The sequence below is a fragment of the Sylvia atricapilla genome, chromosome 3, assembly GCF_009819655.1.
Source record: "Sylvia atricapilla isolate bSylAtr1 chromosome 3, bSylAtr1.pri, whole genome shotgun sequence".
Classification (NCBI taxonomy): Eukaryota; Metazoa; Chordata; class Aves; order Passeriformes; family Sylviidae; genus Sylvia; species Sylvia atricapilla.
Window position 1 is genome coordinate 23,126,462 of NC_089142.1, and position 142,626 is coordinate 23,269,087.

Sequence of the window (142,626 nt, forward strand, 5' to 3'; positions counted from 1 at the left end):
CCCTGCACAGGACCATCCCCATGTGCCTGAGAGCATTCTCCAAATGCTTTTTGATCTCTGTCAGGCTGGTGCTGTGACCACTTCCCTGGGGAGCCTGTTCCAGTGCCCAACTGCCCTCTGGGTGAAGAACCTTTTTCTGATATCCAACCTAAACCTCCCCTGGCACAACTTCAGGCCATTCCCTCAGGTCCTGTCACTGGTCATCACAGAGGAGAGATCAGTGTCTGCTCCTCCTCTTCCCCTCACAAGAAGCTGTAACTCAGTGAGGTCTCCCCTCAGTCTCCTCCAGGCTGAACAGACCAAGTGACCTCAGCCGCTCCTCATACAGCTTCCCCTCAAGACCTTCCCCATCTTTGTTGCCCTTCTTTGGATGCTCTCAAATACTTTAACACCCTTCTCATATTGTGATCCCCAAAAGTGCACACAGGACTCAGAGGTGAGGCCACACCAGGGCAGAGTGGGACAATCACCTCCCTCAACCTGATTCCTGATAGACACCAAATACTTGAACTTTTCTTAATGCAAGGGGCTTGAAGTTGATAATTTCTTGAAATGTGTCGTTTTGCATTTCTGTCTCAAGACAGAAAGCCATTGCCAAAATCACCAACAGGCATTTCAGGCCTGGCAATTTCACCATCAGTGTCTTTGGGCATTGAGATGGTTATTTCATTAATATATCTGCATATTTTATTTTTATTTCCCCTAGTAGTTCTTTGCAGGATACAGGAAAAAACAGCCTATAGCCAAGGAGTGCGCAACCCTCTATTGTGTTACATCTACCCATTCACAAATTATAGATGAACATATATAGAATTGTGACTTTGTATGTGTGTATCTTCTGCGAAGTCACTGACTGCTTTATGTCTCAGATTATTCCTTTGGAGGTGAACAGGGACTAGTTTTGCTGATGCTGGATATATTATTTAAACTTTATTACCCTTTTTTCTTGGTGTTACAATATTAGGTGAGGACATCACCTACTCTTTGCAGGAAGAAGGAGTAGGTAGAGTGAAGATCAGTGAACTGCCTCTAGCTGTGACCTTACACCAGTGTCTCATCTGTAGGCAAAATGGCTTGAGCACTGTCTCCAGTGTTGTGAGACTGGAAACTGTGACACAATTATTGTGGGAAGCAGCAAAAGGACTAACTAACTACTGGGTTGCTCTTCTTTCTATATAGTTTATTGCTTTTTAAGCAGAGGTCTGTACTTCTCTTTGTCTTATGCAATGTGCCAGCATCAAAGCCAAACAGTCCTGCTCTGATTCAATAGCGGATAACTTTGTTTTGAAAAAAAAATCTGTTACTTCATAATATAATGTCCTTCCATCGGGAACAATACCCTGTTTAGAAGAAAAAGGTGCGAAAGTGCAGCTCCAGGGAACTGGAGCCATGAGCAATGTGCAGCAGGCTGTCCCACAGCTGTGGACACTGAGAGCCCCAGCTATCAAGGAAGAATGAGCCTGGAAGCCCTGAGAGCCACAGCTCCCAGCACTTCCCAGATCTCTGCCAAGGATCCAGGTCAGCAAGCTGTCAGGAAGCTGAGTAGGGTTCTCATTGAAACACTAGATTTTGATGAGTCAGCAAATGCTCAATTAAAAACATGTCAGAATTTTTCCAACCAGCTCTACTGACAATCTAAACAAATAAAGGGTGTGGGGAGGAAATGTTATCCTTATTTTACATCAAGGGGACTGAGGCACAGAAATATGTCAGGTCTGCAGTCCAGAGGCAAACTTAGATTTCATGTCATCTCGTGATCACGAGTCTCTTTAGTCTAAACTCAATTTGCCATTACAATAACCTTGTGAGATAAGTATTACTTTAATTTTATAAATGGGAAACGAAAATAATTTGTAGAGCAGCAGATGGGAAGCCTGTATCTTGAACCTGGTGTTCCTAAAGCTGCAGAACAGGTAGCAAGCCTACCTGTTTCCTTTGTGGACAAGGTACACAGATAAGATACAGTCAGACTTAGACAACCTTGCAACAATGGTATAAATTCCTACAGCAAAATACTCCCATGCCACGGTCTTCTTATACTGAAGCCATACTGTCTATGCAAAAATGTTGGTTTACTATGACTAAAATCCTCGTAGGTGGTTGTGGGTAGTACAGAACTAAAACTTTAGATAGAAGGAGGTAACTAATTCTTCCCTAAATATTCATATATACAGTTCAACTGGTTTTCCCAGTTCTGCTAAACACAAGCAGCTATATCTGTGTCTAGGCACATCACATTAATTCTCTTCCCAGGCCTTTCATGATCCCAGGTTTTTCAGGCTTCTCTATATAAATATTAACTCATCCTTCAGCTGGGTTTCCACTGTGGACACAGCCCTTATTTGTAGGGAAGAACTGTAGCATTACCTGGTATCAAAGTCCATTTTTATTAGTAGATTTTCATTTCAAATTTCAAAGAGCTTGTCTTTGTTGTCTTGCCCCTGCTTATTTTAAAACTTGGGGTTGAAATTTCCAAAACTGCATTCTTTTAGGGAATATAGCTATAGAGAATCTGCTATTCTGCTGTGTTGCTCATAATCCTTTTAATTTTTACTACGTTTGACCTTAGAGCAGGGATTTGTTTGATAAGGCCACGAGTAGCATTTGAGCTATGGACACAACTTCTCCTCCAGCTGTGAAAATTGGCTCAAAATTGGCAAAGCCACAAACCTCTGATAAATCTGTTTGTAACTGCATGATACAGAACCCGAGTTCACCAGCTAAAAATGCACAAATCCTGTCTCACTGAACAGGCTGTACAGATGCTGTCCTTCCTGAGAAACAGCATGCTTTGACCCCCTCAGGCCATCCAAGGACCAGATGGGGGCCACAGTACCTTATTTCTGCCATTCTCTCAGTGCTGTCCCTGCCTGCACTCAAGTGCCACAGAGGCAGAGGCCACCCAAGCTACATACAAAGGGACTGAGAGCTTGATCAAATGAAGGAGAAAAGGCCAAGCCAGAACTGCTGATCTGAGGTGAAGCTGTGGCTGAGAATTGTTGAGGAAAGACTGGACTGTGACCAAGTAGGCAGGAAGTAAAAATTAGAATTGCTCTGGCAAAGAGATTTTGACATAAAGAAGAGTGGATAACAGGATTAGGAGCTCTCAGGGGAAATTAGGAGCAAACCAGGATTCACTAGGAAAAAAAAAAAAAGATGGACATTGTGTGAGAAATGTGAATGGGATGCACAGAGTCATGGGAGTAGAATTAGCTAGGCTTGCCTGGGAAGGAGATTGGGAAAAAATATGTAGAGACAGAGCTGAGAACCAAAGGATGTATTTTGGAAGGGAGACTGAGAGTTTGATGGGTGAAGACTGGAAACAGAGGAAAGAGAAAATTCGGATGGAGATAAAAGACCATAGTGATCCAGTTTGATGCAAAAGAGCCAGTGCTCCTTAAAACTCTGTTTCCTCCACAACCTGCAGAGTCTTGAGAATCACCATATTGGTGATATCTGGTGTCAGCAGATACGTTTTAGAACCACTGGAAAAAATGTGCTTCTTCTCATTTACTAGTTTGGTTTATTAAATGATGACATATTATAGTGAGATATGTATCAGAGATTCTGCAAGTTATTTTTATGGATAAATCTTATGAGTGAACATAATACCTCACATGAAGTTTTGAGATTTATTTTTCTAAAAAGAGAACGACTTGCAAAGTGAAACTTTAAAAGTTAGCAAATGCCATGAGTAATTCTGCCTATGCTTGCAAGAGAGAAGCTTGCAACAACAGCTTTCATATGGGGCAAAACTAAGTAAAATTCAGTATAAAAACAGATTGCCTAATGGGAATGTTATGGAGATCTTTAAAAATCGTAAGTGGAATAATTTCTTTTAAAAAATAGTGGCAAGGGGGTTTCTGTGTCTTTCAATACAAGCTCGAGGATACATAAAGTGAAATTACATTGAGGCAGGTTCAAAACAAAAGGAGATTCTACTGCTTGTCACAGACTGCTGTAGGGCTAAAACCAATACAGGTAAAGGGAAAAATGGGTAGACATACATAGAATAAATCTGTTGGTGAATAACACCTGGCTCCAGACCCTGAACCACAAATGGGGGTTTGGAGAAGGCTGGGAGAGCATGGGAGAAGTTTGCCCCATCCTTACTTCATCTGTATCTGCCATTCTTACTGATCTGTAGAGGCAAAAAGGATAACCAAATCCATAAGAAGGAATCTCCTGAGAGGCAGAGAAGGACTGAAATCTGCCTCAATTAGTGTACAGCTTAACTTGGGTTTCCCTGTCACTGCAAGGGCATGATGCAGAACATTGTATAAATCACACCACAAACACAACCATTCCCACTGTCACCCAGAGAAAATCCTCAAGAACTAGCTCAGAAAACAAGCTGGCTCAATGTGATTCCTCCTTTTCTGGTGGTAAGAAACATCCCTTCTGGGCAGCAAGGAATGGAACGAGTGAAGCACAGGCATGTAAACACGTTGCTCAGGTGGATCAGTCAGATGTTGTGCAGCCTTATGTTCTGTGTGACGGCAGCCAAGGAGTCCAGTGGGGCAGAGGAACAAGGAGCTCTGCAAGGACAGAGTCAGTAATGGAGAGGAACTACTATATTTCTCACCTGAGGTTGTCAGAGAGGACTGCAGGATTCAAGGAAGCCTTCATTTCCTAGAGCAAATGCAGACAGATACAGAAGGTCATGGCCATTGTTGGAAAAAAGGCACACATCTAGAGGACCTGTAATCTAAAGAAGTCTATTTGTCTAAACTAGTTTAACTGTAATCTAGGCTAATTATTTTTTATGTTACATTAAACAATTACTACAAAAATGCATCTTCATCATGAGAGATGTTCCTTACTTTTACCCTGCAGATCACCTACCTCAGTGATGGGAGGTATGAGTTTTATACCCTCAACAAACCAAATCCATGTCTAATCCAGCCCTCTGAAGTCTGTTGGTATCTTCTCATGCCACGCTTTTAGAAGCGTGTTACCAAACTTTGAGAGAGATCTGTGGGTTGTGGGTCTCAGGTAGACACATGCTTCTGAAATAGAGAAAGAGAACTTGTAAGACCATACTTAGGCCACAACACTGTCCTATGTTTCAGCTTATCAGACCCTACACAAACATATATTGAGCCTGATAACTGTAATCAACTTTCTGCACGGACTGGTGATGGCCATGGATCCTATTATGCACTGCTTAGGTCTCCACATGACATGCACTTCATAGCAAGCCTAAGCTCCCAATCAAAGTCCATGACTCTAGGAATTCAGGTGCTTAAATCCTTATTTAGATCCATATCTTTGGCCTTTATATCCGTGTCTCATTTCTCAACATTTAACAACATAACTGACACAAATAAATCATCTTCTAGGATATTGTTGAAGATAAGACCATTTGTAAAGGTTTAAAGTTTAAAGCTCAAGGGAGATTGATTTGTTATCTGGCTTTGCTTAAGTCTATTGACAATACAGTGAGTAGGCGATGGAATTGTGAAACACGGTTTTGGGAGTAGCAGAATGGGAAATTCCCTTAATGTTCAGAGTCAGCACTTAGCAACGCAGTTTGTGGTTCCTTCTAGAGGCAATTACAGGTATTTTTCATTACCAGATTAACATCTGATATTTCTTCCAGACCTTGGTAAGCTTGGCCACTTTAAGTGTGGCAACCACCAGCAGAATAAACTAACAGTAGAATGATCAGGTTCACACCAAATAATTATGTTCACACAAAACAGACTGAGCACTTTACAAATGGATCACTAACGCTTTCCCCCTAAAATTTCAGGCTTGTTTATTCTTTTAAAGGTCAAGGTTGATTTACAGAAGAAAATAAAAACAGGTTTGCCTAACTTGGGTCATTTTTCTTCTTCCATCTGAAAGAAAAATGCCCAGGAAGCAATTTGGGTAAAGGGGATGTAATTGGGGCCTATGCTTTCATAAGCCTAGAAATGACAAATTGTAGCGAATATCAGAACATTTGTCCTATTTTGTCTTTGTTGTCTATAATGTGGAAGACCAGTATTCAAATTCCTGTGTCCCAGTTCAGAGGGATCCACAATAAAAAGCATCTATTAATCTAGAAAAGCAAGGACTTGATGGTAGCGTCCCAGATCTCATCACTCTGGTATATTTGTTTCTTGAATGGAAAAGTCTGAGTTTCATTCAGTTGCAGGCATTACAACCTCATATTACGACATCATACTGATACAATTACACTGGTAAATTAAGCTCTAAGCCCAAGTACATGGACTCTGTACTTTATATGTAACTAAAATGGTATCTATATGTTGGATAACAAATTTCACAAAGAGAGGAAATACATTAAAAGAACCTGTACAAGATATCCAGTAATGAAAAGCAGAAACAAAGTGTGTGAACATGGGCACGTGTGTGTGGTATGGGATGGTAAAAGATAAAGAATGCTGAAAAAGCATAAACTGGAAGGAAAAAGTAAAATTCAAACAGTAACAAAAAAGGAAAACATGTAATGCGAAATACAGCAAAGAAAATACAGGTAATTGTGTAATATGAGGGAAAAACATTCAAAGAAATAAAAATGAAACATTCTAAAACTGGTAAAGACATGTCTTTTTATACCTAAGACTATTGAACTGAAGGATGCCATTTACAACCCACACTAAAAACCAGCTAGCATGAGGTCAACAACAGCAAAGGACAAAGCTTGTCCCAGTTAAAACGTGGCAAATGAAACAAATCTTAGCAGAAGGTATTGCACATCCAGTTCTTTCAAAACCATGAGATCTCCACAAGCTGCAGGATATAACTTATTTTTTAAAGACAAGGAATAAATACTTTTCTACAGCCTAGAGCTTAATAAGGAATTTCTTCTAGGAAGGTTATTAGACTGTTTTCTGCAAGACCTCTTGAATTTTCTTGAGAAGCAGATGATGCCTCTGGCTTCTGCTGCCACCAGGTTACCGGGGGGCAGCGCTGGGCTCAGAGAGGAGAGGAGGAGAGGCAGGCAGCCGCCTGCTGCTGCGAGAACGCGTCCAAGCGCAAGCTGGGCACGTGAAATGCCTCCCAAACCCCGAGCATCGCTGTGCCTGGAGCTGGCAAAGGGACAGCTACATTTTTTTTAGTGCTCCACTTCGGACTCATAGGCCGAAAGAGCGGGGGTGTGGAGGGGGCGGGGGACAGCCGGGAAAAAGGAGCAAATTTTCTTCTAACCTACGCTAGGATATAATACAAACTAGGCTCATTAGTTATAAATGCCTCGTTTTGCACGGAGCCGAGCAGCCCGGCCCCCGCTGCAGCCTCTTCTGGCCGAGGAGTGATGGGGAAGGGGCCGGGATGGCCGGGGACGCGGACAGGCCCGAGGCACAGCCCGCTCGGGGGGCGATGGCGGCCCCGGCCCGGCGCCAGCCCGGCCCCTCCCGCCGCCCGGAAGCGCCGCGGGCCCGGGGCCGCCTTCCTGCGGCGCGGCTCCGCCTCCGCCGGGCAAGATGGTGGCGGCGGCGGTGCCGGAGGAGCCGTGAGCCCGTGCCCTCTCTCGCCGCTCTCCCCGTCCCTCCCGGCCGCGGTCGCCGCCGCCGCTGCGGCTTCGCGGCCGCCTGGTGGGTGTGCCCGGCGCGGCGGGCGATGCGGGCGGCGGGGCTGCGGGGCTGTGTGTGAGCGCGCCGCCCATGTGGGTGTCCCGGTGAGGCCGGGGGCAGCGGGAAGATGCTGCTGTCGCTGGTGCTGCACACCTACTCCATGCGCTACGTGCTGCCCGCCGCCGTCATGATGGGCACGGCGCCCACCTACGTGCTGGCCTGGGGCGCCTGGCGCTTGCTCTCCGCCGTGCTGCCCACCCGCTTCTACCGCGAGGTGGATGACCGGCTGTACACCATCTACCAGAGCATGGTGCTCTTCTTCTTCGAGAACTACACGGGCGTGCAGGTGAGCCGGCTGGGCCGGGCGGGGCAGGGGGGCTCCGGCGGGGGTGCCGGCTGTGGGCTCGTCCCCCCGGCCCTCTGGGGCCGCCCGCCGTGGGCCCGCGGGCAGGTGCGGCCGTGGCCTGTGCCCGGGGCCGCAGAGGATCCGCCTCGTTCCGCAGCCGCCGCTGCTCCTCTGGTGATGCTTTTCACGGAGTGTTGGTGTTGTGTTCGTTTTGCAGGTCGGGGAAACGGAAGAGATGCGACACCGGTCGTGCTCTGTCAGCACTTGAATGGCAGCCGCCTTTGCACACTTTGAACCCCTGTGGCCTGTGCTGCACATCTGTAGTATTAAATTGGCAGCAGATGAGAAAGCTGTCATCAGCTATAAATGTACATAATACACGTACAAGTTTTTAATAAATAGATTACTTAATTTCTCAGTTATTACAGATTTTCAGTTTTCGTGCACTCTGCCTCGTGTCACTCTTTGGCCCTTAAATTTTGGATCAGCTATGGATTGTGATTATTTAGGATCTCAGTTTCAGGTTAATAAGTTGGAATTAGAGGCCTCTCTTGGATGGTCACAGGGATGTTTGCATTCAGGTGATAATACGTCACAAAGTGCTCAGTGTTTGAGAGGTTATATATTTGTCTGTAATTTGGAAAGTAGGCAAGGAGGCTTTTAATTCTGCATGTAAAAAATAATAAATGACAGGTGCTTCCTGTGCTTAAACATGACCTTCAAAATTTTTTGAATATACAGAGGGCTGTTTAAAGTTAGTGTCAGCTCTAGGTGCTTGAGAGCAAAGAATACCAGTACATTGACAGATGACAGCTCATACAAATGAGGTTGTTTCAAATTTACAGTTGAGGCCTTATTCCATTTTCTAATGAAGCATTTATTTCAGAATCAGGCTGGATCTTCTCTAGTTTCCACTCTTGAGTGTATTTGTAGGCCTTGCTTTCATACTGATTCTTGGGAAACCTACAAAGCCAGCTAAAGGTACAAGAGTTGCACCGTTTGCCATCAGAGTAAATAGAATGGATACAGAACTGAAGCAAGATCTTCTTTTAGTGGTAGTTTTTGGTTCAGCTTGTAATTTTTGTTACTTTGTCTTACGTCTTATCCAAATAAGGTAACTTGTGCTGTGCTTGATATATTTAAAAAAAAAAAATAAGAAGGAGCAGTAGTTCACAGGTACTTTCAGTTTTAACTGCTTTCTGTTTTATGTGGTATCTCTAGTGCAGATACCTTGATGTGTAGTAACCCCATCTTGATCATTAATTGCTTAAAGTAGCAGCACAGAAGTTTAACTTAACCTATTCTAAGAATGAGAGCCAAAAATGAATATATAAATTGTAATGGAAAAGCTACTCAAGCTGCCTACAACTGGTGTGCAGACAGTAGCAAACACTTAGAATTTTTTAAAAGAACTTTTATCTGAAAAATGCCCGTGACATTAAAGAAAGGAAAATGCTAACCAAAAGAAACAATAAGGTACCCATCATTTGTTGACCTCTGTTTCATTGCATTGATAAACTTCATACAAACACAAAAATGGTGATGATCAGTGATAGGCCACTAACAGGAGATTGATTAGGATAATATTAAAATAGAGATGCTTTGTCACAGTAAGCAACAGATAATGATATGAAATGGTGGAAGAGGAGGCATGTGTCATAGGATTAATAAAATAGTGACTGGAAAGTAGAAAAAAGCTGAGAAAATACAAGACATGTATAGAGAGGTAAGAGGTATAACCCTTAAAATCCGTGTATCATTTAGCAGGAAGATAGTTCCCATTTGTGTAAGGGAGAGAAACAGGGTGTCCTTTTAGACCTTCTCTTGTGAATGGTGCACGTGTTTTAACTTGAAACTCACAGTGGAAAGTTAACCACGTGCCTGAGTGTATGAGATTGGGGTGGTAATGTGAGAGCTACTGTGGATGGGCTGTCTTTAGGCATGTAATTAGATGCAAAAGTGTAGCATCATTAAACTTAATTCAAATAAACTGGCAAAAATGTTAGCTTCATAAAATCAGCTGTAGGGCTCTACCAGCATTAGGTCACCATAAGAGCCATGGGAGGGGGGGACTTCTGCAGGTCTATTTCAGGTCTATTAGTTTATTCAAACGATTTTTGGGGTATTTATTTTTGTAATTGGATAAATAGGAGACAACAGCTTCATCCATCAGAATACTGGAACTTGTTTTGGCCTCACTCAGCTGTTAGGATTCTACAGATGCACAAGTGACTTTTTGTTAGTACGGTTGCTGTCTTACTGTATTTAAAATGTCTTTTATGTTATGTACTGTTTAGCATTCTTTGGTTTTACACTTAAGGTATTTGTGGCTTTTCAATACAAGAACACTCTGAACCAGTTGTGGATATCTGAGGTGTCTGATTTTAAAATAATTTGCCAAAATTCCTGGTAATGTGAGTGGATATTAATATGGTGGAGTTCGTTACTATCATAAACGTGGATCACTATCCTATTGATTCAAATACTAGTGTATTCTGATATTTGTTTTCTATTTATTTATCTCTCAATAATAGAGATAGATGTTTCTCTTTATCATTTGCTGTTAATCCATTAAGTAGCTCAAATTTGTCTCTCCCTTAATGATTGCATGCACAATTGTATTTTTCTTCTGGTTTTTTCTGTTGTTCTTGATTTGGATGTTCTTAGCCAACTCTTTGAAAACGAAAACTGTAGTTCATGCTAGGAAGACTTTTTATCATTGTAGCAAACTCTTCTGTTTTGAAATGTAACTAAGTAACCTGATCTGTGTGATAGAAAATCTTGAAATTCTAGTCTTTCCCTTTCTTTTAAGTATTTGACTTGAGAGATAAAATAATTGCAGAGCTATAATTGTTGTGAGCTCTGGATATTTTACATCCTAGAGAGTAGTTAATGAAGTAACTGTAGAAGTTTTTTACTTGGTAAGTAGAAAACTATTTACTCGTAAATACTTTCTCTGTTTAAATTTTAGGTCAGACTTGGTTTTTTTCCACTGAAATGATTTTGTTTTACAAATCCTAAGAGAACTCAAGCTCACTTGGCGTCAGTTTAGGTTTTCCAATAATATTAGAATTCATTAATGAATTGCCAAAAATAGTTCTTTTTGCTGACTGTCATGCAAGAGTTGGCAATAGAATGCTTTCTGTGCTCTCAATACTGAAGAACCAACGACAACATCCCGGTGCTGTGAGGTAAACTTGACAAAGCCAGTATGACTATGAAGTGAGATCCTATAATGCTGTGTAAATTTGTCAATGCAATTACAGTTTAGCAGGCATCCATGGACTCTATTAAGAAGCTATAAATATATGAAATTAATTAATCTGTGGCATTGTGACAGTGCTCCTCAATAATCTCTGGGATTATATACTCAGAGTAATGAAAATGTGTAGGTGTGGTATTGGACAGTGGCACAGAGAGAATGTCCCTGCTTTGGCCCTACGTTGCTTCGCACCTGTCCTGCCGTAAGTTGCAGGTGATCTACAGTACTCTTTTCTAGGAGGAAAATATACCTGGTGCTTGAACATTGTATAAAGTGAGAAGAATTCTATGTAGAATTTATTCAGAGAGCAAAGGATGTTAATTTTATCAGTGATGAGCTAAAGCAGTCTCTGGTACAGACAGGTGCAATTCATGCACTTGGGAGGACTTGCATCTGCAGGTTCTAATAGTTGGTTTGGCTCCAGGTTTCTGAATAATCAAGTAGCTTATGAACTGTGGTTGTATACTGCTTTTCTCTTTGCTATGTTAAGGAAGTCTGGTCTCTTCCATTTTGAACAGACTATAAAAAGTTGACTCTTACCACAGAATGTGAAAACCAGGACGACTGCAAATATGTGTGTGATTAGAATGGTTGAAGGGCTGAAAGGACTAGTAATTCAATATGATGAATGCTCTCATCTCTCTCTGACCCTGAGCATTTTATCCCAGTTGCTGTCAGGGTGATGAAATTAATGCCTATTGTGTTTGTGCATATGTTTCAGACCGTATGAGGACTAAATGTTCTTCAACTTTTTTGTTGTAATTGTGTTTGATCTTTTGTACTGAATGCTGGTGAAGAAATAATGAAGAAATCATCACTCAGACTGCTTCCTAAAGGATGATTTTCATCTGAAGGGTTTCGACAATTGAATGAAATCCATAATTGAATTAATGCACATGGATTTTGTTCAGTACTTGTGTCAGTTGTGTTCTCTACTCCCACTTCCTGATGAATAGATTTTTTTGGAAGAGGTGTTTTTATTGAAGACATTACAAAATTCTAGTTTTTGTTGTCTTTACAGGGCTCTGGAAAGGCTGTAAGAATCAGATAATACCTCGGAGTTGTTTAGTAGAGCTAAACAATTATTTTATAAAATACAAGAGATGTCTGTTAAACACTGCAGTGTGCTTCCTGGATTGATATTGAACCTTACTGTGTCTCAATAGGGTTGACAACTACTTAAGTTTACAGCAAACTAAAACTTTGTGGAGCAAATGTGCTGCTGAACTCTTGACAATACTTTCCAGTGGAGTAGAGCCTGGGATTTTTTTCACATCTTGGCTTTCTAGGAAATATGTGAGGAGAGCTTGGCATCTGAGTTTGGGATGGATGCTTAGTCTTGGAGCTGTTGGCCAATTTGCAGTGGAAATGAGTGTCTGTGCCCATCTCTATTCCCAGGACAGCAACCTTCCCAGACAAGATTATCTTTACTTCTTGCTTTTCCTTCTGAGGCTGTTCAGCTGTCCAACAGGTAATTCTTGAGGGCCCAAGGTAGAAGTGGGAAGGCAAGAGGCAGCACAAGTTTGACAGCCAAGTTGCAGCATAAAGGTGGTGCTTCTGGTTGCTGTTGGTGAGGTGGTTTGTCGTCTCTTAGGAACTTGGTTCTTCCCTGTCTGTACTGAGGGAGGCATCATAACCAGGCTTCATCCTGGCACGGTGAAGGTTTGGCTTCTGACTATTTCCTGTCAGTAGATGTGAGTGACAGGGTTTGGCTTCTCTTTAGATGAGGACCCATTTCCCAGGCAAATGACGTAACCAGAAAGTCCAAAGGAAACAACTTTTCACCCTTCCTCAGTTGTGTTTGGAGGGAAAGTGCTGGCAATTGCACTGTGGCATGAGCGTGGGTGTATGATGGACCTGTGCTTTCATGCACCTTGAGCTCAGGTTTCCTGAGTTCTCCTCCCTGTGTGGCAGCTCAGGAGTGGGAGGATCCTGGAATGGTGTGGGAGCTGAGTGGGAAGGTGTAGAGCTGCCATCAAGGCAAACCTCTAAGCTCAGGTTGGGGCTGAGCAGCCTCTGAGGGCTTGAGCTTTCCTCATTCATGTAGCTTGTGGCAGTAATCCCAGTTAGTACCTCCTTACGTTGCTGCTTTATGAAATAATGTTAGCTGTTGTGAGGTGTGTTGAGAGGTTAAAATAATCATAATTTAATAGAGATGGTAGAAATAATGAAGTAAAGGTCTTGGGGGAATGATAGAAATTTGGGAATGGGTGCAATGTAAAGACTGAAAAGAAACTAGGAGAAGATAGCGAAGTGTATCACGTTTGTGTGGTAAACTCTTGAAAGAAGCCCAGTGAAATTTTTCTAGTGTGATGAAATTTTTCTGGCTCTGTTAAGAGGGTTTACCCTGCTTCATTTCTTTCGAGATTTCAGTGTACAGCTGTCTCCAGGCATATTTGTCTTTTGTAGAATACAGCTATGTTCTTTGTGTTATTAGAACAGAAATTAAGTGATACCTGCTAAACCCAAGGCATGTAGCTTTCAAGTTGAGATGTATGCCTAATTTTAGACTAACGTTCAACTGTGGTATAAAGAAGCAAAATTAGATAGATTAGGTATGTTAACTTTGTGCTCTTTCTGTTTTAGATACTGCAAACCAGATATTTGCATATATCTTAATTTTTATTCTGTGCCTTTGACTGTAGATGTGAAGGTGAAAGTGATGTCCTTCAGGACTCCTGTTCAACAGTGTACCATCTAGAGTTCCAGTCTACTGTGGATCTGGCTTTGGGATCTGGAAAGAATTTAATATGGAAGGGTTCTGCATTCAGATCCTGATCATCCTCCACTTACTGCCAGATGTATGAAAAATAAAATAAATAAATAAAAACTGAGGTCTTGTTAGCAATTTTAGAAATCAAGTATCTTGATATCTTGACTGCTGTTTGGTTTCATAAATTAACAGGTTTGTGTGGAGATTTGCCTAGCATATGTTTTCTAAATGGCAAGTCACAGCTGAATCTGAATTTTGTATCAGCCTTATCTGTCACAGTCTGCAATTTAAAAAACTTGTGTTTGCATTTTTAAGTTAGCTGCATGTACTTATGAAGTATGTGTCAGGTAGGAAAAGCTAAGGAGTCAAAGGGCAAGTTTGAATGCTCTTACAAATTCCAATTCCAAATAATTGACCAGTAAGTTTTGCAATCTCATGGTTTGCTTTTAAAAATTTCCATTTAAATATACTTTATTTTCATATCTTAAGATTTTTGGTATATGGATTTTTCAATACAATGTCCTGACTTAGCTTAATTTGTTACATTTGAAAATAAAAGTTGTATTTATCACTTTTATTTTTTAACTTGCATGAGTTTTATACCCTTTACTGGTTTTGTGTTTTGCTGTGTTGTGGTAGGTGCTGGGCCATGGAGTTTTACAGTGCTCTTCCATGCCCTTTTCTTCTTGGTTACATAATATGTTCAGATACTTTACATAAGGATGATTGTTAATTTAGAAGTTTTTTTTCTCCTGGTACTCTATCATCAGACACTGTTCTTGCTAAGAGAAGATTCTGTTCGTAGTTAAACACATTTGAGTGCAGTTATTTCAAACTTTTTGCCTTAGGCTTGCAGGCAGGGTATCCTTTCTTTTCTCAGTTTTAGTTGTGTTAGATAAAGTAGGCTCAGATGTCAAGGATTTTGACATTACAATTATGAAGAAGGGTATCTTCTCAGGGGAAAAATACTCTTTAATCTATCTTCTGTCAGTTTGAATTTATCCTATGAAAGGATTTGGTATAAAAAGCCAGGGAAATTATTTTCTTTTGTTCATTTCATTTTTGTCACATACTACTCGTCATCTTCTCTGTTACAACTAGATCCTCTGTGGGAGTAGGAGATAGCATTTATGCTAGTTTGATTTTTTTAAATGTAAGGTAAACTACACATGATTTGGTCAAATTTGTATTTTACCTCATTACTAGATATAAAAAAAAATTAGTTTGGATTGCCTTGAACTGTATTGTGATGGTTGAAATAATTTTACCTGGCAAATTTATGGATTGACCCTAAGACTTATTGTGTTACATTTCTTAAGGCTATTTGGGAATCTGAGGGCATGCATGTTTCCTTTTAAGTAAGCAAACATAGTGCACAGTTCCAAGCAAGCTGCAGGTGAACTGGCTCATGCTCATGCTGTGGTGATGAGCAGATGAGAGTGATTTTAATGTGGCGATTTTTGAGGTTGGTCAGTTTACCGTGTTCAATTCTGGAGCCAGAATTGTTGCAGATACCTCCCTAAATATTCTTATGCTCACTAAATATTCTTTGCCTCACTGTGAAAATGCAGAGTGCTTAAAGTCCAGATACTTACTGATGATGTGTGGAGAAGTTTTCAAAAATCCTATTCTACAATCAGAAGCAGAGACTAGAGATGTTTCATAATTATCCTCATTCATGTCGACCCACTGATAGCTTCACAGCCGCTTTCAGTCTGTATTTGATACAAACACTTGTAACAATATTACCAATAAAGATACAAACAACTCCTCTCTGGAGTCCAAGGCATTTAAAAGCAAAGTTCCTCTTACAAAGCATTCTGACTGGAGGAAACACTGCAAACTGCCACAAGCTTTCCTGCTCATGTGTGGTGGGCAAAGGGAATTTCCAGAGTGAGCTTAAATGAACATTACATATTTTCCACTACAGAAGGGAATAAAGTAAACAATGGCTACATTCAGTATGGGTTGCTTTTGCCCTTCTTTTAAGGAAATTACGAAAATGCACACAAAGATGTCTCCAGAGATGCAAAAGGCTTATCAAAAGCAAGTAATTTTGAGAAAGACCTGTAAATTATTTGGGCCCTGAAAATTGGATTTTTTTCAGACTTTAGGAATCAGAATCTTAAAATCATGATAAATCTTGGGAGGTTTTTTTGTTATCAAGACTGAAGCATTTAAGATATACAGATGCCTTTTTTAAATTTTGTTAAGGATTCATAAGAGCTCAGGAGTGCAAGGGACAATTATCTTTAATTCAGCTCAGAAACAGTGAAGCCTTTACAGTCATCACCAGAACAAAATTACTTATATACATGTATCTAGTACATGGAATGAAGTATAACCACTCATAAAAATTTGTCAATTTAGACTATAAGGCTAAAAGCTAGTATGAAAGTAAGAATGTACAGGTTTCAAACTTAACATCTGATGGTTATGATTTAGTCCTACTTAATTTAAATAGATTGTCACTATAGTTTTCTTACACAAAAGAAAAAGTGTATTTTCTAAAGTTCTGTGCTCTGGTTGAATCAAGTAAAATATATACTTAAAAAATTAAGTTGTATTACGTATAGGAATCTTTTAAATATACTCCAGAGCTTAATCTCTTAGCAATTTTTTTTTTTTTCCCCACTGGACCCCACTAAAATACATAACTGCAGAATGTTTGAATGAACTCTTTTTCAATATAATGGATTGCTTTGTATGGTTTTTTGTATGGCTTTGTATGGGATTTTATGGTTTGCTGCTGAGCTTGCTAGAGCTATCTGAGCAGCAGACTTCAGACTTGAGCAATTCTGTGTTGCACAGATTGTCCCTAAAGAGGTTATGACATACAGCAATAGTATGATTGTTACCTTAAAGCTGTGTGTCCTAAAGGTATTTTTAGAAAATTTCTAAACCTTTTTTTCAGATTTAGAGAAAATGCAACTAATAACATCGAAGTCCTTCCTCTGTCCTATTCATATTCCTTCTACTGTAGGCAAGTGAAACCTGAATCTGTTAAATGTGGAAAAAAGTGCTTTTTTGTCTTCTGTGAAGAAAAAAAAATAAACATTTAAAATTCTTGTAGTAAGACATCTGAAAAACTGAGAAATCTATCAGCCCCAAGTACAGATTCCCTGTCTGTATCCTGTCTTGGACCTGCTTCTAGTCAAACAAAGTAAATAGATTCTATGGTTTGAGGTGCTTTGGAAGCTCAAAGGACTTGTGACATGAGGCAGGTTTTTAGTCTTTGAGAATTGAAAGCACTTCGCTGAAGATGCCTGCCGAGGTCAGTTTGCCCAGAGTACATGTTGACTTCAGAAGCTGCTACATGGTAGTTGTTGCAGTGGTTTGTTTCACTAGAAAATTTCACTTTCACTGGAAAATTGTATCCAGAGTTTGTAACAAGCAGATGAGAAATACATCCTAGGATACTGTTTATTTTTGTAGATGTGTTGTAGCAGTGCCCAGCCCACAGAGATGCTCTTGTCCCAAACAGCACACAGTCCCAATTATTGATTGTGAAGAAATAGTGGAGAGAGGTGCATTTTGTGAGGGTAGTACAGCTGAGTAGGAAATCTGTGTTGTCCTTTTTAAGTGTTGATGTCTTGACTGTTCTCCAGAAGAGGGAAGGAATGTTCTCCCCATGTTATCCTGCTTTTAACCCTCTTTCCAGTTGCTATTGCCTGTACTTGAAGCTGATGTTTTTCCTGAACATAATCCTCTGCTTTCACAAAGTACTCCAATGAGCATAAGTTTTGTTGAAGTAACAGCAAAAATGTGAATGTCATTCTTCAGTTCACACCTAGTTTCTTTGAACAGAGAAGACAAGAGGGTTAAGAAGTCTGAGGAACCAAGACTGAGTGTGGTGGTAGACTGATAGACATCAGATGAGATGGCCCAAGTTTTTACTAGCAATAACCATTTGCGTTGCTGTAATAGTGCTGAAGCAGAAGTCACACTATCAGATCTGCTTGCAGATCAGCTTCTAACTGCTCCCATTATCAGCCACATCCGATTACAACATTAAAGTAATCTCTTTGCTAGGAGTTTGATGTGATCACCAGTTGACCTGCAAGCAGATCTGACAATATGATTAATTTTTCCTACAGTTATTTTTGCCATGGCAGTGTTTACTGAACTGATATTGCTAGAACATGATTAAATGTTCTGTTTCATTTTCTTTGATATGTAAAGATTTTATAAGCAAGAAATAAAATTCTTAACTCTAATTTAGGAGTGTCTGCCTTGTTTCAGTGAAAACCTATGCAAATTATGGGTTATTTGGGTGTGGCTGCCATGCAGGACTGTTCCACATTGCTACATGATCTACCACATTAGCACAGCCGTAGCTGAATATGTTGCACTGGAAAAAGCAGTCTGGTAGGGAAGCTGAAACTGGTGTCACCAGATCACCCGGGAGCTCCCATTTGCATGCCTAGATCAGCCCGTCATTGAATTAGTACATTCTCCCAGCAGAACTACTTTTGACTTCTTGCTAATTCATCAAAGCTTCTCCCAGACAGGACACTCTGAGGTGTGTCTTGTGGCTGCTGAGCCTGTGAACAGTTTGGTGTATGGCATCCATGGAAGCTGGGTACCAACCTCCACACAGAAGAGATCTAATAGCATCCAGTTCCTTTATTTAAGACCTCACTACACTGAGTTTGACAGTGCTGCTATATAAACAGATGTGGAAAGTCCACATTACCACTAACTGTATTACCCATTACTGTGAACTGGGCTGTAAAGCAACCAAAACATGGCTAAAAGCACACTTACAGTGTTGTGTACACAAGTAATGTTTGCAGTGTTAGGCTGTAAATCTGCATTTTAAATATTTTCCGCAAATCTCTGCTTACTTTGGCTTGCTGTGTTGCTCTTCCTTTAACTTGTTTTCTTTGCTTGACTTACTCGTGCCTTTTTTTTTTAAATAGCAGATTCTATTCTAAATGAACATGTTCCTCACTGGCTTCATTGTGGCTGACAAGGCACTTACCAGTTCATTAAACTGATAAATTGGTAGAATATATGTATACTGTAGTGTCTAGAGAGCCATACATGAAATACATGAAACACTATGCTGAAATTCAAACTGCCTCCAAAGCATGTCCTGCATGTCCTGTGTTGCTTCCCCAGCACTGGCTGCAGAGGGCAAGACCACCCCTGCCTATGCTCTGCATACACTTCGAGCAGCTCTGCTCCCCTGAGGAGAGCTGGGAGTCTTTAAGCCACTCTGATGTCTCAGGTTACTTCCAAAGGGGTTTGGAATACAGTGGGCGCTGTGGAACCTTGTTTATGCACTGCTCTCGCTGGTGAGTCACTCCAGTGCCGCCTTAGAGCGCATTGCTAGAAGCACCAAGCTCATGGGTTTGATCCCCATATGGGCATTCACTTAAGAGGTGGACTTGAGTCCCTTCTAACTCAGAATATCCTGTGTTTCTGTAATTCACTGTGGCCCCCAAACGTCTTCTGCACCAGCAAAATGAGGAGTCAGAGGCTGCACAGCCTCTGCAGCAAAGGAATTCTGTGAAGTTAGCTAAGAAAAACAGCAAGGAGCCAGAGGTTTTCTGGAAGCCATGAAGAAGAGTACTGTATTATTTCTTTCTGGAGCTATAATATATGGTAGGTACTCTGGTTTACCTAAACACATCAGATGTAAACACATCAGATGTTTTACCTAAACACATCAGGTCAGAAATTGTGAGTCTTGTCCTTAGCAGACTCTTCTCCTGCTTATCCACAAGCAGGTTAATTCTTCAGACACCATCTCAAAGGGTAAAGGACATTTCTGCAGATTTCAAAGCTCTTAACTGTTAGCCTTTCGTTGTGTATGATGAATACTTTCAGAAGCCCAAAAAAGCAAAAATGCTTTGGTCTCAGAAGGAGAGCTGTGTGGGTGCCACAGAGTAGGTGTCTGCTGGCGCTTCAGGCTGGAAGTTGCTATTCTTAGCTACTTATAGTAACAGTTTAAAGTTTGTAGCTCAGTTCTTTAACTGAGGGTGTCGATAAGGTAAATAGCTGTTTGCTGGCCTTTGATGAACTGTATAAGCCTATCTCGAGATCAGTGAAATAGGCAGTGCTGAAGTGGATGATGGTGCAGATAAAGCTCATGCATCCTCTTAGGCTGAGCCATCTGAGCAAACAAAATAGAGCTTTCAGATTTTCTTGTTCTTACCTTTGCTTTGAAATAAAACAACCAAGTTTTGTGTGTTCAGTGAGAACTAATATAAATAAGATTTTTTTTTTTCTTTTTTAGTTCTGTACAACAGTTTGGCTGTGTGTTTTACCCTGAGTAAAAGATTTTGGTCTATTACATATAAACACATCTAACCCTTAGGGTAAGCCATGATGTTGTGCATAGAAGTTGTTTACAGGAATAGTGAGTGGGTGTTCCTCCGGGGTTGAAAACTGAACTAGATCCAATCTTACTGAAATAAAAAATTACACAGATTAACTGTTACATTTGGCAGACAACAACATACGTTTTTATGGCAATGATCCTTTATATTTGTCTTTACCCATGCAATAGTCCAAAGCGAGTGCTTTAAATTGTGGGTCTGACTGCACTGAAATTTTGACTTGGTACATTAAAGTGAAAATATTTACAAGCTGAAGTTATAAATTGTGTATTTCAAACCATGTTTCTTGTGTGGGGCAGCTCTTGGGGTCAAGGGCAGGTTTTGTTTTCCTCTTGTTCTTATTTTTTTTCTACATTTTAGAAAAGCTCAAATAATTTTTAGAACCTTCTGGTTTAATGATTTGTTGTGTTGGGCCTTCTCTCTTACTCTAAAGTTCTCTTTGCCAGAAACTGCATAGTGGAGTCTTAACTTGAAATTAAAAAAAACAGTATTTATGGACGTTGTGGGTAACAGTGCTGGGAAAGTGTACACTTGTAAAATTAAGTTTTAACTCTGTAAGTGAGAGTAGGAGGATTTATTTCAGAGGAATTTGTGCAAATTGTGTCAAACCTTAGACTGCTACCTTGCTCTAAACTGTGTGTGGTTGTAAATTTTGGTACCTCAATGAGAAGACTACTCCTATAGCAGAATCTTGTTCAAATTTCTCATATATTGTTCAGAATATACTTGTCAACTGACTTGTTACAAATATTGTTCAGTTAGAATTTATTCTGTATGCCTTTTCTTTTTTGGTTTTGGAAAAAAATAACTCGATTTATTATTAATCCTCTTTTACTGTATGCGGAATGATCTCTTGTTCACATACTGACTGAGTATCTTGGTTTGCCAATATCTGGTTTTGGCCTTGAAATCAAAGCTTGATCAACAGTGTGGTTGTATTTTCAAAGAAGAAACAGCACGAGAAACATACAGTGTTTTTATGGAGGTTTTGTTCTGAGTTAACAATATGAGGCATTAGCCATCCACTATCTCAGGTTACCTGAGAGATGGGCAGTTTCCAGAGACGCTGGTAGTGACCTTCTATAAGGATCAATATGATACTTGGCATAGTAAATTATACCAATTAAGATATGAATGTTAATTCTTCCTGATGAAATTCCAGTGTTGCCCAGACTAGGGAAGTGATGGTAATAAGTGGTGGTAATAAGCAAACCTTCCATATAGCACTTTGCTTTTTTGGTAAATGGAATAATTTCAAAGTAGTGTGTATGTCTGATACAGCCATCTTCTAGAAACAAGGAGTATGTCCATTAGCAGAACAATGGTGAAAGCCTACCTAGAATGTACTGGTTAGAAAAACTAGGCTTTATTAAGTAATGAAAATGTTTATTAAAGGTAATTGAACATCTGCACTGGTTCTTTGGCTCAAAATTAAAATTATTTCATTTCTTATTTTATATTTGAAAATATTTGAATGAATCCATTTTAAAAAGGTGGCCAAGATTCTAGCATCAGCATATTGTAGTCATGCTCTCAGAAGGTTATTTCACTGGTAGACCAGTACTTTCAAGGGTGAGAAACTACAAGGTTAAAGTGTGTCTTTATTGTAACAGAAAAAAAAATAATTCAAACCTGCTGTTTGGAAGCCACAAGCTAATTTAAATGCACCCCTTCACCTCTTGCTTTCTTTGTTCACTCTTGATGGTTAAAATCATGACAAATGGTTGAGATTTTGTTCTTGATCTAATCCAGGAATATTTACCATTTTAGATTGAATGATAGCAAGTGTTCTGGCTAAAACATGTCTTATTCATTAGATGTATAAATTAAATGTTGATTTTGTACTTTAACTCCAATTATATTAATGTAGGGAGCTTGTGGCTGAAGGTCACCTTCCATGGATCCAGTTCCAGGACTATGGCACAAGAACAGAATAAGTTTCCTAAGCCCTCATTAATGAACATTTACAGCTTTGTTGATAAGTCAGTTGTCTGTGTGGTGGGTACTGATGTAGTGATAGGGTGTTTGTCTGTTAATGATATTAACTTGCTGACAGTTTTCCTGTTAAAAAGCCAATTACTGCATTGGATCATCACTGCCTAATGCTATGAAAATAAATTATAAAGTAATACTGCATATTTTTAAATTTTTTTTAGGTAATTATCTACGGAGATTTGCCAAAAAATAAAGAAAATGTAATATATTTATCAAATCATCAATGTACAGGTTTGTAATTTTTTTTTTTTTTGCCTCTCTTAAAACTTTTATAGATTTAAAAAATCTTCTTGTGTGTTTATTGTGTCTCTTTCCAGGCTTGCCCTAACAAGCAAGAACTTCTAGTTCAAAACCCTCTAATGACATTTATTCATACAACATGTACATTTTGTTTCATCAGTGGCAATTAAGAGGTAATTTAACTGATTACTTTGGGCTTTTGTCGTTGCAGTTGATTGGATTATCGCAGACATGCTGGCAATCAGGCAGAATGCGCTGGGGCACGTCCGGTATGTCTTGAAGGATGGCTTAAAATGGCTTCCACTGTATGGGTGGTACTTTTCACAGGTGAGCCACTTCACTCTTTCCTTGCTGTTCATGAGTCAAATATGTAAGATGTACTTTCCCCCTGTTTTCCATGCATGCTGTGAAGGTGTTGTTCTGAGCTGGCATTGAATTATTTGAACATGAAAGCAACTGGTTTCACTTAGTGTAGTTAGATGTGTATCTTAGTTGAGAGACAGTTACTAAAGATTCCGTTTACTTTTCTGAATTAATACTTATATGGATAGAATTGAAACTGTAGAGTCTATTAAGAGTATTTCAGAATATTCTAAAACTTTGTTCTTTTTACAATCCAAAACTCCAGTTTGTAGTCATGCTCTCAGAACATTAGCAGAAGGTGTAAACAGACTTGTTTTGCTGTGTTATCATGCTACAAATTTGGAGTAAATTGGCATTACTGTTTGATGTACTTCTTTGTTTTTCAGTTGTTTTGGTTTTAGTACAATATAAAAGAGAAAAATTGGATCTTAGTATAGCATGGAGGAAAGGCAGATCCCGCCTCCATGGAAATGTTTATGGTTATTTTGGACTTCAATTAAGCAAAAACCTGAGTCTAACCGTACTCCCACCTTTTTCTTTCTCCTCTTTCTGCATAATATTCCTTTTGTTCATTCTAGTCTGAGAGCTCAACCTGATGTGACTCAAATTTATACAGTTACTGAGAAACAGTGGGCCATGCTCACTGAACAGCCAATATACTGAGTGGATATGATCTTCAGTCTAAAATGGTGGAGAGCAGTGTAGATGGCTTACTTCCCTAAAATCCTCTGTGAATTTGTCATGTCTGTTCTTTGCTTTTTCTGAAAGCAGAACTATTTCTATGTGAAACAAAATAGAATGTAGAGATGGATGGTTTTGGAAGTACTGGCCGTTTGCTAGGTGAGCAGAAAAGGCTTCATTGTACTTATCTCTGGGTTTAAATGAGTGCTTAGTTATTAGAATAGACATGGATAGGGTTTTGGGTAGTGGTTCCAAAGTGCTTATTCAGTAAGACTTCTCTCCTTCTTCTGTGTTTGACCTTAATGTGTTCTCTGAATATTAATCCCACACACACACTTAGGAAAATACTTCTAATAGAATTAGACAGTTTGATTGAATTTACTGTCAGCCCTGTCCAAGAGGGCAAGAATATGGAGAACATTGAGAGAAATATTATGCTGGGTATAACTGGAACTATATAAAAATTGTAACAGAGTATATGAAGAGTAGGCAACTACAGATGTATGTCCAAATAGGAGGATTTACTCTTTCCCTCATCTTTGTAGCACATGCAATGCCTTCAGCTTGATGGTTGAAAATCTTTGTTGTCTTCTGGATGAGTACCTTAGTGAGTAGGCCATAGATCTAGGCTGGAGCCTGGGTGGTTGCCATCAATTCTGCTAAAATTAGTATGTTTAGGGAAGTATATGCTGCAGAGAAAATGAGAAAAGTATTTCACAATTTCTTTTATTGTCTGCTGTCCAGTCCCCTAAATAACTACAAACTGTCAGATGCTGTCTATGGGTATGCATTAGGAGAAAATGGAGTTCTCAGTTGTCTAATGCTTGTCCTTAATGCTTCTCTACATTTTTTGTCCACCAAAGTGACTGATCTCCTGCACAGAAACATTTTGCTCTTTGTCCTTGCCTTTAGTCATTACAATGGTGGTGATTTAGGTCTGCTTTAATTAAAATACAAACAGGATATATATTCCACCCACTTAAATGTCCAGAAATCATTTTTTTTGAGATTTTGGAAAATTACTTTTGCTATGTGGAATATCCGGTGCTCAGCTTCCTGAGCAGTATATTGACTGTTAAAAGGAGGTTCCTGTGGAAATTAATCTGAATGTCACCTGCATTTTTAATCAAAACATGTATATATTAAATAAAATCTATTCAGCTTTGGATTCCTCAAAAAATAAAGCTTCTGTAAGATTTAGTGGATGATGATTATATATATCTATATATATGTATTTAAATCAGTGACACAATTGACAGGTAGCGGTGATACATATACGCTTAAATGACTGAGACGGGATGCAGAAGGCCTGCAGTGCAAGCTAATAGGTATTTTTATTGTTTTTATCACACCAAACAGTGCAAAAACATAAAACACTTCCTGCCCTTCCTGTTGATGTTCTGTCAGTGATGTCACTTACACTCCACTAAAAGTTTCCAGAGCCACATAGTTACGCCATGCTTACGGAATTCATATTCCCTTCCTCAGGTAAACATCCTGTTTGGAAATAAACGTGGTCTGGATGTCCAGGAGAGCAAAATTCAGGCACAAAGGAAGTATATTTGTAAACACAATCCATTGTTGACTAGGAGAGGGTCTTTTAAAGTGCTGTGGAAAAATATTATAACCTCAAAAACAGTACTTCCAGAAATCTGTTTTGAAGAGCGTTCATATATTTGATCTCTTACTGAAAAGGAAATGCAATACAAATTGGGGAATTTGAGCTATATACAATCACATAACTAGCATTCTTCTTTGAGGCAGCTATCTAATAGCAAGGAAAGAAAATAAGCACTTAAATTAACCTATTATGTTCCAAGTCTGATTTATTAGGTAGAACTGATTTCTTTTCATAAAACTGTCTTTATTATTTTTGGGTGTATCTGATTTTTTTTTTTTTTTGCCCCTATCATTTGCTACCAATTCATCTCATCATTCCTATTCACTTATACCATCCAATTCGTTCCTGTTTATCTTATACCCCTGATGTGGCTGGGATGTAATTTTGAAAAATGTTTTTGATACCCCACAGTTTGCTTAACTTTTTAACATAGGAAGTATGTATTTATCTTTTTTGTTATCCAGCATCAGCTTGTGCACTCTTTTGGCTGTTTCTGAGTTTTAGCCACATACCCTGCCTCTCTTTAGCTTTGTACCCCCAAGCCACAGGGACCTGCCATAGTGGTGGAGTTGGGGTGAATGTGGCAAATGCTGATCTTGTGATACTTTGTCTGTTCTTATGTTACATGACTCTGTGATCATTTGCTTGAGAAGTGCAAATCTATTTCTGAGCATTAAAATGTCTGACATGTGACACCAGATCTATCTTTGGTGTCATGGTGTGTGTACCAAACAGTCCAATAGTAACTTCATTTGTCCAAGCTAGCAAATCAAACAAGGAGAAGTTGGTTCAGTATTTTTCCAGTTTACTGCAGCTGATTAACAATTTGATGATAATTCCAGGTTTCTCTCATTTATCAAATCTTCACCTGGCTGAGCTCACAGAGAATGATGACTTACCCATTAAATGGAAGTCTTATATAGTAGATGAATTTTTTCTCATATCGAACTGAGTTTGCCCTTCCTGGAAGAGCTGGTTGTGTTGAGTGTCAGAATATCACTGTACTTAAGTCTGCTTAAGACTTCTGTTTCCCTTTAATAGTGCCAGATCTTGAAAAGGTCTTACATGTGGAGTGTGGAGATAACATGAGGCTTTCTGTTTACTACACAGCTGAAGAAACTTTTTTCTGTTAGTGCTGCTTTCTGTCTGGAACTGTTAAACTGCTTGTGGGATGGTCCCAACACCGTACCACAGCCAAGCTCAGTGAGCTGGGGAATTCTGTTCATGGTTTTGGTCCCCTGCCAGTCACAGCAGCAGAACTGAGTGTTGGTGGTGGCTACTTCACCTTGGGAGGGAACCACAGATAATAAAGTTAAGACAGAATATTTAGTATGCAGTTAATGCATCATTGGCTTGCTGTTCTCTTTCACTGCAGCTTTTGAAGAACAACTCAAAAGTCACATCAAACACCACTAGCTAAGCAGCCATCTCTCCACACCATGAAAATAAAAGGCTGAAAGCACTTAGCATGACCACCTCTTCTACCCATCTCCTCCTAACCCCTCAAATTTTTCCTATCCATGCCATGGACACAGTTCTGCACACAGCCACCACCCCTGTTTCTACAATGTACTGTATCTTTCTATGAGATCAGGTATTTGAATGAGGCTCAGCTCATAGTAGTTTCACTCTTACTGTCACCTCTCTGTTTAGAGCATGTAAAACCGTAAATGGACAGAAGTTGTCTGATAAATCCTAGCACCAGTTGTCACGGTGAACAGAAAAGACTATTACCAAGTTATGGAGTCAGTTAGAAAATCCATGAAAACCTGAAATTCTGTTATTTGGAAGGTGATTTTTTCCAGACTTCATTGTATCAATAGTTCATAGTTGGTGCATGTTTGTTTACATTCTCTTTCTCTGAGATAAAACGAGATGGTGGAAGAGGGAAATGGTAGGGCAAATTTCTCTTTGTGTGTACTTTTACTGAAGTTTTGTGATAAATTCTGTCAACAAGTTATAAAATTAATCTCTTCCAGGACATTGTTTAACTTTTAATAATAATTTTCAGTAAAAATACTTCTACAAAATTCTTTGCCTTGTGAAGATTTTGGTTTACTTATTCCATTATTATCTTGGTATATAACTTCTTCATTAGAAGTTTGGTTCTCTAGTGAAGTGCAGTAGGGTTTCAAGACCTACACTAGTTACTTTTGTGCTGTTCATAAATTTTGTATGCAGAAGTATGATACTTGCATTCCCAGTGTTTGCATTAGTTACTACTTGAGAGCGGGCACATAGAATTGAAAGCATTGACCTGTAAGTACTTGTATGTGAATAACTTCAGTTCTGTGATTTTCCCTTGATACATAAAGGAAGCTGCATGTCAGCGTTGTCGGGAATAAATACCCTGAGGTCACTTCTAATGCCATCGTCTAATTAATTATTTAACACTTTTAAACAATACACTTCAAGTGTCTTATGCATTGGAGGGTTTTTACATCTGATTTTTATTTAAAGAGATTTTGTGAACTAAAGTATATGCAAATGTAAAATTAGTTTCACATGTTTTTGTGATAGGAGGAAATGTCTTGTAGGCAATTTGCTGCATGAGTCATAAAGGTGACTTGTCATTGTCTCTTGTTTGTTCTTCTATCAGCTATTCTACATTAAACTACTTAAATATTTAATGCTTTCCCCTTTTTTTTTTTTCTCTCTGATAGCATGGAGGAGTCTATGTAAAAAGAAGTGCCAAATTCAATGAGAAAGAAATGAGAGAGAAGTTCCGGGCCCAGATGAAAGCTGAGACTCCAGTAAGCTTATACCTTCCTTCTCATTTCTTTGACTTTTTTAATGGCAAAGGCTTGTTGGAGAAAAGAGCCATGCCCGATATCCACAAACTACTAAGATGGTAATCATGGATTTGTTTTCTTTCTGTGTTTTTACAGTTACTTTCTGTGATTACAGTGATACCTCTAATTAAACTGAGGAAAATTTGACTGGTTCTTTATGATTGACAGGAACTTTGTGATTCTCTCTGTAGAGGGCAAGGGGGATCCAGACATAGAACATGAACTATAGTACCTTCCTTGGGAGACCACTATTTCAAAAGAGAAATCCTCTGTTTCAAAAGGCAACATTTTGACTACTGTGTGCTTATCAGAGATGGATATGCTTGACTTCTAAAAGTCAAGAACCTTTCCTACCAAATGTTAATTAGTCATCACAATGATCAATCATTTTTAATGGCAGTGACATCTTAGAACTGAATAACTTTGTCTGCTGTGCTTGGAGGAGGAAAAAAAAAACCCAAAACAAACTCTTGATAATTTTCTATTTGAAGAACGACTGTTACTGCCAAGTGACTTTTCTCATGACTCCCTGTATGGCTTGTGGCTCAGTGGTTAGAATCACTGTGCTCTGCTTCCATTACTTGTGCATTATATTTTTTTCTTCCTTTTTGGCCAAGCTAAAAACAAAACAAAACAAAAAAACAAACAAACAAAAAAAAAAACCACAACTAAGCAAGCCCTGATATAGAACAGTTAAACTTAATTTTATTTGAAATTGTGTTATTAGGACTTTGATTCCCTGTATTGTCAAAACTTTTATAAACTGAGACTTGGGTAAAAAGAGTTCATGGGTTGTTTTGACATTTATAATTGTATTTTCTTTTCTTATTTGGAGATAGTGAGTTTTGACCTTATGCTTACTGAGAGGCTTAAATCAGTAAAGTGTCCCTCTTTGGAGAAGGTGGTTATGTTCAGTGGTGGCAAACTGCACCCCCATTTCCAGGGAGGGTCCTGGGATGTAAAGAGGTTGTGTTGCCTCATTATTTCTCATATGTCAGTGGTAAAGATTCTAATTGCTGTAAAACTTGTAATAGGATAAGCAAAGGCTGCTTGCAGGATGTGTGAAACATACTTGTAGTCATCCCCCTAAGCAATTCTTCCCCCTGAAGAGTGCTTGTTAAAGTCATTTTAGTTAGTCTGGATGAAATAAGCCAACAAGGTGTTTTCTTGCATAGGCCCATGGATTTCTTGCTAGCTAAAGAGACAGGTTCTGCTTGAGTGTGGCTTTCTGGCTTCCCTCTGCACCCCTTGAAAAGCAGAGGTTTGTTGTTATTACAAGGCTTTCATTGTGAGAAGAGTCTTAATTTGACATCTGTGTTAAATTAATCTCCTTTATAAAAATATGTATTTTTTTCTTTTAATACAATCATGGGAAGAAAGATGTGCTTAGAAACTCATCTGATTATGTCCTTGGAAACCTGCAAATGGTGTTCAGCCTTGCTGCAGTGTGTCATTTTAGCACAGGAATCTGAGGAGAGATTTAAACATAAAGCTATTCTTTAAGGATACAACTAATGTGGGTTCTGCTTTCCATATGGTTAATAAGTGAAATAAATTCAGAAGTCTTTCTTTGTGGAATCATCTTTCTTCTCCCTCCTGAGCTGTGTGTAGATTTAAAGTTTCTACCTAACCTATCAAAGCTAATGCCTAATAAATATGGGACCACTTGGGTACACTTGTTCTTTGCTGTAGCTTAGCTCTGCGGCAGTTTGGTGGTGTTGGAAATGAGCACAGAACCTGAACATGCATACCAGGCAGTTGCTGCCATTTGCCTCATATTATCAGGTGTTGCAGTATAAAAGAGAAATAAGTGTAACTGCTGCAGAAATAAATTGTTTAAAATCTCTCAGTCAAACCATATAGTGAGTGACACTTAAATGTACAAAACCAAAGTCATCAATAGCCTATTTACTGAGGCAAATGTTTGCATCTGCAGGGATAAAAGACACAGACCATTGAGTTGTCATTTGAGGGATGACTAAACTTCTTATAGCCCACTTTATCTGAGAATTTAAATGCAGATACTATTAAATGGCCTTTAAACTACAGTTACTACTGTGAGAAGAACATGATAACCTGTGTCCTTATAGCATTATTCATGCAGTTCTGCAATTTAGCATGACATTTACAAGCAACCATATTGCTTTTAAAATGAGGACATTTTGATCAAGTATGCCCTGAACTCATCAGCTTCATGCAAAAATAACTAATCTATGACAGTGGAATTTTCATGCACTGTATGCTACAGCTCAGGATGGACTTCCCTCAATTTAGTGTGCAGCTGGTGTAGCTTAGTCATTCTGTGTGTACGTGGTAGAGTTCTTTCTTTAATGTAGTTCAGGAGATGAGCTGGCCTTTCAGCTACTCAGGAAAGATTTATGTACCAATAAAGAGCAATCTGTGTTAAGGGTCATGTTGTTATTTACAGTTTCTCTCCACATACAATTTAAACAAAAGAATCCAGATGATTAATGTTCAGTCTGTCTGGAGCCATCCCTTTTCCCATTTAGAAATTGAAGATGTGTAGGAATAGAACCAATCTTCTGTTCTCCTTAGCATAGCAGGCTCTTTACGGCTTCACTGTGGATTTTTTTTTTTTTTTTTTTTTTTTCCTAAATTATGACAAGTAAATTGGAGTTAAAACTGACAGGCAAAGTAAGACTGCCTCTTTGCCTCTTACATGCATGGTATAACTTGATTAGTGCTCTGGTATGTCTCCTTTTGTGTAGGCAACAGTGGAGTCTGCATGATTCTCCTTGCTCACCTTGTCTTATGACTTCCACTCAGCTGTCTGCCATAAACAGCCCCTTTTCCTGCCCTCAGGTCTGCAGCTGGTCCCTGCTTGTTCCCAGATGGAGCACAGCACTGTCAGACAAGCACAAAACTGAGCAGACTGAAACACTGTTGCACCTGTGTTTTCTTAGTGGGGATCTTGAACTAATATATTTTCTTACTTTTTTCTAGAAGTCACTTTGTTTTTCAAACTCTCATTGAATTATACACTTAAATGGTGCACTGTTGGGACTTTTGTTGATAGAATTCACTCAAGATGATGTGATTTGGTTTGAAATTCCATAAAATTTGACTGATTGCTAACAAATTGCAATCTTATGTGTTGTTGTGAGAGCAGAAACTGCCACAGTGTTTAAAGAACACTTGTGTGTTAATGTTGTTTTAATGTAAACCATAGATGAATGTAAGCCAAATGAATGGGTATTCAGCTGTTACTTGATATGCTTAATCTACTTGATTAATAAAGAAAGTTAACTCTTCTGAACAGCCAACTATTCAATTTGATAACTGAAAATGTCACTTCTATTTTTTTGTCATGCATCAAGAGCAGAAAATCTGCATTCTGCGATGTGGGATTTAACCCTGTACAGCAAATATTTAGCTGATTACTACGTGTTTTTGGTTTGTTATTCACATGACAATGATTTATTCTATGACTGAATGAAGAAATGCCAATCAAACAATAAAAACATAGAGGGTACAGGTACATTAATACAACTGCTATGAGGTTTAATGTAATAATTTTGTGATACAGTTACTAATTTGCAAATCCCTGACAACTGCAAATCACAGATGTCCTTGCCGGCCGTTCCCTCATCACCTTTTTTATTTTGTTCCAATTATACTGGATAGGCTTTCTCATACCATATCCTTTTCAGTTATTGATCTGAGTGGTAATGTTTCTCATCCAGTTCACTAGAAGCATACTTTCTATGGCAGTGGTATAAATGGATGCAGATATTAATCTGTCTAGCTGTCAGGATACAATAGTAATAATAATAATTTGAAAATTAGGCAAGTGCTTTGTGTAAGACAATTTTGAATTTCGTAAATTAAAATATTTGTTTTCCCTTCATCACATAAGAAGAGCACAAGTAAGTGCAAGATACCTTTATTCAGTAGTTTTCACTTCTTGATGCCCTGTTTTTCTACAGAGTAGCATCTACTCACTCCAGGGTGTTCTCCAAAGCCCTTGGCCACCTTTTCTTGCTATATGTTTATGATTGTTCTGTATTCCAGGGACTCGTATGTCACTTTGCTGCTCCCCTGGTCCACCCATACCAGCTCAATTTGTGGCATTCTGATCTATCTCAGGGATTTTCTCAGCTGCTCTGTCCCCTCTCTGGAAGCATGGCCTCTCATTAGTGCCATTGCTGTTTATTTTTGCCTGTGAAACTTTGACAGTCCTGGGAAAATGAAGCATTGCTCTTTGGGAGAATGCCATTACCATCTTCCATTCATTTCATTTGTGGGTCGTGTGCACTGACATTGCACTAGGGACTCTTTGGGCAGCCCGATTGGCAAAATGTGAAAGATTTGCATCTTTTTTGATTTTCTGGCTCCAACAAGAATCAGTAGAGTTCTACTAAATTAATCCTGATCCACTCCTTGAAGCTTCAAATTGATGAGAGATACCAAGTTTATCGACACCCACCCATTCCACAGAAGGAATGAAAGTAGCACAAACCTGAGCATAGGCACCTATTGCTTTGGTTAAAACCAGTGTCTCAATGAATCAGGGACTGTGGTAATCCAAAACTTTCTCTGTCATTTTGAACATGAGCACTGTAATTTGGAGCAATAAAGTGTGTAACTTTTATGTAGCTAATTGCCCTAATGGAAAAATCTGTATTAAAAATGGCCTAAACTGCAGCTAGTGTTTCTAGGCAATTAAAATGTTTCTACAAGTGCTTATTCCAAGTTCAGGGAAGCTTGTTTAGTTATTAAAGTCTTAGAGATTTGTAGTTCTTACAGTCTTTGGAAATAGTGCTTAAGGATTTAACTTCTGCTGCTCGTGGTGGGAGAAAAGCCAGTCATACAGGTGCTGGTCAGCCAGTCATACAGGCTGAACTGTACTGGCAGGATATCTTTGTGTTGTGCAGGACTGTATGTGAGTATAAGTGGATCATCTATTTACATTCATGAATTCTACTGTTAAAACAGTCCTAATGAGCTATATATAGCAGGTTATTACCTGCTATTTATATTCTGAATATAAAGCAAAGGCCACTTCTCTGTCTTATGCTTTCAGCTCAGCGATATTCAGATTCTGGTCAACAAACCTGTTTGGCTGCTTGCATTTTAGAGGTTTATTACAATAAATAAAATATAGTTTCAGTCCTTGGTTTGTATTACACACATAGGACTGGAGTAAGTAGATACTGTTCCCTGTTGTGTAATCAGCATTTGGGAGTGATTATTTGCTTCGAAAACCAGTAATAACATTGTCTGCTTTTAAGTGCTGAGCTATGTACCCAGGATGGTGTTCCTATCCTGTGTGCTTCACTTCCTTTGCTCTATGGCCTGTTGCACTCACTGTATTACCCTTTAGAGCTGAGCAGTGCAGTCTTTAATGGGAGTGGAGGGGTGGAACTGGAGCACCTCATCTTGAAGTGCCATTTTAAGCATCCAAATTACAAGATTTGAACATAAGCACATTTATGAAAAGAAAAAAAATTGCATCTGGATTTGAATATTATATCCTTTCCAGCTACCTTGGAAAAGCTTTACTTGGTCACTTAGATATCTCAACATTCTGCTTCATAGATGAAATGTATAGATGACTGGGGGAGTTGTGGACTACATCTGGGTCTAAGGATTCCTCTACTTGTCCCTGTATTTATGCTACTGTTATATATGAAAAAGTAAGCACCTTTACTCTTAAACTCATTTTCTTTTGTTCCCTCACCACCAAATCTGCATGCATCTTGGATATCTGTTGGTCCTTGAACATTCTTGGCCTTCACCTGCCTCTGCAGTCTGCCAGTTTCCCCCAAACATACTGTGACCAATACAGTCTTTCCCCTAGCTCTCTTTACTCTACTGACACTGGGTTTGCTATTTTTAATATTTATTTTCTTTTTTATTTTCCTTGTCAGGTTCTAGGCTATGTACTCAGTTCTCCTTTTTCTTGATCTCCAGCTGGCTTCTCTGGTTGGCACATTTCCTAGATTTCTTTCCACCTCTGCATTTTAGTTCATCTTTCAACCGTCCTCACTGTGGAGTGATTCTGGAAAGGTCATTTGCTGGGGCCTGTCTTTTGGCATTCAGCCCTTTCTGTAGCTGTTCTGCAATCATAGAGTGCAAATACCAGCACACTCTGATGTTTTGTGGACCAGAAGCAAAAGTTGCATTTCCGTATGTCATTTTTTGAGTTCTAATTAAACTTTGCATCTTTATGTGATATGCACTCCCAATTATCAAATCTCTATCTAATCACTGATAATATTCCTTGGACTGTTTTGTAAATCCATTATCTTGTTTTCTTTCAAATGTTTTTTGAGACTGCTTTCTGTAAAGTAAATAAATTAAGTATTTACAGTAGGCATTTTACTATAAATGTGTCATGTTCAACTCCATAGCAGTTATAATTTGTGGCCATAATTGCTTCTGCAGATAAGCCTCCAATATGAAATTTTCACTGTTTAAGTGATGTTCTGTAGCTTTGATCAGCTTTGTTTGCAGGAGATCATGCAAGACACACCCACACACAAAAAACCTGAAACCCCTCTGTTCTATTTCAAAAGAAAATGGAAAATTGTCAAATTTGACTGTTTCTATTTGGGTAACAATTTTACTGTCAGATATGCAGATACTTAGACAACCTTTACCTGTGCAGTGATTTGACAACCCACAGATAGTTTGATGATGAACAGGCAAGCAAATGAATTTACTTCAGAAATCTAGCCTTGCAGACACGCATGCTTAAAGGAATGTGACTTTAAAGTTCAAATTACGCTAAACTATCAGTTTGAATTCCTAATATATTTAATATCCAATTCAGTGAGAGACATAAAGGCATATAAGATTTTATCATCATTTCAATTAATAGTATTTTTAATAATGAATGAATTACTGTATATTTCAGTATAAGAAAAGACTAGAGGCAAGATCACTATTTCAAAAAATTGGTCACTTTGTGATGTATTTGTCTGTCTTTTCAAAATCTTTTAAAACTGACACTCTTGTTGATATCAGCTGCTCCTGACATGCTGACTTTTGTTGACACATGCTATCTCCCTTCCTAAATCTCATGGAGTATTTTCTATGGTGTATTTTCAAAGGAAATTATTTTGAGCTTCAAGCAGTAAGTTTCTTAGAGCTAAGAAATTTTGGCTCAAGTATTCTGATTTTCTTTTGATTTTTATAGTAGTCAATGGTGTGATATAAATACAATATGGGCCTATCCAGTGTTGATAATTTCTGTAAAAGCAGTCAGTTTACATTCATTATAAGAATTTGTCTGTTTTGTTTCTTTTTTAATTCCACAGATGTATTTAGTGATTTTTCCAGAGGGGACTCGTTACAATCCAGAAATACCCAAAGTCATTGCGGACAGTCAATCATTTGCTGAAAAGGAAGGTAGGCAAAAGAGATTCTTAAAGAATTCTTTTGTTATGGTGCTAACATATATTACATAAAACTGTTACATAATATGAAGATCATCTCACCTTAACTGGACTTTTAAACCTGCATGATTCGTACTTAAAGGCTTAGAATAGTATAAACTACTGTTTCTCTTACAGAGTAAGATTATAGTAGTTCATATAAAGAGATTTCATGCATTCCACAATGTACAATAGTAAAAGGACTCCAGAAGGCTCGCTGTAGTTTCTGCCTGTAGCTGTGTATTACTTATTTTCTTGCTTCTTAAAGTTGTGAGAATTGCCTACACTGAATCAGGGCACCAGTCCATCTGAGTTGATATTGGAGCTCCAATTACAGTTGTTAGTCAATATAAAGAGTGTTTTGCATAGAGCTTGTTGTGCCTTAAAGTCTTCCATCATTTCACTTTTAATTAGTGTTAGTACTCCTGTGGCATTTCAGTTTTGTTCCTCTCTCACCTTCCAGTCTCACTGTTCCTTGGTTGACCTTCATTCTGGAGTTGCTTTGATTGTTGACACTGTGGGATTGTTTCTCTAACCACAGATGCAATTACTTCATCTTTGGAAAGGCCTGCAAAAAATCCAAGAGTCCCAAGATTTTTTGTATTTTCTCACATCATATGCACGTAAACTTTTAAATCCAACAGTTCAGTGAACATGTTTCCTGATTTTGTTTTTTCCTGTTGACCAAAAGTGAAATAATTCACTCTAAACCTAAACAAAGAATAACAAGTAGGTCTGGTAAACCCATCTCTGTGACACACTGAAATGAATTCACAAGTCTGTGGAGCAGTCTGTTGATATAATCAAGGTATTAAGTATTGTTAACTCTTGTCCAAAAGGATATATGCTTTTCTTCTCCTTGGGAAGAATGGAATTTTTTTGCGTGTATGAGCAAGAGAGCTGAAGTCATAATGTTCACCACTTCAGTTTCCTGTCGGAAATGAAAGTCAAATGTTTCATTTAGGTTGGTGGTTCTTTGAGAGTTCAGAGGGAGGGGGTTGTTTAATTTAAGGATTTTTTTTCCTCACCTTCTTTTTCAGGGAAAAGGCTCTCATTGTTTTACTATTATTTTATTTGACCTTTTAATTATATCTTCGCAGTCTGTAAAACAGTAAAACACTGCTTTTGTGCTTTCAGAGCACCTGTTCTGAAACTGGTTCTCTCTCCAGTACGACTCTGTTTTTATTTTGCAATTATTACTTCTTTTAAAAACTCTCATGACAAATGACAAATAATTATAAAACAAGAAGCACCTCCTGTTGTTGGCCTCTTCCCCATTTTTTGTGTGGGGCAAATGGGAAGCAGTCTGTGCTCCCCTGGGGTTCTGTTCCCCTGCATGTCCACACAGAAACAGATACTCATGGGAACTGAAGTATCGCTCATGCAAGTGTGTTGAGAAGCAGGGGCCGACACTGAGAGCAGAAGCAGACTGTTCTGAAGGCTGAACCTCGAGCACGTACCAGTCTGGGAGCTCTGGGGTTGGGGAGCTCCACATGGCTGCTGGCAGGATGTGATTACAGCTCCCCAGGGTCCCACCCTGCTGCTGTGCAGTGCTGCTGGCCCTAGCTTGTGGCTTGCCCTCAGCAAGCCCCGTGTCCCCGTGGTGCCGGCTGGGTGCTGGGGCTGCAGCGTGGGAGACACGGCCGTGGGCAGCCTGAGCCATGTGTAGATTTCTTATCATTTTGTAGTAGTCAGTCATAGAATCATAGAATATGTTGTGTTGGAACAGAGCCATCAGGATCATTGGGTCTGAATCGTGGCCCTGTGCAGGATACCCCAAACACCACAAATTTCTTTGGTTGGCTTGATAGAATATGAATTTTATCAAAATGTTAACAAATGGCATTTTAAGAATTTGAAAATAAATAAAAATAATCCAAAGCCCTCTTACTCCTAATATTAATAACTCTAAAAAGCCAAAGTTGAAGGGATGAGAAACTTCCTAAATTTAACTTGGCTTGTTTTTGCTGAATGAAGACATAACAATCTTCTGTGGTGAAAGGAGTTTTTGGAATTTGGTATTAATGTTTGATTTCTAACAAAGGTCATTTCATCAAGCAAACATTTAAGGTATGCATTTATTATCTTTTTTGGTTTTATTCAGAAAAGTTGCTAATGTAGGTATTTTTTAATGCTGAATTTATCTTGACAAATATGCTTTCTGCTACGATGTTTGTGTATGCAGGATATGCTTATCTCAAAATTGTTTTACAGGTCGTGTAAAAAATGGTGTTTCAATGGAGCTAATTGAAAATGTTTCCCGCCTAGATCTTGGCTTCAGTTTTCGATTGTATTCTAAAGCAATTCAAAGTATTCAATATCCATAGAAGTAATTTTGAATTGTCTCTAAAGAAAATAGCTTTTGCTGGTATTTAGTCTACATTTTCATGAAAACAGGCTTGGTCTAACAGTGCTCAGTGAGATGTGGACAAAGAATATAGTTTTGAAAAAGAGTGGGTTATGGACCTTGAGTAGCATTTGAGACCAATCGTTAGAATGAAGTAGGTGTTATTAAAAGTTATCCTTAGGAAATTTAGTTAGGAAAACAAAAAGCTATGCTGTATTTCTATAAATACCCATGATGGAAGAAAATGTACCAATGTGTGGTGTCCCCCATGTCTTGCTGTGAGCAGGTCATACTCCTGATGAGATTAGTTGCATTTCCTGTATGCTTTAGTTCATGGTAACAGAAAAACACTTTTTACTAGTGCATGCAGCTGAGTCCTGTTTCTGTAAGTTGGTGGAATACTAGCCTACAAATGGATGAGCTCTCCCACCATTTGTTATTTTTTAAGTCTAGCTATGGACTCTGGTGTCAATATGTAAAGCTTTGAATCACTGGAGGCATTCCAGAAAGCTGGTGGGAACTCAAGAGCTGGGTGAGTACTTGGGGCACTGCAGAGCTTTCTGTCTAATATCTTCACACACATTCACATGAAAAAGGAAAGATCTAATTGATCTTGAAATCAATTAATTTCACCCTGGTATCAGTTTTTGTGTACTTGAAAGTTGAGTTTCAAGTATACGGTTTCATGGGGAGGGGAGAGAGGTGTGGAGACCTCAAACTAATTCTGACATCTGCTTTCAGTGAGCAATTAACTTTTGTTGATGAAATGTGGTAATGCCAATGTAATACACATAGAGTATTCTTAAATTAGAGCTGAGATTTTTTACTGTTTTCTTTTAAAATGTGATGTGTACACATCAGGAGTAGAAATACAACTAACAAAGTCCATCTCGGAAAATGTGGATGTCCTGCCTGTACTGAGCAGCTCTTTGAGGTTTTGGCCTGAATGAAGGGAAGAGGATGGCAGTCTTCTACCCAGAGTTGTACTTAGCTGCTCTTATATGTTACTTTGCCCTGATGAAGTTAGATAAATTACATTTTGCTTAGTGTCTTCTTGTTATTTTGTGTTTAGATGAAAAATTCAGTTCTATAGATGTTAATGATTTGGATCTTTGTACTTACCAAGGTAATTGTTTTATTTCATTTGGTTTTCTTGAAGTAATTCTTCTGAAGTAATTCTGTTTCTTCTGAAGTAATTCTGCGTCTTACAGTAATGTAGTAAATGGATGATATTTGAAGTATCATTGTTCATCATATTTCTTCAGATTTTCTTTTTTTTTAATATCTATCATTCAAAAGTTAGAAGAGCAAAGCTATGGCTTTTTAAGGTAGAACATTATAATATTAGTAGTATCTAGTTCATTTTCTTTGGCATTTAAAATAAAACCTCATGACCTTAAATACTTTGACAGAGGGTCCTAACTGTATTGCACAACATTAAAACCAGTTTAAGCACAGTGTGTTTTGTGAATTGGATGCAGGCAGCTTGCCAAGGTAACTATACTGTAACTACTTGGATTTAAATTCTGTTATGTTGATTTTAGCAAAGATTATAAGTAATTGCAAGAATATGTGGTAATGTTTTTATAAAACAGATTCTTTAAAGGGATGTGCTGAACTAGTGTTGCTGCATGTTTATCATGAGCTGTAGTGTTTCTGATAATGGATTATGGACTTTATTGATTTAGATACATACTTACATTGTACTTAACCCTTAAGAGTTCACTGACAGCATGTGAAATAGGAGTGGCTTATTCTACCTTTGCACTTTACAGATTGTCACTGACCATTGTCATCACCAGAACTGGCCATGGATAAAAAAAATCAGCAGTTTATAGTCACAGATACATAACTTAATAATTTCTTTAGATGATTCTATTTTCCCTTTTTCTTCCTCACAGTAATAGTTTGATGAAGGGGAAGATGAGTTGGTCAGGAAAGGAATGACAGTGTTTTTAGAATATGTTGGGGAATTTGGCTCAGCAAGAGTTGTGTTGAGTGTCATGTCCACACTAATATCATTGCTGACACAGCACAAGAATATTCAGTGCTTCATTTACAGAGTAAACATTTTGAAACATAACATAATTAGCTGTTTGATGTAACAGTTCACAAGCTAAGAAAACACTACCACTATGTTATGCTTCAAAATATTTACATGATCCATATAACATTTTGCATGGACAGTTATCACTATTGCCGGTAAGGCATGGAACAATTGCTTCAGAAGGAGTGCTGATAAACAGCCTTTTATTTTTGCATTCAGACAGAAAGATTCTTAGCAAATACTAAGAAATCAAGATAATGATTTATATTGAAATTTTCAACTCTTAAGAATGTTAGAGTGTTGTAGAAACTAGAAATATCTTACAGTGTTTACTAGATATTTTCATAATTTTAGATCAAAGTATGTTTTACCCAGCAAGGGAGTTCAGTACAAAATCAAGACATAACGTATAATCTTTTGAATTGATTTTACAAGCAGAAAGGTATCAAAAGCAATACCACAATACTTTGGTTTAAACTTCCTGTTCACGCACCAGGAACCAGTGGATTCGCCACTGCATGAATTCACCAATGGATGGTTCTTTAAAAATGGATTGAAGAGTAAGCCAATGAAAAGTAGGCCAGAAATGAAAAACCACAATTTTATCTGATACTTCTTTGTGAGAAAGATGCACAAAGAAAAATAGTGAAAAATTTTACATAGTATGCTTCTTTTTTTTCTAGAAGCCCTTTCAAGTAAATGTGGAAGAGCTGTTTTCAGGTCAAGAAAAGGTTTTGGGCTTATTTGTTTGCTTATTTTAAGTTTGAAAGGCCTTGTATATTAAAATTCTGGAAAGTGAACCAGGTTTATACTTCTGAGCCCAGCGTGTTTTTATGTTCTTAAGTATGGTCTAAGTGGAAGTGGTCAGCTGAACTAAACATGGATATGAAATACTGTTGTTAAGACATGCGGAGTGATGTCAAACCTGATGTTGTCTCCATGACATACCAATCTCTGTGGCTTTGCCTGGAAAAGTTAAAGACAAAAGTTGATTTCTGTCAGTCACTGTGAGTTTGTCAGTAGCCAAGTCAATTGTAACAGGTTGTTTGCAGGGAAGCACAGAAGATTTCCTCCTTGGTTTTGCTTCTTAGTGCCATATTTTCCCCCTTTGCTGCTAAGTTTCCTGCTGGGATAGTGAGTAGGTTAGGATTCAGTATGCTCATTAAATTGGTTTGTCTTTGGGAAGTAAAATGCTGGATGAGCTTTAGTTGAGCTTAAAATTCTCTGTGATTATCTGTCAAATCTGTTTCTGAAACAGAATTTCAGAAGGTGATGCTATGTGTCTTTATTATTTCTCAGATAATTTGTTCTTTTTTTTAACCTCAGTTGGACACACATAAACAGTGAAAGAAGTACTGTTTCATCACTCATGAGCCCTGTTAAAACCATCACTGCTTCCAGTGAGGAGTTGTAAAAAAGGCCCTCTTACTGAGCAGTCTTCCTCTTAATGTCCTTTAGGATTTCTATTTCATCCTCTACATCTGTTCAGTAGAGCATAAGCAGTGAATACACATGCACACTCTCTCAACTGAGAATTGAGATTGAAAATAAACGTCTTGTGATTTTGAAGGGGCATGCTGACATTCCTTGGCGTGATGTTCCTTTTGTGAATGTAGTCCAGTCTACTTTCAAACGCTGTAATTATTTTTGATTTTTTTCCCCTCTAGGACTTGCTATATTAAAGCATGTGCTGACTCCACGGGTGAAGGCAACTCATGTAGCCATTGACACGATGAAAAACTATCTGGATGCAGTGTACGATGTGACTGTGGCTTATGAAGGTACTGTGGACCACAAAGGGCAAAGAAAACTGGCACCATCTATGACAGGTGAGTTGGGGCCTGTGAGATATTCTGTAGCCATATGCTTGTTCATACATAGAACCAGCTTAGGGTGCTTTGAAATGCTCTGACAATAATCTCCACAGCACTTCAGCCATCCTACGGCCCCCTGGTAGGTCATTGTTCTAGTCACTGGGCTTTACAGGAGTTACCTGTGACACTCCTGCCCTCTGCTTCCCTATTCCAATTCTAAATACAAGTGCTCTTTGCAGTTAAAGGGAACTTGGAGCCATAGGCAGCAGATTCCATTTACCTTCACGTTTCTTCTAGCACTGGGATTTGGCATCATCTTAAATTCTCTCTTTCTTCCTCTGCTGTGCTACATATGTGTACATGTACACATGTACATCTAATTGCTGAAGTGCACATATTTTAAAGGGAAAATGCATAGCAGTAGTATTTTACTAACAATTTTTCAAATTGCTGTACACAGCTAGTTATTTTACAAACACTTAACAGCATTTTCTGCAAGTGGGCCTCACTTGCTTTAGTATTTTAAAGCACCTATAGGACCTTAAGAAAATCACATAGATTGGTTTTACATTCCTTGAGTAATCTAACCAGAAAACATGTTCTGGAGTTTCTGCTGGGGAAAACTCATGGACAGAGAGCTTTGTATTTGCTGTTTATTATGCTTGGTGGTGGACTGATAATTTATCCTTAAGTAAATAATTTGCCTGCACTGTTACTGGAGTGTCAGATATTATCTTTCTTTCCATGTGTAGTTGATGTGTTACTCACCTGTATCTGTGCCTGTCTACTGCTGGTTGGCTCAAAGTGACACTTTTGAGTCTTTTGCACTACTAATACCGAGTGGGAAAAAACAGCTACAGTAGTTCACAGAGCTCTCCAAGTTTTGGGTAAGGGATCAGTGTCGACTGAGGGACCTGCGGGGAATTTATCTAACTCTCTGCTCCTCAGCTCACCCAGTGTCACTGGAACTTGTTCCTTCAGATGCTAAAAATAATTTATAGTGTAGCTGTTTCCATGTCACTTCATTAGCAGGTGTAACTCCTTGAGTCACATGCACTGCTTCCCAGGTGCTAGTTGATTAGAAGTTCTGCAATTATCTATTTTTACATTTTCACCCTGTTAAAAATTCTTTTGGATAGGTGAGAAACAAAACTGTCAACACTGTATATAGTAACTCAACACTTGTATTGTACTGTAAACATCTTAGGATGGTTTTATTTTGTTCCTAATGGGCTTTTTTAATGTCAAAAGTTCTTTTTTAAATTTAAAGTTGGTTTTTTTTAAATGCCATCTGACCTTTTTACAGTACCTTTGGAGACTGAGCAGCCTCCTTCTTGTCCCATCACCCAACCCTTTCTAAGAACCCCTTCAAAACAAATAGGATTGTTTCTCCTTCCCTGCAGCATATCTTGTTTCATTACTTAATTACTAGGCAGTTTTAGCCATTCTCATGCTTAACTTCTCACTGCCTAATGGTTAATTAAACTATTAAAATGTCATTACTTAATGATCAGATGGCAAATGCTCAAATTCCTTACAAGACCTCTTCACCTATTGAACCTTCTGGTTTGCATGAAGCATGATATAATTATGGAAGGGCAACCAACAAGCTGAATTTTCCTGTTGGCTGTTTTTCGTGTTGGTGTCAACAGGAATCAGATCCTTTAGGGTGGCCACTCCACATCCACATCCATGCTCCACATGGAGCCTTTTGGAGCCTCCATGGCAGCAGTCCAGGTGTATCTTTCAGCCAGGCTTACTGTTAGTGCTGGGGTAATTACTGGCTTAGCCTTGGGGTAAAAATAAGGCAGTAATCCAGAATGAAGTGCAGCCAACCAGCTGTTCCCCCTTACAGAGCAGATAAATGATACATCCATGATGGATCAACATCGCATCCCATGCTATTGTGGCAGTCACATGTATTCCATAGAATATAAATTATGTAGATTAAGAACACTTTCTGAATTACAGTGTGGAACATAGTTGTCATTCTTTAAGGCTCTCCAGACACAAAGTGACAGACAAACAATTTCTGTTCTAAGAGATCAAGATAATTTCCCCATTTGTTTTGCAGAAGTCTAGCAACTGATCTGTCAGGAATATAACAAGACTTGAATAAGGCGTACTTAGGCATTTGAAATTTTTTAGCATTATTTCTCTTTCACAGTGCTAGAGTGAGTTATGCACACATGAAAGGACATCTTATTTCATATGAACATTTCATATTTGTGTCAGTGCTGGTTGAGAATTTTGTTTTCCATTCTCATCAGAATAAAATGGCAGTGCAATCCTGGTAATTTTTAAAAGATAAAGTTGACGTGTCTTTTTCAATCTAGCAACACTGACTGAAATTTATTGCATGAAAAACAAACTTCTGATAAACACTTTACTTGAGGACTTTATTTCCCATACTGTGGGAAACATTTCCCATGTGAATGAAATGTGAATTCCACACAGATACAGGGTTTCTTGAAATGCATTTTGCTTTAAGTTCTATAAATCTCAGTTCCTCAGAAGAGCCTGTGCCATTTCAGGAAAAACCCATACTTACCTGGGACATCATCAGCTCTTGGCTATTGTCTTCAGTAGTAAACAAAGAGGGTTAAAAAGAACATTCTAGTGACTGGGAGGAGTACTAGCACACTTTGTCTGAGAAACTGTGTTAGCAAAATGTGAATGGGAAAAAAAATCTGAAGAAAAAGTGAGTTGCTTTTTTAATTTTGTAGTATGCAACTTTTAGTCTAAATAGTCTTTCCTAGCAAATTCAATTTTTGATTTTTTTTTTTTTAAGTCCAGCAGTCTTAAATATACTGTTGACTTGCTCAATAGTATTAAAACACAGCATAGTATACTAGCAGCTGGAAAATAGACAATTCACCATAAGAACAGTCAATGCCAGACATACCTGATATAACATGGTGCCATTTTAGAGCTGGCAAATTATTGTGGCATATACTTTCGAATGCACTAAGTTTTTGTCATTACTTATGCATGTTAATATTTTTTTGGCACTTTTCAGTGGCAAGGTTTTTTAGAAGACATCAGATTTGATTAGTCTTCGACAGTGACTAAGATTAGGTTTACATAGGGATGTTGCGTTCTGCTGTTGCATCACATCCAGGTATAACCAGTGGATGGAATTTTTTTCCTACCATTTATTCATTTCCTTTTTTACAAGTTTGGATCTTGGTACGTTTCCAGTGGAAATTTATCTTCCACATGGCAGCCTTTCTAAAGAATAGCAATTTCCCACAGGTTTCTCCCCTCCCTCTACTCCTGAAGATGGCTTGTCCAGATCATTAATGACAGAACATTGTGGTCCTGCTTGGGAAGAACCACGCTGATAGGCAGTATATATTTGTCATGAGAATAACATGCAAATAATCATATGGGCACTGCGGCACAGCTGAAGGACATCTCAGGTACTGAAGTCTGGAAGAACTATTTAGAAGGGAAGAGGAGAAGAAACTTGAGCTGAATTTGTTGATACTGTTTAATTACACTGTCATCCAGTGAAAAGCAGAAATAAGTTTGTGAAGAAAGGATGAGACCATAGTTTTTCCCCTTCTGAATAAATGTGCTAAGCGTTCACATCCAGCTTTGTCTGGTGTTAAGGGGCAGGTCTCATGGGACGTGGGAACTGTTATCATTCTTGCACCTGAAAGAGCATTATGTACACATCTACATCTTTATTATTCTGCCTGAAGGCTTTAGCATAACCAGATGGTATTTATCTGGCCATTGTAGATGAAAGAGTGTGTGAAATAGCAGCATGTGACAATGATAAACACTGAATAAAAATAGCAAGTACATATAGATTGTCTTAAAGAAGTCAGAGGAATTCTTGAGAGTATTGACTCTGCTGTACATCAGTTCCAGAACAAACACTTTGAAAGCCTGTGTATGTGTGCATTTCTGAAAATCTGTACATCACTTTGATCAGTATAATTTGAGGAGTTCATACTGGCCTAACTTCCCTCAGGGAAAATACACTTTTCAAAAAGCTTGCACTTTTGTTAGGGTGCAGTTAGACAGGGAAGTACAGGACTATAGAAAAGAAACTGGAGCAATTGAAAGCAGTCTTTGTCTGGACTGTGGCCCAAATTTGTTCACATCCCTTGTCTCTCAAGGTCCAAAGAATGATATCAAGCACATGGTTACAGATATGTTGAAAGAATTAAAAAGCTAAATTATTAAGCTGATCAACATTAAGACAAGTATAAACCAGTCCAAAGTAAATTTTACAGTTACAAAATGACTAATAATATCTTTAGATCTCTGCTAGCTGTCATCTTCTATTGCATATTAGACCTCAGGCTGGACATTAGCACTGGTGAAATTTGTATCTTGTGTAGGATGGCTTTTTAGCCTGTACAGTAAGCCTCACATCAAAGACCTGTCATTTTGTATCTGTTTAAGCAGCGTTTAAGTAAAAATTACCTTTTGTATTTCAATATGTAAAATTTACATTGAGACGTTTGGAGGAATTTTGATAACAACACTTTTGATTGGACTAGATGATCTCCAGAGGCCCATTCAAACCCTAAGAATTGGGTGATTCTGTAATATTCTATAAGACATTTTTCTTTTCAAGGAAAACCCTAGTTTTATTTCATGCAAAATGTTGAAATAAAACTTTTTTAATGACAGGATTTCACCAGGTACCACAAAGGAAACTGCCATTCAGTTTTAACTAAATGCATTTTCACTTGTCCTCCATTGGACTAGAGCTGTCATTTTAGACCTCCTGTTATTCCCAATTAGAAGTAGTTTGAGTAACATGAAAAGCTGTCTGTTAGTTTGGGTATTACTTATGTGTAGTGGCACTTTCAACACAGATGTGGGTGTATGTATCAATATTCTGCAGATAAGGACAGTCTGGGTAAATGCAAAGTATTTTCATACTGCAAAAATTAAACATTGTACTTCTGGTCAAAAACTGCATGTTTTGAGCAGCATCAGTTTATGGGAGTGTATGAAAGCCTTGATGTAGTTCATCAGAGAAAATGAAGGTTAGTCTGAGCATGAGTAGCACCTCTGCTTCTTTATCCTTCTGAAAACAAGGATACAAAGATGTCAAGTGTGTTTGGAATTCCTGTAGCTCAGTTTCTTGTCTCCACCATCAGCCTATCTTGAATGCCTAAGAAAGAATGCAAGATTCAGGCAACCCTAAATGTGTCTAACTTTTTGCAAATCACAGACACTTGTGGGCACTGTATCTGTCTGCTCACAGCTCCCTGATGGGAGTAATGACCCTCTGCAGCTCCTTCCAAGCCCCAGGCGTGTGTTCCTCTGATTGTAAAACAGATTATTGTCTATCTCAGTAATTCCCAAGCAGCTCTTACCAAAGGTAAGCATCTGTAGTGCATCTGTAGCTTCCCTTTGGGAATTTGTGATCTGAAAACACATGGTCATCAGGAAACCTTTGCACACAAGGGGCTCTTGAAAGTACGCTGGAGATTGATAAAATTACCCTGCACCCTGGACCTCATGCATATGTGAGAGGAAGCATTCCACTCCCCAGGCAGCCATTTATTTACAAAGGCTCAAGGAACTCCTGATCTTTATGCAAAAGTGTATCTAAACCCTGAGGATAACAAAAACAACGTTAAGTTCTTCACACTGTCAGGTTTGGCCAAAAATATGTTGCTGCTTTGAGAGTCTGTATTTATTTTTGGGGCTTTTGTACATCACAGTTCTTTTCTTCTACTCTGTGATGCTGTTCTCTGTTTATAAAAACAGACTGACTGAAAGAGGCAAAACCATCAATACTAGCAGTACTGGCATAGTTCCTAACAGATCCTGGGTTTTTGCTATAGAGAACATAGTTTTGAACTAGTCCACTCCTTGTATCTTTTGTTGCCTTTTTTTTCTTAATTGAATAGTTTGAATTTTTTTTTTTTTTTTTCACTCCTGAAACTTTAAAAATGTTCCAGGGAAGACGCAGGTATCTCCTGAATTTGCTCATTTTCAGTTTCCAGTGGTGGGATACTTCAGATGTAATCCATAGACCTAACCTGATCCAGGTTCTGTTCCTAACAGCCTATTGATCAAAACTGTTACACTTTTGTAGGAAACCTGCTAACTCGGCCAACATAGAATATTCACATTTGTTACAGAGCAGTACAAAGGTCAGAGTGCATCTGTTAGAATAACAGATTAAAGCCACTCAAAGATTGTTTCAGTGAGCTAAAATGTGCAAGTACTGTGGGTCTTCATCAAAGACCATCTTGGAACAGCATGACGACTTATAATGACACTATGCTGCTCTCCATTGCTAGTATCAGTATAGCAAACTATAGATACCATTTTCTAATAGTGATAATTTTAAAAGATTCTTTAGATCTCAGCATCTTCAGGAAGATACAAGCAAGTGATTATTTACCCTTGAATTTGCAGGATTTGTGACACTATAGTTCTTACCTGCTATCTTTGGGACATATATATATATAATTTTTTTTTTTTTTTTTAAGCTCTCATATTCTTCCTTCTGCTTCCCTACTCCAAACTGAAAATTTGGCCATTGTAAAGGCCAAATCTCTTCTTGTTTGTAATGGAGATACCTTTCCTCCTTAAATGTTTTAGTTGGTCTTTTCTGTGGCCTTCTCAGAGTCCACTACATCCTCTTTCAGATGCAGAGACCAGAAATGCACACGATATTTAAAATGTGGATTCACGACCTTTATCTGTAGAGTGACTCTCTTTGCCTTGCTCTTGACGTCCTTCCTCAAGCTGCCCAGTATTTGAGGGATTTGGGGCTGCTGCCGAGAGGATGGTTTTAGGGAAGGGTTGGCAACTCCCAGATTGTAACCACCAAGTTAAGCATCATGTAATCAGGGTTTCCCGGTTTTTTGGGGTTTTTTCTTCCTCCCCATGTTTGTTTACACTGAAGCTTGGCTGCCACATTTTCGCCCTGTTTGTTCAGCTTTGAGGGCTTTTTGAAATTCAGCCAACATTTGACTACCCAAAAGAGCTCAGGATCTTCAGTAAGAGTTGTGAAAAGCTGCAGCATTCACAGTTTGCTCCCTTCTTCAACTCATCAGTCATGAGACAGAGTAAAAACAGTCCTGGCGTTGATCCTCAGAGGACCCCAGCTGGCAAGTCTTTTCCATCCCTAAGTCCTTCCATTTGCTTCCAGTCCTTTAAGCAGCTTTCGGTCTATAAAACATGATTTCCTCTAATCCTGTGGTAGCTTAATTTCTTTAATAGCCTTCAGTGTGGAACCCTGTCAGAGGCTTTATGAAAATTCAAAAATATCATGTCCACTGAATCCCCTTTATCTGCCTGGTCCTTGACACTGTTGTAAAAATCCAGCAAGTTGATAGGACAGGATTTCCCTTTACAGAATCCACACCAAATCTTTTTCAACAGACTCTGATTATCTGTGTGCTCAGTGATTTTATTACAGGCCTGTTATTTTACCCAGTGATGTTAGACTCTGGTCTGTATTTCTGTATTTCCCAGCATCATCTCTGAAGTGCTCCTTTGTAGAAGGGAAACTCTCCATTTTTCTGGCACAATGGTTGTTTGCGATGATAGGTTACACATATTTGTTTTTAAATTCCACGTTTGAGGGCTTCTGGATGAATGCTATCTGGTCTTGGTGACTTCCTGACATCTGGCTTGTTTATTTATATTTAGTCTAATATTTTCTGTCTGTTTACTTAACGATCTATTCCTTTGAATGATCTGGTACAAAGAACGCAGTGGGTGTAGGAATCAAACATTTTCAACAAGAAAAAAACAATGAAGCAGATATACAAGCTTCTCTTACAAGGGCTTATACTTGACCATGAACACTGCTCTTGACGCTTTTGTCATCCAGAAATCCTGCCAGTGGCTTATCAAGTTTACTGCTTTTAATATAGTGAAAAAAGTTGAAATAGAGCACCCTTTTCATTTTTCAAGTTCATTTTTAGTCTCTTAAGTTTATGTTTACATTTGGAATGAGCAGTTTTGTGGCTTTTCCTTACTTGGACAAGCTTTCCATTCCTCAAAGAGGAGAAGAAGACAGGAGTATCATGGTAGCCTCCTTGATTTTCCCATTTACTCATACAGATATTTTTCAGACCCACACAGACTTTTCCTTTTGCAGTGCCACACATGTTTTATGTGTGCTTGTAATACAAGTTTTTCTGGGGTTTGGTATTTCGTGATTTTTTTAGTAGCCTCTAGATTGCCTTCTTTTGGACTGTATCTTTTTGCCTTCCCTCCCATTATGTACTTCCTTTAATTCATAGAATCATTAAAGTTGGGAAAGATTTCCAAGATCATGAAGTCAACCTTCAACCAAACACCACCCACGCCCACTAAACCTTATTACAGAGTGCCACATCTGCTTATTTTTTGAACACTTCCAGGGGTTACAACTTCACCACTTCCCTGGGCAAGCCTGTTCCAAAGCATGACCACTCTTTCAGTGAAGAAAGTTCTCCTAATATCCATCCAGCCTGAACTTCCTGTGATGCAACTTCACAAATTCTACAAATGAGGGCATTTCCCTTGTCTTGTCACTAGTTGCCTGGGAGAAGAGGCCAACCCCAAAGAATTCTGCATTTCTTTGCTGGATTCTTTCTCTGCAACACTGAAATTAATTGTTGGTGCAGAGCAAGACCACACTAGGAACAAGATCTTTTCTTGTGGCTTTTCTTACTTACTAGTTCTTCCAGAATTTTTTCCCCCCTCTGATGTTTTCGTCTGATTGGTTGGGTCATCTTGGTTTGGGTTTATTTGGATTTTTTTTCCCCCTGCTCATCCTGCTGAAGTATCAATGCACTTCAATAAAGGTAGCTGGAATCTCGTACTCCTGCTGTCAGTCTTGAACTTGCAGGTTTCAGTCTGGCTTCACAGTTTCTGTTTACTATTATTAAGTTTACTTGGAAGTCATTTAATTATTTATCTTATATATAACCTAGTAGAGTCTGGATTTTTCATCCACAAGGACTTTATTGTGCTTTTGTCTCCTTGTTATATAAAGCTATTACACTTTATATAATCTTCCATGCACAGTACCCTACCATCACTTGTACATCCTTTTCTGCCATTTCTGGTAGCTCCTGCAAGCCCACCAGGATGCCTGCATTATAGGAAGGAGTGATCTCTTGGTGCCAGTAATTCTTGTAACGTCTTCATATTTAGGCTCCACATGTTGGAACAAAGGCACTTCTGAATCTTGCCCTCACAATGAATTTTAGCTACATCCCCCTCATGTTACATCCATCTGAACAAGTTGCTTTTTCTGGCTTTCAGTCTTGCCCAACTGCCACTTGAAACAGTCTCTAACTTTTCAGTTTTCATGGCCAGCACCCTGGCCTAATAATGATCCAGGTGCATCCCATTTCTCACTTCAAAATGTCCCCCATCTCCTGAGCTGTATCCTCATTACTCTGTGCCCCTTATGCATGCATGAGGGCACTGATTTCTGTGTGCATGTAAGTCCTTGCAGAAGGGATTGGCAATATTCCTAAGAGCTCTATTCCTCAAGTGCAGGCTTGTTTCCTGGCTGTGAGCTTCAGTCTGGACTGCACAGCATTCCCTCCACGCTTCCTTATATCCCCAGTACTCGCAGGTACTGGTGCTGCTCCTCCGATGCTGCCCGGGGCAACTCCTGCCATCAACCTCCCCTGGCCTGGGATGTTTGCTTTCCTGTCTAGGGCTGCTTTGCTCTATGGCTGCTTTATTTTGTTAGAGCAAGTCGTGAAATAGTTTCCTGTCAGCTCAGCTTGGGATGATGGAAAGCATGAAGCTGAGAAACAACACGGCACTTAAATTTATGTTTGTTTTGCTGTTTGATTGTTAATTTGGTGTACAAAGTAAATGGAAGTGGAGAGATAGGATTTCTTTCTTTGAAGAGGAGATAGTTTACAAACTGCTTTGGTAGCTGAACACTGAAATCTAGACTAATGCAAGTTTAAGAAGTGGAGAAAGAATCTACAGTTCAGAAGAATGTCTCTGCTGTCATGGTTTTGCCTGTAAAAGTATTAAACAACACACCATATTCTCTTACTGAAGAGACATACTTTTACACATTTGAAATGCTAGTTACTTAGAACAAATACACATTATTCAGATTTCACTTTCCTGTGATATCAACTATCAGTTTATCACAAACATTACTGTAATCTGTTAAAACAGGAGAGATTTGGGGGCTCTGTAAGTGGACACAACTAAGTCAGGCCTCAGTTTGTCCCTTTTGAATTTTGAAGGACTTTGGCAACAGTTACATTGCAGTAGAAGAGCCAATGTAGGAGGTTGAAATCTGAGCTACTTTATTGCTGTCATATTTAAAGTGCATACAAAAATAGACTTCATTAGTAATTGAAAACTGGAATATCTGTTTAAGTATAACACTGCTGTCACAACTTTCTTAAGGGACAAGGCAAATAATTGGAGTGGTGGAATGAATTTACATGGTTCAGAAGGGGAAGGTGGTCTGAGCACAGTTGTTTGTCCCTTCTCAGTTACAGATATGTCAGTGTTTTGGAGCTTCTCTCCTCCCTCCTCCTCATTTCCCTGGTAATTCTGGTAATTCCAAAGAGAATTAATTGGCTTTTGAAGGTGAGGAGTTGAGGACTGGTAGAATTTTGTGGGAAGAAATATTGGTTTGCAATTAAAAATTCTGGGCATTCAGTTCCTTTCCTGGAGGCCATTGCACCTCATTTGTTAATCCCAGTGCTGCAGTGGCTTCCCCTCTGAAGCCCAGTGTTAATGGGAATCTTGTCCCACTGAAGGTGGGGTACAGTGTCACAGCTCAAGAACAAAAAACATTCAGTCCACTTTATTATTTTCAATTACTTCCTTCTGCTGTGCTTGGTCACTGGAAGCATTATAAACATTCTGTGCTTGTATCTGTTATTGAGCTAGATAGAAAGTTTTATTAGGAAATTATCTCCCACACAAAAGTCAGTCCATTTGGCTCCCACACAAGTTGTTAGTGTTCATTTAACCCTAATTATACAGGGTTCTTGACTAATGCTGTCCCCAACATAATGTTTGCTTGATTTGCATTTCTGTTTTGTCTCTTGAAGGAAAGTTCAAGCTTGCTTGTTTCTGCTGTTAATTATAACAAATTCTGGCAAGTTTAGGAATCTGAAAAGCCTGTCAGATGTTGGCCTTAAGGGCTGGTGTCCCTGAAGTTGGATGTAATTTGCACATAATAAATTGCTTCAATAAGATTTTGTTTCTTAGCTTAATTACATAAGTCTTTTGGGAGTTAAGCTAATGTGAAATTAAGGGTCATGGGACCACCACAAACCTTTGGAGGTTATGGTGATAAAATCCAGCTGTTTCTTCTCACAATCAATCTCCAATATCTTGTCCTTATCCAATGGTGTTCTTTTGTGATTGCTGTGACACTGTAGATTGGGGGAAGGAAAGTTGTGTTAGTTGCATTAAACATTGACATGAATTGGATAATTAAATACTAGTAAGATTACCTGACTTGGTTGACTGCATGCATTACAGTGTCATCTGCAGATGTCCTGATACTCAGGCTTTGGATACAAGGACTTCAAATAAATGTGTGAGAATCATGACCTTCCCCAGAATAGCACGTAAAGTAGCAGATCACACAGTCCAGCGTGAGGCTGAACTAAGTCAAACTCAAAAGGGAGGGTGAGGTTGTTGGGGAAAGCACTGGGATTCACAAAGGTGGGAAATAATGACAAAGTTTAGGACCTTCACATATGGGGATTCAATTTAGAATGGTTGAAGAAGACCAGAGCAGGAAGTGGTAAGAATCAGCTTGCATTCGAACTTGGGCTTAAGGTGGGAAAGACAGCAGCAACACTCTGATATTTGAGAAGGGAATTTTGTTGTCCAAGTAGAATTGTAGAATTGCTACACTTCAGCTTTGGTGGGAGAAGGTGTTTCTTTTGAATACTTGTCTTGAGTTTTGATTGGTTTATAGTTTTCCTTAATAACTTATAACTGACTTATAAGTAACATCAGTAAAGATTTGTTTGCTCCTATGCAGAATGGCCAATGTACTATGAAGAAAAAGAAACATACACTATACAATGCACAGAACCTTTTAAATCTCTCTTAAAGCTGGATCTTCAGCTCTAACTGAATACGCATACCATAGATGCTTTTTATAGGAATCTAGTACAGAAAAAGACCAGATCAGCTGGCTTCCAGGCATTTATTTTCTAGATACAGTTTTGCATACTGTTAGAATGTTCCACTTAATAGGTAATGCCATTCAAGAGGATTTGTGCATCATGAACATTATAAGCATTTAAGACATGGATAGTACATCTGTCATTTTAAGATAATAATAGTACACTTTTAGGTGCTCATATAGTTCCTATAGTGGCCTGGATAGCATCCTTAGAGAACAGCCCTGCAAAATCATTTCTTCACACTAAAGCAAGAGGAAAAAATATTCTTTTAGATTACACCAATTTCTTTGTAAAAGCACTGCACATAAACCTCAAGAAAATGGTCTACATGTACCATCATTCCGGATTCTGAGTCCTTAACTTGCCATCTTAAATACTTAACTGCCATCTAATAGCTGTAGCTAGGAGAAGGTTCTACCAGAAACCTCTTGGCAACAGCTGTGTTTCCTGCTCCATGGCCAAGAGATGGACTCATGCCTGGATGGAGCCTTCATCCAGATCTCCAGCTGATGATGTGTGGCCATGTTGCTCCTTTTACATGTGCTTTGGTGAAGGGCTCTGTGCATGACGTCCAGACAGAACCACACACAGCACCTTACAGATTTCTGTATCCAAGCACCTCAAGGCCTTAGAGATCTCTTTATCTATTTTCCTTCCTTCTCCCTCTGCAAGCACACACACATATTTGCATGAACAGGCTTTTAAAATTCCTTAAGGCAATTTCTAGTGTGTGATAAGGACTGTTTTTACAACAGAGTCCTTACAAATCAATAATCCTGTAAAGATGAAAAAACCAATAAGGGGATATCTGCTTTGGCAGACAACAATAAAGATGTACATGCTGTAACAATTTATTTGCACATTCATTCCTCCAGATACCCCTTACAGTTACGGGTCAAAGTCTTCCATGCATCTGCACTGCTGTCCGAAAAATGTCAACAACCTAAAGGGACCACCCAGCCTGTGTTTCATTTGTTGCCTGTATGTATTGTAGGAAGGCACTTCTGCTCCCTTTGCAAAATAGGATGACTATCCAAATTTCTGAGGACTTCTATCCTCACATCATCTCTCTCCAGGGATATTGTGGTTACTGCAGTACCCTTTGCTACTGATAAATGCAAATGGTTACCAATACGCACTGCACAGGATTTCACATTTACAACATGCAGTATATTATAGTAATCATGCCCAATAGTTGTACCACTTGTTAGTTGTAAGAAATCCCACAAGGCCATTTGAGTAATGGAGTTTTGTTTGTCCTTAATGCTTGCTTGGTAAGTTTGTCTAGGGACAAATTGAGGAAATGGGGCTGGGGGGAGCAAGGGGGAGGTGGTTTGCAACAGGGTTGTCTCGGGCTCTGTGAGACAGAAGAAAAATGAAGGGATACAAAATGGAAAGCAGCATTTTGTTCTGAATCTTCTGCCCTGTTGCACTTTTTAATTATAGGTTATTGCTTAAACTAAGCATTCTGTCTCCTGGAGATGCTTTGGGAGATTTCCCAAAACTGTAATTTCAGTTTTGTCATCCAGCAACAAACAAAATTTAGATTTTAAAAAGGACAAGCAAAGAGGATTACTAACTTTAAACAAAATTGCAGAATGGATAACTGTATGACATCAAAGTTACTGTATCCAACACTATTGAATGAGTAGACTGCTGCTGAGGTAATGTTTTCAAGCACAGGCTTTTACAGTTAGCAAGGTGTATGTTAGGACAGTTCTTCCATGCTGTACATGATAGTGGTCCACCATTGCAAGTGTGTAGGCCAGATGGTTTCTAAGTTCAGTGAAGTGCTCAGGATCTGACCATAAGGAAGGAAGGTTTTTGAGCACTGAAGTTAGGCTTCCAAGGCACTTACAATCAGTTTTTTTTGTGTATTCATAACTCGGTGTTTTTCTAATTCATTCATGTTGTTTTGCTCTCTTCTTAGAGTTTCTGTGTAAGGAATGCCCAAGAGTTCATATTTTCATTGACCGGATTGAACTGAAGGACATTCCCGAAGAGCAGATGTATATGAGAAGGTGGCTTCATGAACGTTTTGAAATAAAGGATAAGTGAGTAGAAATATGTAGAACTTTCTGTTTCAAGAATCTGTCTTATTTATTTTATATTAACAAATACACATACCCATGATTTCTGTGTAACCAGCAGTGCCAGCTGTATGGCTCTCTGAAGAGGGGCGATGTTGGTACTCCTATTAATATAATATAATATAATATAATATAATATAATATAATATAATATAATATAATATAATATACAGTATACTATAACATATAATACACTATAATATAACATATAATACACTATAATATAACCTTGTGGTTAAACTTTTTGCTCAGGAGGTTGGCATTCCTTGGAGTTTGACCTTCTTTAGATTGAAGAAGTGTGAGTCTGTGTTCCAGGCAAGACTCATATTACTCTCCATTCATCTTCTTGTAGTTAAGTTCTGTGTAGGAATGTAAGATGCCTGTGGTAGGCAAGCAAGAAAAAGCAGCATGATTCTGCCCTTGTAATCAGTGTTAACTTGGAGTGATAGAGGGGCAGGTCTTGTTCTAATCTCTTCTGCCAAAATTGTTTACCAATTTTTCATCCAGACAGCAACTGGATAAAAACACAGTTAACCCCAAAATTCCTACCTTCACTGGGGAAACGAGGTGAAATAGAAGTTTCATCAGTTCATTTTTGAATTGTGGCAGAAGTAAAGTGCCTGGCTTCCTCCAGCATCTCCAGATAAGGTCCCTAATGAGTATATGCAGCAGATCCTGGGAGATCTTGTTCTCCAGAAGGACTTTGTGCCTGAATGTAGGATTTAAGTATTGTTTGAGAGATGGTGGTTAAATTTGCCAGATCTGAAGTACTGCTTAAGGAAGCTGAATCTGTTTACTTTCTAAATCCTTAAATACTTTGAGTGAGACAGAAATTTCCCTGGTTCTTCAGTTCTGTTCTGCTTTAATACTGTTCTGCCAGTCTCACACTGGATGAAAGTAAAAAAAGTATTAATTTCTCCTGAATGTTAACCTTATATAGAAGACTGTCTATATAAAGTTTACATGTTTACATGTCTGTAAACATGGCACTGTTACTAAAGTGTTTAAGACATTTAGGATCACTAAAAAGTTTTTCTTTTCTTTACTTTTGAAAGATAGAAAGTCTGAATTTAATTTAAATAGATAAGGAGCTGATACATAAAATAAAAGGCTATCCAGTGTCTGTTCCTTTAGTTATCTAGCAAAGTTGAACAAAACTGAATCATCTGTGTGTCATTGTAAGCTCCTGTTCACTGGAACATCTTTCCTGGGACCAAAGCAGTCTGTCAGGCAAATTTAGAGATAGTTAAAACAAGACCTTAGAATTTCCTGACCCATTTATTACTGTTTTTTTAAAACTAGGAGGAAAAAAAGTTACTACTCAGCCAGTGATGTAACATCTTACTGTTGCATGTTTAGCTTCCAATATATTCAGTGTCTTGTAGAACCTTCATTATTTATTAGTTTATTTTATGAAGATACTTCTTCTTCCTCCTCCTTTGATGCTCAGCATATTGTTTTGTCCTACAATATTGTCAATGCTCTGGGCTTTTCTGCTAAATGCTGAATGAAAACAATTCTTGTCAACTTTTATATTCACTTTTGCAGTTGATGCACAAGGAAAATATGGCCTTAATGCTTACAAGGGTTCAAGTCGAGTATTTCAACATGCATCATATTTGTAAGGTGTACTCATTGTTTGGACTTGTTACACAGAAAAACTGCTATGTATTATGAGATCATTTGTTAAAAATGTTTGGTTAGAAGCAGTTACTGGATAAAAGTAAGGTTGGTTAAAGTGTCTTAAGCTACTGTCTGACTTTGACCATCTCCTTTTTCTCTGCTTATAGGTTACTAATAGAATTTTATGATGCAAAGGATTCTAAAAGAAGAAATAAGTTCCCTGGGAAAAGTGTTCATTCCAAACTAAGCCTCAAGAAAACTTTGCCATCATTGCTGTTTTTAGGTGGCCTGACTGCTAGTATGCTTCTGACAGAATCAGGAAGAAAACTCTATGTAAAAACATGGATATATGGAACTTTAATTGGCTGCCTGTGGGTTAGCATTAAACCATAAGCAGATGTTAGTCTCCAATCAGTGAAATGTGCGGTCTTTTCTTGCACATTGCACCAAATTTTTTCCTGACTTTATAGAAAAAAGTGTAAATAAAGCCTTATTGATCGAATACTGGAAATAATAGATTTTGTGATTTAAGCCTCTGTGTGGTTGGTCTGGGGAAAATAAATGTAGATTTTCAATTTGCTACTGATTTTTGCTGGAATACTGACAGATAAACCAAGTCGTATGATAAATTGCTTTCCCCATGAACTAACATCTATCTCTCTGCAGATTTGAAGAACTATGAGTTATGCATAAGGGTGTCTTATGTGGACCTGTGAATGTATTTACAGAGATTAATTTAGGGCATATATTTATTCTTCTGATATTCATGTTGAATTTTTGTTACTCTTTGGTGCATTACAGCAGCTCAGTTGCATCTATCCCAGCTGTATGGCAACTAAAATCAAAACTTCTTTTTTTGTTGTTCATTTAGCTCTTCAGTTTTCACTAAATACTGTGTTATTTAAAAGGGACTGTGTAAGCTGGCAAATCATGAGATGTTACCAGAAGCAGAATAAAATGTTCCTGAGAATTATTGTTCATGGGGAAGAAGCTCTGTTTATCTAGTGCATGATTTTTGATTATATTGCAGTATTAGGTGATTATTTTACATACGCAAAACATTAAATTGTACCGAGCAAACAGCTTATTTTGCGCACCTGGTATTTGTGCATAAAAGGAATGTGTGCAGTGTAAGGAAATGTGGAGTTCTTGTTTCTGGTCACAGCCCTTGTAGCCTCCCTTGTGTCTGCATTACCCCTCGCATCATGAGTGCTCAGCTGAGCTCACACTCTTCCATGTGTATGTGCCATAAGCAGAAGTTTCCTGTTACCTCACAGTTTTCTGGAAGCAAACCTTGTTGTTTGGGAAGTGCACAGAATCACTGTAGCTTCAGGAGTGGGAACAAGGAACCTTCAGATGTTCCTGCGAAATCTGGAGTGTGTGCCTTTCCCACTGACCTGATTTAGCCTGGTGTTTCATAGGCTGGCAGTCACCTCTGTGCTGTAGTACCCCACTAGATTATGAGTCATTCTAGGCCATGCAGACTGCACTTAGGTTGAAGTTATGGGTTTGATGTACATAATTTGCACAGTAGATAATAGTCACTGAAATGCATATCCTATCAGTATTTCACCTGCTTGAAAATACACTTTAAAAAGCAAAATCAACAAACCCTTTGAAAGTCTGTGATTCCCAAGGCTGGTATATTTGTTGGGGAAAGCCATTTCCTGATTCAAGGGAACAGTCTATATGTATAGCAGTGGGGTAGGAAAGAAGATGTATTTTATCTTCTTCCATTAGATAATTGGATTTGCTGTATCAAAATTTAAAAACTAGAGAATATTTTTATATCACACTTGCAAGCTTTAAATGTGCATCTCTTTCTAGCTTCAGTATGATTTGTCTTGTTTTAGAGTCCATTGTGAGTTAAACATCTCTTGAAATTATATCTCAGTTTTTCAGATTCCACCATGGCCAGTTAATTAAAGGTTTTACCATGTGGGGTTGTTTTGGGTTTTTTTTTTAACAGTGTTACAGAGGAATTACAGTTCCACCTTAAAATCATTCAGTACCACTTTCAGTTTGCAGTTCTGTGTCCTTCCATAATGGATTTTGTCACTGGAGTTATTTATATCAGTGATTGATTCAGGATATGTTGATGAACCATTTTAAAAACAATGACTGGGAACAATGTTGAAAAACAGTATTGTTATGAGGCTGTGAAACAAAACAAAAAAAAAAAAAAGCCATTTTATGTAACAGCCAAATGTGCTTACATGTAGTTCTTCCTATTCTCAGCTGACTGTTATCAGTGGGTACAACCAGAAGGCAACGTTCCTATGTTAGTGTGAGTATTTTCAGTCGTGGAATGAAATTTTACTCTGACATGACTAAATTTCTTTGTAACAGCTAAGAATAACATTAGTTTATACATCAAAAATAAATGCAAACTGTTTAATTCATTTGTAGGAAAATAACTGCTATTTTGGAGAGCCTGATTACATGAAATATTGGATCTCTCTTGCTGTTTAAGTACCAGGAATATAATTGACACAGTGCAGCAAACAAAAGCGGATGTTTATTTTGAACCTTATTCCCTATGTTAATCTTTTTTTTTTTAACTTGCCATTAATTTATAAAGTTTTGAAACTGTAATTTGCTGATGTATTTGGCATTGGGAGTATCACATGCTATTTCTAAATATGCACTGATATTAACTTGAAATATTTCTTCATTAAAATAAGAAGAGCCAATGCTCATTCAACTTTTCTGTTCTGTCTGCTTGTTCAATTTTTTCTGCACTTTAATATTTGTAATTTGGAACCATTTCAACAAAGGCTACAAGTGTGGTTTTAAGTCCCCCATGGAAGGGCTTATGTGAGAAGCAGTCAGCTGAAAGAAAACAACTTTGTCTTTTTTTCCCACGCAGCCAGAAATGTGTTGGAATTGATCTGTGCTTGTTCCAATGCAACACGCCACCAGGTCAGTCGAATTGCAGTAGCTTTTCACCCTTGAGCACCTATACCATTTGCTGCTTGTTACTGATGTTCATTAGTGTGTAGGACCAGCTTCTGTCCAGGAATTGACCTCAGTGGCGATAGGCCTTGGCCTGACAGCACTGACAGAGTATGGAGAGACCCAGGGCCAGGGAAGAGGTACTGCAAACAAATACCTGAAGCATATCTTGGTAGCCATGCCATCAAAGTTGTAGTGATGTGTTAAATCTCAGAAGGACCTTTATGTTCAAAAACTGCCTTTGCCAGCTGTATCAGTGCCTCTGATAAGAGCTGTTTCCCTCCCACAAGTAACACTCTATGCACAAGCTGTGTGTAAAACTTGCAAGATCACCACTAAATGCTAGTTCTACAATGACATTCTTGTGTTTACTTTTGGGGAAGGAATTCAGTTAAGCAAACATTAACTTACTTGATGGAGAACACAAAAAGTGAAGTGATAAAACATTGTGTGATACTGGAGCAAAGAAATTACTGAGAGGGACATGAGAGGCTCCACCAGATGCAGTCCTTTCCTAACTACTCTGAAGCATTTTACTGTAATACTTGGGGTTTTTTCTCCTTTCAGTCAAATGTATCATACCTGTAAAACTTTTTTTAGTACTTAAAAGTTGGCTCCTGATTGTTTTGGTATTTTAGCATGCAGAGAACGTATATACTTACTTCAAGGGAGAGAGAGGTAACTATTTTGTGTTAGGACAATGCAGAGGACCATGAGCATGTTTGAAATTTTTGGCTCAATGTTAAAAGTGAAAAAAGATACTTTTCCTGTCACTACCTACAAAACAAAATAAAACAAAAAAAACAAAACAAAAAAAACACCACCTTAATGAAATTTCAACTGTGTGGTCGAAAACCAGCTAACAGGTTCAAGATCTTGGCACTGGCTTTATAAATGCTTTTCTGCTCTAAATATGGAAACCAGAGTTTGGTCCTAACCTGCAATTCTAGGTCACTTTAGCAGAGTGGCTCTGGTGGCAGGGCTTGGAGCAAACACAGTGAGGTTTCTCTTGTCCTCATTTTCATGTTTTTGCCTGTCTCATCCATTTGGAGCTCTGTGCTTCCAGTGAAGTGTGCTGCGCAATTTGCTGAGCATAAGATAAAAGAAGAAATTGTTACTTTAGTTTGTATAATGGCAAAAGTCACAGACATAAAACACAGCATGTCCAGAGAAGGAAAAGCAACAACAATCCAAAACAAAGATTAGAAATATCAGGTCTAGTCAGGAATGACCACATCTGATTCCAGGGAAAATTTGTTTTGTGTGTGAGAACCAGTTTCCCTGTCAGCATGGAGAATGACACCTGTCCTGTTTCAGTCCCAGATTTGCAGTTTTACCCCAGGCTGACTGCAGTCTCCTTTTTCTAATGAATTTTTCAGCACTTTTCAGACTGATGCGAATCTTGCGTTTACTTCATTCTTCTGGAACTGAAGAATTTCTCTATTTGTTTTCAGCCTGATAAACTGGTGACAGACCATTGCCACCCACCTCCTTCTAATATGTTCTCCTTTAGACGACTGGCATTTGGTGGGCAGATGCCAGAGGAAAGGCAAGGATCTGTTGCTGGTGGGCTGGAAGGAGGCATTGCTGTTGAAAGAGGAGGTGTAGAGCTCTGAGCTACTTGGTCTAGTAGAATGTGTCCCTGCCCATGGCAGGTGTCTTGGAACTAGATAGTCTTTAAGGTCCCTTCCAACCAAACTACTCTGAAGTCTCTGTTGGACATCCGAGACTGATCTCCCTCCCTCCTGCCTGTGCCAGAGCCTGCTCCTTCACTGACTGGCACTTGGCATGGCTTTGAGTAAAGGCAAAGGCCAGACACTCCCCTGAAAAACAGTGACTTGTTCCTGGGTCATATTTATGATGTGAAAGCTCCATTAGTTAGGCTTGTACAAACTATTCCACAGCCTTTTATCTTCTGTGGGAACTCAGTTTTCGAAGGACATTTTGATGCCTTTGTTTGTATTCCCTGTGTGACTAATTCGAACCAGAGCCATTTCAACCTGTTTGCCTGACAGGCCCAGAGAACCTATAGAGGATGCAGATGTTCAGGGCCAGAGGTTGCTGCCAGTTTTCTGGCTGTGCAGTGGCAGAGATGCTGGTCAGAACTGCTGGGCTCCCCACAAATCCTCTGCAGAAAACATGCCCCTCAAATTCCAGTCCCACCATCACAGCCTGTGAGAGGCATCACCATACCTGCCAGTACAAACGGTTTCAGGGTGGTAGGTCCTAAAACCCACCTGGCTTGTTTGCGAAGTATCCAGGATGTGGTGTTCTCTCCATAGGGTAGGCTGGGCTTCATTGCTGCTTTGAAGCATGGATGAGCTACAACTTGCAGAGTTATACCTACTTTAGGGCATCAAAGCCCAGGCTCTGGGATGAGAAGTAGGACATACAGTCTCAAAAACTCCTGGCCTGAGAAAAATGAGAGATACTTTACTTTTCCCACCATTCCATGCCCTCAGGGAGTCCCCAGTGCTGCTTTTCACCAGGCTAGGTTGGAAAAGATTTGAAGATCTATAGGGCCAGCATGACTATCTGATGCCAAAGGCATTGGCTGAGTATGTGGATATCTGCATTCAGCTTTGGTCCTGGGGCATTTCTGAACTGCCCTAGGAGCAGGTGGAACCAGAGATGGCCACAGCTCACACCAGTCTGCAGGCAGAGGTTACAGAGAGAGGAATAGGGAAAGGGTTCCACCCTGAAGTGCCGCATTTTTGAAGTGCCTTTCCTTGTTAGGAGTGGGTCTGGCACCGTGGGCACCAGCAGATCTTGCCACCACTACAGTTGTTGTGTCCCACACTCTGCACCAAGACCCTCCTTGACTGTCTTCTTTAGGGACGCTCACAAAGGCTGAAATTGCCAAAGCAGTTTTGAATTTCTGGATATAACCAGACCCTGGCCTTATTTAACTCTGCAACTCCTTCATCCAGTTGGAACCATAAGGGAAACAGATTTTAATTTCAAGTTGGCCAAGATGGGAGAGTTGACATTGTAATGATCCCAAAAAGTATCAAATGCTGTACAACATCAAGCACAAATAGAAGAATATGCAGATTTCTCAAGACTGAAACCTGAACTGGAGGTATTAAGTTAAATTACTTTTCATGGTGTATGCATTACAGTCACTGGTTAAGGCTGTCATGGTTTACAGGCATTTGCATCTCCTATAGTTTCCTATTGCACTTCTGGCAGAAACACTATAGGCCCAGAAAATGGCATTGCCTTTATGCTAGTTTGCACCCAAGCACTTTCAAGTCTTGCATGATAAACAGGCTATAAAATTTTGCCTCTAATCTGTATAATCTATGAGTATTTTTTGGCTTCTATAAACTACGAAGTCTTCGCTTTTTGTCACACGAGGTATAAAAAAAGTTTGTTTGACTTTAGTATGTTTGACTTTAGGATGCTTTAGTAAATTCCTGTTTATCACAAAGGATTGCATTAGTATGGTCACATACTGAGAAATGCTGTAAAGACTTAAAAACACACACACTGTTTTTATAGCCAGGGGAGATAAATCAAAATGCAGAAATATTTCTTCCTGGAATCCCACACTTGTAGCTAGGACTTGGTTGTAGTCATAGGTGAATAACCTGGTTCACGCAGCTGTTTAAAGACAGAGAAATAGAAGTTGCTGGAGAAATGGTGTTTTTATTGTCCAGAAAAGGAAAGGTATTCCAAAGAGCTGAAAAATAACTCTTCATAACCCATAGTAGTACTGTTGGCACAGGATATGGTATTGTTCTCTAAGTTTAAACAGTAATAAGAGATTGTATCCTGATACTGTCAATTGTATTCCTGGCAAAATCACAAGAGATTCAAGAAGTCTCAATACTTAGAACACATCCCCTTTTGCACAGCAGGGCTGGAAATGCCAAGTGGCTGCTGTCGCTGGCTCATCCTGTGTATTGCTTTGGAATGCTGGCTGCTGCTTTCAGAGCTAGTTTAACAACTATTCTTGGCAGCACAAACACGTATGAAAGCAGAGGTGTGAACAGGGAGCTGTGCCATCACCAGGGATGCTGGGCACTGTGATAAAGCCTGGGCACCCCATCAATTAGCCCTGCAGAAGCCAGGAATGGGAACTCAGGCCCACACAGAGCTGCAGTCGTGGTGACACAACCACGTATCTGTTTGAAGAGCAGCTCTCGGCACAAGGGTGGGCACTGGCAGCACCACAGGGGTTACACCACGTGCATGGCAGAGGCAGCATGTGCATGGCAGAAGCAGTGTCTCCAGGGACCACACCAGGCTCAGCTGAATTAAACAGAGACTTTTCCTTTTTTAATAGAACAAATATTTAATATTTTTATATATATATTAAAAATATTTAATAGATTCCTTTTTTAAAAGAACAAATTTGAAGCTTTAAAAAAATGGTCCTCTCCAAATTATAAGACATCCTGGAAAGGAAGGAGTTCTCCTGAACCCTCCAAGTTTGGAGTAATTTTGTGATCAAATGATGCCATAAAATAATTGAATAAAGGTCTGCCAGGCTGCAGGTTCTCACCTCTTTCTTCTTTCTCAGCTCAGGTCAAATCTTTTCACAAGCAGTTATAAGCTTCCCTTATTCCTTAGATGCCTGTCCTAAATTAAGCCTAGTTTGCAGAAGAATTTAGGACTTGCAGATGCTGGAGAAGAACATGCACACGTCACTACACCTGGTACAATGTACTTGGATTGAATAATCAAGAAATACTTCCAGGCTCTGCTTTTCTGTTTGTAATATGATGGCAGTACTCTTCCTTGCATTTAGAGGTGTTCAACAAACACTTTATTTTGTGAAGTTTTGGTGCTTTTTTTATAATATTCACCATGACAGTATCAGACAGAAATGTGTGACTCTGTCTTCATAGCCAGGTTTATTTACCAAGGAGCCAGTAAGGGATGGGAAGACCATCTGAGTGACCTCAAGTGTTCTTAAATGAGCTCAGAATAACATGCAGAGAGGCCAAAATGAGATCCTTCACATCCTTTTCCCACAAATCACTTTTCAGTTGCCTCCATGCTTTGTTGTGCTTCAGTCTCCTCTCTGTCCCCTAATTTCCACCTCAGTGTTTACACACTTCAGGTTCCCCCAGCTCTCTGCCAGGACTCTGTTCCAAGTCTACTTTTCCAAATTATCTCCTTCTCTTGTATGTCTCACTTTCTCTAAATGCAGTTCAACTAATATCCTTCATGTAGACTGAAAACAAACAGTTTTTAAAAAAACCTAAAAATCTGTACTTTCAAGTATCTGGATTTAGAACTGCTTTGGCCTGAAGCACTTAGGAATTGCAAGTTCTAGGGAAGTCCCACTCCAGGCCCTGGAGCATGTCCCATGCTCATGAAATCACTAGAGAACAAAGCCTGCAATTCTAGCTGGCCTCTGGCAAGCACGTGTGAACTGCAGCTGGCTTGGTTTTTATCCAAAGCTCAGTGAATTGACCAAATTTTCACTGAGAGTATAAAAAGTCCATCTCAACAGTAAGGTTAAATTTTGTCCAGTTCCAAGTCTCTCTTGCAATTTAAAAAAAAAAAGGCACCACTGCTTTTCAAGGATTTCCAGAATACGGGGGGAGGGGGGGGGGGGCGGAAGTGGGTTTTTGTCTTCAATCTGGCCATGATTAGGTTAAGAAAAAAAGATGCTCTCAGAAACATGAAAAGTTTTGGCTGAAACTTTGAAAAAAAACCCCAGCCTTCAACACACACCTGGCAAGCAAAGTGTAGCTTAAATAGTTTCTAATTGGGCAAAAGTAATAATAAAAAATATTTATAAATTATAAATAAGCCCAAGATTGAGAAGACAAATGCATTGGGCAGTCCAAAACTTGGGTTGCACTATCAGCCATGTATGAAAGCTTGCATCTTTCCCTCCCTCAGCCTCAAACTCTCAGAAAATTTGGACTCGAGGATTGATGTGGGATTGGCTGTGGTTTGGATCAGTCTTTGGTTTTAACAGGATGTCTTGAGTGAATCCATTTTATGGCTGCACATATCTCAGATTTGCTTTCCATGTAATGAAGTTTGGCTAACCCAGTAATATATCTAGCAAGCTTGGCTATACAAAAGAGGTTACAAAGGTTTAACTAAACCAAAGGGCTGAAGCAGAGAGCAGCTAAGTAATGCAGAATATCTAAGTGTTTTGTTTCCTCATGTAAGCAAATACTGTGTTTTGTTCACTGAGTATCAGTTTCTAACACTGTTCCTGAGTGTACCTTCATCATCCAGCACTGATGTGTCTCAAGCGCTTGAAATCAGTCCTGCCACCCAGGTGGGGTCAGTGTTGCTATAACCAAACTGGCTGGCTGATATTTCTAACTTCTGCCTGGAAGAATTTTGACAATTTGATTATAAAATGCATTAGAAACATGAGACTTTAAGGCTGAAGGAAAGAATGCAGGCTTTAATTCAAAAGAAAAGTGATTCCTGTCATGAAGAGGACCCTACAGCACACAGTTCTTCAGTCATACAGTATGCCAGAACTACATATTAGCAATAGCCAGATACCTTAAATGTTCAGGCTCATGGGGTTAATTTTTGGGAGTTTCAGCATCCTCATTAGCCCTGCAGACAAGCTGGCCTGCCAGGGCAGCTGGAGTTTGCATCTTCATGCTGTGCAAGTTGGTTGTGAGAGGCAGAGCTGTAAGAACCCAGCACTCCCCCAAGCCTCATATCCTTTTCTGTTCTGGATCCAAGAGTTCCTCTTACACCACCTGCCACCTCAGTGATTCTGTTGAGTTTGCAACAGAGCCAAAGGAGCAGCTTTGGACAAACAGCAGAGATCTCGGTGAAGAGGCAAGTATGAGCCAAGAGGCTTGTGTTTGTTAAGATGTAATTTGTTCACAACAGCAGCAGCTCAGCCAGCATCTTGGATTAAACCCCAGAATTTGGGCCCAGCTGACACATGCAGTGTGGATGCTGTCTTACACGTTGTCTGACATGAGCCTCCCCTTGCTCATATCCACCCCTGAGGCACTCTGCTACCACAGTCCTGTGAGGCTCCATCCTCTCTGTATTTTGCCTTTTTTATTTCTGCTGTCATCATTGACTAAACTTCGGCCCTGAGTACTGAGTACCAGCTACTTTTTTCTCTGAAAATAAACTCAAACTCACCTGTCCTCTCAGCAAGCCACAGTTACCAGAGGGTAACACTCCAGCCCTGCGGGAAGTGAGAGTGGTCAGAACATGGATTCTTAGGCTCCAAGCAATGCCTTGAAGTCTGTGGGAAAGCCAAGGACAAAACTCTCTCAGTCTGGCCTGTGAAATCATAAGGAGGAACCCAAAACAAAGTTGCAGATATCCTCCTCCTGACACCTGGTGTTTTTCCAACTTGTTTACTGGTAGAGGTGTTTACAAAAAGGTGGTGCCCTAAAGGACCAATCCTACTCATTTCAATGAAACACTGTATAAAAAGAATCTGTTTTTCAATAAACTCTGCTATAATGCCCTCTGAAGAAATCAGAGTTCTACGTGTTGTTACATGAACCATCCTGAATGGTAACGATACATCCCTGCAAGCTCAGTCTCTGTTGGAGGCAGGAGCCTGGGGCTGAATGCCCCATCTTAGCCTACTTTCCATGCCCAGTAGCCCTGCAGTGACACGGGCTAGCTCAGCTTTTTGAAGCACTTCATACCTAATTCCTATCCTGGGAGAAGTTCTTACATTGAACTACACAGGAGGACCAGAGAGCTGTGGCAGTGTGTAAGCCAGGGGGCTAGAGCTGTCAGGGGCTAGTTATCATCCAGCAGCACGCACACGCTGATGCCAAGCACGCCCCGGGACTGTGGCCGTGCCCCTCCTGGCATCTGCCCTGGCACTCGGGTCAGCACAGGCCTCTCGTGCCCACAGCAAGCGCACCAGCACACAGGGAACGCATGGGGTGTTTGGGCATAAGGACTGGTAGCCTTTTCTTCACGTTTTCCCACAACAAGGTGCAATTACAAAAGGGAAATGCTGGGTTCTGTTGCAGAGAAGAAGTCAATCCCAGATCTTTCTGTGTGGTTTAGAACAAAGCTTCAAACCTGAGCTGCCCTGCATGTACGGCTCTTGTGACAGTGGCTACTCCAAGGTAGCCAATGCATATGGAGAAGGACAGATGTTCCCTCAGGAGTCCTGTGGCTCCTGTTCCCTCGGGCTGTGTCAGACTCTTTCCACCTGCCCTTTGCAGATAATCCTGCTTTCCCCAAACAAGCCCCAGGCGCAGCCACTGCTGAGAGCCGCCATCTCCTCTTCCCGGCGCGGCCTGAGACAGCGCCTGTGGGAAACCCGGCTGGAAGCGGCCCCGCAGCGAGGCCTGGCTCCCGCGGCAGGGAGAGTGGGCAGCGCTGGGAATAGGGGCCGAGAGGGAGGGCAAGTCCCGAGGTGCAGGGCAGGTACTGTAACACCAGAAGGTAAAGCAGGCAGGAAGGGAGACAATTAAGCACTAATGAGAACAGAGTGTGGTGCCGGTGTTTGCGGGTGCCCGTAGAGATGGGGATCGGTTTGGACACGGCCGGCTCGGGAGGGAAGGGAAGGGAAGGGAAGGGAAGGGAAGGGAAGGGAAGGGAAGGGAAGGGAAGGGAAGGGAAGGGAAGGGAAGGGAAGGGAAGGGAAGGGAAGGGAAGGGAAGGGAAGGGAAGGGAAGGGAAGGGAAGGGAAGGAGCACGGCCGGCTCGGGAAGAAAGGACAGCGGGCGCTGGAAGGCAGCTCCAGCCCAGCGTTTGCATTTAGCACCATCTCGTGGCGAACTAGCAGACCCCAGCGCCGGGCCGTTCTCATGGGCGACAGCAAAGGGAAGGGGCAGAGAGCGGATCCTCCCCTTTTGCAGTCAGTGCTGCCCGAGACCCCCGGCGCAGAGGAGAGGCCGGGAGCTCACTGAACGGGATGGGCCAAGGGCGAGGGGAAGCGGCGGCAGGTGCATTTCCGGGCCATGTGCACAGCCCAGGACAGATCATTCCCAGGTGATGTGCCATACGTGCCCAGACCAGGACAGCCCCCAAAAGGTCTGTCTGACAGAGCTGAGCTCATCTGCACTCACCAGGCCCACAGAATATGAGTGGGAGACCTGCCTTCCAAGGAGCCCTCAGTCCTGAAGGGTGGTGTAAGAGGACGTGATACTTCTCCTCCAACACCGACATAAATACTATTTGCAAGGGAGGAAGGAAAGATCGTGCTTGCTCCTTTTCTGTGGGATGGTCAAATAAACAAAACCAGTGACAGTAGCAAGACAGGTTCATAGAAGAAATCAAGAAAATCAATTTAGAAAACAGAATTTCATGGGAGGGTAGAAAAGGAAGACTGCCAAAATCATGGAGAAGATTTATGATTTCCTACTGAAAATATGCAAAGCAGTTTTGAGCTTCAGTTTAGCTGCTTTTAGAAACCAGTGACAGTAACAAGCCTTAATGCACCATGCTTTATGTAGGAAACTCATTTAATGCCCCATGGACTAATTTCTATATTTGAGATTCTCTCTGGCCTGATGATGGATCAGAAGTGGTCTCAGGGGGGTGTGGTGTGGGGGTCAGTGAGCTGCAGTCTGAGCCAGATCAAAGGGGGCTGAGGACTAAGGCAAGGCAAACCCAGTAATGTCAGTGAGTGCCCTCAGAAAACCAAGTATCCAAGCAAACACTGGGTGTTTTACATGTGGTTTACCCATGCAGAGCCTACTTAGCTGGGCCTCAGGTTCGATGTATTGACTAACCAGAACATTCTGAGTTGGAAAGGAAGTTGGAAAGGATCCACAAAAATCATTCAGTCCAACTCTTAAGAGAATGGCCCACACAGGAACTGAACCCACAACCTTGTCACTATTAGCACCATGTTCTGACCAAATGAGCCAATCTCACAGAACAAAATACTTCCACCCACCGTCTATCTCCTACTTTACTTCAAAAACCAGAGAGAAGAGAGATTCCCTGTGCTTTGAATTCCATCTCCTCCAGAAAAAAAGGCTTTCTCGTCTCATTTTTGAGGGATCCCTAGTGTGGACTTTCTGCCTTTGGATCCTGTGCCAAGCCCTCTGCATTCCTTTGCTCAATTCTTGGCTGTCCCAGCTAGAAAAAGGATGTCTGATTTAAATCTGTGGGTGGTGATCAGCAAGTCCCCAAGCTATAGCTGTGCAGACAAAGCATTTGGCATCACACTTGTCTCAGATAACTTGAGACATCCATGATATACACAGCTAGAGCAGATCTGAACTCCCTTATGCAAGACAGAGGAGTCCAGACCGTTTTACTTCTCTATACTGTCACCTGGGAAACAATTACATGTCCAGGGTTTCCTTCATCTGAACAATTTTAGACATTGATTCCAGGACAAGATGAAACAGAGCCCAGCCTGGCTCATTATATTGACTATATGTCTGCAGGCTGTAAGGAGAGCCCAGCCTGGTTCATTATATTGACTATATGTCTGCAGGCTGTAAGGAGAGCCCAGCCTGGTTCATTATATTGACTATATGTCTGCAGGATGTAAGGAGAGCCCGGCCTGGTTCATTATATTGACTATATGTCTGCAGGCTGTAAGGAGAGCCGACCCGGAGCAGCTCAGGCACAGACACACCTGTGATGGAGGTTGACTGCCTTGAGCCAGCCAGGTGGATGCTGGGCCCTGTCCCTCTGCTTCCACTGAGGCATCAGAGATGCTCCAGAGTACCTGCAGCCCAAGGGGAAGGGCTGCAGGCAATGTAACCATCCCCGGGCAGAGGGATTGTCTCCTACCATTCTCTGCCTCTGGCCTGGGGCACAGAGGTTGATGTGGGGTGCCAGCCTCTCAAGGATTGTTAAAAGCTGAGCTGCCAAAGCAGTGTTTGTAGCTTGGCTTGTGTGTCTTGAGATCCTTTCACAGGGTATCCCACCCCCTTCCTTTTGGGGATGAGCCTCAGGAGACATCTGCCCTTTTGTCAGGTCTGCCTTTTCTGCCTCCTTTTTTTCTTGATATCCAGCTGATATGGAGCTACTTGTTTTGTCCTGTGGACACCAACAGAAGCCGAGTTATATTTAGCAATGTTCCCATACAAAAGATCAGTCTTGTTAGGCAATGTTGGATGTACTGCATCTAGTGAACTACGTGGCTAAGTGCCATACTCTGATCCAGAAATTTCTATTGCTCAAGCAAACAGGAAGCCCAGAAAATGCAATTATGTTTCCTAGAAAAATCTAAGCCATGGGTAGATCTACTTCTAACTTACTTCTAAAATACATTTCAAGGTAGTCAGGGATGCACCTAGAGAATGATCAAGAAATAAACCTTGAAGCTTAACACCATTATTCACACTGCAACTTGGCACAGTGCGATGGCTGTGGGCTCTGCACAGGGTTCAGCTGTGACACATCCCCATTGGGTTCAGAGTAAATTACTCCTATCTGGTTTTCAACTAACTTGCATTAGAGTCACGGACTGCTACAAGTTTTATTTCTCCTCTCAGGCAAGATCACTTGCTTTGTGGTGCTAATGATCTCCTAAGCATTCCTCTTGTTTAACTCTCCATGCAGAGTGATGCATGATGAAAGCAGGGCTGTATTTTATTACATTATTATAGTGTTTCTCAAACTCCTGAAATTAAATGCCTGCAGCAGAGCCAGAATGTCCCAGGCATCCTGGTGTGTATTCAACAACATCCCATATGCAGCTCACAGTCAATGAGACCCAAAGAACAGAAAATGGAGGAATTGATCTAGTCTCACATTAGAGGACTGGGCTCTACGAGAGCAGAGCTTTGCAGAGCTCCTTGGGGCCTGTCTTCTTGAGTGAACTGTGGAAGGAAAGACAAACCAGCATTGCCTCTCTCAAAACAGGCCATCATTCTAACTTTTGTCCTTGCTAACATACTGCAACTTAGAACTTCCCTCACCTCCACAATATACAGTCAAGCACATGCTTTTACTGCTCACAGAGAACATAACTCATATTGCCAACAGCTTGGTTTATATTTAGTTGTTATTAAAAGCTGGGGGAATCAAATAAAAGACACTATTGGCTCTGAGAAGCTCTGCTCTGCAGGCAGTCAGACGAGATGACCTTGAGAGCTCTCCCATTTCTGGCTGCTGCAGTAATCACTGCTGCTGGGAAAATGAGCCTGAACAGGATGAATTCAGCACACAATTTCATTACATTTTTCTGTGCTTGTGGGTTTTTTATGGAAAAGCACTCCACATTCTCAGCTTTCAACTTTATTTATCTGTTCAGTTGCCCTAACTGTTTCTGTAATCCTTATTTCATGCTGTCTTCCCTCTTCTTGTTCCCTTTCTTGTGCTTGTAGAGCACTGCTCTCTTAGACACACGGTGTATCTTTTTGTGTGTTGTTTTTGTGTATGCTTGCTGCCTCTGTTACTTTATCCTGGCCCTTCCCTCTGTCTTTCACTGCTCTTCACTTTGAGGTACTCTTTTCCCCCACCATCTTTTGCCTTTTCTTTTTGTTGTTGTTCATTTTGGGTTTGTATCCTGGATTACTGGCTGTTTCTTGGACTGGATTTTTATTTTTGCATGTAAAACCCATTGCAGTTCTTTAATCTCTAGTACAATCTCACCACCACTTACACTGACTTCACTGATTTCAGGGGAACTGGAATGGATAAGAAGATAATCCAGTTTGGAAGACACCAAAAGCCAGATAGTACAAAGCTGTAAAATGAGGAAGAGAAAGCTTATAATAATCTTTAAAGTAGATGTTCCTGGGTTGCAAAGGGAAAACTCTGCCTGGATGTGGTAGACTCAGGAGCAGACATGCTGGCAGGACTGCAGTGTGCAGCTGGGCATGCCATAAACTCACTTGAGCTTTCCAGAGCCAAGTAGTACAGAGTCAGGTCACAGGCACCACTTCCCAGCATTCTTACGGAAGAGCAATGTATTTGTCCACTAGACACAGTCCCACGTTAGAGGTGAATTTTGGCCTACAGCTGTCTGGGGAATCTCACATTATACAACTGGCATTCGATCACCTTTTTCCCTTGTAATTTGATTTCTCTTTTTCTGTGTCAGTGAGGGAGAGCTGTTCCTTTTCCCACTATATTTGTCTCTGGGCTATGAAACACAAAGAACATCTCTCCCTTTGTTGAGATAATCTGATAGAATTTGTTAAGGACAGAGAAGTAATGGGATTAGGGAGACTACTTTTATTTATGAAAAGAGTGCCATTAGCTCAGTCCTTAGTGTGAGGTAGTTATACAGCTCAGCAGCACTTTCCATTGCCACAGTTTATTCCTTGGCTTGTACTTGGGTCAGCAGCACAATGACTTAATTGCTAGACCGTGCAAGAAAATATGTGAGACCAAAATTAAAGGACCAGACCTACCAGCAACGAGTCTCTGAGCCAGGCCGTCAGTTATTCCAGTCACCTTCCTGATGACAGAGCTTGCAGGGCTGGTAATGCTGCCAGCAGTGTGACAGCAAACTGGGTGAGGCTTCCATTCCAGTCTATTGGTATGCATTCTGAAAAGGCTGTATTTAATCCAGGCTAATATAGCCACAATGTTTTACTATCTCAAACATGCTCATCCTCTATAACTCCCATTAGATGTGTTCATAGCCCCCTGAATGACATAGATGTCATTCCAAGTCGCCTTCAAAGTCCCCAGGATGTCAGAATAAGCATATCCCCTCACTGTTCTGATGGCTCCAGTCAAAGAACAATTTTCTAGTGTTCAACTACTCTCTCCCATATAATGGTTTAAAAATCAAAATAAAAGCAAAAGCAAAAGAACAATGTAAACTAGGAGGCAGGCCCTGTAAGACTAACTTTGTAAAGCTGACCTGCTGAATAGCCTATGGTGGTCCAGCCCAGCCCAGTGAATGCTAACCATGCCATGGGTTTCCATCAGCCTCTGATCACTGCAAATAAACAGCACAGCCCTCCCTGCTGGTGATAGAAACTATCAGGGATCACACTCTGTATTTCACATTGCTGCTAGCACAAAATCAGAATGGCTGTCAACACTGAAATTGCTGTAAAGCCGAGAAGTGGATAAAGTGGATAAAGCTGTGGAAGTGGATACAATGTAGAAGTATATTAAATCATGTCTTTTTAATTGCATTGTATTACAAATTTCTCAAAATAGCTGCACTAAAAGTTGTCTTGACAACATTCTCAGTGAAAATGCAGTAATTTTGTTTCTTTTACCTGGAGCAGATTATAATGGGGATATGAATATACCATCCCTTAAAGAGAATTGCCAGCTTCTTTACTAAAATATTTTTTTCTTTTCACTTTACAATAGATATACTTTCCATAGCAGGCATGTTTAAGAGCTAATTTTCCTAATGAACACAGACAGCAGCCTTACTTTCCCATCCTGCCCTGGAGATGCAGTAATGACTTACCTTTTGTGTTCTAAAGCTGTCAGGATTGTATGTGCTGACGAAGCTGGAATTTTGCTTCCAGCTTTTCACCTGTTTCCATGCATGTCCCCATCATTTCCCATCATTCTATCAGTTTACATAATTCCTCATGCCACAGCCCATAGATCCCTGCATCTGGCTCCTGCTGCTCAGGAGCAAGGCAGTCACTGGGGCTATGGGACAGTCACTGGCCCTTGGCCAAGTGCATAAGGGAAGGTAATGTTTTCTCCTGTCTGCCTTTCCTCAAAAGAAAAATTGACCAAGCTTTGCAGAGAGGCTTTATTTGGGCACCAAATATGCTCAATTGGTTAAAAACCAGGTTTGGTACTTGGTGATACTTTTCAAATATTACCTCCATGACTCTCAACAGGGTGATGCTTTGGGAAGGCTGACCTGGAACAGAGGCTAGGCAGAGCTAGAAAATAAAGTAGATATTTATTAAAAGGCCTTCAAGGATACACCTTGGGCAGTACAAGAGCCTGGCCAGGGCTACACTCAAGGTGAACCCAAAATGGTTACAAATGGATGACCAGTCATGAGGTCTCACACTTTTATAAGTTTTGGTCTATTTGCATATTAGGTTTAATTGTCCAATTACAGCTTCTTGTTTTCTCTCTTCAGCCCTCTGTTGTTTATGCTTTTGGGCCTGAAACTTGTAGCCACTGTCCTTGGTCTTCAGCAGAAAAAGTATTTGTTTTGTCTACCTACTCTGTGAAGAGAATTTACCTGCCCTTAATATGAGGCTCAGAACTACACCCCTAGGCAGCACAGAATCTGAAAAACATGAGACCTAAAACTTAAGCCATCAGAGCAGTTAAGTTTCATAGTTCCTCTTGTACCTCATGGAGCTCAGGGCTTATATAATCACAGTAAAGTTGAGGTGGAACCTCAGAAAATTGTTCAGTCCAAGTCCAGGATCTTCTAGCAGGGTCACTTACAGCAGGTTTCCCAGGACCCTGTCCAGTTGGGTTTTTAAAACCTCCAAGGCTGGTTCATGGGGTGCTAGGGTTTAGTGTACCTCTTTGCTGTGCTTGCTGACCCCCTGCATGCAGGCCAGCAGCTGACAGACCTCTTTTCTCTATTCTGCTACTGTAGAGAGAGATAAGATATGGAATTCCAGCTGCTGAAGCAAGGGAGGCAGGTCGGGGTGTTAGGAATTCTAGAGTAGCAGGTTGGAGACTATCATCCTGGATGGAGAGGGGGTTTCTAATAAGGCAGGATACATGGGGTTTGTGTACTAGTGTAGTGGGATAAGATTATGTTAAAGAAAAGGTGAGATTGGAAGTGTGTCTTCTTTAGTGTTTTTTTTTTGTAAAGCCCATCCAAGACATATTTGGAGGAAAAGACAATTTCTCTCTTCCCCTTGTTCTTCCTCTGAAGTCCATGCATGGCAGAATGACAGGGTCCCTGGGTTAGGACTCTTTCTGTGTTGTCTCACTTTTCCTTCCTGGAATCTGTTTTCTTCTCAGCTTTGTGCTTTCAGATGTTTCAGCTGCAATATTTTTTATCAGGTTTGTATCACACAGGAAGCCTGATGGTACATCAACCTTTCAGCTGCTGCCTGTTTGATCAGGTGCACAGAGGTAGTAGAGAGAATTCAAATTACTCTCTATCTGTATAATAGCTGTCTCCCAGCTCCAGAGCTAGAAAACAAAGATGTTGTTTTCCATCTTTGCTTCTAAAAGCCATGGTTTTCAAACAGCCTTTTGATCTGACTTTCACTGACTGTCAAGGCAACCAGTTCCTGGCTTGCATACACTCACTCTCCCCTTGCCTACTCGGGTCATTAAACTTCACTGCCTCATTCACTGTTCTTGTTAATTTCAAGCTGGGAAACTACTGCTGCCAGGTAGGTTTGTAATGCTACTGTGCCATTTTTGTAAAGTTTCATGTCTGCTTTCCAAAGTAACATGTAAATCCATAGAGAGCTGTGCCACTAACATTCATTTCTTAGTCAATGATTTGCACCAACAAAACCAATTCTCAGTCATTTCTATGTGGCATACTTTGTCTCAAGAAAACCAAAGCATTGATAGTGAGTGCAAAGGACAATAAGGAAGAGTGGACAGATAAATAGTGTGGCCTTGATGATTTTAAAACTGCATGAATGTGAGAAGTCTGCATCTGATTAAAGAAATCCATTCCTCACATCTTCTCTCTCCTTTGCTCTGCTTATGGCAAGGGAGAAAATTCATCCCTGCTGTAAGCCAACTGAAGTTATTCTGATCTTTCTGTTTTTAATGCTCACTGCTGTGCTTTTTGTATTTATATGAAGAAATAGCATAAAGAAAGAAAATAGAGAGAAAAATTAGGCAAAGTTACAATAACAAGTGAGATGCCAAGCAAAGATTAAAGCATGAAATAAAATGTTAGAACTCCGTGTGGAGTCAAAAACACAAAAATTGAGCATTATATCTTTATATCTCCTCTCCCCTCTCTGTCTGTACATTGTCTTGTTAGACTGCCATCAGCTTGCCATCTCACAACTGCCTGGTATGTTTTATATGTTAAAAATTGAAAATGTAGAAGGACAAAATTTCACTATTAAATAAGGATATATTTCTCATAGGATACACAAATTCCAAATAACCTTAATGTGTTTGAGTCAAATACAGAAGGAGTTTCTCATGGAAACTTCTCTGGCATTTGGTGCGGGCTGCCCACTCCATGCCAAGGAAGGCCATGAGAATCCACACAGGAAGGGAAGGGGACCTTCACTTTCTGTTCTCACTCTTTGAGTCAAATGCGATGCTGCTCAAGTTTGTAAAGTCTGTATATGTATCTCTTTATATATATATGTGTGTGTCTCTAGCACATAAACCTGAATATAGGTATATATCTGTATATAGGTAATGCCTTGAAATAATTACAGCTTCATCCTGCTGAACTTTCCAAATTTGGAGGCAGAAAAAAAGTAATTTTTAGAACTGCAGCTTCACGCAGACCTATCTAAATCTTGTCTATGTCTTCTTTTTGTCCAGACTCAGACTTTCTGTGCTGGGGCCAGCTCTGTTCAGTATCTTTACTGACAACATGGATGTGGATATTGAGCCTTCCATGAGTAAATTTGCAGACAGCACTAAGCTGGGAGCGTGTGTCAATCTGTTGGAAGATGGGAGGGCTCTGCAGAGAGGCCTGGAATGGTTGGAAGAAGGGCCAGAATCTAATAAGATGATGTTGAATAAGTCCAAGTGCTGAATCCTGCCTGAAGTCCCTCCAGTTGCAATGGGAGGACTGGGGAAAAAGTCCCTTTTCACTTTTGGCTTCCCTTATAGTCAGTGCAGAGATAGAGAGGAGCCTTACCACAGTATCACCCATTCTATCCATTCTAATACAGATTTTTAAGAGAGATGGGATAAATCAGTGATAAATCTGTCTCTACCAGGGAAGGAGCTTAAGCAGCTAGCTCAGTATAAAACATCTAACTTGCATGCAGCTTTGGTCAGTAAGATGAGCCATACACTTGCCATCATTTTAATTTCTTTTAATTCCCTGTCTGAAAAATGAGGCTGCTACAGTATCCTTTTTTCTCCCGTCTATTCGAACTGTATGTAACTACTGTGTTAGGCTGAATGGTGGTTTGCCTGGTGCCTAGAAAAGTGAGAATCGACATATTTTTAAGCTTTATTGGCTTCAGGTTACCACTATTAACAATAAGGGGATGGAATACAGAGCTTCTAGAGCAACTAAGTTTTGAGCATCCATACACAACCTAAAAAACTGACATAAAAGACGCATGAAGGGGAAAATAAGGCAGTGAATTTCCACAATTTCTCATTGTCTCAACCTTCTGAACTGCTGCCAACTTCAAATCTAAACTGGCATATTTCTTATTTTGCTGTTTTAACAGGAGATAATTATAGCTCATTGTTCCACAGCTTACTGTAAAAAATGCTGAGCAGTACTTCTGTCCATTCTTCTTAGGTCTGACAAACTTAAACTACCTTTGATTCTTGTATCCCAGATAATCACTATTAAGTAGTTAAAAGTTCATTAAAAATGAGGCCAAACATAGATGAAAATGCCAACAAAAACATGCCTGAAAAGACTGATGAATAAAATGGTAGTGCCATTAGAAAGAGATTTTCTCAGACTATATTTTTAGACATATCTAAAGAACATTTAATATAGTTTAATTATATTTTATGAAATTAACTTTCTTCGGCACAATTGTCCTAAGGATGTGGAATTTTAAAATGGAAATGATACTCTGAAGCAGCACCCAATGAGGACATTTTCGGCAAATATTCATATGTATTTCTTTCATGACCTAGAGTTCAAATCTATCCACTGTTTTCCACACTATGGAAATAGGTTTAAACTATAAAGCACAATTTAAATGAAGATGGGAAAAGTGTGTTTGAGTTGCAGGCCTGTACTTTTCCATGATTAGTAAGGCAACAGTTCCCTTGGGTTTTCTTTCTTTGGCTGTGAAGGAAAATAGCTGAGTAGTATTTCCAAAACATTTCTGTGTTATTCCACATCAATAGCTCAACAAACGAAGGTTCTTTCTCCCATTCTTTTAATCCAAACTTGAGCTAAAAAACACATAACTAGAAAACACTCTTTTACATGTTCCTCTTTTTTTTTTAATTTATTTGAAGTTCTCCAAATTGAAATGCTGCTCAGACCATCCCTTCTCTCAGCCTGAACTCTGCTAATGAGAAGGCCCTTGGCATTTTTTCTTCCTTGTGGATGGGTAGGGAACAGCCAGTGCTTTTCTTGCTAGCAGATAAACAGGATGGATGAATAGGGCACCACAATCCTAGATTAGGCCAGAGATTCACCACTGACAGATAGTATAAAGGTCAAATAATATCTTACCAGAAAATATCTAAATAGTGGTGCACACTTGGAAGCACAAGTTGAAACCATTATTCCTGGCCAGGTCACAGCAATCAAATGAGTTTTCCTACATTTAAAACTAACTCTAAACCACTAAACAATTACTTAGTAAGCTTTCTGTTTTGCAGCACTGGTCGAAGAAGCATAAGGAGCTGGCAGAGCCAGAGCTGGCAAACAGGCAGCAGGGCAGGATGCTGGCCTGAGCAAGGCAATGAAAGCATGCCAGTGTCAGCCAGCACTGCACCACACCAGCTGTTTGTGCAAATACACATTTGCTAGAGCCTGAAATAATTGTTCAGAGAGCAAAGTAGGGCAGTTCTAGTAGACATACAGGCTCAGTGGCCACCCCCTCTGCTGGGCAGTGGCTGGCAGGAAAAGGATACAGATAACCAGCAATATGACTGAGGGGAACAATTATGAGGGGAACAATTTTTTTATTTGCCAGAGGCAGCAAATACCAAAACTGTTGTTGGTCCATTCCTAACAGTTACATTACTTGCAATGTAGTTCCATGAGAACTTGATGGTCACTCAGAGACACAAAATGAGCCTCTTTGTTGGTTCATCTTATGCTGTGGGCTGATAAACATGAGAAAAATGCAAGGATCTTATTAAAGAATAAAACAATGTTTCTGCATTTCTCCTTAACTGCTGCAGAACTTGAGGAATAATGATCCAACTCCAAACTGCTGTACTCACATGAACCAAACCAGAAAACCAAGAAACCTAGTGAATGCGAAATGTCAAAGAGAAGATAAACAAATTCATAACAGTACATTAGATATTTAAAAAATTAGTCCAGATGTGGTCACCTTGATAACTTCAACAAAGAGCCTTTCCAGACTGGTTTTGAGCCAACTTAGCACCTTTCTTTTATTAAATAACTTCAATGATTTGTAGTCCTGTTTGTATGCAGTTTCCTCCTATTTTAATCTTCACAGGATCAGTAAAATGTTAGCTCAGGTATACTTTCTCTCTGAAGCACAAGAGGCTTAGTCAACCTGGTCTGCATAAACATGTTAAAATACACAGATCAACTGATTTACAAAAGGCAGTACACTATCTACCTTGCCCATTCCTTCCTGTCCTGAGATAGCAAAGATTAGAGACATGGGGCATATTTATTATGTTTTCCCTATGCTTGAACCATCATATGAAAATGCAGTTCTGCTAAGTCTGTAGGCCAAGAACCAATGATACTTCAACTCTTTGTGTTTTGCCATCACAACAGGTCCTTAAAGTGTGAAAGAAGATCAGGTAAGCAGTAAAATCTCCCCAGGTTTTCTTCACATTTCTGAAAGACAGTGAGAATGCAACCTATAATGTGACACTGAAGTAAAATGAATGGTTCCAAATCTGGCAAAATAAGCCAGTCCTTTTCTTTTGTTAGGCCCTGAAATATTTAGACATACATGAGGTTTCCTTGATATTTTTGCATGGCACTTTCTATCCGACAGGATCTTGGAGAAAGGTGTGTACTTTCACACACTGCTGAGAACCTGAAGCTTCCAGGTGGAGTTCTGGGGCCATGATCCAAGACAGCCATAACAGCTAACACACAGCTGAAGGAAGAAACAGAAGAAACAGGGTCATAACTAGAGCAGTGCTACCCAAGTACTAAAGATCTACCCTTGATTTAAAAAAAGGCCTGTGACATCCCACAGTTTGTTGGGATGATGACCAAGCTGGCATTTCCAGTGCCACTTGGAAATCTGAGACACTTCATGTACCAATTAAAGAATAACCTTTGGGCATCAGTGTCCCAAAGTGTGCAGTCCAGACAGTCTCCTAGCTCTGTCTGGATGGGCAAACTGCACCAGCAATGTACCCAGTTTGAACCAACCATTCAAAATGTGCATCTTCAGTCTCCTTGTGCCTGGTCTCCCTGGCACCTGATCACCACCACGACCAACAAATTTGATCACTCACAGGTGAATCGGACTGAGAAAAGGATTTACCTCCATATGACAGTTTTAAAAGCTCTTGTTCAAGGAAAAATGTATGTCAGATTGGATTTGAGCTTCTCTGGAGCAGCTGAAAGGAGATCTTCTGTCTTCTCGTCATATCTATTCCATAGGAGGAAAAACCTGCAGACCTTGAATGAAGCTGAAGCAGGCACATCTGAATTTCTGCCTGAACACTACACTGAACCCCTGTTTTTACCCACTGTCACAGCTAAGATGACTGAATTACAAGTTCACGTATTTTGCTGAAGGCCATATCATGAGTCATTTGATTAAAACTCTGCTCTTCCTGGTTCACAGTCCTTTTCTCTACTCATTAGTAACACAGTGTAATAAAATGTTGGAATATCCCCAGAACAGAGTCTTGCTTAGACCACTTCCTCTGTAGTTCACTGACACAGACCTCAATTCCTGGCTTAGGAAACTTTCCAGCTCAACTATATGATGCAAAATAACATTTTAAGTTAAATTTCAAGTGGGATAATAAACAGCTACAGTACTTCGACATTGTTCTAAACTCAAACAAAATCACAAGAGGAATTTTAGAGTGTATTCAAAAAGGTAAACAGAATAGAGGCTAAGTATATGCATACTGGACACTATTCATCCTTTCTGTTATCCATCTTGACAAGGGTTCTTTGATGCCTTTAGTACTTATGACCTTCCTCCTTCTTTTTTCCTCCCCCAATTTTTAGCAAAAACCCTTCACCCAACTCTCTAATCTAGGATAACTGAAAACTAAAAATCTGGTAAAATTATCCAGCTGTTTTGACTGATGAGAAATCATTGATAACATTAGATTTTATTAAAGTTGCATTAACACTCTTCTAACACAGTTTAAGGAAGGGCTCATTTTATAAACCCATAGGGTGTTGGAATGAAAGATGTGATCGTTTCCATATAACCTCATAAATTCTCTTGCTAGTCAGTCTTGGGTCTATGAGCTCCAGTAAAATTCTCATGAGAACACAGTATCCATCCATAAAAACTCCTGAAGCCCCCAGGGGAATCAGCTGGTTTAGAAGGGTTCAGAGGTTCAAGCCTGTGGTTTATTTATTAAAATTTTCTCAGTAAATATATCATGGTATAATAGATAAGAAGCACGCTGATTTGTGCTAGTAACATCTGTCATCCATAACATACATACACAGTAAGTTTCAAAAGTAGAAAGGAAGAACACTAAGTTGCATTAAAATGAGGGTGCACTGAACCTTTTCTCAAGAAGAGTTTGAAATCATAAACAAGAGTGAGAATTTGCTTCCTTATTTTTCAAAACCACTGTCATCAAATGCAGCTAAGATGTTTCTCTTTGCAAAGGCATAAAAACGGAATTCAGATCACCAGAGGTTTTAACAGACTGGGCTGAGGTTAGACGCTTCTAGTCCCAGAAGATGGGTGACTTAGAGAGAACGGTGGTAGAGCATTAGAAGCTGCAGAAGTACATTCCTTCACGTAGTATTAGAAGTGTGAATCTGACCAGGAGCACCATGTCCATGTTGGAAATACAAGCATTTTGTAGAGTCTGTGATTGAACCAATTTTACTTCCTCCCTCTATAAAGCCTCTAAACCAACCCTAAAAAAGTGCAAATTCCTTCCTTTCCTTGGAGACAGCAAACAGCAGCAGGAATGCAATAGACAGCCGTAGCTTCTGTGAGGCAATATGGTACCCAAGAAGAGCTCAGATGCTCACTCCAGTGACAAATTTGATAGCTAGTTTCTGTCAGACTAATTATTCTAACAGGATTCCCACAGTCTCAAACGGCTTCTGAGGGGAAAAGAAATACTATTAAAATCCAAGTGGACTTTTTTTCCTGTTGGAAAGAAAAGCGAGTTGGTCTACAGTCTCTGGTGGTTGAGAAGAACACTTCCACCCTAAGAAAGAGTCAGTCTTCCAGAGATAATTTTGGCAACTCATTTCAGGCCTTTAGGCAGGCTCTGGAGGTGGCAGGAACAGGGAGGTGACAAAGTCACCTTCCTCCCAGTTCTACAACCAGCTGCCAGCTTCCAGTTCTGAAAATAAATGGGCAGATGGTCACAGCTCTCCTTGTCCAAATCACGCTGCTTCATGCAGGTGTGCAGAGCACTACAGCCCCAGTGAGCTGTGGGGGCCAGGACTGCCAACATCACCATTACTCTAAGGTGTCAGGGATGAGCATGCCATAGGCAGTCTCTGCATTCTCTACTCCACAACTCCTATGTCCTACACTCTTCTCCTGGCACTGCAGTATTAAGATCAAATGGGAGAGGAGGATGCTATGGGGAAAGGATGGAATACCCCTGCAAATTCCCTGCCTGGCCTCCCTGGGATACAAATACACAGCTTTCATACTCAACTGCTCCATGCTGCATATTGCATCCCATACTCAGGGCCCCACTGCCTAACGCTGATGGAGTGCTTTCCTAGAAAAAGTACAAAGCTATGCAGAAAATAAGCCTTTAGTCTCCCCTCTCTGCAGTCTGTGTGCATGTAGATCCTACTCAGAAAAATGGGGCTCCATTCTGATTTCTACCACCCATCTGCTGAAACATAAATGTGTTTTACTTTTTATTCTATAGAACTCCAAGTGACTCCACAGGCTTCCTTTACTTACCATAGCAGTACATTGAATATTCAGAAAATTTGTTTGGCTTTAATAATAAAGTTCTGGCTTTGTATTCAAAGTAGGGTACTTCAAATCCTGCTGGGAGTACATTTTTATTAAAAATTCTCTGTATCTTTCCTTTCTCTTTATGTGAGCTCAGCATATGTACAGTATTTGAATGCCTGGATCAGAAGGATAATTAACAAAAATATTCCAACAACCTTTTTTTTCTTTTTTTTCTTGAAGAAAGAAAACTTACTCTTCGTGTATGTGTATTTGAGAGCTGGTTTCCTTCACACTGACACACCAAATAAATGTTTAAATAAAATTCAACAGTTCAACATGTAAACAAGGATTACAAATCTTTATTAATTTCTCAATGTAATCAAGAGTTTGATTCCACAAGCAGTATACATTATTATTTACTGTTAACAACTATAGCTGTGCACATACAGGGAGTCTGCAGGCACCTTTATACATTTATACACCTTTTCTTTGGGATAGAGCTGGCCTTTTCATTTGCTAAATAATTTACACCATATGGACAATAAGAAAGCAATGTAATATAGCATTGATTGACTTCTGCAAAGCAGAAACCAGATCTGAATTCCATTTTAGCCTAGTCAAATTTTAAGGGAAGCTTCTGCTTTGTCCAGCAGTAACAGTGACCTGTAATTTACACGGCACATCTTCTGAAAAATTCTCAAACTTACAAAGATTTACAGGGGTCACTTCTACCAAGAGTGAACTGCAGAGAGGGGTGAAAAATATGTTTGTGACATAAAGAGATAGGTGACAGAAATTAAAGACAACAGACCAAGAATAATGTATTTCCTTGAAAAATGTAGAGGATAAGAGATAGGCACACTATAAATTATAGGCACACATTGAATTATCCTCTAGCTCGCAAAAAATGTCAGGAGACTTTAAATACCTACAGATGGTCAGTGCCTCCATTTTCAATTACCTCTGACAGATGGCCCTTCCCTATGGCCCAGTGCTGACATGACAAGAACAGAGATTAGAGATTGACTCAGAGGCAAGAGCAATGCCATAGTTTGCAGCTGTATTTATAGTCAGACCCAGAGTGTTCTTTGCCTCTGGATCTGCAATTCAAAAACACTGCACAAAGTCATATTGAAACAATAGCAGTCACTTAGTTCCATGCCTTGTCCTGATTTACCACCATTAATCATACTGTAGTGAGACAAGGCTATTCATCAGTTACATGAAGACCCCAGAACATATCAGTATCCATTCTAACAGCTAACAGCTCTGCATATAGTTAATGCATTTCACTATCACTGCAACTCTCTTTCATTCCCAAAAATTGAGGATTCTGTTATAGATCAAATCATCAGTTAAGTTATTGGCCAGTAATCACAAAACCCAAGCCAGCTGCTGACAAGGTAAATCCATAAGTGGAATTTATACTAAATTAATCATGTAGCACATAGGTATTTCTTAGCACTTTAAAACATTGTACACAATCTGGTTATTTCCTGACTCCAGTTCCACTTTTATTCCAGTTGGTGGATGGGGTCTGCCACTTGGGACTCAGAGAGCCACAGCCACCCCAAAGGATGTTTCGCTAGAAACAGCTCTTTGGGGGGTCAGGCGCTCTTCAGCTGGCAGAGGGGCTTCTCAGCAACGGGCAGAGTAGTGATTTTTCAGCTCAGTGATTTCAGCTATCAGTGATTTCAGCTTAGTGCTCTCAGCTCATGCCCTTGTGAGTTAGCCCCTCTTTTAGCCGGCCGTAGTGAGAGAGAGAGAGGCCTCGTATGGAATTTCCGCAGGTGGTACTTTATTGTAATGGTACCAGTGAAAGGCTCCAGGGATGAGGAACCTCTGCCAACCAGAGGAAACCCAGGGGTTTTCATGGGACACCAGGGTGGGAGGAAAAGGGTACAGAACCAATCAATTGTAACAGATCTACATAAAATCCCGAGGGGGCTTGTGGGTCTCCGGACAGGTCGCCGTGGCTAGGAGGTTTGTCTTTGTCTTAGGGGCTCTGGGTGAAGTTGCAAAATTCTTTTTTAACTTCTCAGCTTGGCTCCCTCCAGGGCAAAGCAGCCGGGGCTCCGCCCACTCCCACACATTTTCAATCATGGCTCTTCATTTTATGTAAAACATCCAAAGAAATAAAATTATCCAAATGTCTTTATTACCTCAAATAATGTAAACTGTGGGAGTGTGAAATGTAAATTCTTCACCATCCATTAAAGCTTCAGGACCAGATGGTCACTCTGCAGTTTTTCCAATGATCCAATTTGTTGTTTCCATCCCATTTGTGATGCCTTTATTGAGAATCATAATAGGTGTTCAAAACACATTTAGTAAAGCAACTGTTAATTTTATTTTTGGGTTTTGGAGCATGAAGAGAGTCTGGAAATAGGTTTGCTTGCCCACTTTCATTACCTTCAACTATGTGGGATGCATCCAGAAGACAAGTCACTCTGGTTTGAACAGTGTCAGCCACATGGCTGCAGGCAGCTGCTCAGCCATGTTCCTTGCTCTCCCTGCTCCTGTGGCCTGCACACCTCCCAGAAGTGGGAGTGGGTTGCCCAGCTCTCCCTCACTGTGGACCTGGCAGGGATGCACAGCACAGCCTTTGACAAATGGCACTGGTAATGTCATCCCTGAAGATAAAGATGTGTGTGAATTGAATGTGTGCCTGCAGATGAAACGCACCCAACTGCCTGGTCAGCGTTTGCCCAAACTGATCATGTTAGAGAAGATGATCATCAGCCAGATTAAACAGTTACTGGGGAATTACAAAAAGACTTGACACAAAGCAGGAGCCAGACTGAAAAAAAAATTATAAAAGAAGTGTGAAAACTCATAACAGGACAGGAAAGGAAACAACTGTCTCGAGGGTGTGAGGTTCAGCCCATGAGTTGTAGGGAACTGCAGGGATCTGTAAAAATGTAGAGGATGCACATCTCCCACGGGAGACATGTAAACAGGGAAATCTGCAATCTTTGGGACAGGGGTTGTTTCTGTAACCCATGAGTTGAGGGGGTGCATACCACTCTATGCATATGTGTGCCTGTGTGTTTCTGGGATTAGTTATAGAAGACTGTTTAGAAATCTTTAGCATGGTTTGCTGATTTGTATTACTGATCTCATACTCCATAGTTCACTGATTGCTGGATAATTACACTCTGCCAATAAAGCAATAAACTGCTTTGATTAATATTTATTTTAAACTATGCGAACTCAGCAGTTTTCCCTGCAACATGTAACAAGTTGCTGAATCAACCAAAGATCCCAGTAGCACAAAGATTTCATGTTTTCTTCCAGAGCATTGATTGACACTGAATGAATTCATGTTTAGTGAACTGTATCTAACTATAGGTGAGATCCCTTAAATGCATGTAATATTTGCCTCAAAAGAATTATTTTTAAGCAAGGCATTACATGTACAGTTATTTCAGAAGTCCTACTTCATATAGGAGTTCATATGCAGGTGTTACACGGTTAGCATTTGTCACTAAACATACTTCAGTCTGGGGATCAGCATTCAATGTTGGCACCATATTTTTCCCTTATCTGTGAAAAAACTGAACTGGGCTGATTTGGATCTCTACTACCACAATCTCACACAGAAGACCCTTAGCTAAGCCAAACAAAGAATCAAAACCAGAACTCTACAAATGGTTTTTGCATGTTGCAGAGGTTCACTAATCCTTCAGGTTTTAGGAGGGTTTTTTTGAAACATCAATTCAGAATTTCTTTTTTCTTTAAGACAGACAAATCTTTACAATTTTACCCATTTAACTAGCCTGGCCAATTCTCCTTCCTCCCATAGCTGTAATAATATATTCTAGTATTCCCCAAAGCACGTTTTGCTGTGCATGTCTGGGTATGCTAGTCAGTGCTAATTTGCCATAATCCTGCTGCCCTGACTTTCCCAAACCACATTCTTACAAATGTAGGCAGTTTGGTGCAAAATGTGGACTCTGCAACAGCCTGACAGCCCTAAATATTACAAAGCATTGATGCATTACCAGTGACAGCAAGCTCTCCACACATCCTCACAGTACAAATAAGGCACAAGCAGCCAAGTAATCAGAAAAGCTCAAACACTTTCCAAACAATGAACTTTGAACAACTCGGTAAAGGAAACAAACATACACACAAAAAAGGTCAATTTCTGGGATGAGAATGTAGCTGAATATCCCAGCTAAAGATAATTGTATTTCACAAAACTGCAAACCTCACAGGAGAGTTTATAGTGGAAAAACACTGACAGCCACTGCATTCACAAGGCTGCAATTACAGCTTTACCATAATGAGTGTACCTCTGTGATCAGAAAGACTGCAAGAATATGATATTTTCCATGGAATACTTCTTCCTTTACAGATGTTTGGCTTGAAATCTGGATTTTATGTTGCAGTGTTGTTGGCAATATCTCACACTTTCACTTATCGAGGCTGATCAATATAAGTACTTTAACTTGGCTTCTTCTTTTAGGTGTACAAATAAACGTTACTTCATCTTTTACAAGCCTGAGAAATTGCACCCAAAAGCAAGCATGTAAACACTTTCTATCATTTGGTGTTTAAAATCTCATTTGGTGTGTAAAATCTTCCCTTTGCACTCACAGTGGAACTCCTTTGGGTATCATCAGCCACAAAGAAAATGGAGACAGCTTCTTTCTCTTTTTTCAACTTATTATTCAATTATTATTTAATTCAAATTATTGCTGTTATTAGGCAAGATCCCTAAGGTCTCACTGAGCTGTGCTTCTCCAGGCAGGCTTGGCAAGACATATCCTAACCCACATCGCCTGATGACAGTCACCATGAGATACCAGTCTCACCACCCACTGGGGGCTCCTCTAGCACATGTTTGTGGAAGGTTCCTGGCTCATCTGCACTAGAGAAGCAGCAAAAACACCCTCAGAGGAGACAAAAGGTCTGGCTTCATAGTCAACCAAGCATGAAATACAGTACTTGTGTATCTCTAAGTGTGGGAAGAGCTTAGGAAAGGGAAGGAAAACAACATCTGATTTGTTAAAAACGTTACTTCTGATAGATGTAAAAGATGGGTTGGTAATTGTTACCGGAGGTAGCTGAGTAGTGGGCGGTCCTCCTTAGTAGAAGTACCACCTCTAATGAGCTCTGATGAGGAAAAGGTCAGAATCTTGACAGGCAAGTGCTGGAACAAGAACATTTCTTCGAGGGCCCAAGCCTGTTCACCACTTTCTCTCAGTAGTACTTGTGTAAGCAGTGCTCCTGATGTTAATGTGATTATCTAAAGGCAGAAGGAATATTCATACAAATAAGGCCTGGGATTCATGCCTAGTAATCTGTCTAATCTGGCACTCTCTCTTCTTCAGCTGCACTAAATGTTTTCCAGCAGACGACTCTCAAATAATATTTCCAAAATACACTGATATCCTGGGGGAAATTCTATCACAGCTTACAAAATCTTTCCTAAAACATGAGTATTCATCAAGTTCTATGCAGACAAAGCAGAAGGATCTCAAGGAAAAGTGCAACATCAGGAGGGCTATAGTTCAGTCTAAGAGTCCCTATGTAAGCACTGATATTATGTGGACTGTCCTAAAAGTGTATGTTTCCTTAATAGGGTACAAAGCAGTGTTAGTGACCTATGGTTCAGGTCTCACTGAAGTAAGAGAATCTTCAAAACCCAAAATACAAACTCCTACCAACATTGCATTTATCCTCACGTAACTGTAGACACAAAATCAGAGCCCTGAAAAGAACATAATGGATGCCCTGGTGGGTTAAACCAACATCCAACTATCCCCAGTATCCTTTCTTTAATAACAAGAGATACTATTTGAAGAGAACAAGCCAGGCATATACATTTCCTTTGCTCTTCTCCAGCACCCACAACCACTATTTTAGACATGCTAGAGAGCATGTCCCTACTAAATTCTTTTTGCATCTCTCTATCAATATGCAGTCCATTTAACTGTTTAGTCTCCTTCCCAGCATGCTGACTCATTTGCTTCCAAAACCTCTGCCAGCAGTAAATTTCACAAGTTCACTATATCTGCTACATAAAAAAGTATTTTCCCTTTTATCTTTTCTAAACCAATTTCCTACTGGTTTCAATGACTGCCCTTACTTCTAGTTCAGCAGGATTTGGAAAACATCAATCTTTGTTCATTCTACCAACTGGTTTGATTTTATAAATCCTGATTAGATCTGTTGTCTCCAAACTGAGGCTCATGCTGCGGGTAACTTTATTTCTTTGTATTTGATCCCCGAGAATATGGGACGTGGGTTTCAATGGGACTGTCCCTCCACCTTTCACTCCCCTCTTCAATACATACGCAGGGACCAGCTCTAAGGATCAGACCTAAGACTGCAGTTTCAGAACAAAAATGTCAGCAGTGAGCTACATTTTCTTATGATTTATCATCATGGCTCAGCACAGAGTTCACTGAAGTCAGGTGTGGCTCAAGGAAGTGACTGAGAATGGGGAATTCAGCAACCGAAATAAGTTATTGCAAAATCACAGCCTGAGCCACTCTCTGTGCACCCGTAAGAGCTAGGATCTCAGAGACACCTTCCTGGGAGGGATGTTGTGGCTTACTTCCCCTTCTTTTTAGTGTGAGAATGATCTGAAGGACATCTATGATGTGGATATTCCTTGCCCAAACAAACTTGCCCAAACAAACTTGCCCATACTGGACCTGAACAAAGTTCAGCCAGCTTATGCTCCTGTCTTGGTCCATGGCCCTGGGCAGAGAGAGAAAGAGTTACAACAGTGGGCATGAACTGACACCTAGGAAAGAATAAGGACAGGGCATGTATATATGAACTTCCATCCTAAAGCTTCCCTAGCTTCAAACTGTTTTTTAGACCAGGAAGATTTGAGACACATACAAGGGATCCTATGCCTCAGTCCCTCAGTGAGCTGTTGTCTGAAAGACTTGTCTCTCAGTCTCTGCAGGTGAAAACAGACCCCTCTGTACAAGCATAGAAGGGTGAGAGGTATCAGAGAGCTGCTGTCTATCATAGGATGACAAATATTAGGGAAAGGATCTGAAAATATACATAGACAAAAAAATCCCTCTTTTGACCCAAGAAACTTTCATCCTCATGAGTTACTTTCAATTAGCTGAAAACACCAAAATATGACTAATAAGCCACTTCAAATAACTTTGAAATCCCCTAGAGTTTCATTCTGACTTCAAGAACAACTTTAAAATCCACATGCTTATTATAAAGATAGAAAATTTGGGATAGAACACAGATAGTGGTCCTAATCTGGATTTAGACCAAGGATTCCTGAGACACTGAAAAGAAAAGCCTCCATTTCTTCAGGTGAAATCTATCAGCTTTTGAGACCTCAGCTGGGAGAACCAAACCACTACACTGAGCAGAACCCAAGGCGGTTCAATCACGCACTCTTAACACCACCTACAGTCCTTTGATCATGCCTGGTGAGCAAAAACAATCTAACATATGCTCTCCCAAATCACTGTATATCACAACTCCATTCTTGCACTTTGTTTCTATTGACCTCTCCATCTTTACATGTAGCTAAAACCTAATTTCTCACACTAATATTGTGGATATTGCCAGCTCGCAAGGTCCAGAGGAAGGTTTCTGTGGGCATGTATTTATTTCAGTATTTGCTGGATCAGCACCTGGGAAGATTCCTGAGATACCACTGACCAACCATAATTATGAGTTGCATTTCCCCAAATTTACCAAGAACTTCAGTTGGTGCCATACCTAATGGTTTCTCGCAGGCAGTTTCCTGACAAGTCAAAGAAAATGCACAGCTTCAGGTTATCTCACTTCGTTTTTGGGGGTTTTTTTTGCTGATGCCTATAGAGACTCTCCCCAGCCTCCCAGCTAGTCATGTAATCGCATCTCTTCCTTAATGTTCTGATGCTTTGTAAGCACTCCTGACTTAACTAATTTAAACAAATGACTGATTGAATGAATTCAGAAAAAGTGTTACATTTTTCTGCCTGGTTATGTCTCTGCCAGGCTACTGAGTTGACTCAGTCATAGAGGACTGGGAGAGACAGAGCAAAAATCATCTATTACTTCACAAAATAACAGACTGGAACACAAAACTGGAAATGAAGAGGCCCCACTGGCAGCAGTGACCTGTTAAACTTGAGCACCATCTCCTGTGAAATCACTGCCCAAGAGCCTATCTCTTTTTCCTTTGCAGGCTTTAGTCCATTTTCATATATGTTTGGTTCATAGAAAAGGTCTTAAATTTGTGGGGCTGCCTGTCAGATTATTTCATAATTATTATTAAAAGCAGTATCTCTGCCTTTTACTATTTGATTGATGATTCCAGATCTAAGCTTTCATACTAAATTTTCAAGGAAGTGACACCTCAGAAGTACTGCATAATAACCCACAAAGTCAGCCCAGAAGGCTGTACTTCAGTCTGTACATCAACCTCCTCAGCTTTTGAAAACAACCTTCTATTACTTTGACACCACTGTCCTTCTCACTGCTTATCTACATATGTGTGTGTATATAAAAGCTTACAGAATTTATCTGTAACAATCACTTTTTTGTACTGGAACATACCAACTGACTTCTTCCTTTATTAACTACAGAGTATTAAGCCTGAAGCCTCTGAACCTGCATTTCAGAAACAGTATTTTGTTTCCTCTTCCTTTTCCATAATCCCACCCAATGAGGAGAACAACCTTTGCACAAAAATATTCCAAAACTACACCTGTCTCAGGATGCTTAGCTGCTCTCTTCTCCCCATCTCAGCACCTTTTCTTCTGTCTATGGGATTTTCAGAGGCACACTTACATTCCACAGATCTCTTCTGGTATCACATTATGTTCTGGGATAGCAATTAGCATTAAATCTTACTTGAATAGCCCTTGGTGTTAATACAGGAAGACCAACAAAAAGCACAAACCACCTTACCACCAACAAAAAATCTTACCACAGACAGGGGTCTTTATGTGCTTGGCATCCTGTCAACATCTTACTCTAGCAACAGGTAGCCTCAGCAAAAATGTTCCCTGGGAGGAAGATGAGCTGTGTTATAGAAGCCCCTTAGAGGTTTCTTGTTTTAGACACAAGATAAGCAAAGCAAAGCACAAGCTCAGTCTTTCTCAGGGAAGAATGCCTACATTCGGGTGAGAATGTAGCTGGGGCTAACACAAGGTCACACATAATCAATACAGGTGAAACTTTCTAGGGAAGGGCTGTACAATTTAAAGAAGCCTCCACTCAACACTTTTAACTCTTTTCCTCTTCATGTCACATTTTCCTGAAGATGGAAAAATATATCCCTGAAACTAAGGCAATTTGCTTGCCAGATTTGAAAGTTTGTTTTTCCAAAGCAAAGAGATGCTAGGGGCTGTTCAGTGAAATGGTTATGTTTATAATGGACAAAACCATGTATTTTTTCCTAAAATCATCCTTGTAGTTGGCTCGATTGTTGTAAATGTAACTCTCCAAAACCAAAGCAAACAAATCATAATACAAAACAAAATAACCAAAACAAACTAAAACAAAACAGCTGGAAGCAGACACCCAACAGGGGAAATTTCAGCTCAGAATGAGTAACAAGCAAGGGAAAATTACACTAGAAAGCACACAGCAACAGTAACACTGGCTATGCTGCTAGCTCTGTTATAACTCACTGTAAGGACTGAGGTGTTTGATTTGTCATGCTACCAAAAAACTAATTTAATTAATTCTCCTCCCATCAGTGCTGTGAAGTACAGCAACCATTTCACATCAGACAATAGTTAAGTACAACCTTAGGGAAAACAGTACCAAATACTTCTGTAATTGAAAACTGAAGACAACATAACAAGCAGCATATAATTATGTGAATTCAAATTTTACCCAGACTTCAGGGTTACCCAGTCTGCTTAAGTGATGAGTATCATTGAATCAGTAAGCACAACTGGTCATTACCCTAGAGGTGCCAAAAGATACTGTTACACTTTGGAATCCCCTCAAATAGACTTCCATGGTTCTGCTCCATTTAATTCCCTGATTATTTCACTGTGCTTTTTAAGAGCTGCGAGTCTCATAATGCTTCATCAAGAAACCAAAGATTTCTGGATTTCAGCTTATGAATCCACTTTTTGTTTGCATTTTGGAGCCATCCTGCCCTCAAGTGTCCTATGTTTGTTTTCCAAAGTTGCTGTACCTTCAGTTTTCCTTCCCACAGACATTGTGGTGAGATAAGGACAGCAGTTCTGTTTTCCACTGAGCAGAGAGACTTGGACAGCTCACATGGAGTGGGTTTGTATTGCAGCAGTTAAACACTACCAGATAAAAACAAATGGAATGTTAGGAGTGGAAATTAGATACGTTAACCCTAATGAGAATGCTGATTTGCTTTCCAGTTTGCTCTTTGGAGCGGAAAACTCCCACACCTTTAAGCAAAGAAATCTAAAGGAAACACAGGATTTTGGCAGAGATTTTCAAATTACCCCTGAAGAAGGCAGGTATCCAAGTCCTCTCACATGGCATTGTGAGTCTCTCCCTGTTGTGGCCATGTTTATGCTCAGTCTGTTTGTGGGAACAAGGGAAGTGTGGGGAATGTTGCACACAGCCACCCCTGTATCACCCCTGAAGGACACGTCCTGTGCCGGTCAAGAATCACTCATTTGAGAAAAAGCTAAAGAAACAGTGTGGAGGGGGACAAAATACAGACAAAAATAGCCTGTGGTGGAATAGGTCCAGCAAACAGGGCTAGCAGACAAGAAGTCAGGGTGTTAAAATAACCACATCAAGCAGTTTCATAAATTAGCTACGTGTTTAGTATCAGAGTGTTGGGGCTTGTGCCTGATGTTTTCCCTGACAAACACATCCAAGCATTCAGCCTACGTGCCTGCTCACCTGACTTCTTGCAGCAGCCCTCAGACTTTCAAAAAACACAAGCAAGGAGAGAGAGTAACCTGCTAATGAGAGGGGCGAGGGGCAGAAGGGTGCCTGGCACAGCAGTGAGTGCCCATTGCTGGGTCACAGGGTGACTGTGGGGGCTGCAGGCAGCAGATCCTCACCCTGCCCCTGCCCACGTCTCCGTGGGATGGGCATGCTTTGGGGACAAGTGGATCTGCAGATAGGACTCCTTCATTCATGAGTTTTCCATGCCAAACACGGCAAGGAAAGGAGGGCTGGCCTTAAAAGAGTAAAATATCCACGGACCTCTCCGGAGCCTGAAGGGCTGGATAAGGATTCTCAAGCAGGAGATGCCCACCCTGGAGTGGGGCACAGTCATACAGGCGCTCCAACAAACAGAGTGGGCTGCCCTGCGCCAGCACAGCCACGACTCACAGAATCACAGAACTGCTGGGAGTGGGAATGGACTCGTGCAGATTATCTAGCACCATGCTCTGTCTAGCTGAGCTGAAACTTCGTGTGGTTTAGCTCATGGCCATTGCTCCTTGTCCTGTTGCTGTGCGCCACCAGAAAGCCTGGCCCCACCCTCGCAACATCCAGCTTTGACTTTTATGTATGAATCCTCTCTCATTCTTCTCTAGACAGAACAGACCCAAGTCCTACATTCTCTCACTACAAAAGAGATCCTCCCGACCCCTAGTCATCTTTGTGGCCTCCGCTGCACTCTGTCCAGTAGTTCCATGTCTCTCTTTTACTGCAGAGCCCAAAACTGGACACAGCACTCCAGATGTGGCCTCACTGGGGCCGAGTAGGATGGAGAGGGAGCATCACCTCCCGTTGGCCAAGCTCTTCCCCATGCACCCCCGGGTACCACTGCCCTCCTGGCCGCGAGGGCCCTGCCTGCTCACCGTCACCCCCTTTGTCCCCCGCGGCCCGGCTCCGCCAGGCGCCGCCGGCCGCCGCTCCGCCGGTGGCGCTGCGGGCGGCCCGTGACGGCGACCGGCGCCCTCCTTCCGCCGCCGAGGCCCTGAGCCGGGGCCGCGGCCGCTCGGCCGGCGCCCCACGGAGCCCGGCGGGCGCGGGAGGCGGAGCCGGGGCCGGGGCAGGTCGGAGGGCGGCGCGGCGGGACGAGGTACGGCGGCGCGGGGCTGTGGCGGGGGGCGAGCGGGCGCCGGGCGGGGCGGGCCCCAGTCGCCTGCGCTCGGCCGGGGGCTGCGCCGCGGCGCTGGGGAGCGAGTGCGGGCTGCGGGCCCCGGCGGGAGGCGGCCGCGAAGGCCGGGCACATCGGAGGCCGAGCACATCAAAAGCCGAGGGATCCCTGTCCCCTGCATCCCTGAACCCCGCCTCTGCAAACCTCGCTCTCCAGGGTGCCGTGGCCCCCCTAAACCCACTTTGTAATAAGGGGTTACCACTTGGGGAGGAGTGGGTTCGCTACGAGTTGCTTTCTTTTAATGCTAAAGGCTTGACATGAAATGCTGAGTGAGCACTTTTTGCTACCGCCCTTTAACACTATGGTCAAGGAAAGACATGCTGAGGCATAAAGAAGGATGTGTTTAATTTGGGAGGAGGAGAAAGGTGTGTCCCACCGGCTGGTAGGAGAGAGCGAGGCCGTGGTGCTGCAGAGCACTGCCATTCATGCCTTTCCACTGCTCTGCCAGGGAAGTAAGGACCAACAACAAAACCTTAAAACCTTAAATGCTTTCTGTGGAACAGAAGTCTCCCTTCAGACAATGCATAAAAATGTAAAGGTGAAATAAAAGGGGTACAGATGCAGGATAAAGTACCTGTATGTATAGCTTCCCAAAACAGCTTAAGTTTCTGTCTGGAAACTTTGAATACACTCTGAAAAAATCCTATTTTTGCCTGGTGCAGGGTTTGCTACATGCCGCTTGAAATGCTCCAGGTACAGTGGGGTTGAAAGAAGATGAAAGCACTGAGCTGAGCACCCAGAAGACCTGTGTGTATCCATAGTGTGCACTCAGCTCAGCCATATGGCACGAGTGCTTTGGATGGTGTCAAGTTTTTGCCTGCATACATGTATTTGTGACTGGGAAAAATGTATGCCACGTATATCCCAAAAAATCCCCTAATGGAAATACGGTATACCTAGATACTGTACTGGGGTGTAAGGAAGGGCAGCATTTAGTGAAAGGATGGTACAATAGCCAACAGGCTCACCTTCACCTTCTGAATATTTTGACAGTAGTCAAACACAATTTAGGAGAGCATAGTATTATTTAGAACCCTGTAAGCAATGATTTCTTTTTTACCAGGAGGAAGGGATTTGTTTGCCTTCAGTTACAATATGTCTGGGTTTTTTCCAGAGTTGGGACCATGGCTGTTGACTGGATTGGTTTTGCATATGCTTCATTGCTGGTGGTTGGAGGTGTTGTAGGATACACTCGTAAAGGTTAGTACTGGGATAGAAGGGTTTGGAAATCAAGCATTTGATTTCTTCTATGCAGTGTGAGACATGAAGACTTTGCTCTAATTAACAGCTGCATTTTACATCCATTATGTGCTGCTGGAAATGCACGGAGTGGGATGTTCTTGGGCGAGCCTAAGCATTTAAACGAGTGTATTTTCAGGACAAAAAATGGGGGTTGTCGTGTTATCTTTGACCTTAAATGTATTTGGGGCTTTCTCATCTCCTTTTAATCATTCCTATGTTGAGCACAGTATATCCTTGATTTAAGCTTATTTTCTACACAGAAATCCAGGCTTGATCCTGACATTTCCAGATGCACGGAGGGGGAAAGCCCTTTACTTGTGCGCTCTGAGTTGGTGGTTAACTTTCTGCTACTGTTAAATTGTGCCTTCTCACAGTAAGAAAACGGGTCAGGTTTCAGGTGGCGGTGTAGCACAAAGCGCAGTTTGGGTATTCCCGGGATTTCTGCAGTGCCGCGGTGGCGGCGCCGTGCCCGAGCCCAGCACCCGGCAGAGGTCGCAGCGGTACCGAGGACGGGCCGGCGAGAGCTCGGGGGAGTTCCCGCAGAGCCTCCGCAGCGCGTCGCTCTCCGTCCCGGCCCCATTGTCCGTCACGGTTCTTGTGCTTTAGGGTCACCGCCTCCCTTCGTACTGTGCACATGCTTTGCTCACGGAGCAAAGCTTCACATCTGAATTTCTGAAAACGCTGTGGTTTTGTGTTTGCAGCCAGCTGCACTCACTGACTGTCCCATTCACCTGTTCTCTTCACTCTTTAATACTTGGTCAAACTTGTGGCAAAACTAGATTATTTTTTACTGGTTACGATTTATGTTTTCTTGCAAAGTCTTGATTAAAAATACTCAAAATTAAAGGATTGGGAGCTAAATGACAGTGGAGGTCTGGATTCTTTATTTATAAACATCTGGGGATCAGCTTAATTCAAATAATGTCTGCTATGCAGATTCTACACTTTTATCATATGGTACCAAGACAAATGTCTGTTCAGAAATCTAAATATATTAGGGATATATCTGGAATTCATTAGCCAGTTTTTCAATAGCACTGCAAGAAGATGTCAAGTTACTTTTAAAGTAAAGTTGCCCTGTTTTCATCCTCACTGCCATTTATTATTTTTTTTTCATTCTTTACTTATTAAATGTGACGTTGGTGATAGCATTTCTTTGTCCAGGACTGATGTCAGACTGAAAGGCCTGACATTATGACCACACATGTTTTCCAATTTAGTCTTTATATATATTGACACATTTCTACCATTTTTGGAGACTCTCAAGTGCTATAAGATATAGTTAAAATAAAGAGACAGTTCAGAGAAAATACAAAAATCCTTCTGAAATATGATAGAGAAAATAGCCAGATTTAGAGTTGTATTTTTCCCAAGTTGCAAGTATTACTGGATCCTGATCATCTCCCTCTAACTTAGTTGACTTTGCTTGTAATGCCACACATTAGAATGACCCAGTTACAGAAATATTACCTCTCTATTCACACTGGGTGAAGCTGGAATGTGGCAAAATCAGTTCTATTCTATTTTTAATATATTTGGATAATAGTGTGTAGAGAGACAACTGCCACATAAAGATTGAGCTTAAAGACATTGCATTGAGAAATAACACTTGAATGATTTCTTGCAGGTAGTAAAATCTCTTTAGCTGCTGGACTCACCTTCGGCTCTGTGGCTGGCTATGGCGCTTACTGTGTAACATGTGATCCCAGAAATGTGAAGATATCATTGTGTAAGTGTTTCACTACAGTAAACAAACAAACAAACAAATAGCATCCTGAACTGCATGTAAAATTCTCTTTTTAGTAAATGTTGGATATTGCTTTGCTTTAAATGTTGGGTTTTAAATAGAGTTCAACACTTCAGCCCAGCTTGCAAAATTCAGGAGCAATTTACAAGGTAATGCAGATCACTGGCACAAAGCCAGCACGTGTGTGTTACCAGCTGGCAGCACCTCCTTTTATGAGATGGTTGTCTAACATTGCTCATATTGTGAAATCCAGCTGGGAACCAGGAGGTAGTACTGCAATAAAATCATTAGCGTTACAGATTAGAATTTCACAATTTGAGCAGTAAAAGTAAGTGTGGAATGCAGTGTTGCATAATGTAAGGTATCCTCAGCTCCCAGTGAATGGAACAGTTTGACTTAGTGTTTTTCCTTTGGTGCTAAGAAAGACAGGATACAAACTATGCAATAATTGTCATGGTAAGTAGTTTGCCCTGAAACCCTCATGGAGGCAAAAAACTACAATACCTAAGCGAGACATAAACCTCACACAAGTATAATAAGAGCTGCTGGGAGCTTGTTTCACTCATGGTTTTAGCAAAGGTGGATTAGTCTGTGGTTTCACAAGCAGAAATGCATTTAAAATACATTTAATCCAGATTGTGTGAGTACACAATTGTTTTTTCTCAACTTAGAATTTGTGGTATATTGTTGATTCTGGCTTTGTGCTTTGCACCAATCACAGTTATAAAATTTTCCAATTTTAAAAAGATATTGAGTAGCATTGACAGCAAAGTGTTACCAGCAAGTTCTGTAGTAAAGGTGGTAATTGTGGACCTGATCTGCTCTTAGATGGCCTTAAGTTGGATTTCCAGTTTTGCCACCATAACCTTGTTTAGATTAAGTTATCTCACTGTTTAAAAAAACCCAAAGCTTTTTTTGGAATGAAGACATAGCCATAAATATATGTAAATTTATAATCATTAGTGTGAGATGCTTTTAAGTAGCATATGGTATTATACTTCTATGGGTCAACTAAGTCACTAAGTTAAATACAGAATTTATGGAAAAGAAGGCTCGATAAAACTTAATCTATGCTACCTGTTTCCCAATTCCCAGGTTTTGAAGGGTCTAATACAAAATTTTCCATTAATGTGCTTTTGAATCTCTGATGTCTAAAATAGTCAGTGTTTTGCATTTCATGTAGTTGTATGTATGTGAGGACTTTCTCAAGTGGAAAAATGTATGTTACTTATTTAGAAGTTACAACAATGAGATGAGATAGAGTTCTCTACACCTGCCTTAGAAAGTTCTTCTTAAAAAAAAGTAAAAGGAACAAAGACTTTTTAAAGCAATTATAGTTTAGGATGTTTACAAAGAAATGTTTTAATTGCTTTTTATTATAAATGAGTACTGCTTTTGTGGAAAACTAGAATGTTTTCTCTTATGCCTAACATGCCAAAATGTGAAAAGCAGCTAGAGCACAAATGAAAGCTGGAAATTAAGTGCATGGAAGAAAGTGACCACTCTGAACTTAGAAATCACTACAGTAAATTACAATGTAAAATAAAGCAAGCACCCAAATCTTTAAAAGGTTAGGAAATCTAAAAATAACCCATCCATCCAAACCATAATTATTGACACTATTTTTCACCTATGCATGACTCTCCTATAGTAATTTAGGTAATATTTTAGTACAAGACCTTGATAGTAAGGTTGTTGTAACTTGTCCTACATACAAAGAATATGTAGCCTATGGGTACTCCAGGCAAATTCTCTTAGTTGTTTTATAAACTATTATTTCAGGTATTTTCCTATTTCACCTAAAATACGCTCTGTGGTTTCTTAGATACTTTAATGCATTTTTATGTGTTTGAAGTAGATGTAGAAATTCAAATCTCAGTATGCAAGAGTTAGCAGTATTCACAATGCAGGTTGATTCTGATCTGAATATGATTCACTGGATTGAATTTGTCTTGTCCTGATTTATTGAATTTCTTTGACTGGTTTAAGATGAAACAGTGAATATATAGCACTTTCTAAAATCTGTTCCAAAAGTTGAATGATAAAAAGTCTCAGGAATGTGCTAAAAAGTCTCTGGAACCCGTCAAAAAGCCAGATATTAGCAGATGGGGAAAAAAGAACATTACGGAGTGAATATGCTTTGTGGCTTGTATTAAACTGTAAATATACTCAGGACTCTGGCAAGACACGTGCTGTGGAATAGTTCACTCTTGAGACATTCCTGAGAGGATCAAGGCTGCTTGACTGAAAAATAAGAATAATGGATAATGGAGCAATTTTTTTTTTTGCAAGGTATCTTTAATGAGTGCACAAAGTTGGTAGAGTTCTGTAAGATACTTGTAACTGTCAGGGCTTGTTTTATAATGCTGAAGTGAGTTTAAAACTAATTTTTGACACTTATGAACACAGGACTGGCCCCAGGACTAGACAGTGGAATTTGAAGAGAATTAGCAAGGTGGTTTAATTGCTCCGTAAACAGGGAAGAGATCTGTGTAACTGCCATTACTTTGGCTGTAAGAGTGACAAAGCCCAGCTGCTCAGGAGAAGTCCTCCCTCTCTGCCCACTTCTAGGAAGCATTTCAAGTGACAGTTCTTTAATGAAGGTAGCTATCTTTGCAGTTTCATGTGTTCTCCTCAATCTTCTCATTCATGTAGCAAGGTGAAATCCCTATGCCTGATGAGTTCATTGCTGCCTCCATTTTTAGGTAAGACTACTCCAGGAAGAAGATGCAGTTTCTTTCATGTTTGTTCTCTGCTGCTTATGCTGCATTTATTGCCCTCTTGGGCTGCCCACCTCTTGTAACAGGCAAGGATGGTTCCCTCATAGCAAAAGGCTCCAAAAGAATTGTAGTAATGGAGAAGATGTTGATAGCCATATTCTGTAGCAAAAACAGGTGGCAAACCTTCCAATATAGTTTTTAAGTTTTATAGTTTTTATAGTTTTATAGGGGAGGTTTTTGTATCAATGAATAAAGAGCTAATATTCTAAAAATAAAAGAGAAAACAAGCTGAGTGCTCTAGCTCCTTGAATAATTAAAAGACAGCTGCAATGATCTAGGGTGGTGGGATTTATGAGACACTATTCCTGTAATTCAGTATACACGTTACTGCTATGGCTAAGATTGTTTCTACTTTGTTGGTATCCCCCTGAATTTAGATATGAGTGAGTAGAATTGACTGACTGAAAACTTACTTAGTCTTCATGGAATAGGATTTAGCATTCTGCTGCACATGGAAACTTTATTTGTAGCTAAAAGAAATCACAATGGTGTATTTTGGAAAAACAAGAATGTTTTTGCAGACTCTATTTCGGATAGAATGTTTCACTAAATTGCTGTTCATAGAAAAACAGCAATGACCTTTGATAACTGTGTGTTACTGAGTGGTCCACTGAGAAAACTGAGAACATAAATATATTGGATTGTCTTTCACAGTTTCATCTTTCCTTCTGACCATTATAATGGGAATGAGGTTCAAGAGGTCCAAGAAGTTAATGCCAGCTGGACTAGTAGCATGCCTGAGGTAAATACATATTGCAGATCTTAATGTAAAGATTTCACTGGTTTCAAATAGTTGCCATTTCACATCCGATTCAAGGCAGTATTGGTGGAAGTCACTATCATTCAGCGACTATACAGCTTAAGTGAAATTAATTTGGAGGTCAGAGTCCTGTTTCCAGTGAACAGCTTTTTCATGTTAGTAGGTAGATACTGCTGATAAGCAGTGACTTTCTCAACACAGATAGGAGAGGTCAGCAGTTAAATATTAATGCATCTTGATAAGGCTTTTGGAAGAACCTAGATAAGCCTTAGTGTTTTCAAACACATAAAATTTGTCAAATTTCATACAACACAGTCATCTTAATAAAAAAAAAAGGGGGCAACACTTTGGTTTAGAAGTGCTGCATTCAAAACTACTGCAAGCACAGTACTGTTGAAAATCAGAACATTTTTGACCTGACATAAGAACTTTGGTCAGTATTAATGCAAATTAAAAAAAAAAAAAAAATCTGGCTGTTCCACCTGCATTATTGCTGCTGTTTGGCATTCTGGAAAATAAAATTTTCTGAATTTATTGATTTGGAATTAAATTATGGAGCAAGTTCAAAACTTTTTTCCCAATTCGTCTGTAATGCAAAACATTTTTCAAGTGTAAATTAGAATCCCCATCTTCTGAAGGAATAGTAACTGTTCCTTTGTTGTTACCAGGTTTAATATAACACCATTCTGTTTTACTTCAATTATACAGAGGGAAGAAAAAAATCAGGAGTAAATTGTCGAGGTGCAAAATTTAAGAATCAGGAGTTACACTGGAAAATGTTATTGTCTGTTGTGGATTGGTTTTCCAGCCCAGGTGGGCTTTGTTTTTCAAGACACTGAGACTGTAGATTTAGGCGCCTGAAAAGACGCCTTAATAGAGACTCTGGTGTCAGTTATTTATGAATGCACTGTTATTTAATGATTATTTTCACTGATTTTATTAATGACAACCATATTTATGTTTTCTTGTTTTGGTTTTTTTTCAGCCTTTTGATGATTTTGAGGCTTGTTTTTATGCTGCTGTAGGAGAATTTAGAATCAAATATGACTGCCATTACCACCAAACTGACATGCTCTCCATACTTGAAAGACAAGTTTGAACACAAGTCTTATACTGCGTTTATATTTTCTGTAGAAGATCTGTACCTGTTATTTGATTATTGACATGTGCTGATATTTTAAAAGCTTTTTTCAAAAACGAAAGCATTTTGTTGGTGTAATTTGATATACTTTCATTTAGGCAGTCTATTAACTCATGGGATCTTTCTTTGTAAGGTTGATCTCTTCTAGGTGTGCAGAGCACCCCAGGAAATTGAATTATTCTTGCACTGTATCTCTGAAAGAATATCTATAAATACATGTTTATGCTAAAAAGATATCTTGTATTGAAGTATAATTTTGTAGTTTCTGAGATTAAATAATCAGTTCCAAATCAAAAAAGTCTTGGGCCTGTACTGTGTTGCACTAGAAAACCACCTTCCTTTCCAACACACTTTTTGTTCCCCTGGTTCTAAATATATAAAAAAAATCAATGTTCAAATAAAATGTAAAATGTTCAAAACTTACCAGTTTTTTAAGCAGACAAGTGAACTCTTGTCAGTGGAAGAGTCTGACCTCAGCTTTGTACTCAGTAGTGGTTTAAAACATGTACCATGCTGTAAATTGCCAGAGACATGAACCATGGCTGAGGTTTGTCATGCTGCACAGAGAGATTCCAAGCTCTTGGTACTCTGGAACAGGTTTGCCATTCTAGTCTCACACAGATTATCTTGCTGAAGTCCCCCCCCCCCCCCATAAGCAGAAGATACTGTTCAGTCATAAACTATTCAGGGATTGAAGTTGCTTTGATTTGTGTACAAAATAAATATTCTAAGGGTCTCAAAGCTTGGCTAAGACTGTCTTCTGGTGCACAGGGAATATAAACAAAACCATTAGGAAGCAGTATGGGTGGGTGCACGCTTGAAGACAAATGGAAAATTTGCTGCTTGTAATTTTTTTTTGATACAAAACCCTTTGCTTATGAAGGTTATCATGTATCATGATAGGACCTTTGTGGAATGCCTCCATCCTCTGGGGGGAATTCCCAGGGTCCTGCCTTGAAAGGATGGACCATAGAGTCTCCCCTGCCTAGGCTGAAAGTCCTTCCCCATGGTGCTTTGCACACTGTGTGGTCTGACCCAGTCTCTCCCCGTGCCCTGGTTCTTCTGGTTTCTCCTTTCCCCACTTCCCCGTTGCTTGTGGTATCCTGTGTGGCCAGCCCTGTTTTCCCTATAGGTCACCGACCTTTGCCCTGCCCCTTGTACTGCCCCTGTGCCCTCAGGTCATTGGTCCCTGCCCCCTGTTTTAGGCCTGTGCACTGCACATGACCAGGTTTTTGTCCCTGATCTCCCTTCCATGCCAGGAACAAACCTAGCTGGCACTGATTCAAAGGCCCTTCTTGCCTCTCTTTGCTGAGCCTAGCCATGGGTTGTGTGGACTGCTCTGCCTGAATCCTCCCCAAGCAACTTTTCCACAGGAGATGCTTATTGGGGTATAGGTAGCAGCTCCACCATCTAAAAAGTACACTGCTACATACCTTTGTGATGATTCCTAAGTCATATCACTTGTTTGGAAGAGAGAAATAGCGCAGTGAAATAGCCCAGAGTACTCTGCTGGACATGGCAAAGCACTGCGCCCAGCTACTGAGGTAATTTTGATGTAAACCTGTTTGGAACTCAGCAGTGCCCAGGTGACTGGGGCACTTGTGGTTTGTAGCTCTGAGAAACACGTGGCTCTTTTTAGGCACAAGTCAGGAAAGGAGTTAACTTTGCTGGGCAGCAATTGTTCATGTACACTGGCTCACTGTTTGCCTAATCAGTTGGAGTCCTACTGAGGAGAAACAACTAACTGCAAAGAAGGATGGTTTACAGCAATGTTCTTAAAGGGAACAGTGATGGTTCCCATAAAATTAGGGTAAAGAATCTGACATAGTAATGCATGCTTTAGGCACTGTTGAAGTAAAACTCACTCTTACTGAAAAGGTAAGCAGCCAGTGCACTTGGCTTTATAACTGTGAGAAATGACTGCAAAGGTAAAACCTTACAAAAAAAACCGCTCAAGGGGCATTTGCCTCACTGACCAGCCAGACGAGCAGCAAAAAGAAGAGGGGGGGAGGGAATAGGTGCTTTCAGTGGATGAAAACCACAGCAGGCAAATTAAACACAAGGACTTTGATCTTTCAGTGAAAAAAATCGCTCCTACGAGATTTATGTGGGGATTAGAAAATGTTCTTTCTTCTGCCCGTAAAAGGATCATGAATTTTAATTTTACTTTTAAAGGTTTTATTTACCTAATTTTTCAGTTGTGAAATACAGCGGGGAGACAGTGACCTTTCTAGGAGACCACCTAGAAAACCAACCCAAAAGATTCTAGGCCTGAATTTAAATGACTTTGCAATTTTCACAGTGTGGCTCCTCTCTCCTGCAGTTTCTAAAACGGGGGTTGGGGATCATGTGGCTTTTCTACAGTACTCCGGAAGCTACAGTTGAACATTTTACCCTACCAGGTATGCACTGTAATTGAGCACACACAAAGTGTCAGCATTATTTTATTTTTATATAACTGCTTCATTAAATTCTTCTTTCTGGGTTCAACAGGTCCAAATTAGCTTTTTACTCTAATTTAAAAGTGTATTCACAGTGTATTGTTTCAACACTGGCCATATGACGCATGTTACAGAGTACATCTATGCAGGTTACACTTACAAGCCAAGCTCGGGTAAAATACTACAGCTGGGTTATCTTCATCAGATTAGATATTGAATATTGTTCTCACAAAAGCAACAAACTTCTCATCTGTTGGTGGCTTCCTCTGGCTGCCAGGCTGTAAGAATTTTTTTATTGTTGGAATGTTGCTGATTCTTCCTTTAAAAGCCTGTAATAAGCAACAGTAAAGCCAGTGAGATTAAGGAAATTATAATTCCATCCTTTATAGCTTAAAGATCAGGTGACTTGGACTTTTACTTGTCAGACATACTTATTAAACAGAAAAAGGTACTAGCTTTTTCTGATCTGTAATGCTGGTGCTATACCTTAGTTTACCAGACAGGAATGGGAGAAATTAATATTAAAGAGTTAAGATTCATCTAATAAAAAGTGGAAGAAAAAACCCCACATCCTGGATTCTAATCTTGCAGATATATTTGAGGGAAAAAAAAAAAAAAGAGGCAAGGACAGGAATACTTCAGTGGGAAGCACTACAGAAGTCAAGATATATGAAACTTAACTTCTCTTTGTATATTATTTATTTAAAAATTAATTTTGCTGGCAAAAAGAAAAGGACAGGAATTGCAGACACACCAGACCAGGCCACAGACTTTCCTTCTGGATGTTGTTGCTGTTTTTGAAGATGTGGAAGTAGCAGTTAAAGGACCAAATTGGTAGCATTAGTGAGTGAATTCCTGCCATCTGAGAACAGCTGGGAAAAGCAGAACTGGAGAAAAGTGAGTTCCCCGCAGGTCTGGGGCAAGGCAGTGCACTGAGTGCAGGTTTTTTTCAGTCAAACAGACCAGAGAAGTACCAGCACAATGGCTCAAAAGACATAAACATCAATTAACTCTTAACAACAGTCAGTGAAATTTGTTTGTTACCTTCCATATTGACACCAGATGATTACTAACCTGTAGCTGAGGGAATGCAGACAGTACATCAGCCTTACATTCTTCTACCATTAAAATGGCTTCCAGCAGATGGACATCTGCCCAACTTAATTTGTTGCCAACAAGATAATCCTGCCCATGATCTTTTAAGGCCTATAAAGTATGAGCAAATTAAAAAAAAAAAAAATCACATGGGATATAACAGTTTTATCTAGGTATTTCATTGCAGATAGATTTCTAAAAAAAAAAACACAGCAGAGCAAAGCCATGCAAGAACTGATGAAGTTAGAAAGTGGTAAATATTCTTTAAACAAAAAAATTAAATCAGAATTCATGTTTCAGTGTGTGTGATCCCACCTCTCACTCTAACCTACTGCACCAGGTAGCTGTATGCCAAGTCCAGTACCATAAGAAAGACTAAATCACACAAAAGAAACAGGACTAAAGTAACTGGGAGAGGCAGTCAGGCCAGTTTACATGTAAGCACACCTCGAATTCTTAAGAAAAAAGTTAAGTGAATTTGCAGATGTTTCAGCAAAATTTGAGACTGCTGATTACAGTTTGAAATACGTCCAGAATGAAGGAATACAACTTTCCCACCCTTTATCCCATAAGGAAGCACTCCTTTCTGGCAAACTGCTAATGTAAGAATCACAGCCTGCCAAAGCTTCTAACAACCATAGTAGACGAGATGAATGTTTCAGCACAGCTTCAGAGCAGTTACCAGCTCTCCAGCCTACCTTTGTCCTGAAGACTTATCACCTTCTTTATCAGGCGCAAGAGAAGGGTGTGTCTGTGCCTAAGTCACACCAAGGCTACTCCTAAGTAACAAATATGCACTAGGACATCAGTCTGTGACCCTGGAAGCCAACTGCTTCTCCAGGCCTATCTGCCAGTTCTACCACAGAGGCAGCAATCACAGGCAGAGTCACAGCTGATACCTTCACGCAGTTATTTCCTACACTGCTCTAACAAGGTCCACCACAGCTTGTTTCTCAGACTGGATGAAAACTCCCAACCATTAGCACTGGAGTCTGATTGTCTGCAGGGCTTTATATTGCCTTTTGCTGCTCCATCTGCCTGCTGAGTGTTAAAAGTGAACACTCACAGCTAGGTATGTTTCCTGTCAGCTTGCTGAATGAATAACACACAGACTGCAAACCCTGATAAACTGAATCAATGGACTTCTTAATCAGCTGCTACAGAAAGAAAATTATTAACCATTTTATCAAAATAAACTAGGCTAAAATAATAGAAAATTTCAGCTGTGTCTTTACCATAAGCAAACAAGGATTAAAGACTCTCCTATATGGAGCATACATTCCTGAACATATCACAGAGTAGTTTAAGCTGCCTAGGCACAGTCTTAGAGAATTTTGGTGCATTTTTACATTGTTTAATAATTTAAAATACATATCAGATTTCTAATCTTTGAAAGATTAGTGTGGGTAATCAGTATCTCTCAGCACAGCCCTCCCTTGGTATGGCAGTGGATATATGTGAACTGACTACAGAGGTGCTGGATTATGTAATTTACATTGTTATTTTACAGGGCAGCCTCTGTGGGTTTTGTTTGTGCAATTTAAGGCTCTAATAAAGTGGGACATGAAATTGCATCAAGTCCTGTTATTTTTTTTTTTTAATGGACTTCAGCTGCCTGGTAAACAAGGCTTCAAGCTGGAAGCCCAGCTCAGCTCTGAAACAACACAGCTTTGTACCCTTGGCAGATTCCTGAGGAGACTACTATGCCCTGAAAAAGCACTGTGAGAAAGTCTGTACAGCACAACCCCACGTGGCACAAAAGGAAAAGTTACTAACAGAAACAAACTTGTGAGATGAGGATCACAGGTGGCTCAATTCAAACAGGAAAATTTTAACACCAAAAAAAATTTCAAATATCCTTACAGGACAAATAAAACAGGACAAACAGCAAGTTGGTAGAAAATGGCAGTTCAGTAATATCTAGGCAATGTTCCAGGGAGAAGAAAGAACAATCCATCCCCTGCTGACCAACTTCTCCCTGGCCAAGAAATCCTCTTCATGTGCTCTAAGGGGATGGCAAGCATACCAATGTCTTCCCTCACAGCTCAGGCTCTTTGATTCATACCAGCCAGTAAATAATTGTTTTATGCTGTCTATAGTACATGTATGTTGCTTGCAGAGCCCCTCTGTGCACACCTAAGGATGCCCAAGTAGCAATTCAAAGAATGAAAATCATAGTCTCTATGTATAATACATTTAAGCAATGGATTTAAAGAAGATCACAGAATTGGATCCTTAGCTGTAAAGCACAAATATATTTAACTTTGAAGAATAAAGCAAGAATAAAGGAGGCTGAGTGGGAGACCTTATTACTCTCTACAACACCCTGACAGGAGGTTGTAGTAGGGTGGGGGTCAGCCTCTTCTCCCAGGTAACCAGTGACAGGACTGGAGAAAACGGACTCAGGTTGCACCAGGGGAGGTTTAGATTAGATCTTAGGAAATTTTTGTTCATGTAAAGGGTTGTAAAGCACTGAAACAGACAGTCCAGGGAATTCGTGGACTCACCATCCCTGAAAAGGTTCAAGAAACATGTGGATATGTCACAGGAAGACAGAGTTTAATAGTGAATATGGTGGTAGTGCTGGGTTGACAGTTGGACTTAATGATCTTTAGAAGGTCTTTTCCAGTCTTAACAATTCTGTAATATATTACACTTCCAGACAATAAGTACTGAAGGCTGGCACAAATATTGAAATGGTGTATTTAGGCAAAATGCTGGGAGCCATCAGCCACTAAGCTAAGTAGACACATCAACCTACCTTTTCCTACTAGGCTGGAAAAGAAAGACAGCAGAGACCCAGTATCAAAACCAGCCAAAAATTATTTTGTGGCCCTCTTTTCACATTGCTGGATACTGGCTCCACCATACATTTCTAGAGTTGTACTGTCACTTGCCTTCTGGAAAGTACAGGTGTGGGGACAGGAGAGTGGAGTAGGAAGGTGAGCCTGGAACTCACTGTCTTTGTGAACTACTGGTGATTTATCACTTACCTTTTCATAAACAGGAAAGTACCTGGTTGTAGCTCGTTCAATGATTAAGGCAAGATTCTTTTCTTTTGTATCAGCTGGTTGAAAAGGGAGATACATGATCATTCCCATTAGATCTGTAGTTCCCTCCACGTACATATCAATCCTGAAACAAATATTTTTGTTCAACATGTATCATTCAAACTTTCCATTTTGGTTATTTTCCTGAAATACAACAGTGAAGTGATCACTGAGTAAAATGTTTACTAATGAATGCAATGTAAGATACTGGTTTATTTTCTTGGTTCTTCCCACTTTGAGAAAACTTCCAGTTTTTTTCAAAGCTGGGAACAGTGTAAAACAGTGTACGCAATAAGCAAGATAAAAGGCTACAATTAATGTATTTAAAGTGGAATTCATGCTGTTTTCCACTGATTATCTATTCATTTATGCTGTGGAAGAAAAGACTACATATGCAAACCACTTTAGGAAAAAAAACAGTTTTTAAGTCTAATCATGAGAGCATGCTGGCTACCAACTGTCAGTCCATAATAATCTCCACAATCTCTGGAGTTGCCCTTCCATTCTCACAAAATAAATCCTCTACAGCCAGCGGAGGTCTGTTAATTACAATCACCTTTAAGTGCAGATACTTCACAGCAACATTCTTTCTGTAAATATTAACAATCATGGAGGAGTGTTAGTAAGTGGTACACTGTTACCATACCAGGCTCTCTCCTTCAAGTCCTTCCCATAGAGGTTGTACTTCGCTGCAATGTAGCTGAGGATGGCTCTGGTCTGCACCATCCTCATCCCATCGATCTCCACCATGGGCACCTGCTGAAACAGCAGGACTCCATCTAGGGAAGAAAAAGGAGCAAGCTACTCAGACTGCTGAAGTACTACACTGAAAATAAGGAAGAGACCTGGTAAGAGACCGAGGCATTTCTAATTCTCAGGGATGAATGCATCCACAAGGAAGTAGCTCTTCTTTACAGGTCACATCATATTGTGGGTCTTAAAAAAATACTTCCTATTATTCTTTTGTTATACTTGTGTGGATTTATGTTTAGGGTACAGTTTATGGACTCACCATTGCGCAATTTTTCTAAGTCTTCTTTCTTTTCTATGAATTGTTCCTCAAACTGAAAAGCAACAATAGAAAACACTGTCACTCCAAAGGCAGTGGAGAGTGGAAGAAAGTCTGGCAGTAAGAGTCCACCTCTCCACACTATTCTCCATACTTTTTGTCATTGTGCTGACCCTGTCGAGGAATCCAGCTCCAGCTGCTCCTGGAGCTCTGGGAGCCCAAGGCAAGAGCTGGGAACTGCTCAACGTTTGCACAACAAAGGGCGCGAGGGCCTGAGTTACTGGCCAGGTGAGACACAGCAGGAGCCCATGACCCCAAACCTTCACTTAGACTGTGAGGGTATAAAAGACCTGGGGTTTCCTCCCTGGAGGCACAAGCTGAACCTGTTACTCTGTTGTTGCACCATGATTAAATTAATTTAAGGACTGATAGAGAGGCTCCTGGATGGTCAGACAGGAAAGCTTCCTTAACAGACCCCCTACTTCATCTCTGCTCCAGCAAATAACCCAAGACTTGGGTGTGCCCATCTCCACAAGACTGTACAAGGCATTATGCTCCAGAAAGAACTTCCTCATTTTATAGACCAGATTCACCTGCATGAACCATAAACGGATACCAAATCATTCACTTAAAAAGCAGCTGATGCCACATGAAATATTGAGAAACTTCTTGTAAATTATGCCTCTCTTAGATAGCATTTATCTCCCTCTTTAATCCACTGGAAATTTTTTTTTGGCTTTTTTTTGTTTGTTTGTTTGTTTGTTTTGTTTTGTTTGGGGGGGGGAGTTTGAGGACATTTGAATGAGAACAAGATCTTGGTTTCTATACCACTCATGCTCTGCAAATTCTGTCAGCAACATTCTCAAGTGAGCATTATTTTAAAAAGCCTTTTATTTCCAGCACAGTACAAATAGTTTCAAAAAATATATTCAAACAAAAACTTAACATAGAAATTAAGATGTCTTAGGATGGCCTTCACCTGATGTGACTAGATAGATCCCCTAACACTGGGGCAGATCTGCTGGTTTATCCTACTCCTGACCCAAAGAACAAAAGGCACTTTATGTGGAGAGCATGTTCAAAAGTTTTCATGTGATATGCATGGTCTTTCCATGGAGAAGACTCATGAGATACACAGAAGTTATGAGCATTGAGAAAAAGTCACAGTTTTGTCTGTAACAGTAACGATATACAATCTCAGCTTAAAGTATATTTCAAAAATTACACCCATCAATTCTCTTTGTATGTTAAAATGTGTTTACTGTGCAACTATTGCTCAAGGAATACAGGAAACACAAGACAAGAGTGTATCGCTCAATCTAAGCATTCTGCATCACAGTAGGTGATGTGCATATCCCTAAACACAGATGCCACTGGGAAACCCTTCCAGAGTATACTTATTTTAATCACAAATCACTTTATTAAAAAAAAGGTACCAACCTCAACCCCAGCTGCAGCTAACAGCCATCGGATTGACTCCATCTTCCCCCTTCCCTTGGTGTAGTGCAGCTTGGGTTTCCCCGCCATGATTTCAGAGTTCTTGTTTCCTGATAAAATCAAGATGATGATCTTAGAGGAAGCATCCTTTATATTAGCATTTTGAACGTCCCACACCAAACTACTAAATACAGTTGGATAAACGTGAAAGTAGAAGAACAATCAAGTCCTACACACTTGTGATTGATGCAACCAAGTTTCCTGTGGAATAATGGAATAAAAGAGAAACTACACACTACCAGAATATGCAGCTATTCAACCACATCATGACAATAAGCATCTCCTAAATAATATATTATTATAGTTTTAACAGATTATTGGAGTTTTGCAACCAGAGCAGAACTGTAGGGTATTGTTGGGTATTCCTGGTTTAACACATTTTTAACCTTGCAGTGATGCAATCTCCTCAGTAGGTGTTGGGTTTTGTCACATGCTCTACCATACTTGAAAAATGTACTATATCAAATGAATGGCTCCCAAAGAACACCAGTGTCACCAGCACCATTTTCACCTCTCTCATATGACAGAGCCCTGTGCTCCTGTGCCTTTGCAAATACGCTTTTGAAAGCAACGTTTCACCAGGCCTCCTGTGTTCCCTATTTAGCTAGTTCTGCTACAGTCAAACTGTAACAGAGATTTATATTCTATCTGCCCTGAAAACTTAACTTTGAAATCAAAAACCAAATGGATGGGACTGACCTCTGTTGGGCAGATAAGGCCTGGGCAATGCCCCTGGCAGCAGGATGCTCAAGTCAGCCCATGAGATGATGACACTGGGATGCAACACTTTGTCCTTTCAAATTTCTCTACCATGTGCAGTCACATGCCCCTGTATGACATTGGCAGCTGATGAGAGCTTGCCTGATGCTGGAAACAAAGCTAAGACTGTACTCTTATCACTAATGGGTCACAGAAGAATGAAACAAATTTCATGGGAATTTGCCTTACAGAATGCTTCATTGTTAAGCCAAAGGTTTATCTGTTCACAGGCAGAGGCTAATTTATGCTTGCATAGACTTCACAATACATAGCTGAGCCACAAAGTAAAAATTGAGGCCATAAACCCAAAACATCAATAAAGAGGCACAAACAGCACAACAGCGACGGAGGAGACTGCATCCTTGTCCCTCTCCACTGAAGTCCTTTGTGTTGGCCGCTATTTTCCACAGACATCACTCTATTAGGAACTGGACTCACAAGAGAAAGAGGTGCCCCCATCCAAAATGCAGGTGTAGAGGGCAGTTTCCCCAAGGAAGAACAGAACCCTGGAAAAATGCCTTGGGTAATCCTGTTCTCAGTGCCATAAGTAAAAGGCTTATTGACATGCTGTCTATGTAAATTGTTACCAGAAAGTTCTCTGTTCTCTGGGTTATCATAGGTTGATTTTTGGTGGAAGAATTCTAATATTCTTAATTGTTGCTCCCCATTGGATCCTTCCCTCAAATCACACCTTAACTCCCCACCCACACTGGGGTGCAAAAGTTGCTGATCTTACCCAAGACCACACCTTTGGCCTCGTGCCTTTTGTCCCTTGTACTGCCTTCATCCGGTTCAGTCCAATACAGCGGATGCCTTATTGCTTGTTATTTTTTGTATCATTAAATTTAATTTTCAGACAACGGATTGAAGCTGTCTCTCTCCATTTAAGTTGCCATCAGGCCAGAGTCCCAAGGAAACTCAAAGGGGTCTGACAGTCTGAGCTCAGACTCCAGGGAGTTTCATGCAGGTCTTCAAAAGCACTGCTCAGCTTCCACCTAGCCCTGGCAGTGTCTGTGTCCCCAGACACCTCAGTCTCTTGTAGCAAAATTCTCCTGATACAAAAAGATGTGCTTGTCAGTAGATTGTCTTGGGTGGAGCTGGCATCTAATCTAACACTGCTGGATGCCTAGCTAGATTCCTGATGCCTGAACAGCAACAAGGCACTCAGAGAAGTGACTTGGCTCAGAGAAGTGACAGCTCCCTTACCAGGCTCTACACACTTAAGACCATGATATACACTTCATTTCTATTTCCTGTGTATGACTTACACTGTAACAGGTAAGAGAGCTCTTGACCTCCTACACTTCAAAAATACTTCGTTTCCTGATGCTCAGAAAGTAGTTCGCTGGTATCAGCTTCATCAGAGAAGAGAAGTGCACTTAAACCCTCACAGACTGGACAAACACACTAACATCCCGCACACGGGATCAAGACATAGAAACACACTATAAGGACAGGCAAGCATAAGCAGAAAGAGCTAACATCCTTGACCTCTCCACAAAGCAGAGTTGGAGTTGATAAAATTCAGCCCACCCAGAGCCCTGACTGCCAGTCTCAACCCAGTGTTCCACTCAAAAGAGCTGGGAATATCTTCCTGCAAATGCACTGCTAAAGGTCCCAATTTGGGGTTTAGGCTGAACACTTATACAGGGCTGCAAACTTTTGGTGACCCTGTTATGGCTCTGTAAAGAATATCCCTTTGTAAAATAGTGAGTAATGATAAAAGAGTTGCAGAATTCGTAAAATGTCTTTCTTGAATAGCAATAATGGACCTAAAAATTAATCACAAACTTTCTTGAGGTTTTACTGCTTCAGATCTTCCTTGGACCACAGCCACCCAAGTGCCAGAGAGGCAGCTACTGCTGTGACGGCTGTATTAAACCCCCCCCCTCCACGCTGTTTCATCAAAAAAATTCAGGCACTCGCCTTTCAGTGAGAAACAAGTAAATTAATTTAGCAGCAAGCTTATAATCTGATCCAAGATCTTAAATATTCCTTCCTAATTGGATATGGGCCTCAGAGCAGTTCCCTGCAGCGCTTTGTTGCTCGAACCTGTCCCGCCCGGGGCTGTTCCACAGGACGACCTCACAGCACAGCGCTGCACCCACCTCCGGACCGTCTTAAGAGCGCAACTGCTCACCAGCGGGTGGTTTCCACTGGGGCTCTGGCCAAGTCCGGGTTCCAAAAGCCTCCTTCCACCCCCACCCACCCCGAGCTAGGAGGAGTGTCTGGACGAGGGGAAAGGCAAAATACTCCAGAGATTGCAAAACTTGCACTCCAAAGAGCAGTTCAGCTTCCGCGCTGATCCTACCCAGAGCCAAAGACAAACCCTCCCTGTGCCCATCCCCCCGCCCGTCCTGGTCCCTGCCGCAGGACAGAGGTTGGAGAATAACCCCGGACAAACTCCCTGGAGCGGCACGGCAGGACGTTCCTCGAGGGCCAGACGGTCTGTGACGCACCTCGGCTTTTGCCCTCCAGGCAGGAGCCCTGATCTCGGCGAACCCCACACACTCCACCGGGCCCGCCCCCGCCGCGACCGCCGCCGCTGTACCGTCTGCCCGGGCCGCTCCGCCGCCACAGCACCGACACCAGCGCCCAAACGGAGCCCGCACAGCGCCCGGCCCCCGGCACACCGCCCGGCCCCCGGATCACCGCCCGGCCCCCGGCACACCGCCCGGCCCCCCGGCACACAGCCCGGCCCCCGGATCACCGCCCGGCCCCCCGGCACACAGCCCGGCCCCCGGCACACCGCCCGGCCCCCGGCACACCGCCCGGCCCCCGGCACACCGCCCGGCCCCCGGCACACAGCCCGGCCCCCGGATCACCGCCCGGCCCCCGGCACACCGCCCGGCCCCCCGGCACACCGCCCGGCCCCCGGCACACCGCCCGGCCCCCGGCACACCGCCCGGCCCCCGGCACACCGCCCGGCCCCCCGGCACAGCGCCCGGCCCCCGGATCACCGCCCGGCCCCCGGCACACAGCCCGGCCCCCCGGCACACAGCCCGGCCCCCGGCACAGCGCCCGGCCCCCGGATCACCGCCCGGCCCCCGGCACACAGCCCGGCCCCCGGCACACCGCCCGGCCCCCGGATCACCGCCCGGCCCCCGGATCACCGCCCGGCCCCCGGCACAGCGCCCGGCCCCCGGCACACCGCCCGCCCGCTCCTCCCCTCGCCTTCCGCCCCCGCCGCCAAACCCTCCCACCGCAGCCCCGGGAAGAGCCGCCTCGGCCTTGTCCGTGCAGTCTTGCAGAGTTTCTCTTGCAAAATGTGGAATATGGAAACATTTTCTTGAGAAAGGATGCGCTTTTGTTATAAATGATTAGAAGTCAATTCAAAATAAAAGGAATTTATTGAGCAATTTTTCTAAAATCAAATTGAAAGGTCACAATAAAATCGGACAACATTGATCCAATGCTGGGTGGGCAGAGTGACAGTAACAAAGGTACCATCCAACCTCGACCACACATACTGGGTCTTGGCATATGGTTTTTTATACAGTTTATTTATCCCGAAGCTAAGTCTATTGAAAGTCCAAATATTCATGTATCTCTTTATTTTCAAGCGAGGTTTTGAAAGGGGCTCCCCGAAAGTACGAAAAGATGATTTGATACTCTTCCTGGATTTCTCCTTTGGGGTGTTGATTTGATCATCCTCCGGATCCCCCACCAAGACTGATATCAGATGTTGAGCAGCCGTGAAGTGGAGGCCCATCCCTGATGAATGGGCCGTCTCCGTTCTGGCCATGTAATTTCTGTTGCAAATTTTGTGGTTTCACAGCTTGCACAATGGGCCTTGGAATCTCGGAGACGCTTTTGAGTAGCTTTTAATAGACCAAACTTTTTGATACAATATTATATACACAAATTTATTCATGACATTTACCACACTTTGATGCTTGATCTTTGTATACTTTCAAGCCTAATCAACGAGAAAGAAGTTCTAACCCATGAAACAGAGCAGCTACCAAACAAGGTCTAAATGATGTCCAGCTGTGGGAAAGAGAAATTACTTGTCAGGAGAATTGCCTTGTTAAGGGTTGAACGTGTTTTAACGATCACAAGCCTAGGGGGAGTTAAACAAGGCTTGGAAAGAAGGATGTGCCTCTGACAGTAGATACATCAAATACAAAATTCATGGGCCACAAGGACATTTGGCAGAACCCCCGAGATAAGGAAAAAACTAATAAAGCCCACTCAGCAACTATGCTAAGCTCAGCTCTGACCAGAAAGAAGGTTATTCCGACAGGGAGATTCCCGCACCACTGGCTCACAGCCCACCAGAGCATATGAAACGCCGCCGCGGAAAGAACTCCACAACTAATAATAGATGTTAGAGCAGTATGTATTTATCGACGTAGAGATGCATGGGGAATAATTTCACCAAAGACACGCATACCGCTCTGGGAACTTGCCCTCCTTCTTATTCGCTGAGGTCTTACATATGCATGATATTCTACAGACCCTCTCATACATATTCATTTCTTAATTCTGTCCATCCTCGCTTGGTATGACAATTAGTCCACGCCCTTCTAGGCATGCTCAGTCCTTAGTGGTGGTAGTCTCCGGGCTGTGGTAGTGGTCTTGTTTCATTCACCTCTTCACCTTTATCTCTCCCATGTGTGCTTTGGCCTTCTTGTCATGTTTTCAAGGGAACATACCATCTTAGAGTCTGTGTTCTTCTTTTTATTTGTGCTCTTAGCCCTGTTATTTTGTTGTTTGGGTTAGTTCTTCTAGTTCATAAATATGTGCAAAAGGGTAACAGATACAGTGTTTGGTATTCACTACATGTCATCTCATATATTCTAAAATACTACGTGGAATACATTCTAACGTACAGTATATGCTCTTTAACCTACTGTAAAGGATCAGTTGAGATTTCTCAAATCCATGATTCAGCATGCAGACTAATTAGCATGAGAAGAGGGAGAATCATTAACCAATAGAAGATAGAATACTAAGTATTAGAAGAACTAGGCAACTTGTAGTCAATTAACATTAATGCCTGTGCTTGCTAAAATGGATAAATAGTAAAAAGTTGTCCTTAATTTTTGGAATATAAACGAGCGACCAGGCTTGCACAAGTCTGAAATTAATAGTCAATGTCTCCCTTAAGTGTGTAAATATTAGTATGTTGCACACTGGGCAACAAACCCAAGTTTTCAGAACAAAATTTCCACTGAGCTGGCTCCGAGGCAGCTGCACGTCAGGGACATGGCCAGGACGCAGTGAGCAGGGGACAGGCCTGGAGGGCCCCAAGGCAGCAGCGATTAAGTGACTGGGGGGAGGCTGGGACTGCAGCCCCTCTGCAAGGGATGCTGAGCACTCCTTGTGCCAAGGGCTCTGGCTCTATGTGGCTGAAAGCTGGGATGTGTTTGGGGGATGCTGAAACCGCATGGCCGTATAGCTCATAATGGCAGGAAGACAGTACCCATAGCCCAAGTTTCTGGCTTGAGTTTCAGACAGCACTCAGCAGCTGCAAGTGTTGTCTGAATGCTTCAGTGGAGTTGGAGGGAAGCAGCTTGTGCAACAACTCTCTTTAACACATGCTTTCCTGCTCAAAAACATGGGTTAATTTCCATTTCAATGATGAAACCCAGTTCCAGCTGCATGTCATTTCTTATGAATAAACTGCAGGTCTTAGCAAGAGCTAGAGTGTCTTCAGTTTGCTCAGCTGAAAGCTGCCAGTGCTCTAGTTGTAACTGGATTTACAGGACTGGTTCTTTCAATTATATACTTGGTTTATTTGGTGCTTAAATAATATCACAGAATCATAGAATGGCTTGGGTTAGAAAGGACCTTAATGATCATCTACCCTCCTGCCCTGGGCAGGAACACCTTTCACCACATAAATGTGCATATTTATCCAAGTTCAACAGTCTTGCTGACCTCAGTAGTGGAGCTTGATTTAAGTGATGAGAATGAACAACTCCAGTACAACTTGTACTAAACTGGATTTAATATGCAATGGTGTAAGTCAATATGGATTCCCACATTCCAAGGCCTCACTAGCACCTGACACCCTCCTGACTCCTGCTTTCTCAGTGAGTTTTAAACTGGTGACAAGCATTTGTTTCTCAGAGTCTGCAAAGTGCATTTAGCTGCTACAACAGACCTTCTGACCAAGGAAACATTGGTGAAACTGCAGTAGTTTGATATAAATGTATATTATAAAGTAGGTTTTCACAAATATTAAGATGAATGCCCTATGTATATAATAACTATGCTGCAAGGATATAGTTTTTATTTCTGCTATTAGCAAAACTTAGACATAGTAGTGAGATACTGATATATAGTTATGCTTGTAATTGAATGGCCTGTTTGGTTGGAATAACAACCAGTGAACATACGATGGGGACATGCCAACTATCAACACCGACAGTCTGTGGAAAGTAGGCACCAAGGCCCAAGATGGAGGTGATAATGATGGCACAGCCAAGAAACATGCATGCTCTAAAAAGACAGGCCTAAAGAGAGGCCATGCTAAAGAGTTCATAGAACATAGAAACTAGCTGGTAAAAGAGTATTTTAAAAATGACCCTGAAATAGCAGGCTGCATTCTTGGCTAAATGCCAAGTCACCTGGCTGTTAATCCCTTGCTTAATTTTCTGTCTCCTAAGTGTGTTATTTGTTTATTAAACCTATTTCTTAAAATTTACCAAGAAAGTGAACCTTGTTTTTCACAAGTTTAAGTGCCTAGTGACAAAACAAGTGCTGCAGAACCTCTGGTCCAAGCATATGCCATGTTAAGTTCAGAGAGAAGTTAAATCCAAACCTTTCATCCTCACCTAAACAAAGCAGGCAGGCTTTTCCAAGAATTTCCCAGAAAAAAAAAATACATCACCTACTGTTTGGGATAATATCTCCTAATTTTCCCAACAAATCTGGGGAAACCCAGTAAAACACAACCAGAAAGACTTTAGGCATAGAAGCAGCAGCAAGAAATCAATGAACGTCCCAGTTCTGAGTATCAGTAGGAAGACTTTATTGCAGGTATTCTCTATAGTTATTTAAGGCATCCTGTGCTGTCCAATACACTCCCTAATCAGTGAACTATTTCCATTGCTGGTAGGCTCATGTAGCTTTACTTTGAAGTGTCAGCAGTAGGCTAAAACCTGTCCTGTAGCTAAGGAAAGAGAGATCAGAAACATTTTTTTTTCATATATCCATTAATTTCACTTTGTAACTATCAGAAAACAATGAAATACAGATTGTATGGCTTTAGACTGCAGCTCAGGAGCGGAATATTTTCATCGCTTTGGCTAAATCTTCTTCTGTTACTGGTGGTTTCCTCTGGCTGCCAGGCTGCAGGAATTTCTTTATTGCGGGAATATTGCTTATTCTTGCTTTGAAGCTCTACAAAATAAAACCAAAACAGCACAGTGCTTAAGAATCATTGCAACTGTCACATATTTCAGTGTTATCCATGCTCTGAAAGTCACATTACAAATAGATACTGCAGAAGAAACTATATGCTTCCCCCTCTTACGCTTTTGGGGTTGTAGTGACAGAAAGTGACATTAAAAAATCAGTAAGTGAGGCCACGTAAAGTAAATAGAATATTTGATTATTTTGCATGTCACTTCTGACCCTCCCACTCTCCCATATTTTCAGCCAGTTTAAATCAGTGTTTCATTCCAATTCACTATCCACTCAAACTGCCCATTCATTTACCTGCAAGACAGGAAAATTTGCAAGAACATCAGGTTTGTACTCCTCTGCCATTAAAATGAGTTCAAGCAACTGAACATCTGCCCTGCTCAGCTGGTTGCCGACCAGAAAGTCTTTTCCATGGTCTTTCAAAACCTAAAAACAGAGACCCAGAAGGAGATGAGGTTTTTTCCTCTGTGTAACTTAACATAATATCTCCAAAGCAAGGTCACACGTGGCATGGAGTTGTCTGGGAAGGAAGGAACTGCCGATCAAACACCTGTAGTACAAACAATGATGTGATGGCCCTGCCATCCTAGGCATAATCTATCAGCTCCTTCTCCTCTACCTTTCTGTCTGGCAGCTCAGTTGTGCTCATCTTGCCTTGGCTCTGTAGCTGCATTGAAGGCTAAGCTGGAGGAGATACAGAAGGAACTGTAATGCTGTTACACAGCATGTATGCTAGAGGGGCATCTGCCCTTCAGGAGGAAACTCGATGTCAAAGCTGGTGCCGTAGTGTCTTCTGTCTGAAACAGCACACGGATTGAAAGATGGATGTTTGGGGAGCTCAGTGTGTGCTGGGTTTTGGCAACTTTACGTCTCTCTCAGAATTTAAGTGCCTTCTGTCCCCTCTGTAGTGTCCTGTCTCCACCTTACTCCCAGCACCACCAAAACCAGAGCATTGATATTCCATGGTAGTTTTGCTTCTGTTTTCCACTATATAACTTGTGCGCATCCAGGATGGAGGTTCAAGATAACAGTATCAATGGAGCCACAACCTCTATGCCACATACCTTTTCAAAGACTGGGAAGTATCTGTTTTCCGCCTTGTTCATCATATTTGCAAAATATTCCTCCTTTTTGTCTGCTGGTTGGACAATATACATGAGGAACAACTCATTCAGATCGAACATTCCTTCCACATACATATCGATTCTGAAAGGATCAGGTCCACTTGGTCAGGTCAAACACAGTAGCTCTGCACAGCACAATAACTCCTGCCATAACCTCACTGAGAGGCTGGGAAATCCCTGCCTCTTCTCTCCCACACACCCCTGCCCTGGCAAAGCACCCCCGGGAATGCAGCTGCACTGGGGGCAGGCAGCGGGGAGCTTGGGTGAAAGACAAATGCAAAATTCCTAGGGAAAAACCTAAAGACTGCACCCCTTCCACTTCTTGCTGAGACTGACACTTCTCTGCACTGCAGGTTTTTGAACCTGACTACAAAATTGCCATGTTTCCAATGCAAACTTGTGTTAAAAATCCCATCAGACAGGGTAAGTTTAACAGCAAGTCCATACCATTTATACTAAACATCTTGACATGTGTTCAGCAGTGCTTATTAATGTGAAGCATTCAAAAATACCTCAGGTCAAAGCATGTGCCCTGGGAGTCCTGTCCTTTAACCACCTGTTAGTAATTCTTATTCTCCCCTAATTCCTAGTTATCAGAGATTTTTAGAGAGAGAGTAGGGTTTTTGTTTCTTTAAGAGACATTGCCCTGAATGTGATGAGGAGAAAATGATGCTGCTGACAACTGCAGGATAAAAATGAAAAGCAGCATCACTAAAACAACCTGCCCCCCTGGACTTCTTTCTCCTGAGGGCTGCATTGACCTCTGATGGATGATTCGTGGGCTCACTTGCCCTATCTAATCCATCTGGCTGTCACTGCTGTAGACATCACCTGCAGTCTCTCAGTCATCTCATGCTGCACAAAGCACTGCTCTCTCCCACTGAATCTAGCTGTGAGCTGGGATATCCTGGTGTTACACTGAGCTACAGTGTGAGCTGGGGTCTAACAAGCAAAGGTGGAACTGTTACAGTACAGGACTCTCTCCTTCAGGTCTTTCCCGTAGAGGTTGTACTTCGTTGAGATGTAGTTGGCAATGGCTCTGGTCTGCACCAGCTTCATCCCATCAATCTCTACCATTGGCACTTGCTGAAAGAGCAGGGATCCATCTAGGGGCAAAGGAATAACACAAGGACACTTTCAGTCCCTGAATGAGAACCACGAGCATGTGTTAGGCAAAGTAATCACATGTATTCCTTTTAATTTACAGTCTGAATCATTGAGGCTGGATAAAAAATACAACGATCATCAAATCCAACTGTAAGCCCAACAATTCCTTAATTTCACCACTAAACCATTTCCCCAAGTGCACATGTACACACAGTGACTGAACCACTTCCTTTGCCAGCCTGTTCCAATGCTTGACAACCCTTTTGGTGGCAACCTTCTTCATTCTTACAAGAAGGTGTGGAAAATGCTCACCATGCAATAACCTTTTCTCAGTGGCAAACTTAATAACTTCATCCTGTAGCAATGTACTTGTGGAAATTACTGATTTGAGGAAAGAGCCAAATGCAGAACTTTTAGCTGTCATGCACTGAGAAATATATGCACTGCATGTCCCTAAGACAGGTTTTTTTTTTTTTCATGGAGGTTAATACAGATGAGAAGGACTGAAGGCTCTGGTCCAGCCAGTTTCTGTCCTGTTTTGCTAAATCGATCTGGACTTTCTTAGCACTGGCCAACACACAGTGTAAGTAACACTGAAAATAAATAATAGTGGCTATAAAAAGCATAAAACATCCCTGTGACTACTTTACTGACAAATGGCATCTCATCTGTACAGGCATGAAATGGAGAACAATTGGTGTGTTCCATGAGACTCCTGCATGAGCCAAATATCACTTGGAGTGAGGCTGGCGCTGTGTAGCTCTTTGGCAAGCATGCAGAAAAAAAGCCTTGTCCTAGCACGAAAGATGTGAAAATACCTCCAGAAAGAGAGGTATCAGATCAGAGAAGTGAGGAAGTGTTTTTGATTTAGGGAATGGTATTTCCTGACTCAGGTACCGGATCAGCTATATCCCTCTTTGTGAGGGTGCATTTATCTTTAGGCATGTGCCCCAAAATACTTTTTGAAAGGCAGCCTGTAGCAGGGGGACGAAGACATTATCCCTAAAGGGCAGCAGGACTGCAAATGCTCCCCCTAACTCTGATTTCTTTTGACAGGCCATGTGAAGAGCACCAACATGCCACTTAGTTTGGAGGAAACATGACCATCATGTTCAGGAAGATGGAAGCTGAAGCTAGCATGGGTGGGTAGTTGCCTTGGGATGCAGGAACACAGCAGAGGTACAGGTAAACTCTGGAAGTCTGTTTTCATATGGATTATAAAAGAACACCTTTGCAGGCAAGCTGAAATGCTAATGGCTTTCAGGGTGATGCGATGGCAAAAGCCTCTATTGCCAGAGGATGGAAGGCAACGGACCTGGGCTGAAGCAAAGGAGAGTCAACCGTCTGACCTTAAAGAAATGTTCTGACTGTGTGGGTTGTCCAGAGAAGCTGTAAATTCTCCATCCTTGCAGATACTCAAAACACACTGGACATGGTCCTGGGTGAGTGGCTGGAGGTGGCCTTGCTTGAAGAGGGCAGGTGGAGTAGACAATCATGAGAAGTCCCTTCTCACCTCAGCCGTTTTGTGATTCAGTGAAGAGTGAAGCCACTGGGTGGATGACACCACCTAACACACTGCAGTGTGCACCTCTGAGACCTCATGTGCCTCATCTCAGCTATGAGATTTTCTTTGTAAGACACTTAGACCTAGGAATTCTTACATGTTCTCAGAGAACTAATGATAATTCTATTTCTAATTTTAATTCTGATTTTTGTTAATCTTACTATTGTTGCTGTGTCATTATTTCAAAGTGAAGGAAACTTACCCTTCTGTAACTTTGTCAGATCCTCCTTTTTTTCCAGAAATGATTCTTCAAACTGCAGAAAGGAGAGTAGAGAAGTTCCGTTGTCATTCCATGATTTAGCTTCTTTGTCATTTAGATAAAGAAGGCCAAAAGAGATGTGTTTTGGCCAATTTTATTATATAAATCATCAATCATATTTGAAAGCTGTCAGGCACATTGGCCATCACTGTGCCAGAAACACTTGGCTCTTGGAACACACACATTCCCATACTCTGTCTCTGGTTTAGTATCAGAATTTGTCAGAGATAAAGAAAGCCCTCTGAGGTTTACAGTATCCAGTACCTTCACATGTAAACTACACTATGGTAGCAATAATAACCTCTTGCTCTTTTACACATGGGAATTTAACTGAAGGTCCTCAGAATTGCATCTGCTTGACCTCTGTGATCAGAAGATAAGAAGCCAGGGTGTGCTCCTGGGATTTTAAATTTCTTCTTTCCCCGGCTACTGGTGAGAAGCATTTGTGGGGCTACCAGCGGGCTTTGCACGTGATGTGTGGAAAGAACTTGTCCCCTGCTTAGGGAAAGCTGGTGGCCACTGTTGGCTTGCTCAGCAATGCACTAAATGCAGAGTATGAACCTCCTGCTCAGTCACCCTTTTCCTAAGGAACAGGGAAAGCACATAATTGTCACAGGATCTCAGTATAAAAGACCAGAGACAAACCTCAACGCCAGCTGAAGCCAGTAGCCACCGAATTGTTTCCATGCGGCCTCTTCCATTGAAGTAGTGCAACCTGGGTTTTCCAGACATGCTTCCACGTGCCTGACTTCCTAGTATCTGCAATGAAGAAATCAGGTTTGCAAAATTAAGGTTCAGAATCCTGGATTCAACACCCTAAGTGGCTCTCAAAGTTAGCTTGTTGGAAACGATCATTTATGCTTCATGGTTTTAATCAATTAACAAAGGACGTAAACCATTATATTGAGACACTGACTTGTATTATTCTGCCTTCAAATATTCCTTACTCATGCAGAATAGTTTAGCACAATTCCCTAGTTAGAGGAATTGGGCCAGTCAGAAAAGTAGTGAATCAAAACCATCTACATCCAAAGGGCTCTGTTCTCACCAAAAAGCAGAGAGTTTGCTCTCTCTGTGTGTTTTGGCATTATCTCAGAATACATTCTACTGTTTAATCCAAATACATGCTTTCTCCAGCAGCAATTATGCTCCATTACAACCGGCCAGGAAGGAATTCTTTCCCACAGTCAACCTCTTTTACAACACTCCCTGCTTCAGCAATTTGTCTTTAGACAAGCCTCCAAAGACACAGAAATTAATTTTGCCTCTGGTAACATCGGATTTGCCTTTACCACAGGCACAGCCAGAGGGGCAATGCTCGCCTGGTCCAGTTCCAACTCTGCTGGAATTTCAAGCAACAACAGTTTCTGGGCAGACTGTCACCCACCCCACTGAGAACCACGCGAGCACAGCAGTGACAAACACACAGAACAGTGCCCAGCCTATCCCAGCCTCACAGCTGTTGATACCCTGTCACCAACAAAGCTGAAGCATTAACAGCAGCAAAAGGAAAACTCTCAACCCCCCCACAATGTTCCCCTTGTAAACAAAATGACCCCTTCTCTACAAGTAAGGGGGGAGGAGGGGAGAGGAAACACTCCCCACTTGTGAGATCTACACCTGTTTTTCTTAATTCTGTACACCTCAAAAGCAGCTGATTAACATTTGCTACACAGAACCATGTTAGTAAAGAAAGTACAAGCACACATTTAATCTATGCAAGCCTTTCACTCACTGAGTTTCACAGCAACTCCCTATGTGTCCAAAACAATACCCCACTTACCTTGTGCACAGCGTAACTCACTTGAAGCTCTCAGCAGTTCTGCTTTGAGTTTATATATATCTGTAGCCCCTCCTACAAGGAATTGCAAACACTTCTCTGCAAATAGGGACCTTCTCTCTCTTGTGCAAACAAAACCAATTAGCTCTGTTTAGTTACTTCTCACCTACAGAAAATAATTTCCTGACTAATGCTGACTATGTACAAATATAAGATAGATGAGATGTCATGATCATTGGAAACATCTGTTCTACCACAAAATGGTAATATGCCTCCTATTTTCATTGTTTGGTGCCAGGCTAGTTAGAAATAATTATGACTATGGAAATCTCAAATAGTCCAAAAGAATTCTGCTATTGCAAATCACACTTTTTTTCTAATATTTTATTTTTGGGTTTTTTTTACTTTGAACACATTGCCACTTTACCTAAATCACATCAATTAATTCAGCTCAAATCTGTCACAAGCTTCTATGCCTTCCTTAGGGTATATTCCTGCTGGACACTTCTGCTGAATCATCTCTGGACATCAGGGTGGATTTTGGATTTTATTTCTGTCAAAAATATTTCCCTGAATATGACTCAGTGAAATACACACCAAAGACAACTGTGAGAGACAGTGAATGAAATGTAGTATCAACAGGCAAACTGCACTCTGCACTCCTGACAGCTTTCTTGGGTCAACTGTATTGATTTCAAAAAGTCCATACAGAAAAATCCCCCATGCACCACCCTGTCTATCTAATCTACATGGTTAATATTCATATAGGAATTAACTGCAGTCAAGGTCCATATAGACATGCAAAATTTGGCTGAATTAATTCCTTTAATTGCAATATGGGATATTCTTCTTATGTAACTCAGGGAGATTGTATAAATTGCAGTGTGCCACACTGCCAGAAAAAAAAAAATGGTTGTTACAGTAAGAGGGGCTTTCTCCTCCAGGTCCTTGCTGTACTTTAGTTGCAAGTGTTGTCTGAACGCTTCTGTGGGGGGGAAGGGAAACAGCTCCTGCAACAACTCTCTTTAATACGTGCTTTACTGCTTAAACAGGTCGGGTTCATTTCCTTTTTTGATAACAAAAACTGGTTCCAGCTGCATGTCATTTCTTATGAACAAACTGTAGGCCTTAGCAAGAGCTACAGTGTCCTGAGTTTGCCCTGCTGAAAGCTGCCAGTGCTCTAGTTGTAACTGGATTTACAGCACTTGCTCTTTCATTTACATACTTGCTTTATTTGGTGTTTTAAATAATATCACAGGATCATAGAATGGTTTGGGTTAGAGGAGACCTTAAGGATCATCTAGTTCCTACCCTCCAGCCCGGGGCAGGAACACCTTTCACCACATAAATGTGCATATTTATCCAAGTTCAACAGTCTTGCTGACCTCAGTAGTGGAGCTTGATTTAAATGATGAGAATGAACAACTCCAGTACAACTTGTACTAAACTGGATTTAATATGCAATGGTGTAAGTCAATATGGATTCCCACATTCCAAGGTCTCACTAGCACCTGACACCCTCCTGACTCCTGCTTTCTCAGTGAGTTTTGAACTGGTGACAAGCATTTGTTTCTCAGAGTCTGCAAAGTGCATTTAGCTGCTGTTATAAATGATTAGAAGCCAATCCAAAATAAAATAATTTATTTAGCAATTTTCCAAGATCGAATTAAAAAGCCACAATAAGAATAGACAACATCAATCGAATGTTGGGTGGACTGGGTAGCAGCAGCAAAGGCGCCATCCATCCCTGCCACCAATGCTGGGTCTTCATGTAGGGTTTTTATACAGGTCATTTGTCCCGAGGCTAAGTCTATTGAAAGTCCGAATATTCGTGCATTTCTTTAATCCCAAGTAAGGGTTTGAAAGGTTTTCCCCATAAGTATGAAAAGAGGTGTCAAGAGTCTTCCTGGATTCTTCCTTTAGGGTCCTGATTTGATCATCCTCCAGATCCTCCACCAAGATTGGTATCAGGTCCTGAGTAGCTGTGGAGGCCCATCCTTGATGAAGGGCCATCTCCAGTCCAGCCCTGTCGTTTCTGTTGCAAATTTTGTTTTTTCACAGCTGCACAATGGGCCTTGGAATCCCAGAGATGCCCCCGAGTAGCTTTTTAATAGTCCAAGCTTTTAATACAATATTTTATATGCGAATTTATACATTACATCTATCACAGCTGCTACAATAGACCGTCAGACAAAGGAAATATTGGTGAAGCTGCAGTACCAGAGTGTAAGTGTCTAGTGACAAAACAGAGGTGCTTCAGGACCTCTGGTCCAAACATATTATAAGCTAACCTCAGAGGAAAGCTGAATCCAAACTCAGATGGTTGTCATGGACGGGAGGGTTTATGTAAGGAAGTTTTAGCAGAAGTTGACAGCTCGGTTGACCAATTAAGGAGTTAGGCACGCTTCTGGAACCACCCAGGTTTAAAATCGGAAGCACCGTGGTGAGTCGCTGTCCCTTGCCGCTGGCCCCCGGACAGGGCTGAGGGCAGGCGGGCCCGGTGCAGCCCCGTTGCCCCCCGGGCGGCCCCGGGAGCCGCTGTCCGCGGGGAGCGGGCTCGGGCCGGCCGCGGCCCTTCTCCCGGGCTGCCGGCGGGAAGAGGGCGGGCTGCAGCTCAGCAGCGCCCGTGCGGCGGCGGCCGGCGGAGGGCCCGGGCCGCGCCTGAGCAGTGCCCGGGGGACGATGAGAGCGTCACCCCCCGGGCCCCAGGGAGCGGTTCTGAGTCTGGGTCCGCTTCGGGTCGGACCGAGGGGTGCGTGAAGGCAATCCATCAGCTTTTCTGGGCATTCTCTGGCCCCCACACCGCCCATCACTAGCGCGGCCTTGAAATTCCACACCGCGAGTGTGAGTCGTGAGTGTGAGTCGCAGCCCCAAGGAGAAGAATTCCGGGCAAAGATATTAACTCTCTCCCTCCTCGATGGAAGACAGAGTGATTTAAAACGTAGAGAGACAGCATGGGATGGAGTCAGTGTAAGAACTGACAAAGACTACTGGGAGAAGGGATTAAGGAAGTGGACATTTTCGGCCAGACTTCTCTGGTGTAAACCATGAAGAAATGGACTATTCCTTGTAATATTAATGCTGTTGGGGGGAATGCTGGTTTTAGTCAAAAGTTGTGGACGGATATAATTGAGATATAATTGAGATATAATTGAGATATAATTGAGATATAATTGAGATATAATTGAGATATAATTGAGAATTTTGAACAGAGTAAGCCCTTTTACTCCTGGGGTAAAAGGAGGTCACAGCCTTTGAGACAGAGATGATTTCAGACAGAAAGTGGTTTGAGGCCCTTCACTCCTCGGGTAAAAAGGAGCTCTCTATTTCTTTTGATTTAAAGATGATTTTAGAGATAGAAGAGAATCGTTATTTTATACTAGAAAAAGCATTCTTAAATGTTACCCCAAATACACTGAAAAGATCAAGAGTAGCCAGGGGAAAGTCTGCTAATGGGTGGAACTGCACAATCTGCAAAATTTTGTGTGGTTGTGGATTTGTAACATTGACAGCTACTAGACTGTTTTTTCTTGTGGTGAATGTCTCTGGGGGACACTAGACTCCTCTCCCAAAGTGATGGAAGATTGTGTTTAAATGGTAAAACTGACTGAAAATCACAGGTTGTATCTCTCTATGTTGTGTGTGGGAAAGTGAACAGTTTGTGGGGGGGTGAGAAGTGTTTTGAAGTTTCCTTTTCCCTTTTTTTTTCATTCTTTTAGTATGTGTGAATAAACTATCTTAGTAACTTTAAGTGTAGGCCTGTTTTATTCTTTTTCCGTCCTATCTCACAGCAGAGTAAACACTGAAACCGTCACAAAATTGGTGCATTGGCGAGTAAAGGTCAAAAGAGGTGAACGTGAAACCACTACATAATTGGTTTTTCTGCCCGGTTTTGAAAGTAAAACCAGAACACAAACCTTTCATCCTCAGCTAACCAGAACATGAAGGCTTTTCCTGACATTTCCCAGAAAAAAATTACATGACCTACTGTTTGGTATAATCTCTCCTAATTTTTCAACAGTTCCTGGGAATATCAGAAAAACAGAACCAGACAGACTTTAGGCATAGAAGTAGCAGCAAGAAATCAATGAACATCCGGGTCTTGATTATCAATAGGAAGACTTTATTGCAGGTATTTTCTTTCGTTATTTAAGGCATCCTGTAAGGTCCGATATATCACACCCTAATCAGTGAACTACTTCCTTTGCTGGTAGGCTCATGTCGCTTTACTCTGAAGTCTCAGCAGTAGGCTAAAACAAGCCTTCCCTGGAGGTAAGGAAAGATGAAAAAAACCACTTGGTTTTCACTCTTTCCAATTACTTGAAAATGCCAGTCTTCATTATTTCACTTCGCAACTATCTGCAAACAGAATGAAACACTTTCTGTGGCTTTAGCATGCTGCTCAGGAGTAGAAAATTTTCATTACTTTGTCCACAACATCATCATCTGATGGTGGCTTCCTCTGGCTGCCAGGCTGCAGAAATTTCTTTATTGCAGGAATATTGCTTAATCTTGCTCTGAAGCTCTACAAAACAAAACAAAAAGAGCACAGTGCTTAAAAATCATAGCAACTGTCACACATTTCAGTGTTATCCATGCTCTGAAAGTCACATTACAGCTAGATACTGCAGAAGAAACTATATGCTTCCCCCTCTTACGCTTTTGGGGTTGTAGTGACAGAAAGTGACATTAAAAAGCCAGTAAGTGAGGCCAGGTAAAGTACTAAGGATATTTGATTATTTTGCATGTCACTTCTGACCCTCCCACTCTCCCATATTTTCAGCCAGTTTAAATCAGTGTTCCATTCCAATTCACTATCCACTCAAACTGCCCATTCATTTACCTGCAAGAGAGGAAATTTGGCAAATATTTCAGGCTTCCACTCTTCTACCATCAAAATGATTTCAAGTAACTGAACGTCTGCCCTGCTCAGCTGGTTGCCGACCAGAAAGTCTTTTCCATGGTCTTTCAAAACCTAAAAACAGAGAACCAGAAGGAGATGAGGTTTTTTCATCTGTGTAACTTAATATAATATCTCCAAAGCAAGGTCACACGTGGCATGGAGTTGTCTGGGAAGGAAGGAACTGCCGATCAAACACCTGTAGTACAAACAATGATGTGATGGCCCTGCCATCCTAGGCATAATCTATCAGCTCCTTCTCCTCTACCTTTCTGTCTGGCAGCTCAGTTGTGCTCATCTTGCCTTGGCTCTGTAGCTGCATTGAAGGCTAAGCTGGAGGAGATACAGAAGGAACTGTAATGCTGTTACACAGCATGTATGCTAGAGGGGCATCTGCCCTTCAGGAGGAAACTCGATGTCAAAGCTGGTGCCGTAGTGTCTTCTGTCTGAAACAGCACACGGATTGAAAGATGGATATTTGGGGAGCTCAGTGTGTGCTGGGTTTTGGCACCTTTACGTCTCTCTCAGAATTTAAGTGCCTTCTGTCCCCTCTGTAGTGTCCTGTCTCCACCTTACTCCCAGCACCACCAAAACCAGAGCATTGATATTCCATGGTAGTTTTGCTTCTGTTTTCCACTATATAACTTGTGCGCATCCAGGATGGAGGTTCAAGATAACAGTATCAATGGAGCCACAACCTCTATGCCACATACCTTTTCAAAGACTGGGAAGTATCTGTTTTCTGTCTTGTCCATCATATTTGCAAAGTGTTCCTCCTTTTTGTCTGCAGGTGTAACTTCATATGTCATGAGTAACTCATTCAGATCGAACATTCCTTCCACATACATATCGATTCTGAAAGGATCAGGTCCACTTGGTCAGGTCAAACACAGTAGCTCTGCACAGCACAATAACTCCTGCCATAACCTCACTGAGAGGCTGGGAAATCCCTGCCTCTTCTCTCCCACACACCCCTGCCCTGGCAAAGCACCCCCGGGAATGCAGCTGCACTGGGGGCAGGCAGGGGGGAGCTTGGGTGAAAGACAAATGCAAAATGCCTAGGGAAAAACCTAAAGACTGCACCCCTTTCACTTCTTGCTGAGACTGACACTTCTCTGCACTGCGGGTTTTTGAACCTGACTACAAAATTGCCATGTTTCCAATGTAAACTTGTGTTAAAAATCCCATCAGACAGGGTAAGTTTAACAGCAAGTCCATACCATTTATACTAAACATCTTGACATGTGTTCAGCAGTGCTTATTAATGTGAAGCATTCAAAAATACCTCAGGTCAAAGCATGTGGCCTGGGAGTCCTGTCCTTTAACCACCTGTTAGTAATTCTTATTCTCCCCTAATTCCTAGTTATCAGAGATTTTTAGAGAGAGAGTAGGGTTTTTGTTTCTTTAAGAGACATTGCCCTGAATGTGATGAGGAGAAAATGATGCTGCTGACAACTGCAGGATAAAAATGAAAAGCAGCATCACTAAAACAACCTGCCCCCCTGGACTTCTTTCTCCTGAGGGCTGCATTGACCTCTGATGGATGATTCATGGGCTCACTTGCCCTATCTAATCCATCTGGCTGTCACTGCTGTAGACATCACCTGCAGTCTCTCAGTCATCTCATGCTGCACAAAGCACTGCTCTCTCCCACTGAATCTAGCTGTGAGCTGGGATATCCTGGTGTTACACTGAGCTACAGTGTGAGCTGGGGTCTAACAAGCAAAGGTGGAACTGTTACAGTACAGGACTCTCTCCTTCAGGTCTTTCCCGTAGAGGTTGTACTTCGTTGAGATGTAGTTGGCAATGGCTCTGGTCTGCACCAGCTTCATCCCATCAATCTCTACCATTGGCACTTGCTGAAAGAGCAGGGATCCATCTAGGGGCAAAAGAATAACACAAGGACACTTTCAGTCCCTGAATGAGAACCACGAGCATGTGTTAGGCAAAGTAATCACATGTATTCCTTTTAATTTACAGTCTGAATCGAGGCTGGATAAAAAATACAACGATCATCAAATCCAACTGTAAGCCCAACAATTCCTTAATTTCACCACTAAACCATTTCCCCAAGTGCACATGTACACACAGTGACTGAACCACTTCCTTTGCCAGCCTGTTCCAATGCTTGACAACCCTTTTGGTGGCAACCTTCTTCATTCTTACAAGAAGGTGTGGAAAATGCTCACCATGCAATAACCTTTTCTCAGTGGCAAACTTAATAACTTCATCCTGTAGCAATGTACTTGTGGAAATTACTGATTTGAGGAAAGAGGCAAATGCAGATCTTTTAGCTGTCATGCACTGAGAAATATATGCACTGCATGTCCCTAAGACAGGTTTTTTTTCATGGAGGTTAATACAGATGAGAAGGACTGAAGGCTCTGGTCCAGCCAGTTTCTGTCCTGTTTTGCTAAATCGATCTGGACTTTCTTAGCACTGGCCAACACACAGTGTGAGTAATACTGAAAATAAATAATAGTGGCTATAAAAAGCATAAAACATCCCTGTGACTACTTTACTGACAAATGGCATCTTATCTGTACAGGCATGAAATGGAGAACAATTGGTGTGTTCCATGAGACTCCTGCAAGAGCCAAATATCACTTGGAGTGAGGCTGGAGCTGTGTAGCTCTTTGGCAAGCATGCAGAAAAAAGCCTTGTCCTAGCACGAAAGAAGTGAAAATACCTCCAGAAAGAGAGGTATCAGATCAGAGAAGTGAGGAAGTGTTTTTGATTTAGGGAATCGTATTTCCTGACTCAGGTACCGGATCAGCTATATCCCTCTTTGTGAGGGTGCATTTACCTTTAGGCATGTGCCTTCAAAATACTTTTTGAAAGGCAGCCTGTAGCAGGGGGACGAAGACATTATCCCTAAAGGGCAGCAGGACTGCAAATGCTCCCCCTAACTCTGATTTCTTTTGACAGGCCATGTGAAGAGCACCAACATGCCATTTGGTTTGGAGGAAACATGACCATCATGTTCAGGAAGATGGAAGTTGAAGCTAGCATGGGTGGGTAGTTGCCTTGGGAGGCAGGAACACAGCAGAGGTACAGGTAAACTCTGGAAGTCTGTTTTCATATGGATTATAAAAGAACACCTTTGCAGGCAAGCTGAAATGCTAATGGCTTTCAGGGTGATGCGATGGCAAAAGCCTCTATTGCCAGAGGATGGAAGGCAACGGACCCAGGCTGACCTTAAAGAAATGTTCTGACTGTGTGGGTTGTCCAGAGAAGCTGTAAATTCTCCATCCTTGCAGATACTCAAAACACACTGGACATGGTCCTGGGTGAGTGGCTTGAGGTGGCCTTACTTGAAGAGGGCAGGTGGAGTAGACAGTCATGAGAAGTCCCTTCTCACCTCAGCCGTTTTGTGATTCAGTGAAGAGTGAAGCCACTGGGTGGATGACACCACCTAACACACTGCAGTGTGCACCTCTGAGACCTCATGTGCCTCATCTCAGCTATGAGATTTTCTTTGTAAGACACTTAGACCTAGGAATTCTTACATGTTCTCAGAGAACTAATGATAATTCTGTTTCTAATTTTAATTCTGATTTTTGTTAATCTTACTATTGTTGCTGTGTCATTATTTCAAAGTGAAGGAAACTTACCCTTCTGTAACTTTGTCAGATCCTCCTTTTTTTCCAGAAATGATTCTTCAAACTGCAGAAAGGAGAGTAGAGAAGTTCCGTTGTCATTTCATGATTTAGCTTCTTTGTCATTTAGATAAAGAAGGCCAAAAGAGATGTGTTTTGGCCAATTTTATTGTTTAAGTCATCAATCATGTTTGAAAGCTGTCAGGCACATTGGCCATCACTGTGCCAGAAATACTTGGCTCTTGGAGCACACACATTCCCATACTCTGTCTCTGGTTCAGTATCAGAATTTGTCAGAGATAAAGAAAGCCCTCTGAGGTTTATAATATACAGTACGTTCATGGATAAACTACACTGTGGTAGCAATAGTAATCTCTTGCTCTTTTACACGTGGGAATTTAACTGAAGGTCCTCAGAATTGCATCTGCTTGACCTCTGTGATCAGAAGATAAGAAGCCAGGGTGTGCTGCTGGGATTTTAAATTTCTTCTTTCCCCGGCTACTGGTGAGAAGCATTTGTGGGGCTACCAGCGGGCTTTGCACGTGATGTGTGGAAAGAACTTGTCCCCTGCTTAGGGAAAGCTGGTGGCCACTGTTGGCTTGCTCAGCAATGCACTAAATGCAGAGTATGAAACTCCTGCTCAGTCACCCTTTTCCTAAGGAACAGGGAAAGCACATAATTGTCACAGGATCTCAGTATAAAAGACCAGACGCAAACCTCAACCCCAGCTGCAGCCAGTAGCCACCGAATTGTTTCCATGCGGCCTCTTCCATTGAAGTAGTGCAACCTGGGTTTTCCAGACATGTTTCCACGTGCTTGACTTCCTAGTACCTGCAATGAAGAAATCAGGTTTGCAGTTTTGAGTCTCTAACTGGCACTCAGAATTGTCTTTTGTGAAAACATCATTTATCATCTAACACTAATCAATTAATGGAGGAGCTAAAAGTTAAATTATATTGAGACACTGACTTGTATCATTCTGCCTTCAAATATTCCTTACACATGCAGAATAGTCAAGCAGAACTCTGTACTTAGTGTAATTGACCCTATCAGATAACCAGTGAATCGAAACCATTTGCATCCAAAGGGCTCTGTTCGGACCAAAATGCAGCGTGTGCACTTTGTGTGTTTTGGCATGATCTCAGAATATAGTTTACTGTTTAAACCAAATACATGCTATAAACTCAGCAATTGCTGTGCTTTCTCCAGCAGCAATTATACTCCATTACAACCGGCCAGGAAGGAGTTCTTTCCCACAGTCAACCTCTTTTACAACACTCCCTGCTTCAGCAATTTGTCTTTAGACAAGCCTCCAAAGACACAGAAATTAATTTTGCCTCTGGTAACATCGGATTTGCCTTTACCACAGGCACAGCCAGAGGGGCAATGCTCGCCTGGTCCAGTTCCAACTCTGCTGGAATTTCAAGCAACAACAGTTTCTAGGCAGACTGTCACCCACCCCACTGAGAACCACGCGAGCACAGCAGTGACAAACACACAGAACAGTGCCCAGCCTATCCCAGCCTCACAGCTGTTGATATCCCTGTCACCAACAAAGCTGAGGCATTAACAGCAGCAAAAGGAAAACTCTCAACCCCCCCACAATGTTCCCCTTGTAAACAAAATGACCCCTTCTCTACAAGTAAGGGGGGAGGAGGGGAGAGGAAACACTCCCCACTTGTGAGATCTACACCTGTTTTTCTTAATTCTGTACACCTCAAAAGCAGCTGATTTAGAATTTAACATTTGCTACACAGAACCATGTTAGTAAAGGAAGTACACGCACACATAAAACCCCTTCCCTCACTGAGTTTCATGTACAACAACTCCCTGCATTTTTAGGGAAAAATAAAGGAAAAAAACCCCACTTACCTTGTGCACTGTGTAACACTGTGTAACTCAGTCTTGGCACTTCCGCCTTGCGATTATATAACTCAGTAGCCCCTCCTACACCGATTATTCTAAACTGTTCTCTGGGAATAGGAACCTCCTCTCTCTTGTGCAAACAAAACCAATTAGCTCTGTTTAGTTATTTCTCACCTACAGAAAATAAATTCCTGACTAATGCTGATTATGTATAAATGTAAGATAGATGAGAGGTCGAGATCACTGTGAACATCTGTGCCACCACAAAATGGTAACATGCTGCCTATTTTCATTGCTTGGTGACATGCTAGCTAAAAATAATTATGATGGCTGAAATGTTCACACAGTTTAAAAGAATTCTGCTCTGCCAATCACAATTTTATTCTAATATTTTATCACTTTTTACTTTGAACACCTTGCCACTATACATAAGCCCTGTCAACTAATTCAGCTGAAATATTTTATGGGCTTCTGTCCCTTGCTTATGGTATATTCCTGCTGGACACTTCTGCTGATTTTCATTTTTGGGCATCTGGATCAGCTTTTTTTTTCTTTTTTTTTCCCCCTTCTTTCTTTCTTTGTGGTTTTGTTTTGTTTTTTGTTTTTGGTTTTGGTTTGCTTTGGTTTGGGTTTTTGGGGGTTATTTGGGGGGGTGGTGTTTTTGTTTTTGTTTTGGCTTTTGAGGGTTTGTTTTGTTTTGTTTTGTGGTTTTTTTTGTGAAAAATGTTTTCCTGAATTTGACTCAGTGAAAATACACACCAAATATAACTGTAAGAGACAGTGAATGAAGTGTTGTATCAGAAGTCAAACTGCACTCTGCAGTCCCATGGAAACTTTTAAGCCCCTCAGCAGAGCCCTCGTACCTTGCCCTGGAAAAATATACCATAGAGTCCCCACCTAGGCTGAAAGAAAAGGGTTCCCCCATGGTGCCTTGCAAACACTATGTGATCTACCTCAGTTTTGCCCTCCACATACGTCCTTAATTCTCGTGGTTCCTTCTTTCCCTGTTTCCCCTATATGGGGATTTCCTAGTGCTACCCCAGGTGGCCTGTTGTGGTATCCCTGGTGACCTGCACCTGTGTCCCCTATAGGGCACTGCTCTTTGCCCTGCCCTTTGTACCTACGCTTTGCCCCTAGACCACTGGTTCCTGACCCTATACCTAAGCCTCTGCACACCCTATGGTCGGGTTGATTGTCCCTGATTCCCTTTGGTGTGTTGGAATAAACCTTTGCTGGAATTTATCACACAGAAGACCTTTCTTGCCACTCTTAGCTGAGCAAGCTATGGTGTGTGTGGTGTGTGGACCTGACTAGGAACCCTGATAGTCAGAAATACAGCCTGACACCCTGTTGGTCAGGGTGTTGGAAGCTGTCCAAAGTAAGCCCTCCTGGAGTGGCAGATGTAGTCCTGTTGGAGTCGAGATGGTCTTGGAGAAAAAGGGTCCAGTAATGGTGAGATGACTCCCGTCTTTCTACAGGAATCCAGCGGAAAACCAGGATATGGTGTCCCTATGTCTCAGTTTTTATCTAGGTAGGAATGGTTTGGTTTCCCCCCACTGGGTGGAGCATCTCACACTGGGATGATGTAATGTGTCATGTAATTGGTGAGCCTTCATGGCCCATTACCAGAAGATATCCCCATGGAGGGTGGAAAGAGATAAAGAACACTGCTGCACGCAGTTTTAACAGCTGGCCCATTACCAGAAGGCTCCCTACCCCTCGCCCCTGGAGTTACAAGAGAGAAAGAAAACATTTCTCCAACCAGTTTCAACAGATGGAAAAGAACAATTTTTTATTTTTTTTGTTACGTAACCCAAGACAGTCAGAAGAACATCAAGAGACAGACGTAAGACAAAGAATTAGCAGCAAGAAATCAAGGAACAGCTGGGTTTTGAGTATCAAGAGTAAGACTTTATTTCAGCTATTCTCTTTAGTGATTTAAGACACCCTGTATTGTACAATATACTCCCTAATCAGTGAATTATTCTCTAGGATGGTAGGATCAAAAACTTGGTTTTCAGTGTTCTCATTATTTTCCCACTGTTAGCAAACACAATGAAATAGAGTTTCTGTGGCTTTACGCTGCTCCTCAGTAGAAAAGATTTATCACTTTGGGTACCTCTTCCTCTCGTATCAAGGGCTTCCTCTGGCTGCCAGGCTGCAGGAATTTCTTTATTGTGGGAATATTGCTTATTCTTGCTTTAAACTTCTATAAAACAACACCAGAAGAGCAGAGTGCTTAAGAATCATTGCAACTGTCACACATTTCAGTGTTATCCATGCTCTGAAAGTCACATTACAGCTAGATACTGCAGAAGAAACTATATGCTTCCCCCTCTTACGCTTTTGGGGTTGTAGTGACAGAAAGTGACATTAAAAAGCCAGTAAGTGAGGCCAGGTAAAGTACTAAGGATATTTGATTATTTTGCATGTCACTTCTGACCCTCCCACTCTCCCATATTTTCAGCCAGTTTAAATCAGTGTTTCATTCCAATTCACTATCCACTCAAACTGCCCATTCATTTACCTGCAAGAAAGGAAAATTTGCAAGAACATCAGGCTTCCATTCCTCTGCCATCAAAATGATTTCAAGTAACTGAACATCTGCCCTGCTCAGCTGGTTGCCGACCAGAAAGTCTTTTCCATGGTCTTTCAAAACCTAAAAACAGAGACCCAGAAGGAGATGAGGTTTTTTCCTCTGTGTAACTTAACATAATATCTCCAAAGCAAGGTCACACGTGGCATGGAGTTGTCTGGGAAGGAAGGAACTGCCGATCAAACACCTGTAGTACAAACAATGATGTGATGGCCCTGCCATCCTAGGCATAATCTATCAGCTCCTTCTCCTCTACCTTTCTGTCTGGCAGCTCAGTTGTGCTCATCTTGCCTTGGCTCTGTAGCTGCATTGAAGGCTAAGCTGGAGGAGATACAGAAGGAACTGTAATGCTGTTACACAGCATGTATGCTAGAGGGGCATCTGCCCTTCAGGAGGAAACTCGATGTCAAAGCTGGTGCCGTAGTGTCTTCTGTCTGAAACAGCACACGGATTGAAAGATGGATGTTTGGGGAGCTCAGTGTGTGCTGGGTTTTGGCACCTTTACGTCTCTCTCAGAATTTAAGTGCCTTCTGTCCCCTCTGTAGTGTCCTGTCTCCACCTTACTCCCAGCACCACCAAAACCAGACCATTGATATTCCATGGTAGTTTTGCTTCTGTTTTCCACTGTATAACTTGTGCGCATCCAGGATGGAGGTTCAAGATAACAGTATCAATGGAGCCACAACCTCTATGCCACATACCTTTTCAAAGACTGGGAAGTATCTGTTTTCTGTCTTGTCCATCATATTTGCAAAGTGTTCCTCCTTCTGGTCTGCTGGTAGGTAGCCATGTTTCATGAGTAACTCATTCAGATCGAACATTCCTTCCACATACATATCGATTCTGAAAGGATCAGATCCACTTGGTCAGGTCAAACAGAGTAGCTCTGCACAGCACAGTAACTCCTGCCATAACCGCACTGAGAGGCTGGGAAATCCCTGCCTCTTCTCTCCCACACACCCCTGCCCTGGCAAAGTACCCCCGGGAATGCAGCTGCACTGGGGGCAGGCAGGGGGGAGCTTGGGTGAAAGACAAATGCAAAATTCCTAGGGAAAAACCTAAAGACTGCACCCCTTCCACTTCTCGCTGAGACTGACACTTCTCTGCACTGCAGGTTTTTGAACCTGACTACAAAATTGCCATGTTTCCAATGCAAACTTGTTTTAAAAATCCCATCAGACAGGGTAAGTTTAACAGCAAGTCCATACCATTTATACTAAACAACTTGACATGTGTTCAGCAGTGCTTACTAATGTGAAGCATTCAAAAATACCTCAGGTCAAAGCATGTGCCCTGGGAGTCCTGTCCTTTAACCACCTGTTAGTAATTCTTATTCTCCCCTAATTCCTAGTTATCAGAGATTTTTAGAGAGAAAGTAGGGTTTTTGTTTCTTTAAGAGACATTGCCCTGAATGTGATGAGGAGAAAATGATGCTGCTGACAACTGCAGGATAAAAATGAAAAGCAGCATCACTAAAACAACCTGCCCCCCTGGACTTCTTTCTCCTGAGGGCTGCATTGACCTCTGATGGATGATTCATGGGCTCACTTGCCCTATCTAATCCATCTGGCTGTCACTGCTGTAGACATCACCTGCAGTCTCTCAGTCATCTCATGCTGCACAAAGCACTGCTCTCTCCCACTGAATCTAGCTGTGAGCTGGGATATCCTGGTGTTACACTGAGCTACAGTGTGAGCTGGGGTCTAACAAGCAAAGGTGGAACTGTTACAGTACAGGACTCTCTCCTTCAGGTCTTTCCCGTAGAGGTTGTACTTCGTTGAGATGTAGTTGGCAATGGCTCTGGTCTGCACCAGCTTCATCCCATCAATCTCTACCATTGGCAGTTGCTGATAGAGCAGAGATCCATCTAGGGGCAAAAGAATAACACAAGGACACTTTCAGTCTCTAAATGAGAACCACGAGCATGTGTTAGGCAAAGTAATCACATGTATTCCTTTCAATTTACAGTCTGAATCGAGGCTGGATAAAAAATACAACGATCATCAAATCCAACTGTAAGCCCAACAATTCCTTAATTTCACCACTAAACCATTTCCCCAAGTGCACATGTACACACAGTGACTGAACCACTTCCTTTGCCAGCCTGTTCCAATGCTTGACAACCCTTTTGGTGGCAACCTTCTTCATTCTTACAAGAAGGTGTGGAAAATGCTCACCATGCAATAACCTTTTCTCAGTGGCAAACTTAATAACTTCATCCTGTAGCAATGTACTTGTGGAAATTACTGATTTGAGGAAAGAGCCAAATGCAGATCTTTTAGCTGTCATGCACTGAGAAATATATGCACTGCATGTCCCTAAGACAGGTTTTTTTTTTCATGGAGGTTAATACAGATGAGAAGGACTGAAGGCTCTGGTCCAGCCAGTTTCTGTCCTGTTTTGCTAAATCGATCTGGACTTTCTTAGCACTGGCCAACACACAGTGTGAGTAATACTGAAAATAAATAATAGTGGCTATAAAAAGCATAAAACATCCCTGTGACTACTTTACTGACAAATGGCATCTCATCTGTACAGGCATGAAATGGAGAACAATTGGTGTGTTCCATGAGACTCCTGCATGAGCCAAGTATCACTTGGAGTGAGGCTGGAGCTGTGTAGCTCTTTGGCAAGCATGCAGAAAAAAAGCCTTGTCCTAGCACGAAAGATGTGAAAATACCTCCAGAAAGAGAGGTATCAGATCAGAGAAGTGAGGAAGTGTTTTTGATTTAGGGAATCGTATTTCCTGACTCAGGTACCGGATCAGCTATATCCTTCTTTGTGAGGGTGCATTTACCTTTAGGCATGTGCCCCAAAATACTTTTTGAAAGGCAGCCTGTAGCAGGGGGACGAAGACATTATCCCTAAAGGGCAGCAGGACTGCAAATGCTCCCCCTAACTCTGATTTCTTTT

At 41.0% G+C, this 142,626-nt stretch overlaps 6 protein-coding genes and 1 long non-coding RNA gene across 10 annotated transcripts in view; 2 read left to right on the plus strand and 5 right to left on the minus strand.

The window, feature by feature from the left end:
* The first annotated feature begins 7,421 nt into the window (after positions 1-7,421).
* On the plus strand, positions 7,422-60,030 carry AGPAT5 (1-acylglycerol-3-phosphate O-acyltransferase 5). Its single transcript, XM_066314911.1, has 8 exons — positions 7,422-7,869; positions 22,348-22,417; positions 22,638-22,753; positions 27,755-27,844; positions 35,167-35,257; positions 41,345-41,506; positions 55,544-55,667; positions 57,494-60,030. Exons 1-8 carry the CDS (start codon positions 7,651-7,653, stop codon positions 57,717-57,719), a joined length of 1,098 nt encoding a protein of 365 aa, XP_066171008.1. The 5' UTR covers positions 7,422-7,650; the 3' UTR covers positions 57,720-60,030.
* On the minus strand, positions 55,957-67,472 carry LOC136358846 (uncharacterized). Of its 2 annotated transcripts, XR_010743171.1 has the most exons (4): positions 67,377-67,472; positions 66,771-66,993; positions 61,220-61,368; positions 55,957-56,083 (listed from the first exon to the last, which is right to left on the minus strand). It is a non-coding gene; the product is annotated as an uncharacterized lncRNA (long non-coding RNA). The 2 variants fall into 2 exon arrangements; XR_010743170.1 differs by lacking the exon at positions 55,957-56,083 and having other exon boundaries at positions 60,820-61,368.
* A 28,362-nt stretch (positions 67,473-95,834) lies between these two features.
* Positions 95,835-103,988, plus strand: TMEM14A (transmembrane protein 14A). Of its 2 annotated transcripts, none has more exons than XM_066314908.1 (5): positions 95,835-95,942; positions 97,135-97,220; positions 98,890-98,995; positions 102,444-102,531; positions 103,535-103,988. In XM_066314908.1, exons 2-5 carry the CDS (start codon positions 97,145-97,147, stop codon positions 103,646-103,648), a joined length of 384 nt encoding a protein of 127 aa, XP_066171005.1. In that variant the 5' UTR covers positions 95,835-95,942; positions 97,135-97,144; the 3' UTR covers positions 103,649-103,988. The 2 variants fall into 2 exon arrangements, with proteins under 2 accessions (XP_066171005.1, XP_066171006.1); XM_066314909.1 differs by having other exon boundaries at positions 95,839-95,942; positions 98,890-98,991.
* A 2,133-nt stretch (positions 103,989-106,121) lies between these two features.
* Positions 106,122-116,171, minus strand: LOC136358845 (glutathione S-transferase). Of its 2 annotated transcripts, none has more exons than XM_066314925.1 (7): positions 116,093-116,171; positions 112,726-112,832; positions 111,289-111,340; positions 110,923-111,055; positions 110,220-110,361; positions 107,206-107,337; positions 106,122-106,460 (listed from the first exon to the last, which is right to left on the minus strand). In XM_066314925.1, the coding sequence occupies exons 2-7, from the start codon at positions 112,810-112,812 to the stop codon at positions 106,338-106,340; spliced, it is 669 nt and encodes a 222-aa protein (XP_066171022.1). In that variant the 5' UTR covers positions 112,813-112,832; positions 116,093-116,171; the 3' UTR covers positions 106,122-106,337. The 2 variants fall into 2 exon arrangements, with proteins under 2 accessions (XP_066171022.1, XP_066171021.1); XM_066314924.1 differs by lacking the exon at positions 116,093-116,171 and adding an exon at positions 116,001-116,071.
* A 4,328-nt stretch (positions 116,172-120,499) lies between these two features.
* On the minus strand, positions 120,500-126,883 carry LOC136358842 (glutathione S-transferase-like). Its single transcript, XM_066314921.1, has 7 exons — positions 126,756-126,883; positions 125,618-125,731; positions 124,916-124,967; positions 123,016-123,148; positions 121,983-122,124; positions 121,213-121,344; positions 120,500-120,894 (listed from the first exon to the last, which is right to left on the minus strand). The coding sequence occupies exons 2-7, from the start codon at positions 125,702-125,704 to the stop codon at positions 120,772-120,774; spliced, it is 669 nt and encodes a 222-aa protein (XP_066171018.1). The 5' UTR covers positions 125,705-125,731; positions 126,756-126,883; the 3' UTR covers positions 120,500-120,771.
* Positions 126,884-130,854: 3,971 nt separating this feature from the next.
* Positions 130,855-137,203, minus strand: LOC136358841 (glutathione S-transferase-like). The gene is made up of 7 exons (XM_066314919.1): positions 137,124-137,203; positions 135,969-136,082; positions 135,267-135,318; positions 133,399-133,531; positions 132,366-132,507; positions 131,596-131,727; positions 130,855-131,277 (listed from the first exon to the last, which is right to left on the minus strand). Exons 2-7 carry the CDS (start codon positions 136,053-136,055, stop codon positions 131,155-131,157), a joined length of 669 nt encoding a protein of 222 aa, XP_066171016.1. The 5' UTR covers positions 136,056-136,082; positions 137,124-137,203; the 3' UTR covers positions 130,855-131,154.
* A 1,803-nt stretch (positions 137,204-139,006) lies between these two features.
* LOC136358844 (glutathione S-transferase-like) overlaps positions 139,007-142,626 on the minus strand; it is a 6,361-nt gene continuing 2,741 nt past the window's right edge. The window contains exons 4-7 of the mRNA XM_066314923.1: positions 141,448-141,580; positions 140,415-140,556; positions 139,645-139,776; positions 139,007-139,326 (exon numbers count right to left, since the gene is read on the minus strand). Of these exons, the coding sequence (XP_066171020.1) occupies positions 139,207-139,326; positions 139,645-139,776; positions 140,415-140,556; positions 141,448-141,580 (527 nt within the window). The 3' untranslated portion in view covers positions 139,007-139,206. The remainder of the gene's footprint in view (positions 139,327-139,644; positions 139,777-140,414; positions 140,557-141,447; positions 141,581-142,626) is intronic.

Excerpts from the sequence above, each read along its gene's own strand:
- AGPAT5 (XM_066314911.1), top strand. The coding sequence starts at position 7,651 with ATGCTGCTGTCGCTGGTGCTGCACACCTACTCCATGCGCTACGTGCTG. Across the intron at positions 35,258-41,344 it reads ATCATTTGCTGAAAAGGAAG|GACTTGCTATATTAAAGCAT; the intron begins GTAGGCAAAAGA and ends TTTCCCCTCTAG. Across the intron at positions 41,507-55,543 it reads ACTGGCACCATCTATGACAG|AGTTTCTGTGTAAGGAATGC; the intron begins GTGAGTTGGGGC and ends CTCTCTTCTTAG.
- TMEM14A (XM_066314908.1), top strand. The coding sequence starts at position 97,145 with ATGGCTGTTGACTGGATTGGTTTTGCATATGCTTCATTGCTGGTGGTT. Across the intron at positions 97,221-98,889 it reads TGTAGGATACACTCGTAAAG|GTAGTAAAATCTCTTTAGCT; the intron begins GTTAGTACTGGG and ends GATTTCTTGCAG. Across the intron at positions 98,996-102,443 it reads GTGAAGATATCATTGTGTAA|TTTCATCTTTCCTTCTGACC; the intron begins GTGTTTCACTAC and ends TGTCTTTCACAG.
- LOC136358845 (XM_066314925.1), bottom strand. The coding sequence starts at position 112,812 with ATGGCGGGGAAACCCAAGCTGCACTACACCAAGGGAAGGGGGAAGATG. Across the intron at positions 111,056-111,288 it reads CTTAGAAAAATTGCGCAATG|ATGGAGTCCTGCTGTTTCAG; the intron begins GTGAGTCCATAA and ends TTTCTTCCCTAG. Across the intron at positions 110,362-110,922 it reads GACTTGAAGGAGAGAGCCTG|GATTGATATGTACGTGGAGG; the intron begins GTATGGTAACAG and ends TATTTGTTTCAG.
- LOC136358842 (XM_066314921.1), bottom strand. The coding sequence starts at position 125,704 with ATGTCTGGAAAACCCAGGTTGCACTACTTCAATGGAAGAGGCCGCATG. Across the intron at positions 122,125-123,015 it reads GACCTGAAGGAGAGAGTCCT|AATCGATATGTATGTGGAAG; the intron begins GTACTGTAACAG and ends TGATCCTTTCAG. Across the intron at positions 121,345-121,982 it reads ACTTCCCAGTCTTTGAAAAG|GTTTTGAAAGACCATGGAAA; the intron begins GTATGTGGCATA and ends CTCTGTTTTTAG.
- LOC136358841 (XM_066314919.1), bottom strand. The coding sequence starts at position 136,055 with ATGTCTGGAAAACCCAGGTTGCACTACTTCAATGGAAGAGGCCGCATG. Across the intron at positions 135,319-135,968 it reads TGGCTGCAGCTGGGGTTGAG|TTTGAAGAATCATTTCTGGA; the intron begins GTTTGCGTCTGG and ends TCCTTTCTGCAG. Across the intron at positions 131,278-131,595 it reads CCAAATTTCCTCTCTTGCAG|AGCTTCAGAGCAAGATTAAG; the intron begins GTAAATGAATGG and ends TTTGTTTTGTAG.